Here is a 144,179-nt window from a genome sequence, read left to right as displayed (position 1 = left end):
CTCCGAATAACGGCGTGGGGTGCCCGAAGGGGGGGGGGGAGGCGGCGTGAATGGGCCTTCCTAGGTGGAGGCTCGTCTGCTGTAGTGGGGCGCCCCTTTACCGTTTCAGTTGCCATTCAGCTGAGTTTCGGCTGCTCTTGATGCTACAGCGACAGGCGGCTGCAAGAGGACTCTCAAAATGGCGGCCTGTTCTTTGGATTTGGGCCTGGTCCACTAAAATGGCCCTGGGACACCTTAGAACTCGGACGCTCAATTTTTTTTTCCTTTCCTGTACATGCAAAAAAAGGTAAATGCCCGGTACGTTACACGCTTCATCTGCCACGATGAACTCTCCAGAGGAACCGAAAAAAAATATAGTTGTGGTAACTATACCATGCATCGTCATATGGAGAGGTGGCACCAATTAATTATAGTGCTGCATAAAAGAGAGATTTGGAGGAGAACCCCTGACCTGCTAGTACATTCATCAAAGAAGTGGCACTGAGAGCTTCAGAGGCAAGGGAAACGGTCCCAAATATTTAGAAGAACTTTGGAAAGATTAAAATGACATGTTTAGATTGTGGCAAATTAATTTCATGTGGACAGATGAGTGTTACTCTAATAAATACAGCATATGAACATCATCATAGTCGATGGTTGGTAGAGACATTTTGACTATATCCTGGACCTGCCCGTCCTCGCCCAAAATGGCGCCGGAATAAATGGGACTCGTAACTCCTTGTTGTGTACTGGTTGCAGAACCTTGAAATCACGAGATACGTATGCAGTTTTGAAGCACATGGCGGGCGGGGACGAGAATTGATTGAATATTTCGACATCCCTATTGATATTAAGTTCTGATGTGTTATTGATTACTGTACTGTTGAAAGTTCGAATTAACGTCACCCATGGTACTTGCCCGCAAATGTATATCTAGATAATTTTATTGTAACTGGCCCTGTCGTATTTTAATTATAAAATGTACGTCCACCGATTCCGTAACTGTTAGACACCTTAGTTCTTGCAACCTAATGGCCCGCCCGTTACGTTCCTCTACAGTGTAAATGTCTATTCATCATATACGATTACAGTTTGCTCCGTGGCAGGCCCACGTGGTTATAGGCTCGTATTTGTATAATGAAATTTTCACAATAAAGGTTTTTAAAAGAAAACATGGTAGTAGTATGTACATTGGTAAAGTTTTTAATAATAGTCACTGTTTTAGAATCATTAAAAGGCAAGTGAAATAAAGCAGACCAATTACATGAAGGGTAAAAGGTATAATACGAAGGAACGCAGTAAAGATAAATGGTCAAGGGCTGTTGTGTTTTCTATTCCTGCAACATAAAGTGATCGATAAGAATCTCATATTCAGGCGTATCGGCGACTAAGACAGCAGGTCGACCCTCTTTTGCTCAACGGCTCCGTCATGGGACGAAGAAACGCTCTTTTTCTCGAAAAAAGAATATATTTTACTTGCAGGACAGTTGTAAAATTTCCGGGAAAGTACATTAGCCTGGAACATTATAACATATATTTAAGAAAAAATTATGTTCGGAAGTAATGAAAAGCGTAATTTTTAGGTCATATGACCAAGCCTTTCATCATTACAAGAAGAAAAGTAAAATGAACTAATGAAAAGTTTTATTAACAAGTCACATGACTTGTTATGCTTACGTTACGCGCTGCGCGCCCCGGATGACTTCCGGATGCGCTAACGCGGCGCGTCATATGACGCATTACGCGACAACGCAGGTCCAGAATATAGTCAAAATGTCTCCACCAACCAGCGGTCGGAACACAACCCCTTTCAGCAGGCTAAATAGTTCTGTTAAATGACAACAGAAGGGACAGGCAACAAGAACCATCAGTCAAAGAGGGGAGGGCTAGTTCTTCTCTACCGGGTTACATTGGGGCGCTACCGGAACTGATCGAATTGGTAGTCTACAGTGTTTCTGGATGTTTCAGACTGAAGCTGGGGTTAGCATGAGAGCAGCACCATTTCGTAGCTCCGTCGTGGCCATTCCGCAACCAATCATGGCAGCCGCTCTTTATCGTTATTTTGGGCGGGGTGGGTGGCGGAGCCGAGCTGTTTTGAAGCCATCATTGTGTGGAGTTCAGTTCATCTCACTAGTTTTGTATTTGTCATGAGGGGTTGTTCCTAATGTTTCTATTTTAGCGAGGTCAAAAAGAGATCCCATTAGTGGCCTACTGATTTTGCTCGATTCCTTTTCTTTTTTTTTACACGATTTTTCGTTATCTGCAAAGACTAAACAGAGTATTGCGACTCTGTGTTTGTTTGTAAATAGAGAATGAACCAAAGAGAACTAATTCTAAAACAGTAAATACTTGGATAACAATCAATCAAATGGAGAGAGAAGCAGGCACGACGGATTACAACGGGGGCAAAGGCCTGCGTTAACTACCTTTCACTATCTGCAAAGAGAGAGTACTCCTAATAGAAATGAGGGGGGGGCGCACCATTCAAAGCAGATCAGTGTGCATAAACACGAAAATGTTTTCACTTACCACGTACTTGACATTCGACAGCTTATGATATTTGCTATTAAAAAACCATTGAAATTCACTGAAAAAACCATAGGTTATAGACCATATATAGTTAGGAATTAGCATTTACAAAACCTTGAAAATTCACTGAAAAAACCATAGGTTATAGACCATATATAGTTAGGAATTAGCATTTAAAAAACCTTATTTTACTCACACAAAACCATTGAAATTCCATATATAGTTAGTTGCACTAACTATATATCGCGCACCCGCAATCCACTGCTGATCATGTCACATATTACATCATTCATGACATGGTCAGTGACATCACTGATGACATCACTGATGACATCTCAAATGACATCACTGATGACATCACTGATGACATCACTGATGACATCTCAAATGACATCACTGATGACATCTCATTTGACATTACTGATCACATCACTGATGACATCATTCATGTGATAATACGATGAACCTCTTCAGACTCTAATATAACCTTAGATACACTCAGTGTAAACAGACACTCATAGACTGTCACTCATCCATGGAGTTACTCAGACACTTAGTCAGTCATGCAAAGAATCAATCACACCTCCATTTCCTCAACTATACAGTTATACACACCTTACTTATTCAAACATATACTAAAACATATTTACTCACTTATACAATCCTGGATACAAGTTCACAATGATCCATACAGCCACTCACACATTCACTGGCTCTTATGCACAGTTATTTATATATGTCAACTCTCACATGTACTGTGTTTTACATATGTACTTACTTTGACATGTAGCACTGAGATATCCATTCACTCACCAATACACTCATGCACACAGTCAACCGCCCATACAGCTGTTTCCACATGCACTTTTGAACCCATACATCTAGTCAATCAACTGCTCACACATCTATGCAGAGAGTCATACACCTCCCAGCCACCCACACACACACTCAGTCTCCCATACAAATGCTTGGGCAACCAATCAATAACCCATACAGTTAATCATATAGCTAATGATCAACACATGCAGCAGTTTACAGAACAACAGACATAATGATGCACAAATTAAGACAGTTTAGTCACTAACCCATGCACTCAGTGAGACACATTTAATCAGTCACTCATACAGTCAGCCATGCCCCTACTAAATCCTTCATCAAGACACTTATACATCCACTCATTCTTCAATATGTAAGACATATTTTAACTTTACAGAATTATACAGTCACTGAATGTAGTCATCAGTGATGTCATCAGTGATGTCATTTGAGATGTCATCAGTGATGTCATCAGTGATGTCATTTGAGATGTCATCAGTGATGTCATCAGTGATGTCACTGACCATGTCATGAATGATGTAATATGTGACATGATCAGCAGTGGATTGCGGGTGCGCGATATATAGTTAGTGCAACTAACTATATATGGAATTTCAATGGTTTTGTGTGAGTAAAATAAGGTTTTTTAAATGCTAATTCCTAACTATATATGGTCTATAACCTATGGTTTTTTCAGTGAATTTTCAAGGTTTTGTAAATGCTAATTCCTAACTATATATGGTCTATAACCTATGGTTTTTTCAGTGAATATATATATATATATTACCTACTGGCGGTCGCCAGTAGGTATATATAGTTAGGATTTTCTTCCTATGGGATTTTTGAAAATTCTATGTCGAATACCTTTGGCGTTTGAGGACGGAATTGGCTGAAATTTTCAGGAAAATGGAACATTTTGTTTTTGAGCAGCCCCTGAAAATTTGGGGGGGTTTCGTCAAGGGGGGGCCGAGAAAAAAGGGGGTTCCAAAACGCATTTTTCCCATGCAATTTTCCATAGGGCGGTTGGACTCACTTTTAGCTCGAACGGCTGAATGGATTTCCACGAAACTTGGCAAAATTGTAGATATTGTTTGCCCGATGTGCCTTTGCTAGGTCTCAATATATGTGCTCCAGTGGATTTTGATAAATTAACGTTCAAAAAAATATATATATCTGTAACAGCGCTCCGGTTAGCGCCCCGGTTCGCGTACCTGACGCGTAACGGAACTTCGCGAAGCGAAGCTGATTGGCTCTCCGGTGTCTGTCAACATTCTAAACAGTCCGGAGCGGCCGCCATCTTGTCTCTCGGTAGGATCGAGAGACAAGAGGTGGAAATAAACGAAGGGGGAAATTAATGAAAGGGGGCAAGGTAGACCCCTCCTGACCCCCTAGGATTGATGAGGGGGCTATTAAAGGGTCCCGCGGGGCAACAAAAAAAATAAAAAATTATGTTTTTTCGCGGTAGAGGCGCTTCCCGGTACGCGAACCGGGTAGCTTACCGGTAGCGTAACGGGAGTCCGCCATCTTGCGTTAAGGTCTAATTTGGACACAAGATGGATGCTAAACAATTCTGGGATTGTGTAAAAGGGGGCAAGGGAGACATATCCTGACCCCCTAGGTTTTGTGAGGGTCAGCGTCCGGTGCGCGAACCGGGTAGCGCTCCGGAAAGCGTAAATCGTGAAAATTAGTAAAAAAAAAATTACATTTAAAATTTATTTAGAGTGATCATAGTTAGGGTAGCTCTGAAAAGAGCTTTTGGGTCTGTGGTAGATTTAGGTACTTATAAGTAGGTACCAATACATAGTCTTAAATTCAGGTTGAAAATTCTGTTCCCCTCATCTGAGAAGTGGACTCCATCTCCTCTGTAGATATCTTGCATGTAGCAACGCAAGTTATTGTTGTAGATGGAGCCCATTCCATGGTCTCTCATGTAAGCTGAAACAGACTTTTTTACATGCTTCCTCGATTTCTCAATTTGTGGACAACATTGCTTGGACCACCTCCATTTCTGTCTTTGGCATATATTTGAATATACCAAGGCAGTTTGAGGAAAAAGTGCCATCAATTGTTCAAAGGTGTCCTTTAAAAGCATTTCCAGACCTACCCCAGTCAAAGTGCCCAAATCATTTCCTCCACAGTGCACAATTAACAGGTCAGGGTGTGGCAAATGCAAAAAGGTTTTCGCCAATGGTATCAATTGGTGACATCTCAATCCTCTGTGGCCAATCCAGTTGATTTCCACATTTTGTAAATTGAGGTTGTGTACATTTCTGTTATCAGCATACCTTTGAGCCCAGTGGATGTAACTATGTCCAATAATCCAGACACAGACAAAAAACATGGTGAGAGGAGGTTCTGCTGCAGTCAGATGAAGTGTGGGAATGAAATGGCAGTTGAAACAGTAGGAGTTTGTAATGAAAAAAACTGTGGAGTTTCAGTGCTAATGATTCAGTAGCAGTGATTGGTGGATTTTGATTGCTGAAAACAGAAAGTTAGGGTGCATGGATGAGTTCTTTGAAAGATGAAGTTTGAATGGTTAAGAAAAAATCATTTTAAGAAACAATGCACTGGATACGCAGGTGTACTGAGAGTTCAGAGTTCAATTGAAACATTGTTGTGTGAACTTGTAAACATGAGAGGTCTTTCAGGAGGTAGTTGCTATGGAAAAAAAGGCAGAAAGGGTAGAGGGGGGAAGGGTGTTGATTTGAAAAAAGTGAGGGGAGAGTTTTGATTGGGTGACATGAGAGATATGTGTGATGAATTACAGCATTTCTGTGCCTTTGTTGGTTGCAGCCTCTAGAGTGCATACCCTTTGCTCTGCTAAAGAAAAATTGGTGTGTGCCTGAGACTGTTTTCAAACTCAAAAAGCATTTGCTAAGGTGAGAAAAGATTAATTTACTTTAGATAGAGACTAGTATGGTTTATGGAGAAAATAAGGAAGCCAGCTGTGCATTTAAAATGTTGTTTTGTGTCAAGTGTATTCATTATATTTTCCAAAAAGATTTTGCTTCTTTGACAAATTGTAATTGGAGAAAATGTGAAGTATTAGTACTGACAGAGTGTGCTTGTACATAAGAGCTGTGCTGTGTTTTCAAATTATGACCAGAAAATCGTTTTTAAAAAAAAAGAAATGCTCTTTACATTTATGAGACGGACAAAATGGTGTCTGCTTCTTTAAATAAATATTTCACTTCCCACCATTAATATGGGAGAATAATTTTCTTGTTTGTTGGTTTAAAAACACGTTACTTGAAGTCATTTAAGTTTCACAATATGTCAGGTCAGGTTTCATGTGGGCGTTTTGTTGCAGGGTGGGCGTTCACTTGCATGAAAGCCCTGTAGAACTAACACAGTGAAATTTACAAGATTTCACTGAGTCAGCTTTATGGCATTGCTGAATCAAATCCTTACGCCTGTTTGAAACAGGCATAAGGAGTGACGCACCATGCAATGTGTGACTTGCCCCTGTGCATTGCAGGAGTCATGTCGCGCTTGCGACGTGATTCCTGCAATGCGCCGCTTTTGCGGCGCAGATGCGTGACGCATCTTTGCTGTTTTTGCCCCATGGTGCTCCGCATTGTAAATGCGGCACACCATGGGTGGCAGAGCAGCGGCGCACGTTAACTGGTGCATCCCAGGGGATGCGCCAGTTAACATAAATCTGCCCCTTTACATTTAAGTATGAGCAGGGGACAGAGAGTCGGTGAGGCTTATCCAAGGGTAAGAAGAGATGAGTCCTGTTCACTGAAAACTTGGACATAGGCCTCACCTCCTCAGCATCGCTGGACATGGCTAAAAAATATCTGCAAAATGTTACTCTTGTTAAACAATTTTACTATTATAGTCTCTGAGATTTGTCTCTTACTCTGCAACATCTCATTGTTGTTCTCTTTCTTTAAAGATAACGACAACATCAACCATGAGTGATAATGAGCAATCTGTTGATCTCGATCTTATCATTGAACTTGTCATTGAAACGTCAGTGGAAGTAGATCCCTTGGATGATTTATATCCTGTGGATGATGAAGAATATGATGAGGATGCCGATTTGTCAGAATTGTATGACATAGGGTGGGCAGCTGACCTGCTCGAGCCTATTGAACTATAAAGACTTTTAAAAATAAATTTAAGTTACTGGAAATGAAAAGTAACCATGTTAACCGTTTTATTTAAATTAAAATACAACTTCAAAAACAGCTTGTGTGAAGTGTCTTTAATAAAATAGTGAAATATGCTAATAAAATTAGTTCAGATTCACATATAAAAGAGCACAGGTCAAATGTAGAAGCATTCCATTTCTTTGCTACTATTTGTGAGTTTTAAATTTGTCAATGAACTAAAAATTATTGTATGTAGAATTGACAACTAGTGTGTTAATTTTTTGACGACTGTTATTGATTTACTGTTTCGTAATAGTGGTTATTAACATTTTTTATTATATTTTACCACAGATTCAACTGCAGATCATTTCAAAATTAAAAAATGCCTTCAAGGCAAAGGAGGAGAAAGGCTACAAAACGTCAAACACAGCGGCTTAGTACATGCTTGCAGCAGTCCTCTACAATAAAAACTCATCAAGTCACCAAAAAAACTCCGGGTAAGACAACGAAATCTTTCCTAAGAAACATTTCCAGAAAAAAAAAGTATCACTACAGAACATGTTTTAGTCCAGAAGAAGAGAGTCAATTTAAACAGGAAGGAAAGGCCCCTTAATAAAGTTAGTGGTAGCGCAGGAGAAAACTCTGTGAGTGCCGGTAGAAGGCACAATCAATTTAGGGACATTCGTAGACTAATGTTCCGCAACAGGATAATTGTAAATTTGATGAAAAATGTAAAGAAAGGTCAACAGAAACTGGCTTTTTATAAGAAAAAGAAAAATTATTGATCAGGCTTTGGAAATGAAGTGAAAGTTATTTATTTTGGTAATCAATAGAATTAGGAAACTAAACAAGGCAATTTATGAATTCAAAACAAATAGTAGATGGAAGAGAATAGTTAATCGTACAAATTTTTGTGAAGTATTTTCAGGAGAATGGATGCATAGTTCAAGTTGTGAGGCATTTTTCAATGAGGAGAGTTACTTCCAGGACAATGATTTGGTGCATGCAGTTGACACCAGTGGTCGAGCATATGAGGTGAAAGACGGTTGTCCAGTTGAAAACGAAAAACTTGTGTCAACAGAGGCAGAAGAGGTGTTAGGTGATGAAGTTTTAGGGAGACCTCCTAAGGGTCCAGTGTACACCTGGAAGTGTAGTAGTATTTGCAGTGTGCGACAGGATTCCATCAATTTGCTTTGTGATTTTGTACAGACATTTAATAAGAAAAGTTTAAAACAGAAAATGAAGTTGTTGCAGGAATTAGATCCATGCAGAGTGAGAGAAGTGACAGGTTTACATGGTCATTCACTGGCTTGTCTTTCCAGGAGAGTATGCCAGAGTGTTTTTCATCATTTCAGGATGCTAGCAGTCCATCATAATAAAGTGAGGAAATTAGTGAGAATGTTGTATTTTGCTAAGAGTCCAGCAATTAAGCTTAAACAATTAAGCGGTGCTCTTTTGCATGGTTCTGAAGTAGATGTGAAGAATATTTGTGAAGAAATTGAGTTTTGTTACTTTGCAAGTAAAGAGGAGAATGTTGAAATTGACCCAGAAGAAGAAGGTAATGTGGAAGAAGAAGGTAATGTGGAAGAGAGTGTACAGATTTCCAGTACAGATAATTTTCAGAAGGAAATTGCCACGTTTCAGGTGAAATCAAGTGAGAGGCCTAATTTCACTTGTGTGTGTTGTCGACGCACTTATTATAAGAATCAGACTAAGGGGGTCATTATGATTGCGGAATTCCCGCATCCTCAGGATGCGGGAAAACCGCAGCGGAGCCTCCACAGACCCATCACCAAATTAGGATGGCTGGTGGATCTGATAATCTGTCCGCAGCTTTTCCGCCGCGGTCGGAAGGCGACCGCGGCGGAAAAGCACTAACATGTCTGGTGGTGTCTATCAGACACCGCCAGGCATATTAGGATGTCTGCAATTCTATGCTTTTCCACGGCGGCTTTTCCGCCGTGAAAAAGCATACGGACCTTCACTTCGGGGGCCCGTTGCGGGCCCCCTGGGTGAAGGGGTGGTGGGGGGTGTGTCGTGTATTTCTATAGGTTCTGAATCGATCCCCCTATTCCTGACCCTATTCTGGTTAAACTACCTAGCTAGTTAACTAACAGTCAGCCCATGAGGCAAGAAATCCCCCATGATGCAGATACCGTTATCTGACGCAGTCACACTACGGCACAGGAACGTGTTATCTGATTAGGTCATAACGCTTGAGATCTAATTAGACAAGCGACATTCCTCCAGCCCCTGATAAGGCATACGACGTTCTCATAACAAATCAAACCTATGACAACCTGGATAATCCGTGCGGCCATTGTTTTGATTTCACAGAGAACTTTAGTAAAGAATGTGCTAACGAGCAAGTCGTATGACATCTTTATTGACGTACCTATGTCCATCCTTACGTCAATCCCGGCACCTTTAAGGTATAAATATTGCCGACCTTGCCCTATGCAAAACACACGCGTGGTGACAAGACGGAGCAGCCATACTTGCCGAAGCCGAGAGCAGAAGCAGACCCCGCAGGCAGCAGCCCCGCCTTCCTGACGCGCTGAGAGACGCGCTGCTATCTCAAGCCGAGAGACCCAGCACCGGCGCTTCCGGGTAGCCCTCGCAGGCAGCCTGGAATATCGAGAGCAGAGAAAGAGATACCATTCCTCATTCATCCTAAATTCCAGGTACAGAACTGAATAACCCCTCCTAGAGAATTCTTTAGTTATTCACTTGGCAAAAACAAACTTAACTTAAACTGTAACTTTCTATTCCCGCCCACGCATTAGACTTAGGTCAGGTACACGGGGTAGGCGTATTTAGAAACACCAGTTGAGTACGTTTAGTCAAATGTATATGTGTATGTAAATATATTTTTATCATTTTAAACCATCATATGGCTCAGAAACCATATCAATGTTTTTACAGTATTATTTTATACTATTGCTTTTAATGTATGCACTTTACTTAACTATAAGTATTGCAATAATATCGATCCATTTCTCTTGTACGAGAAAAGAGACTGATCAATAAATAACATCTTTTATTGAACACGCCCGTCTCTTCCTTTTCTCTACATTCTGATGAGACTAAGAATGCACGTACTGACTGAGTAAAATAATTGCCTTGTGCTCACACGACTCTCGAGATTGACTCTTGATTAGGGGAGAGCAAAGTTGTCATGTTCTATGGTTGTCAGAAACTAAATCCCTTCTTGTCTAATCAGGGGAGTTAATCCTTCCTTGAACATTCGAGAAAGTTTCTAGCGAACTCTGAGCTTAGCTGGCAAACCCAAAAATTAAGTCTAGTATCGACAGTAGTAGACCTAGTTAACGTCTGGCCTAGGCCTTTACTGCTGTAGGTACTATTCCAATGCGCAGAGCCTATTGGGAAAATAGGAGCTACACTACATGGCGCCCAACGCGTTTGGAAAGGGCGATAAAACTAACGTAAGACATTTAGAGTAACTCAGTCGTGCTTTCTCACTCAGACCCCTTTTCCCAAATACTCCAAAGACGTCTGGAGTGGGTGAAAGGTTATTATATCCTCCAAAACCTCGCAGGAGGGAACTCCTATGTATGGTTCTTGGTCTAGTCAACGTTGAAGGATAAAACAGTTCCAAAATATTGTGCATCTAATCTCTGTTTCCATAAAGAAACCTGATCTGCAAATAAACATAATACCATCCTGTCAGCAAAATGGACAGCGATGAAGAACGAGAGGTTACTAGATTAGCTACTGAAATAGCAGATGCTGATGCTACCATGCAAACAGCAGACCCGGATATAATACTCATCCAGGTCGCCAAAAGGAGATCTATAACCTTAAAACGTATAGAAAATGGACTGACACCTAGAGGTGGCACAGTCATATTCGTAATCGAGGCACACGAATATCGGCAGACAGAGGTATACTATACATGGATACATTTTCCAGCAGCTAATACTGTAACAAAGTACTTCCACTATTACAAAGTAGAGGAACCTCCTAATGAGTACACTCCTTTTGAGGAGGTGGAAGTACCACTCAAATTCCAAGAGCATTTGCTCTTATTTGATGGCGCCCTAATACATAACAATCACATTACAAGGCTCGGTCCTTTAGGAAGACCAGGAGCAACGTGGCCGGTCCTAGCCGGATACACACCACATCCAGACATCGAAAGAATGCCTGCAGCAGAGCTGTTAATACAGCTAAAACAACTACTAAAAATTCACAGACAATTAGTTCAGTATGTAATGCGGACTTCAACAATTCAGCCAGCGATTAAACTTCCACAGCTGACCCCTCACCAGGGGAACACAAATAAAATTACACCACAGAACATCCAATCCTGCCTAGGTAAAGTCCCAGCAAAACGGGAACAAATACCATTCTGGTTGGCACAGAAAATTACCCAAATAGAGGCGGTGTTTCCTGACACCACCCCATTAGAAAAACACAGGATTCTGACTATATGTCTCCCAATGGGAATCGCACCACACATTGAGGACTGTGACACTTGGGGTACAGTCTTTGCTTCCATCTACACAAAAACGCACGGTGTTCCATCCATTTCGGTAATACCAGATGTGCTAAAACAAATTCAAGATGAATACGGTCCAGAACCTGCTTTAACTCTTGGTATGAAATTACTGAAAGACTTCAAGCAGGTCTCGGCTATATTACTAGCCAACATAAAGGGTGAAGCAGCAAACGTGGCGATCCGCCAGAGGTTAAAAGAGACAGATATAGCAGACCAACCAGCTGAAATTGCCAGAATCATAGAAAAATCCTATGAAGAACTAGGCAGAGATAGTCTAGGTGGAATACCAGTAAAACCGCAACTGACTACAAGTCCAGAAAAAATGTTTTTTAATAATAATAATAATTCACCAAAAAAGAACTGGGATGGGAACAAACAATCCAATCCTAAAGAAAAGAAATTCCAGTCCAGAGGAAGGTCTCCTAGGCGAAGAGAGAAATCTCCAAACCCGAGACAAAGGTCACCCCAGAGTGAACCCTCTGGGAATAGATATAACCTTAGAAATAGGGATAATATTAAAAAACCTGATAGATATCAAGACATTGATACACGTCCCTCTCAATCTTTTCAGAATTTCTCGCAGAAATCGGAAAGAAGAGGACGATCAGAAGAGCACGCCAAGTCCAAAGACAAGGAACCTGCTCAACTGAAAAAGAAATCACAATTTCCAAAAAAGAAGGTAGCCAGTATCAAGGTAGTTAACAATGCCGAGAATACTGAGGACACAACTGAAAAACGGAGAGTGGGCTCAGACAATGCTAGACAGCGCAGCAGAGGTGAGCATAGCTCGCAAAGTCCTTATGAATCATCTGGAGACAGTGGACACGAATGAATACCTTCAAGTGGAAACTGCAGATACCAGAGTTAGCAAGCCCCACAAAATATACGAGATAACATTACGTATAGAGGGAGATAAGACTAGGAAAATTAGGGGACTATTTTGGGATAACCTCTCCAAAGGCTATGACATCCTTCTAGCTGAAAAAGACTGGCCACCAGAGTTTGTCAGGGAGTGCCCTCATGGCGAAGAAGTAATTATGCCTGCCTTCTCGAATCAAATACCGATTCATAAAAAATACACACTTGCTAGAAAGTGGGCAGTGGCCTTAGCACCTGCTTTATACAAAAATCATGTAGGATGGGATGAGGATTCTCCTCCTCACAAAATCCAGTTAAAATCACAACCTACTGCACAAAGGCAGTACCCAGTTAAGCAAGAAGCTAAAAAACAAGTAAATGAAATACTAGATCAGCTAGAATACCAGGGGGTGATTGAAACTTGCACCTCACAAATGAACAATCCTTTGTTTCCGGTCTCCAAACCAGACAATTCATACCGTCTAGTTTTGGATTACCGACACCTTAACACATGTTGCAAAACTTTTGCAGTGCAAAATTCACACAGTGCTGCACTAATGAATAACATAGTGCGCAAAAAATACAAAACTACCTTGGACATCTCCAACGGATTCTTTTGTCAAAACATAGCACCAGAGAGCAGATATTTAACAGCTTTCTCAGTAAATGGCACTCAAAAACAATTCTGTCGGTTAGCCCAGGGGTACAAGAATAGCCCGGGGGTATTCTCAGCGAGAGTAACAGAATTACTACAACAATATGATGATGAAGCATTATCTTATGTCGATGACATTTACTTAACAGATGATGACTTGGAGACTCACTTGAAAAGAGTGAACACCATAATACTTGGTTTCGCTGCAGAGGTTTTCAAATTCAACTTCAAAAAGTCCAGAATTGCCCATCTGACGGTCCTATTCTTAGGATATGAGTTATCAAGTGAAGGCAAAAGCCTGGCAGACAATTTCCTAGAGAAATGTGCCGTAATCCAAGCTCCTAAAACACTAAAAAACCTACAGTCAATTCTAGGCTTCCTAAATTTCGGAAGAACTTACATTGCAAATTACGCAGAAAGGGTCAAACCCCTTTACGATCTAATTAAACCAGATTTAAAAAGATCCAGTTGGACTCAAACACACACAGACATTTTGAGATCCTTACAAACAGACATGCTAATTAAGACAAAATTAGAAACACGTGATAATACACGCAACCTTGTGATCCGAGTCAACTCAGGGAGATGCGGATTCACATACCTGACCTCTAATGAGGGAGAAAAGGTACCAATTGCATTCAGATCACACTTGTACACAAAAGCTGAACAGAGATTCAGCAACAAAGGAAAAATTGTTCAAGCAGTTCAAACCGCAATAGCTAGAGAAAAAGACATAGCTGACGGTAGACATATCACAGTCAGAACAGCTGAATCAGCCTTTGAGGCATTAACAACACCGTGTAATTTACCAACAACAACATTGGATCGAGAATGGTTACAATGGGTAAATTCAATCACAACGGACAAAGTATACTACTTCTTTGATCCAGAACTAGAAGAATTAAAAAATCTAAAATATGAAAAAAGGTATCCTCTGACAATCGATATTCTGCCTCTACGACATTACGCCTGTGTAATCTATACAGACGGACATGCTCAACCCTCCGTTTGGGGAGAACATGCATACAATCCCACATGTGAGATCACAAAAGAAGTGTGGCGCGGAGGTAAACTAAGACCTCTATTAACAAAATCACACTCAGTAGAAACTAATTCAGAACTGCAAACTGAAATAATAGCTTTGAAAATGGCGCTAGATTATGCGGATCGCGAATTCCCGACACTTATAGTGTCAGATTCATATTTCTGCGTCAAAGCATATAACAAGGATTTGCAGACATGGATTCAGAACGGTTACAAAGATGACACAGATGCAACAATAAAGCAGAGACTTCTCTGGGAACAAGTAGCTCTTTTGAAGAAAGAACTACCAAAGACTCACGTGACTCACTCACTGAGTCATCAACGTGATGGCGTTCACGTTGTAGGGAATTCATTGGCTGAGACAGCCGCAGCGGCAGCCACTAAATCGGCTCCCGTAGATCGGAAAAAGCGTACATTAAAATACATTGACGGTGAAACATTGCTGGCGGTGAAAACGTCATCAAAAGGCGACTGCTCAGCGTTACCGATCAACTATCCACTCAATTATACATACATAATCGATGCAAACTCCGTCCCTTTTGCTCGAATCCCTGGAGTGGGGGATAGAGTGATTCCAAACATGGACAGGAGAAACTTGTTAATCGCAGACGCACACATGGGCGAGGGTCACAGACACCTTAAATTAAAAGATTCTCTGGAAGATTTACAATCACGGTACTGGTGGCCAGGCATGAGCCTCCATCTTACCATCTTTGTAAAAAACTGCCCAAACTGCAACAGAGATCGCAGTGGGGAGAGAAGCAGTTTAATACCTCGTCGTATCAAGGCAGATAATATTACCAGCAAAAAGAATGGCTTGCGATTAACATATACAGGCTAGTTCCCACTTATAATGTAGATCCACAGCACTCGCCTGACGTGTGGTAAATAAATAAATAATACCCTATTTTTGACTAGACATATATCATAACAGATAGCTCAATAAATAAGAGTCAAGATTCGAGGTAGTAGGAGTTTTTGCAGGTTTAATACAGCATAAGGACAGGAACAGGACAACCTGCATAGGAATAGGATGACAGGGCCCAGCAGCTGCTGGGGCTGGATCTGGGATGAGCGCGCTGACTTTTAATAACAATCCATGAGCATATATACATAGCGCAAACACATAGCATTACATTGCAGTAGGCGTAGCAGTGGGTGGAGCAGAAGGCGTGACGCGTAGCAGTCGCGAAAGATAAGAGTAAAAAGAAGGTGTAACTCAGACATGTGATGCGAACGTAACAGAATATGTCATGAATGGGCGGAAACATAGGAGGGGGCTACCTAAGGAGCCGGGACCTCTAACCTAATGGTGCGCGCAAACTGGCAATGACGTATTACTAGGAGAAGCTGGGGGCTATGAACTCTGTGCTAGGAGCAGAGACTAAAGTCTGGAGGGTCGGAGCGACATGTACCTAAACCCTATCTAGTATCTGATGTTTAGGGAACATGTTGATATAAACTAGAAGTCATGAGGGGAAAAGCTAATTGACTCTAAGACTAGAGCATGCATTTATTCTACATGTAGTGCGTGATGAAGAATATTAAATGACCATTAAATACAGTATTTCTCTTAACATGGAGCCGCATAGGCTAGACAATGACGGAAACTATTGATGCAGTTCAGTAGCTTAGAAATGCAGAGAAGGAGGACTAAACTGATAGCTGGAATCATAACATATTCTTGGCAGACTCAGAGGCAGAGCCAAGCTGCACCGGGCACTGCGAGGCAGGAAGTAAGTGAAAGGTCGAGGATACAGGTGGGGGCTGGATCGCTCCTCAGCGAGGCTTCAGGAGACAGGAGCTGAATCTGATGTCCGGGCCCTTTTGAGGCCTGGAAACGGGGACTTTATAATGAAATAACGTGCACACTGAGAAACGTGGCAACATAGCTTTACATAGGCCTGATATTCGTATTACTCATGAGGACTAGGAAATGGCAGATCAGAGGTGGACACAACTATAATTGCGTCTTTAATCGGACATGGGGAGTACATATGCATATTGGTCATGCACACATAACATATGATGGATGAGGCGTAGGGACACAGAACATGACAAAATTTACTTTTCCACAGACGTCCGGACTATTATACAAGATTTGCGAGTCTAAGAGTCTAAATGGCATATACGCTAAGAGCATGCTACGTTCGACCATTTTTTTCTTTTTCTCAGGCAATCCAGCCTGGGGGGGGAAAGAATGGCCAAATGAGCACAGCCCAGCGGGAATCTTCTCACTTCCTTCCTGAGGGTATGGGATGGTGTAAAGAAAAAACCAAGACAGAAAGCAATCTATAATAGAAAGGATATTAGGTTCGGGAGCTGGGTGGGTCAAACATCTAATAAGTGTCCAACGTAGTCTAAATAACTTGCCAAGAAATTCTCTGAAGGGATTCAGTCCGTACGAATTATTATTCGGAACTAGGATGTTGATCTCTGACCTTGATAGTCAGACTTCAGTGGTAATAGAAAAAAGCTTTGATGTCAAAGACCGTTTGGCTATTTTGCAGGACTTAAACAAAACAAGAAAAGACCTGAGCAACATACAGTTGAAACAACAGCCAACAACCACTGAAGAATCACCACCTGTCCCAGCAAGACCAGTCTGGATTCCAAAAGTCGGGGATCTAGTCAGGGAGAAGATCGCGGTAAAGAAGGAATTTGGGCCTTCTTACAGAAAAGCAGTTCCTGTCTTGTCTGTCAACGGGACAAGATCAGTTGTACTACCGCCACTTGCTGGAAAAAAGGAGAACCGAGTTGTATCCATCGACCTGGTAAAACCACAACATGTGGCCGATAACAAACAGTAGGCCAAGTGGACTCCCAATAAGTAGCAGAACACCAAGGTTTGCTACCAGTACAGAGGTCCTAACAAAGAGGCTCATCACATTCGAAACGCCTACAGAAGAACAACAAGGACTATGCAACAATGCAATAGAACTTAGACCTCTGAAAACCCAAATAAAGACATTTAGCAGAGACACACCAATCTATACTGAAGTACCAAGTGAAAATGCAAGAAACAAAAATCCTGAACCAATTGGAACAATTGACAGAACTGCATCCGGTTACTTCATCAACTTCGATGATTCCTCTGAAGGTTTCAGCGAACAAAAGACACAGCCATCATCAAAATCCTTTAAAGAAAAAGCGAAGGAACTTTTGAAACAACTAAAAGAAACATATCTGATTTCTCCATGGATTGAATTTTGGGTGGGTTTTGGTGCATTTATCCTCATACTTTGGCTCATCATGGTATTTACTTTGGGACGCTTCATTGAGGGAAAATATGCTAAAATGGACACAGCAAGTCAGAACATCAACTTGGTCCTCAAACCACACACATCTTCACACGTCGAGAAAAGAGAACTTTCTTCAGAACTTTCTTCAGCCAACTTCACAGCAATTCCAATACCTGGTGGGGTAGCCTGGGACAACACTGACTATGAAATTTATGGTCCGGTCGAGATCCTGAAATATCCACACCAAATTAAGATCTCTTTGAGTGACTTTGCAAAACCAAACTCATTTGCTGATGATTGGGACTTTGAAAGTATAAACAATATGATGTCTGACTTAGTAATGTCTGCTAAATTTACAAAACATGATTATTTGCAAGGTTCTACAAATTATGATAGTATGTATTGCTATAACCACTATGGTAACCATTTCTTGCATAAATCTGCACAACCTAGAAATGTTTTAAATTATAATCAATGGGAACATTGTGCTACACCTCCAAAAGGGAGCTCTAGAACCGTTTATGACAAATATTCATACTTTCAAGGTTTTAACACTAGTAATGCTGAAACATTTTATTATAAATTGTCAAACAAGACAGGGACCAAAACCATGATAACCAACACAAAATTGATTTATTCTGATTCATTCTTTGAAAAAATGAATACTTTTGGATTCAATTATTGGGACAAAAATGTTGATTTGAAAAGTGTTTGGGGTACAAAAGAATGGCAAGTACAGGGTATAGAAGCTTTGTTTAGAGCCTGCATGATCCCAGAACAAATGATATTTTTAAATGACACTGTTCAACAAACCACCTGTCTTGGCTTAGCCAAAATCAAAGATTTAAATAACCCGTCTATTCCAAAGCCAACAATGTTTAGCAATAACTCTGATACAGATGAAGAAATAGACATAAACCATATACTTAACCAAAACAGAACACATCCTGATTGGAAACAATGGTTGATCTGGCCCACAGATACAAATAACTGTCAAGATAGATTCCTGAATAAAACACAGGGTTTCAAAATGACCAGGCCAGACCCTAGATATCCCCAAAGACATCACCCAGGGATAATAACAACCTACAGTGTGGGCAAATTATGCCTTCAATGGCTACAGTCTTCCACACTGCCTGAAATTAAGCAACACCTAACTTTACTTACTGATGGTGCTGACTTGCGTGATTTCATAATGGGACCACGCAAACAGCGTCAAAAGCGTTTCATAGCAGCCTCTGTATATGCAGCATACAATGAGGCCTGGAAGGTTACTCAAATTGAAACAGCAGAGAGAATACGTGAAATTGATCGTATTAATTTGGAAAAATCACTTTCTGTAGTGGACAATGGGTTAATGACTCTGTCCTCCAGAATTTTTTCATTGGACAGCATTGTGTCTTCAGCAATCGATATATTATCGCAAGACTTACTGTTATTACAACATGGTCAGTCACAATTGCGTTCTATTGTACAGCTTGGCTGGACGTTACAAAATCTGCGTTCTGGCTATGTGCCTTGGCGTTTAATCAACACAACGTCACTATTCCAAATCTTTAACCTTACTGATAGACAAATCGGTATGGCGCAGAAGGGTGCTGATTATACAATCTTGAGCATTGAAAAACTAGAAAGATTACCGTTGACAATGTCAGAACGACCTGTCAGTGAATGGATAATCCATGGAATCATAAATATTCCAATCTCAACCTTCAGGTTTCAATACTGCCAAAAATATATACAGGCTGGCATGTACGAGAAATTGGGAAAGGGGTACCTTAAAACAACTTGGAACCTGCCCTATTCACATGCATGTGTCAGTAACAAAGGACAGAAAGTGTTTCTTAGTGGCAACAATTGTGCTATGTCACTAAGCGGCACACTTCTGTGTAACGGTATTAGTTTGCACGGAGCCTGTGAAGGGAATTCATACAACCTTTCATGTCACCAGCAAGGCGCACCTGCAACTGAAATAGAACCATTCTTTCAAAGACTCTATAATGGGAGTTACATTCTTATTGTAGACCGCAGATGTTGTAGTCTTATGCCCGGGACTCCTTATCTCGTCACTACGACGGCGAAGGTCAAGTGCTGTGGACGTTCTTTGTTCCCCAGCTCCTTTCCAGACAGGGAGGCAAGGGCATGGCCCGGTTTGAAAATTACTTCTATTCGAATAGACACTTTAAGCAGAATGAAAACAGTGCTTCTTCAGACGCCTACAAGGCTCACGTCATCTAAAGAAACGTATGATCTACAAGTCGCAAGGACGACTGCAGAGATACATACATTATTATCAACTAATTCCCCCGTACATTTCGCGGAAATCCTGAGCGAAATCTTAAATATTTCTGATACCACTGGGGTCTCAAAGGTATTTAAGACAGTATTTTCGATGGCATTAACACCATTCAAAGCCATACTGGGTATTTTTCCAGATTTCGTCCATTCGATTTTTGGCGGACTTCCCCTGATCCTGGGACTAATTGCAGGAATCCTATTCCTAGTCCTTATTTTTCGTTATGGCAACCCATGTCACAGAACAAACTCTCACGACAATGGAAGATACGATCCTAGCCATTGGATACCGGGACTGGATATCAAAAATCCTGGGACTCTCCCGGCTTAGAGACCTAAACATGACTTGGTTTCTATCATTTCGACCAATGTGGCAAAGGTGTGTTTTACCTGTACTAAGGTGTCTGCTATGCGGAGAAGAATGCGTGTTAGACACCTGTCTGACGCTACAATCGGATGCGCCGGTGGATGCAGATACACTGCTGGTTCCTACCAAGGTTCACGCTTTGTGCTGCCCTCAAAGGCTGCCAATTCTGATGACGGCATTCCTGGAATCTTCACCACTGCGATTGAAGGGTAGTGAAGTTCAAGATGAAAGCAGCATCGAACAGGTACGACCTTCTGTCAGCAATGCAAATCAGAATGTCAATGCAGACAATCATGCGCATGAATGCATGGTTACCCCTATTTCCGACTTAGTGGAACTTTCCCATGAAGCTGTTGACAGTTTTTTCGAAAGCCTGAATGATATGATGTTCTCTCCGGAACAGAAATAGAGACTTTTGAGTAAACTCGCACACGGCGTTCCCTGAATTCGGCCTTCAACTTTTAAAAAATAAAGTCACATGAACAATTACAATCCAGTTCACGGACAGCAACTTTTTTCAGCAAGCCCTTAAAATATTTTTCTATATATTTTTGCCCCGGGACACTGATCTTCTGCTTAAAGTAAGAAACTATTCCTAGAGAACTAAGATTTCTATTTTTTTAGATACTTTATAGACTTTATATAGACTTTAGCTGCCCGCTGGTATGTTCACAATATATTTTATGTGATGAAATGGTTTCGACTTTTTTTCTGTATAGCCATATTAAGAGCCATTTCATGTGTATTTCTCATATACCAACAAGCAATAATGCATAACGATGCGTGTTTACTTTTGCATTTAATTCATAGCTTAAGTACATACAATATATATGACTGCAATTTTTCAGTATATTTGAAAATTTCAAAATGCATTTATGTATTTTGGGGTGGTAAGGTATACACTATACTCTATAGTATGTTGTACTATGTTATACTATGCATAGATTAGTAGATATGACCATAGTTAGCGTGGAGTGGGTGTCGTGTATTTCTATAGGTTCTGAATCGATCCCCCTATTCCTGACCCTATTCTGGTTAAACTACCTAGCTAGTTAACTAACAGTCAGCCCATGAGGCAAGAAATCCCCCATGATGCAGATACCGTTATCTGACGCAGTCACACTACGGCACAGGAACGTGTTATCTGATTAGGTCATAACGCTTGAGATCTAATTAGACAAGCGACATTCCTCCAGCCCCTGATAAGGCATACGACGTTCTCATAACAAATCAAACCTATGACAACCTGGATAATCCGTGCGGCCATTGTTTTGATTTCACAGAGAACTTTAGTAAAGAATGTGCTAACGAGCAAGTCGTATGACATCTTTATTGACGTACCTATGTCCATCCTTACGTCAATCCCGGCACCTTTAAGGTATAAATATTGCCGACCTTGCCCTATGCAAAACACACGCGTGGTGACAAGACGGAGCAGCCATACTTGCCGAAGCCGAGAGCAGAAGCAGACCCCGCAGGCAGCAGCCCCGCCTTCCTGACGCGCTGAGAGACGCGCTGCTATCTCAAGCCGAGAGACCCAGCACCGGCGCTTCTGGGTAGCCCTCGCAGGCAGCCTGGAATATCGAGAGCAGAGAAAGAGATACCATTCCTCATTCATCCTAAATTCCAGGTACAGAACTGAATAACCCCTCCTAGAGAATTCTTTAGTTATTCACTTGGCAAAAACAAACTTAACTTAAACTGTAACTTTCTATTCCCGCCCACGCATTAGACTTAGGTCAGGTACACGGGGTAGGCGTATTTAGAAACACCAGTTGAGTACGTTTAGTCAAATGTATATGTGTATGTAAATATATTTTAATCATTTTAAAACATCATATGGCTCAGAAACCATATCAATGTTTTTACAGTATTATTTTATACTATTGCTTTTAATGTATGCACTTTACTTAACTATAAGTATTGCAATAATATCGATCCATTTCTCTTGTACGAGAAAAGAGACTGATCAATAAATAACATCTTTTATTGAACACGCCCGTCTCTTCCTTTTCTCTACATTCTGATGAGACTAAGAATGCACGTACTGACTGAGTAAAATAATTGCCTTGTGCTCACACGACTCTCGAGATTGACTCTTGATTAGGGGAGAGCAAAGTTGTCATGTTCTATGGTTGTCAGAAACTAAATCCCTTCTTGTCTAATCAGGGGAGTTAATCCTTCCTTGAACATTCGAGAAAGTTTCTAGCGAACTCTGAGCTTAGCTGGCAAACCCAAAAATTAAGTCTAGTATCGACAGTAGTAGACCTAGTTAACGTCTGGCCTAGGCCTTTACTGCTGTAGGTACTATTCCAATGCGCAGAGCCTATTGGGAAAATAGGAGCTACACTACAGGTGCACATGGGGGGTACCTATGGTACCCCCCTGCATTTGCGTGCACAATGCAGCAGGCACCGCGCGGTGCCTGCCGCTTTGTGCACGCAAATGCTGTGCATGCATTTTTTACATTGGGGCGGGTGCAGCTTGAAGCTGCACCCGCCGCAATGTTAGAGATAGAGGATGTGACCGCCACCCTGGCGGTCACATCCTAATCAGATCGGAGGGAACGCCGCAGCCCATGCAGACGTTCCCTCCTCCTCAGGGGTCGCGGACGGACTCAAGTCCTTCCGCGATCCTAATCGACCCCTTAGTTAGTGGATTTATATGCAAAAAGTGAAAGGGAAAATAATAGTGAATGGAAGGATTTCGCAACATACTTGATGGTGGAAATTTTTTTGATTTGGGATCGGATCAACGTGTGTGTACTTATTGTTGTAACAAATTAAATCAAAACCGGATGCCTGCTAGAGCGGTTCATAATAATCTGGAATTGGTTGACATTCCTTCTGAATTGAAGGATTTAAATACTCATGAATCTATTTTGATTCAAAGTGTCCATCCCTTTCAGGCTATTGTCCGAATGGAGCCAAAGACAGGGAAATTGCCTCCATCAGATTTACAGAGAGGATTAAAGGGAAGAGTTGTTTATTTGCCTCTAGATTGGAAGAAAAACATTAATACAATTGGAGTAGAGAAAGTGGAAGAGGAACCTCTGGTTATCCTAGTTAATGGGGTTCCGACAGAGAGTAAGAAAATCTGGCAAGATTTAGTGGATGTTAGGAAAGTCAAAAAGGCAACATTGTATTTGATGAAAAACAATGAATGTATGTGTTGCAGAAGAGGAAGTAAGTGAAGAAGAGGACAGCGATTTGTGTGCTGGACAAATTGAGAAAGTAGAAGCCTCTAAAAATGAAGAAATATATGAACATTATAGTGTTCATCCTTTGCATTCCAAGGAAGTCATGGGGAATGCTATTGAGTTGTTTCAAATGAAACAAGCCAAAGGGAGTCCCATTAGTGTTTGGGAGCAAAGTTTGGAAGATCGGTGTTTCCCACAGCTATTTTCAACAGGTCAAGGAGGAAGATATGATGAGCGACCTGATCAAATTCCTGCTTCTGAATACCGGACTTTACGATTGTATGCAGAAGATCCTAGGTTTCGTCAATGCATTCCCTATTTGTTTCATCTACTGTTTGAAAGTGATCTGTCTGGACTGTCATATGCAGTGAACCACATCTTGAAAAGTGGTGTACAGATGCAAAATATCTCAGCAAGGAACTTCATGGATAAAGTCAATGTGCAAGACAGTATTTTGGATTCTCACCTGATTATTCTCATGGCATGTCAGCGTGGTACTAATGAGTACTGGTACCGTCGTCATGGTGATTTAAAATGTATGCTGAGGAAATTAGGAACTCCCACATGGTCCCTCACTCTCAGCTGTGCCGAGTATGGCTGGGAAGACTTACTTGAATTTCTACGAGAGGCAAATGGAAACATTGAAAATATCGAATTCAAGACACCCGGAGAACTGTGCTCTTTGGATCCAGTGAATGTATGCAGGTACTTCAATCATAGATTTGAAGCTATGATGTCTTTCATCATGAACAAGAAAAATCCACCTCTTAGAGAGGTGTTGGATTTCTTCTGAAGAAAGGAGTATCAAGCAAGAGGTGCTCCTCATATACATATGCTGCTATGGATCAAAGATGCACCCAAATTTGGAACAGATCCGGATGACTTAGTGATGAGTTTCATAGAACAGTATTCTACATGTGCTGTTCCAAAGACAAAGGAAGACAAAAGCCTAAGAGAACAAGTTTTACGCTTTCAAAGCCATCGTTGTGGAAAGTACTGTCGTCGTAAATTCAGAAACAAGGACAAGTTCTACACAAAATGTCGTTTTGGATTTCCACGATCGGTGATATCTAAAGGAAGAGTGAACAGTTTGATGTCTTCGCTGCGACATAATGTGACGAGGAAATCACCCAAAAATACATACAATTTGAAAAGAAACGAAGAGTCCAAGTACATCAACGACTACAACCCAGTGATTTTGTCCATGTGGAATGCTAACATGGATATACAGTTTGTGGCTGATAACTGTATGGCTGTGGCTCGGTATGTGACATATTACATCACAAAAAAAGAAAAGACAGAATTGAAGGATATGTGGGAGGACATTTCCCATGAAAAGAGCCTCAGTAAGAAGTTGTACAGTTTCAGTCTGAAGATGTTGTCGCATCGAGAAATCGGAGCTTACGAATGTTCTGACCGGTTATCTTCAGCAAGTCTCTATGCCATATCTAGGAGTATCATTTGGGCGAGTCTTGGTCTTGCTGCAACGCGTAATCGAGTTCTGAAACCTGTATGGGAAATTGAGTCTTAGGCGGAAAAGGAGCCAAACAGTACAGATATTTTGAAGACCAACATGTGGGATACATATTATCCAAATAGAAGCAGTCACCTCGAGAATGTTTGTCTGTATGAGGTTCTACAAAATTACATATTCAAGAGGAACATCAAAGAAGATATTGATAAAGGACTGTATGCTGTAATTGGAAGTGAGGGATGTCTGGTCAAGCAAAGAAAATGCCAATTGGTAAATCATTGAAAATTGAGTGGCGAATCTCCTGAAAGAAAAGAGTTTTTCTATTTAGCTCTTTTGCAACTTTTCAAGCCTTGGCGTGCAGAAGAGGAACTGCTTGGAGATTTCCTCTGTTACGAAGACTCTTTCAATGCAGCCAAGGAGACCATAGAATGTCCTGTTTTTCCAAAATATCTAGAAATGTTGAATGCGAAATTGAGCAGGAAGCAACAATTGCAGCCGAGATTGCTAGAGACAGTTCTCAGGACAGTCAGAGTTCTGTTTCATTGAGTCAGGATCCACTAGGAGGACCAGTTATCGAAAATGAAGCTGCCACTGCCATGATTGAAGTGGAAAGAGCCATGGCACATGCTCAGGAGGATGCGGTTAACTTAGAAGATCTGGAAAGACAACTCAACGTTGAGCAGAGGAAAATATATGACGAAGTTACAAACCAAATTGATCATGGATTAAGTCATGAGAAGAAAGAGTGCTCATGTACGTCGTTGAAGCCTGTCCGATTGTACGTGAGTGGAGAAGCAGGAACTGGAAAAAGTTTCCTAATTAAAGCAATTTCATGTTATCTGCAGAAAAGGACCGAGTCATCGCTGTCTTGTGTTGTCACCGCTCCAACTGGGCTGGCAGCACATAACATTAAAGGGATTACTTTACATCGTCTACTGATGCTGCCAGTGGAGCATGATAACAAATTACAATAACACAAGTTATCTGGAGATGCTTGTTGTGAAGTTTCCAGAGTCCTGAAGAAGATGAAACTTCTTATCATTGACGAAGTAAGCATGGTTTCTAATGTCATGCTTGCCTTTGTGCATTTGAGAATGCAGGAAGTTCTTAAAACAGAATATGATGTGTTATTTGGTGGCAAACACATCATTGTTTTCGGTGATCTTCTGCAGCTGACACCAGTGAAAGGACAACCAGTGTTTAAACTGCTTACGCATGAAGATACCAGGAAGTGCCTAGGGAGCATTGGCAACGTTAACATATGGTTAAACTTCAATTATGCTGAGCTGCGTGAAAATATGCGTCAGGTGAAGGATGAAGATTACAAGAATATTCTACAAGATGTTAGAATCGGGAAAGTTACCGAGCATGGGAAAGAAGCTTTACATGCACGATTACTGTCAAATTTGTATCCAGAAGAAGACATTCTGCCAGAGAATATTTTTCGGAAAATTACTGAGAAGAAATCTGGAATATGTTTGATGCCAACTCTTGCAGAATGTGCCATCTTCAACAACAAAATGTTGAATTTAGAAAACCAAGAGATTGTGAAACTGGAAGCTATTGACAGAATAGAGCATATGGGAGCAACAATTATTTTGTCTGAGAATTTGAAATCTAAATTGGATTCATTAGAGAAGACTATATCTAAAACTGCTGGTTTTGAAAAGACTCTGAATGTGTGCTTAAATTGCTGTATCATTTTGAGAAGGAATTTACATGTTGAAAGAGAAATACAGAAATAGAGATGGAATTGAATTTTTAAAAATTAAATTTGATGGCATTGAGGAAGTACAGCTAATTGGTCGTTGCTCTGCTAGGTTTTTGCTTGTAAAAGACTTATATGTTCGCCGTAAGCAGTTTCCTGTTTGCTTGGCATATGCGGTGACAATCCATAAATCGCAAGATTTAAGTGTAGACAGTGCATTGGTGAATATTGGCAGTTCTGTGTTCAAGGAGGGTATGGCATATGTGGCATTGTCACGAGTCAGAACTTTATCGGGATTGTACTTGATTGAGTGTGATGTCACAAACATTTGTGCGGATCTAGATTGTGTTAAGGAATACAATAGGTTAAGAAGAGAGTTTGCGCCACATTTGCCTCAATATCCTTTGTTTGAGAAACGTGTGGTAGGCCGGAAACGAAGAAATGTGACCAATAGTAGGGAGGTTGTAGCAAAAAGATGAAAAGTCGATGAACCCGAAATTATAAGCACAAAGAAAATTGATTCTGTTGAAGATGTTGTTGGTTTTCAATTTGAAAATAGTTCTGGTGTCAACTGCTATGCTAATGTAGTGGTTAATGTTGTCTTTTCTCTAGAAACTTTAAAAGAACAGATTGTGATCAATTCGGATCAAAGTTTTTGCTGTTTGTTGAATTCTGTGTTAGAGAAATGTAGCACTGATAGAACAAAAATAGAAAGTGTGTCTGAAATTCGAAATCTGTTAGACAAATGTTCAGGTCAAACGCAATTCTCTCAAAATATTCAGCAAGATTGTCAGGAGTTTTTAATGTATATGCTTGATGTATTGCAAGATGAAGGTGTAGATGTAGATCATCTGTTTTCCCTTTCTTATCAATGGCAGCATGACTGCGAGAACTGTAGGGTATCAAGTACTACTAGTGTAGACTCAGAAAGATTTATATATTTAACTTTGCCAGACAGTAAATCAGTGTCCTTTAATAAGCTAGTAAAAGCAGCCGATCAAAACATGGAGTGTAGCCAATGTAAGTCTGCAATGCTGTCCACATTATTTATACGAAGATATGGCCAGTATGTCATTTTAATGTTCCAACGATGTAGGCCTGATGGAACAAAATTGACAACTTTAATTAAAAATGTTGTGGCTTCGCAGTTGTCAATATCAGGAAGGACTTTTGTAAGTGCAGCAATTATATATCATGACGGTCCTTCAACAACATCAGGACATTACACAGCTTATTTGAAGTCTGGAAACGGCTGGTCATTCTGCAATGATTCTGTTTTAACTTTCAAAAAAAGATTGCCTTTTGACCTTAAAAATTCTTACCTGGTGTTTTTACAACCAAAATTTTAGGGAAGGAATCTCGGGATTTGCTCTGAGGAATTTCAAGAGGTTCTAAAGGCTCCTACACTATTTGGCCTTGAGGATAAGTGTAGTACAGAGTGAAAAGTTATTTTTGAGTTTTAAGTAGTTCCTGAAAAAAAAGAAGGTTTTCTTACAGAAAGTGGTGGGCACGGATTAGTTAAAGGACAACAGAGTATTTCCCAAAGCAAACGGTGTTCTTACCATAACACTTGACGTCATGGAAAAATAACTGCACTTTGAATGAGTTCAGAAAAACTGTTTCTTTTAATAAGCTAATTCAAGCAGCCAATCAAAACATGGAGTAGAGGTAATGTAAGTCTCCAATGCTGTCCACATTATTTGTACAAACTTTTGGTTATAATGTCATTTTAAAATTCCAACTATATAAACCTGATGAAAGTAAGTTTTCAACTTTAATTACAAATGTTGTGGCTACACAGTCGTTGATTTTAGGAAGAACATTTGTAACTGCAGCTATTATATGACATGATGGTCCTTTGACAACATCCGCTTATTACACAGCTTATTTAAAATGTAAAAAAAGCTGGTGTTTCGGAAATGATTCCCATTTGACTATGAAACAATGTTGCCTTTTGACTTAAAATATTCTTACTTTGTGTTTTCAGAAGAGAGAATTTAGGGTAGGTAACTGGCCTATAATGATTCTAGGAGTTGATATAATTTTATGTACTGTTTTAAATTGCTTTGTGATTAACAGTGATCAAGAGAATTAAATAATTGTAGTAGTCATAGAGGTAGTGTAAGTGTGCCTCATAGTAAGCAGTGTCATAGGAAATGTGGAACATGAGTGAGCAAGAAGGGTGAGATATTACTAGTACAGGATTGTGAAAGTGATCTTGGACGTTTTCTTTCTGAAAGTTGTGGAAAAAGAAAATGACGGTATTTGCTTGGAAGAATTCCAAGAGTTATAAATGGCTCTTACACTATTTGGCCTTGAGGAGAAGTGTGGTAGAGAGCGAGAAGTCATTTATTGTATGTAACATATTTGTCAAAACGATGGAGCTTTTCTTTCAGAAAGTGGCGGGCAGAAAATAATAACGGCACAACAGAGTATAAGCTGTTCATAGGACATCCTGCGACGTCATGGAAAGTAAGTTACTTTTGAGGAGTTCTGATTTCTGATTGGTTATGTTATATGGGTTTTTTAAACACAATCATTTTGATTGTGTTTTTTTTCCCCGCTGTTATATGATGAATACCTTCAACTCACTGTTTTTAGTGAAATTTGATATATTCTGAGAACAGCAAAAATAAACCATTTAACATGTATAATTAATTCTGTACTTTGTATTGTGAATTTTAATTTGTACTCGTCTTGTCTCATGCTCACTCGTCTTTTAGTACCTTCTATCAATCCTCTTTACATACTCACATTGCCTTTTGTTTTATTCTCTTTCACCCTTGTTCTCTAACTCCACTTATCTTTCAACCTTTGTTTCCCTATTCCAACTCTGCTTTTTTCTTTTCTCCCTTGCACCATTTTCCAGCTTTTAGACCCTCTGCTTCGCTTGTCTTTTCCATCTTTCCTCCCTTTGTTTTCTAAATTAAATATTTTTGGGTTCTCCTTTTTTGGTGCAATCAGTTAGTATAACTCACCCTCACTCATTTATCTTTCTTTGTTGCCTCACTCAGTCTGTATCTGACACTCTTTCCTTCACTTCCTCTGTCTCCTCTCTCCCTCACTCTCTTTTCCTTATTCACCCATTCCTTATATAGTTTACGTTACTCACTTTCTTTTAGTAGCTTACACAACTTCAATTTAGTTTTCTCTTCTATCCTTCTTTTCTGTCACTGAAAGTATCTTCTTTTTTTTCTCTTAGTAATTTACTCTATTACAATTTCTTTTTGTCTCTGTCTGTCTATCACCGTTTCTTTCTCTTTCTTTCTGCATGTTTATCTCTAACTTTATTTCTTTGTAAAATTGGATGATTTTCAATCTTTTCCCTTGTCTTTTCTAATTTTTAAATACATGTTTTAATATTTTTCAAATTTTTGTTCTTTCTTTCACAGATTGAAAGTATAAAAATAACAAGTGACTAAGTTAACGACAATTATAAGGTAAGTGTTTTGTACTCTTTCCGTTACATCTCTATCACATTTAACTTCTATTAGTTCCACTGCTTCATTTCTTTAACCCTCAGTTTCCTGCCTTTGCTACTTCCCTCATTTCTTTTTCTATTACTTACTTACTCTACTCCTTCCACTCCTTTTCTCAGTCCCTCTGTTCTCATAGTTCCTCACTCCTGTTCACTCAGTCCGTCTCTATTACTCTCACTGTCTCTGACTCATCACTCTTTCACTACTTGTTCATTATGCTTTCTCCCTATAGTTCAAGCACACTATGTTATTTACATTTCTTTGCTGTTTCAATTATTCCTTTTCTGTCACTTCTTCTTTTCTGCTTTCTGTTTTTTCTCTCTGTTATTCCACATGTTTTAACCTTAGTCACTGTCATACATCTTGTTTTATTCCTATTTACTTTCGCTCACTGTTTTCTTAACACTTTCCCTTAGGGTTGTTCTTTTAGTCCGGTTCTATCCCTACCTCTCATTCCACATCCTTTACTGTTTTTCTTCTTAATTTGAACATACTCACATTCTCCAAGAAACTCTTGTTTATTATTCTTCTACTCTCCTTTTTTTCTTTCACTTCCTTATCTATTTTGTTTTTCTCAATTATACCCTCTTACATCTTTTCTTTGGTAAATAGATCTATTAAACAGTATCTCTGTGTTACTCCCTCTAGCTGTCTTTCTTTTAACATTACTCTCTGTTTCCTTCCCTTATACTCACTCTTCCTTTTTAAAAAAAAAACAAATTTCTGTTTCGCTTCCGGTTCGCGTACCGGCGCGCGAACCGGGAAGCGAATCAAAAGAAATAGAGGTTGCCAGAGTGCTAAACATTCTAGCAATTTTTTATAAATGGGGGGTAGTTCTGAAAATAACTTTTTTTTAAATTGTTTTTGTTGTTTTATATTTTTTTTATTATTTTTCTGAACATTTTTTTACTTTTTTTGTATTTTTTGAACGGTTTTATATTTTTTTTGTTTTTTTGGGGGGGAAACGAAAATCATTCATTATAAAGGGCTCAACAGGAGCAACAAAAAAAAAGATAATTTACTTTCTGGGGTGTTTTGTACATTTATGATTTTCAAAACCTCTGTTGATTAGATTTATGCTTCTCTCCCCATAGCAAATTAATTTGCCGCAAAAAATGCAGACATGCTTCAGGTCCCCGAAGTTCATCTGGATGTTTGGGACCGTCTCCCTCGCCTCTGGTCCCGTCACTGCCTGTTCGGTTGATGTACTGGCCACAGGAGGGGGGTCTTCCTGCAGGTCACGTACCTGCGCAGCACTATAATTTATAGGGTGCCACCTCTCCATGTGCCGATGCATGGTGTAATTCCCGAAGCTGTACTTTTTATCAGTCCCTCTGGACAGAACTTTGTCACAGAACAGACATGTGACGTAGCGGGCATTTACTTTTTTTTGGCCCCGGGGAAATGTGTAGAATTGCCAGATATAATTATCCTTCACATGGGACCTCCTTGGCTCTTCAAGCAAAAACTGCCTCCTCTCTTGCTCCTCTTCCTCTTCTTCCTCTTCTTCCTCCTCTTGATTAAGGATGACCTGAGGAGGTGGTCCATCCTTTTTTGGTGGTGGTGGTGGTGGATTGGCTCCAGCAGCTGCAGCTACAACACTTGCCATTTTAGAAAATATGGAAAGTAGGTCTTCCTCTCACAAAGATGAAAGTCAGAGTGAGGAAAAAAGGTGGGGGCTTTCATCATTTGTGAAAAAAAAAATATATTGAACCAATGAAAAGTGTTATTTTCAGGTCACATGACCTGTTACGCTTACGTTATGCGTCCCGTTACGCGCCCGGTTCGTTTCCGGGGTGTTGCGTTTCGCGCCTCGGGACGCGGACCGAAGCGCTTCCGGGTGCGCTAACGCGGCACGTCATAAGACGCATTACGCGGCAACGCGATACGTCGCGCTTACGCGACGCGTCACAATGTTGTGTTCGATCGAGGGAGTTGCGCTAACGGAACGTTTCCCGGTGCGCGGATCGGGTCGCGGCACCAAATTGAGCTACCGGGAAGCTACCCAGTGCGCGGACCGGTAGCGAAACAAAAAAATAATTAAAAAAAATTAAAGACATAAAAAAAATTACATTAGATACATATAAAATATATTTTTCCTTTAAAAGAAGAACATATTTTACACCATTTGATATTTGCTATTAAAAAACCATTGAAATTCACTGAAAAAACCATAGGTTATAGACTATATATTGTTAGGAATTAGCATTTACAAAACCTAGAAAATTCACTGAAAAAACCATAGGTTATAGACCATATATAGTTAGGAATTAGCATTATCAAAACCTTATTTTACTCACACAAAACCATTGAAATTCGCATATATAGTTAGTTGCACTAACTATATATCGCGCACCCACAATCCACTGCTGATGATGTCACATATTACATCATTCATGACATGGTCAGTGACATCACTGATGACATCACTGATGACATCACTGATGACATCTCATTCCTAACTATATATAGTCTATAACCTATGTTTTTTTCAGTGAATATATATATATATATATATATATATATATATATATATATATATATATATATATATTTTATATTTATATATATATATTTTACCTACTGGCAGTCGCCAGTAGGTAGTTATAGTTAGGACCTAGTTTCCATAGGAAATCCGAAACATTCTATTTGGAATACCTTTGGCGCCAGTTGACGAATCTTCGCAAAATTCACTAAGAAGATTGGGCGTTCTACTCCTTCCCTGAAAGTTTTGGGGTCATTCGTCAAGCAGGGGCCGAGAAAAAAGGGGGTCCCAAAACATGTTTTCCCCATGCAATTTTGCATAGGGACCTTTAGTCACGGCTACAGCCCGAACTGCTGAACGGAACTACACAAAATTTGGCAAAAAGGTAGAGTTTGGTTCCCAAATTACGCTTTTAGTAAAATGGTGTAAATCCGTTCAGTAGTTCCTGAGAAAATCAAAAGTAAAATCATAGATATATCTATAGACAAAGTACGGTACACGTACCCTCCCGAGCACGAGCTTTATGCTAATTGGCTGTCAACACTCCAAACCAGGAAGTGTTGGCAGCCATCTTGTGCCTCGGTAGAACCGAGGCACAAGAAAACAGAAAAAGAAATGCAAAAAACGCGAAAAGGGGGCAGGGTAGAAACACCTGGACCCCCTAGGCCTGCTAAGGGGGTTCCACAAGGACCCCCAAGGCCCCCCCAAAATGTATTTTTTTTTTTAAACCGCGGGATGCGTACCCTGCCGATCCCCCCCAAAAAACGAAGCGCGGCTCCATGCTTTAAGGTTAATTAGCCCTCGGGGGCTTTATACAAATAAAATGTGGGGAGGGCCCAATCCCCCCCACACTGCCACGGGATCCGCCAACCCCCAGGGCAAAGTATGTTTTATAGCGGGGACACGCGGTCCCCCTGCTGCCCTGGGGACCGCTACACCCCGGGGCTTCATTGTATAATGATGGGGGGCCCAGGGGAATCCAACCCCCGGGGCTTTAATATGAGGTATGCAGGGGGCTCACGGCCCCCCCAACCCCGGGACCACCACACCACGGGGCTTTTAACTGTTGGGAGAGAGGCTGCGCGGCCCCCCTCCTGGAGCCTTGTAGTGGCCCTAGGGACCACCACCCCCCAGGGCCGGCTCCTGCAGTGTCCCGGGGTGCCTACCCCTGGGACACTGCTGTTTGCCATGGTAGGGCGGGAGCCTCGCGGCTCCCGCCATACCATAGCAAAGTGCTTTTGGTTTTTGAAAGAGAGAGCAGGAAACAGGTACCTCCAGTAATCGCCACGGAGCTGCGTTGCAGAGTGTTGTAAAAAGAGGGCGTGGCCTCTGAACTCCTCTCTGCAACGCAGCTCCCTGGCGCATACTGGAGGTACCTGCTGGGCTAGTTGGTCCACAGGGGACCTCAGGATTGAAGAGGAATTAATTACCCATTTTAAAACCCGCCACAGGGCGTGTTTTCACACATGTCACCTTAGGCGCTGCCCCCTTACTTCACTATTGAGCAAAATATTCCTCCAAAATCAGCCAAATTACGAATTCCGATTTATTCACCTGTTATCACGAGAGACGTCAGTGCTGCATCTTTGAGCCCAGTATGGACCCTGAAAAGTAAATCTAAGCGTACTTACCAGTAACTAGTAATTCTTTCAAAGGAATCTATTGTGTGGTTTTCTGTCTATTTTTGAAACGTACAAATATTCCTCTAAAATCAGCCGACCTACGAATTCCGATTTACTCACCTATTACCAGGAGAGACCTCAGTGCTGCATCTTTTAGCCCACTACTGATCCTGAAAAGTAATTCTAACCATACTTACAGTAACTTGAATTTCCTTCCATAGGCTAACATTGACTGGTTTCACTTGGAAATTGTTCTGTGTGGAATTTTGGAACTTTAAAATATTCCTCTAAAATCAGCCGAGCTACGAATTCCGATTTACTCACCTCTTATCAGGAGACACCACAGTGCTGCATTTTTCAGCTCACTACTGATACTGAAAAGTAATTTTAACCATACTTACAGTAACTTGAATTTCCTTCTATAGGCTAACATTGACTGGTTTCACTTGGAAATTCGTCTGTGTGGAGTTTTGGAACTTTAAAAAATTCCTCTAAAATCAGCCGAACTACGAATTCCGATTTATTCGCCTGTTATCAGGAGAGACCTCAGTGCTACATCTTTCAGCCCATTACTGAGCCTGAAAAGTCATTCTAACCATACTTACAGTAACTTGAATTTCCTTCCATAGGCTAACATTGACTGGTTTCACTTGGAAATTCTTTTAGGTGTGGAGTTTTGGAACTTTAAAAAATTCCTCTAAAATCAGCCGAACTACGAATTCCGATTTATTCACCTGTTATCAGGAGAGACCTCAGTGCTACATCTTTCAGCCCACTACTGATCCTGAAAAGTAATTCTAACCATACTTACAGTAACTTGAATTTCCTTCCATAGGCTAACATTGACTGGTTTCACTTGGAAATTCTTCTGTGTGGAGTTTTGGAACTTTAAAATATTCCTCTAAAATCAACCGTACTACGAATTCCAATTTACTCACCAGTTATCAGGAGAGACCTCAGTGCTGCATTTTTCAGCCCACTACTGATCCTGAAAAGTAATTCTAACCATACTTATAGTAACTTGAATTTCCTTCCATAGGCTAACATTGACTGGTTTCACTTGGAAATTCTTCTGTGTGGAGTTTTGGAACTTTAAAATATTCCTTTAAAAATCAGCCGAACTACGTATTCCGATTTACTCACCTGTTATCAGGAGAGACCTCAGTGCTGCATCTTTCAGCCCACTACTGATCCTGAAAAGTAATTCTAACCATACTTACAGTAACTTGAATTTCCTTTCATAGGCTAACATTGACTGGTTTCACTTGGAAATTCTTTTAGGTGCGGAGTTTTGGAACTTTAAAAAATTCCTCTAAAATTAGCTGAACTACGAATTTTGATTCATTCACCTGTTATCAGGAGAGACCTCAGTGCTGCATCTTTCAGCCAACTACCGATCATTAAAAGTAATTCTAACCATACTTATAGTAACTTGAATTTCCTTCCATAGGCTAACATTGACTGCTTTTACTTGGGAATTCTTTTAAGTGTGGAGTTTTGGAACTTTAAAAAACTCCTCTAAAATCAGCCGAACTACGAATTCTGATTTACTCACCTGTTATCAGGAGAGACCACAGTGCTGCATCTTTCAGCCCACTACTGATCTTGAAAAGTAATTCTAACTGTAGTTACAGTAACTTGAATTTCGTCCATAGGCTAACATTGACTGGTTTCACTTGGAAATTCTTCTAAGTGTGGAGTTTTAGAACTTTAAAAAATTGCTCTAAAATCAGCCGAACTACGAATTCCGATTTACTCACCTGTTATCAGGAGAGACCTCAGTGCTACATCTTTCAGCCCTCTACTGATCCTGAAAAGTAATTTTAACCATACTTACAGTAACTTGAATTTCCTTCCGTAGGCTAACATTGACTGGTTTCACTTGGAAATTCTTCTGTGTGGAGTTTTGGAAATTTAAAATATTCCTCTAAAATCAGCCGAACTACGAATTCCGATTTACTCACCTGTTATCAGGAGAGACCTCAGTGCTGCATTATTCAGCCCACTACTGATCCTGAAAAGTAATTCTAACCATACTTACAGGAACTTGAATTTCCTTCCATTGGCTAACATTGACTGGTTTCACTTGGAAATTCTTCTAAGTGTGGAGTTTTGGAACTTTAAAAAAATCCTCTAAAATCAGCCGAACTACGAATTCCGATTTACTCACCTGTTATCAGGAAAGACGTCAGTGTTACATCGTTCAGCCCAGTACTGATCCTGAAAAGTACTTTTAACCATACTTACCAGTAACTTGAATTTCCTTCCATAGGATATCATTGCCTGCTATATAAAATATATATACATTAAAAAACATATATAAAATAAAAAAAACAAATATTACAATTTCAATATTTTTAAAAACATTTTTTTTAATTTATATTAAAAATATGTAATGTAGAGGGGAGCAGCCGCGCCAGCGACCAAGATGGCCACTTTAGGACTGGCTCCGCCGACCTTGCTCTCCTGACTCACCATCCTGGAATATATCCTAAGCCCTGACCCCACTCCCAGTAGGGGGAACCGTAGCGGTGACGGCGGGCAAAGATCCGAGCTTTCCCTGAGGTCTGGTGGCCAGGAAACATCGTCTGGAAGACTGCGGCCTGCCGGACTGTGAAGCTGGGGCCTCGAGTGGCGGTTTACCCGCCTCAGAGGTCAACAACATCGGCCGCCTGGCCTGGGTGATGTCGGCCAGTCGGAGAACGGCGGGAAACACCAACCGTGAGCTCATTGGGGGCTTTGTGATCTATAATGGACCCCGCAGCTTGGGAGCATCGGCCGGGAGGCTGTCTATAGATAAGAACACACTGCTGTTGCCCGGAGTCAGCTCGCCTGACGGAGGTGGGCCCGGCGGAGAGGCAGATAGACGGACCGAGATCGCATCGGGGCGAGTGATGAGCTCCGCAGTGCGCTAACATCAGCTGTGTGTGGGCGAGAGGGTGCAGCAGCATTGCGGTCCTAAAGAATTGGTTTGCATGGTTGGAAGTACGTCAATGGCCCCGCGAATTGCGAATTGCCTAGACCCCATTATGTTGTAAGGTGCCCTGCAAAGAGGTGGGACACGGAGACAACGGACTACCCAGTGGGAGTGAGGTGGTGCCGCGACTGTCCCGTGGTGCCGGGTGGGCCCAGCAGCGCAAGATTTCTGGCAGGGTCACAGTGGAAAGGTGCAGGCGCCTCGCTGATCACCGGATATGCCCGAGTGCTGCTGGCTGTGAGTCCCGGACGAATCCTGGATCTCCTGGGAACTGCTTGGTGAGTGCTAGAGTTTGGGAGTGCGACAAGGTTCGGCCGTCCCTGGAGGGCTGATGGTGTCTGCGGTCTGACCATTGTGCTACATACAGCAACAGACTGTCGGGGAGGATTTGACGGGGGTGTCTAACCCCGGGCTGAGGCTGCATTTTTTCCGCACAGATTAGGCCTGAGTGGAGGCCTGGATTGACTTCCTGGGGTGGGCCAGACAGGGGTGAGTGTGGTAAGATTGGAGGCGTCACGATGCACGCTGCTGGGGTCGGCGGAGACACCACGATTTCGACGGCGGACGCGAGAAGGCGTACTGGTCATCAAAGGGTGAGATGGCGGCGAGAGTAGACTCGGATAAACCCCTGCCTAAGTCCACGAGAGGGGCTAGACAAGTCCAAACTAATAAATTGGATCACTATACCCTGCCTAAGGGGTCTCCAATTGAATCGAAAAGGGGCCCAGGGGGGTTCCGAAGACTATCCTGTAAGTGAAGAGCCTACATTGACAGATCTCATGGCTCCAAACACAGGAGTTCAGACATCCTTGGGCCAGAAAATGGAGGCTATGGACAGTAAACTGGATACCTTCACCACTGAAATGGGGCTGATAAGAGCGGATCTCACAAAAGCAAGTAAGAAAGTCAAATCGCTGGAGGTCAAGACAACTAGCCTTATTGATGATGTTAACTTGCTGCAGCAGGAGGTGCGCGATCTTAAGACCTCCAGGGATCTTACTTACCGGAAGCTCAACGGTTATGAAGGACGGGCAAGACGTAATAATATTCGTATACTGGGAGTGCCGGAGAAATCAGCGGGTCCAACGCCAGATCTATTCGTAGAAAATCTCATTCTCAATAATCTCAAACCTGAAGGCCTCAGCAACTTCTTTACGGTTGAGCGTGCCCATAGGGTCCCGGGTGGTAGACCTCGGCCGGGGGCGAACCCCCGTCCTATGATAGCTTGAGTCCTTAATTTCCGAGACAGAGATGTGATCCTTCAGACGGCCGAGGCTACGGCCCCATTGGCATTTGAGAACGCCACCCTCTTGTTCTTCCCAGACTTCACTCAAACGGTGCAAAATCAACGGCAGGGATTCTTGGTGGTAAAAAAGAAACTGAGAGACAAGGGTATAAAATATGCCATGATGTTTCCAGCCCGCCTTCGTGTAGAGCTTAACGTAAAGGCCTGGTTCTTCGACAACCCTGAAGTGGCAGCGGACTGGTTGGACAATGCCCAAAGGTCTGACTCCGGGACTCGAGACCAGGCGGAGGCTGATGAACAATGACTTCGTAAATGCGGGGCCGTAAGGGGGCTATTATAAGTAGTAAGTAGCTGTAGGTTTGAAGAGGGCACATATTTGGATTCCCTGCCTAGCAGAGTCTAGCTAGTTACTTTTTGAATCGAAAAGTGCAGGTGTGGCTATTATGAGTTGGGGGGAGGGGGTGGCGGACCTACTGGAAGGTACTCCTCTGTTTTCTACTTTTAGTTACCTTTAGATTAGATTGGGGGCGACAGGCACACTGCTAGTTGGGGATGAGAGTAAGCTACATGCAGTGGTGCAGGAAGGGGGGCTGGGGATTTCACATCTTGAGTTGTTTTAAGTTTCAGGTTTTTGTGTGTTTATCTATGGATTTTATTGTGTGTCTTTTCCTATTGCATCGGGTGTCATCGGCAGACTCAGAAATGGTGTATCATCATGATGACTTCTGGTAGAAGGGGATTGGGGATTGCCACACTCAGTTAGAATGTGAATGGGCTGGGGGATAAGATAAAAAGAGGAATGGTTAGTCAATCGATCAGGAGACACTCACCGGATGTGGTGCTGTTGCAGGAGATGCACCTTATGGGTAAGCGCTGTATGGCACTACACAAAGGGGGATACAAGCTAGTCGCGCACGCAGGATTCACCACTGGATCAAGGGGGGTGGGGATACTCGTCAAAAACTCCTTTCCACTAATCATTCAGGCCACATGGGCGGACAATAGGGGCAGATACATTGGGGTCTCTGGGTTGTGGGAAGGGAGAACGGTTACATTTTTGTCAGTGTATGTCCCACCAGCCCTACAGTCTGATACCTTACGTGATAAAAAAATTGACATTGCCTGTTGGGATATTGATTATAGGGGGAGATTTTAATGCTGCAATGAATAGTGAAGTAGATAAACATCCTGCCCGGGTCCTGCCGCCATATCGGCGGTGGTTATTGGACTTTGTAGAAACCACTGGGTTTGCTGACGGGTGGAGAATGAAACATCCTAGAGAAATAGAATGCACTCATGCCTCAGCTGCGCATGACTCCCTCTCGAGGATAGATTATGTTTTGGTGACGGCGTCCCAAGTGGCATGGATCAGTGAAGTGCGCCACATGGCTAGAGGGATATCTGATCACTCGCCGGTCTGGCTTAGTAATGAGCTGGAATCGCCCCCATCAGCACCTGGCAGCTGAGAGATCCTGACACTAAGAAGGAGATTATACAAATTACTGAAGGATACTTCCAGAATAACGGGGCACAGTGGAATCGAAGCGCTCCCTATGGAAAGCATATAAAACTGTCGTTAGAGGGGAAGTATTGTCGATAATCTCTGGGAAAAAAAGGAAGAGCCGGGCAGAGGTTGATAAGGTGGAGGCAGGGCTGATGACGTTGGAGGGGGAAGTGTCAGCAGACCCCAACTCGGAGAAGAAGCACCATTTGCGACTCCTCGGAGATGAGTACAGGAGTCTTGCCAGAGATAGGGCTAAGATGCAACATGCAGATACCCAGAGTAGGAGTTATGAACACGGTGACAAAGCTGCGAAATTAATTGCTGGGAGTTGCAGGTGGAAGGCTCAGGTAGAATAACAGATCCGCAACAGATAGTGGAAGAGTTTTCAACCTATTATAAAGAAGTGTATACAGCGGAGAGCGAATACACTGAGACTGACAATGCAGATATGATATGTGATATCCCGATGCCCATACTCTCGGAGGAAGACAGAGGCTATCTGGATTCCCCTTTTACAAATGATGAAATGGCACAGGCCATTAGAGGGGTCGACTCCGGAAAGGCCTCTGGCCCAAACGGGCTCCCCATAGAGCTTTATAAAGTAAACGCCAATAAGCTGGCTCCTTACCTCTGAGAAATGTTCATTGAGAGTAGGGAGGAGGGTCAACTTCCGTATGATCAGCGGGTTGCTAATATTATAGTCATCCACAAGGACGGTAAGCCGAAGACAGAGTGCTCCTCTTATCGGCCAATCTCACTCTTAAACGCTGAACCAAAGGTGTTAGCTAAAATACTGGCGACAAAACTGGTAAAGGTCATAACGACACTTGTCCATCCAGACCAATCCGGCTTTATGCGGCGCCGCAATACTGCTCTTAATATACGTAGGTTGCATGGGATTCTGGGTGGCGCGTCAAACATAACCCTGGGCGAAGCACTACGCTCCGCTCGCGGAGTTTGCGAAGTTTTTGCAACTTCGCACTACGCGAGCGGCACGTAGCACAGTGCGAACATGCGTAGTGCAGCGTAGCGTAGTGCAGCGCTCATTTTTTGCTTGTTCGCGGTCCTGAACGTCATGTTCGCGACCGCGAGCAAGCAAAATGACATCCCGGCGAGATTCTCAACACGAGGAGGTCAGGTTTCTCATTGTGAGTGGTTGCGCATGCTCGCGACCGCTCTCAATGAGAAACTACCTGTTCGCGTTGAGAAAGCTGCCGCTCGAGTAATAATCTCCTCGAGCAGCAGAAAACTACAGCTCGCACTGTGCAAGATGCCGTTTTCAATGCTTGCACAGTACCGGATGCTTGTCCGCACAGTGCAATCATTGAAAACGCATCTTGCACAGTGCGAACATGCTACTACGCAGCTCGCGTAGTGCTACGTGAAGTTCGCGTAGTGCGAAGTGCACTTCGTGTAGCTTCGCGTAGCGCTACTTCGCGAACTACGCCCACCCTTAGTCAAAGATACCTGAGCCGGCAGTCCTATTATCACTGGACGCTACCATGGCCTTCGATAGAGTCGAGTTGCCCTATCTCTACGCAGTCTTGGGTAAGATAGGTATTGGACCGGAATTTGTAGGCTGGGTCCGTCTCCTGTGTTCTGGTCCCCTAGCCAGAGTGGTAGTGAATAAACATAGGTCTGCTGATTTCCCTTTGTGAAGGGGCGCTAGACAGGGATGTCCTCTCTCCCCACTGTTGTTTGCGCTGGCACTCGAGCCACTCGCGGCGTGGGACCGATGGGACAGGTGGATTCGGGGGTTAAGGTGGACGCATGAGTGGGAAGATAAAATATCGCTATATGCTGATGATATCCTGTTGTATTTTACTACCCCCAGGAACTCACTGATCATTTTTCTGGATGTTCTGGGCATATTCGGGAGGTATTCTGGCTTCGCCAATAATTAGACGAAGTCAGTCCTCTTTGTTATTAGCGGCAATCCCCAGACATCCCCACAACCTGCCCGGTGAAGTTGGAGTTGGTGGGGTATTTGGGAATATTCGGGACAATGGATCCCAAAATAAGATATGATAACAACTTGGTGCCCCCATTGGCCAGATTCCAGAAGGATGTGGTGAGATGGAAATCATTGCCGCTCTCTCTGTTGGGACGTGCCGTCCTGTTTAAAATGATGGCCCTTCCTGGCTTCCTGTATGCGCTCCAGAACACTCTGGACCCGGCAAACTATTCAAGATAATCCAGAGCATCTAGGCAATGAAAAGCCCAAAACAAATCGATTAACATGTAGCCCGACCTGGACACAACCGCACAAAGCCAATAGCAATAACCAAGAGTCTCGCCCAACACAGTTACAGTGCAAAAAAGTACTTCTATACCCAGAATATGAATCTCAGGGTCAATGGGATATCCTAAACAGGGGAATTTTTTTTAAAGTTATGTCAACATCTTCCAGGCTTAGAAAATGTCAACTCAGCGGACATTGAAACAATGGCCTTTATAGACCCTGTTATGGGCAAGAAAAATGAGTCAACCTTGGTAACCTTTTTCAACTCAGAACAGGCTGCAACTTTATTTAAGAACGCAAAGCAACTGAGCGAATGGGGCATTCAAGCTAGCCTTCATACCATCATTAACTATCCGGCCTTTTTAAAAAACACCCCTGAACCCCTATTGACCAACAAAATTAGCCCTGACTTACATTTGGAAGGGAGCAAACAACAGCTACCCCCGATGTTACACGGCCACAGACAGGAATCAAAAGCAGCACCTTGGATTGATACTCCGCTTCAAGTTACAGCCACAACAGCAGGCGGCCCACGTGAATGTGTATTTAAATCAAACAAATCCCAAGACTGGTCCTGGCTTTCCAAAGCCTTAGGGTAGTGTACAGACAACTCAGCATGAAAACGAACCAAAGTATGATACAGCCTGTTGCTTAAACATTTGCTCCTGGAACATCCGGGGCCTAACAAAAGAGAAAATAGTCCGATTAACCACGAAACTCCGGAATTCAAACGATGTCTTTGCCATTCAAGAAACCTGGACACTGGAGAACACCATCTGGGAAGATTTCACTGTAGCCGAATCCTTTGCTATCCCATCCACAGCAGGTGGCCATGCATCTGGAGACGTGCTGATCGCCGTAAAGAATACATTGGTTGCAAAATTAGAGACACTTTACAACGGCGAAGGCGACTACATTTTCCTCAGCATTGAGATTAAGAGTCATGTTAAGGGGAAAATAAAGCAAAAAATCATTCTTGGCTGTGTCTACCTACATCCCGTAAAAATTAGTCGAGAGACTACTTTAAGCAACTTGCTTCCTATAATAAATAAACTTGAAGCTTTATACCCAAATGATCTGTGGCTGATAACGGGCGACTTCAACTCCAACTTAATGGATATTGACCCCACCCAATCCTCTCAAATATCACTAGTAAATGAAGAGTGGGCAATCCCGGAGATAAAGTCCCAATTTTAACGGAAGGAGGCCAATGGAACAATGTTAGCAACAAAATTAAACCAATCAGCCTGCGCATTCTTAACGGAAGGTTAGCCTCTGATCAACCAGCTGCATATACCCATATATCCTCATCCCGTATGGCGACTTTAGACTACATATGGATATCTTTCACTGCCTTCCATCTGGCACATCAGCTCTCGATAATACCATCCTTAGACAGCGACCATGCCATTCTAGTATGCAAGATTGCCCTTAGGCAGCAACACCGCCCGATAACTCCCGTGATTGGAAGGGAATCATACCTTCAGAATGTAAGAAAATTAAGATGGTCTGAAGGGAATCGTGAAGCAAGAGAATCTGAAGTTGACAGTCTTCTCTCCGAACAGCGTCTGGATGGCACTGATTACCTGACAGGATCTTCCTGGGAGACAAGACTTAGCGAATTCAGAGACCAATTAGTATTAAAACTTCCAAATAGCCCTCCGAAGGACCTTTTGGTCCCAACTACTTTGTTAGAGCAAAAACAACTTATAATTTCCACAAAGAGTAAATTAAATAATTTGCTACGAGTCCATGCGAGCAACAAAAGTGAATATAAATCCCAGAGGAGTGACATATCTGCCGCCAGAAAAAATTACAGAAAGGCCAGATTCGCCCTAAAAAGACAGGAAGAAGAGCTCCGTTGGGCGACAGTCTTTGAGATAATCAAAACCAAGGACCAAAGAAAATTTTGGAATTGGGTAAATGAGGCTACCAAAGCCACTAAACCACCCACTGCAGCTAATATCTCCCCCGCTGACTGGGAGAATTACGTTAAAATATTATACACAGCACCGTATACATCAAATAACAGCAGTAGTACCCAACTTACGCTCGATCAGCTCATCACTGAGGATGGCACAACCGCCACCATCAAGATAACCACAGAAGAAATAGTAGGAGTCATAAAGAAAATGGGCTCCAGCGGTGCCCCCGGACCCAACGGGATCCCTACGCAAGTACTCAAAGCCTCCGCACAAAAATGGGCCGCGATACTGACCCCTCTCTTTAAAGATGCAATACTGGGAAACACAATCCCGCCCTCTTGGCAAGGATCATTCCTTGTACCTTTTCATAAAAAAGGCTTGCGTTCCAACCCCGATAACTATCGAATGATAGCCCTGCTTGATGTGGATGGGAAAGCCTACGCAAGTGTACTTTTAAAAGAACTTACAAAATGGGTGGAAATGAAAAACTTAATCCCTTTTAGCCAAACTGGCTTCCGAAAAGGTTGCCACATCAAGGACAACTTGAGCTCCATAGCCCACCTAATGGAAACAACCCTAGCTGCAAAAGGCAAATCAATGTACATGGGATTCATCGACTTTCGTAAAGCCTTCGACAGCGTTAGTCGGCCTAAATTGTGGGAAAAACTGGCAAGATTGGGCATCCCACGGGCACTACTAAACGCACTAATAGCCCTACACACGGACACCTGGGTAAAAGTCAGAGTAACATCGAAATGGTCTACCTCCAATAAAATTTTCACAAATAGGGGCCTAAAACAAGGATGCACCCTTGTGCCATTACTCATCAATCTGTACCTCGCCGACCTACCTGAATGGTTGTCCCGATCAAGAGCCTTCCCTCCAGGAATCGGTCAAAGTAAAATCCAAATTCTGCAATACGCAGACGATACCATTCTTCTAGACCAAACCCAGGTGGGCCTCCAAAGACTGCTCAATTCCCTCGCCCAGTATTGTAACAACAATATGCTAGAGATAAACGTTAGTAAAACCAAAACGATGGCAATCTCACCTGCGAATGGAAAAAAGATCAAGTGGTATATAGAAGGGAAACCACTGGAGACTGTCACCGCATATAAATATCTGGGCGTCTGGATTGACCATAAAGGGAGATTCTCGGTGCATACAACAGAGATGCAGGCAGTGGCTCGCAGTTTAGAGGGGGCCTTCATGAGAACGAAGAGTGCTCTGCATTCCCAAGATTTTGTCCCTTTGATAAAATTAATCAATGCAAAATTCCTGCCCACAATCTCCTTTGGCGCAATAATCTTCAAAGACAAAATGAACAACTGGCTAGATAGAGCACAATCATCATGCTATCGCCGGGTCTTCCGTTTGCCAAATTCGACTTCTCATGCCCAAATCCGGAAATAATTTTCCTTATCCTCTATGCGCTGGATTATGGGAGCAAGATACGTCTCATACTGTCTGAAAGCGAAACAAGCTAACCCCCACTCGCTGAAGAGCTGCATATGGCTCCTGCTTAGCAATCCAACTACATCATGGAATAAGTATCTGACATTCTGCCTCAATTCCCTTGAAGCGGGGAACATATGGTCCTCTCCCTTGCCCGATGAAACGAAAGCAAAGCTTTTAACCAAGCAAGCCAAAATTCTATCAAATCAATCGCACATGCAACAGGTTCTCCAGCTTTTTCACGGTCCCTGGGCTGCCAAACTATATGCCCCGAAAACATTACCATCTTATCTCGCATCAGCAATGAAGCCGTATATCAAACATCAATTAATGAGATTTCGTTTTGGCTTAATTCTGTTGAAGGCATACAAGTTTGGCCAAGGATACATGAAAGAAGCCTCCTCTCAGTGCCGTTTCTGCAATCAGGGAGAGGTAAGTCTAATCCACATTCTGTGCATTTGCCATCACCTCCGGGCGCAAAGAATATTTTGGCTGAGACCAATTTGGCTTTTTCTAGGCATCAGGACTTGTCAAGAAGCGCTTGAGGCCTGTATGAGGGGAGACTTGCCACAATTGGCGACTCGCTTTGTAAAATTCATCACAGAAATTAACTCCTCGATTCAATCATCCGAGCAAGTTTGAATTTTAACCTCCCTAAGTGTCATTCCCTTGGCTTTTCTGCTTTCCCTTCCCTTTACCCAATCCATCATTTTTATTGTCTTTTTTAACAGACTTAAATTCTTCTTTTCTATTTAAAATGTAATTTTCTGGATGTGCAAATTGCAATGATTTTAAATAATTGTGCAATACATTTTTTTACTTACTTACTCTGGACCCGGTGCCCCCCTCATATTTCAAGGAAATAGAGTCCCTTCAGAGACAGCTCATTTGGACGGTGGTAGGCCACGCATCGCGTTTTCCAAGCTTACACTATCCTGGTATGATGGGGGGATTGGCCTGCCGGATATCCGGAAGTATTACTGGGCCTCCCAGCTGGCGGCGATTAATCAAGCAATTTATGGTTCGCCGCAAGACCCAGGATATGCGATGGATCGTGGTCAGATGCCAGCCGGTGAATATACGAGAGCTCTTTATGCCAGAAAGTGTCGGTTTTCTTTGGTCGGGCCGGCGGCGATTGCTGTACGGGTGTGGCACGAGGTTAACCGGTCTCTTAAATGGGATGGAAAAATAACTTTGGCCACGCCGCTATGGAATTCGGAGAGCTTGGGAAGTTTGTGAAAGACGAAGGGTTTTGACAGGTGGGATCTTTTTGGGATTTCTTGGGTCGAGGATGTGTGGGGGACGGACAGGGTCCTCACTTTTGATGCATTGCAGAAACGGCACCAGCTGAAGGAGGGTGAGCGGTTTCGATATATACAGATGAGACATGCGTTACGTACAATATTCCCCATGGAGTCACGCCCCCGGAGGCTTCTCCATTAGAAGACCGAGTGCTGGACGGTCATCTCCCAACCAAGTCAATTTCTTTGATCTATAAAAAACTCATTAATCACACTGAGGACCCACTTGTAACTCTCAGGGAACATGGGGCGCTGATGGACTAGTATTGGATGATGAGGATTGGAGAGAGGCTGTGTCCTCCCCAAGAGTCGTAGCCATACAGATGAGACTCAGGTTAGTACAATTGAAGATCGTCCATTGTATCTATGTTACAGGCCCTAGACTGGTGCACATGGGGTGGGCTGTTTCTGGAGAGTGCTGAAGAGGCTGTGGGGAGGCAGGAACGTTGATGCATACACTATGGAACTGTGCTGACATTCAGAGCTACTGGGTCAAAGTACATGACAAGATACGAGAAGTGTGCGGAGTGGAGCTGGGGTTGGAGGCACGTCGCTGTATCCTAAATGTTTGGGAGCCGACTGATCTTAACACGCACGGGAAGCAATGGGTCACCCTGGCATGTGCAGTAGCCAAACGAAACATCGCTCAGCTGTGGTGAGCCGGTCAGGCCCCTCAGATTGGAAAATGGATAGAAGATTTAGATTGGTGCATGTTTAGAGAAAGATTAGTATACGTCGCCAGGCGGAGGCCCGGGAAGTGGGGGACAATATGGGGAGCTTGGAATAGCTACAGAGGGGATGTCTGTGTCCCCCCAGCTGCAAATGAAGATAATTTAGTGTTGGAGTCGCACTAATCCCAAAGTAACTTTATGATGTGTATTTTGAATGATGGAAGATGTATTAATAATTGCTGGAAGCTCGATTGTCACCTGATGCATTTAATTTTCTTTTCGTATGTGTTAATAAAAAGAATTAAAAAAAATATGTAATGTAATTTAAAAAATAAAATATCTAAAAATAAATACTTAAAGAAAATGTAGTAAATCAGTATAAACAAAATATAACAATTAATACATTCAAAAATTATCATTTACAAAACCTTTGAAATTCACTGAAAAAAACCATAGGTTTCAGCCACGTTATAGTTAGGAATTAGCATTTAAAAAACCTTAGAAATTCACTGAAAAAACCATAGGTTTCACACATGTTATAGTTAGCTGGTCATTTCACTCATACAAAACCAATGAAATTCCCCCGTTATAGTTAGTTCAGCTAACTATAACTCGCGCACCCGCAATGCACTGCTGATGACGTCACATATTACATCACTCATGACATGGTCAGTGACATCACTCATGACATCACTGATGACATCACAAATGACATCGCTGATGACATCATCCTTGTGAAAGAGTGGCAGACCTCCTCTCACCGTAATATAACCTTTGACACACACATTCAAAAATAGAAACTAAAATTTTCAAACAAATGGAGATACCAATAACAGTTACAACAACCTATTCAGTAATTCCAACATCTACATACACATCCACTCATTCAACAACAGTTCTATATAGTCACTCATGCATGTATTCACTCATCATATGTACTCATACACCTATTCATCCTGTTACTCACCGATACTCATCCATAGAGTTACTCACACACATACTCACACATGCAAATAAACTATCAAACATCCATTTACTTGCGTATACAGCTATATACACACCACTACACTTAATTCTAGAGAAACTTACACATACTTACTCTCTTAAACAATCACTTATAGAAACACATGCTTATTTATACAGGAACTCTTCCAATCTCTCACTCTCACATATACTCACTTATATACATCAATACTCATGTATACTAGTTTAAAACATATTTAGTTACTCATAAAGATACTATTGAGAAAGTCATTCACTCACTAACACACCCATACACACACTCATCCACCCATACAGTCCTGCACACATGCTGTCTTCAAAACACATACAAACAGTGAGTCAGTCATTCATGCATCTATGTGCTAAGTAATACCCCCCACCAAACCATACAGACACTCATACTGATACTCAAAAAAAACAACTAATAACCCATATAGACACTCATGTAGCTACTCACCAACCCATACAGCCACTTATACACAAGGTGAGACACTGATACAGATATTTACATATTCAAACATTACTCGCTAATACATGTATTCATTAAGATACACTTAATAAGTCAGTTATACAATCAATTTTACAAAACAAATCCATTTAGACACGTATTTACCCATTTATTCTTCCATTGACATTTAGATATACATATATAAAAAATATTTATTTTTCAGAAAGACACACATTCACTGGATGATGTCATCAGTGATGTCATGAGTGATGTCATTTGAGATGTCATCAGTGATGTCATGAGTGATGTCACTGACCATGTCATGAGTGATGTAATATGTGATGTCATCAGCAGTGCATTGCGGGCACGCTACTAATAGTTGCCTGAACTAACTATAACGGGGGAATTTCAATGGTTTTGTATGAGTTAAATGTCCAGCTTTTTCAGTGAATATAGATATATATAGAAATTCACCACCACCAACTGCTTTTCCATTCAGCACAATGACGATGAGCAGACCCAAGCTTTCTGGTACAAAATTAAAGTGCCTTTATTGTGCCCAGCATGTCCGCCATAACGCGTTTCGCTTACCTACGAAGCTTGATCATATGATATATATATATATATATTCACTGAAAAAACCATAGGTTTTACACACGTTATAGTTAGGAATTAGCATTTAAAAAACCTAGCAAATTCATTGAAAAAAACATAGGTTTTTTTTCAGTTATAGTTAGCTGGACAATTTACTCATACAAAACCATTGAAATTCCCACGTTATAGTTAGTTGTACTCACTATAACTGGCGCGCCCGCAAAGCACTGCTAATGATGTCACATATTACATCACTCATGACATAGTCAGTGACATCACTCATGACATCACTGATGACATCTCAAATGACATCACTGATGGCATCATCCAGTGAATGTGTATCTTTCTGATATATATATTTTTTTATATATGTGTACCTAAACATCGATGGAAGAACAAACGATTAAATTAGAGTTTAAATGGATGGGGTTTTTTAATTGATTGTATTAGGTTGGTGAGTAGCTAGAAGATTGTGTATATCGGTTATTAGTTAGTTTTTTGAGTATTAGTATGAGTGTCTGTTAAGTTTGGTGGGAGGTATTACTTTGTGCATATATGATTGAATGAGTGCCTTATTGTTTGCATATGTTTTGAAGACAGCATGTGTGCACAACTGTATAGATGGATGAGTGTGTGTATAGGTGTGTTAGTGAGTGAATGACTGTCAGAATCATTTCTTTATAAGTAACACATGCTTTAAAATAACTATAAGTACGAATTGATGCATATAGGTAAGTATGTGTGAGAGTGAGAAATTGTAAGAGTTTCTGTATAAATACTTTTTTGTTCCTATAAGAGATAGTTTTAGTAAAAAAGTATGTGTACGTTTCAGTAGAAGTAATAGTATTGGTGTATGTATAGCTGTATAAGCAAGTGTATGGTTGTTTTATAATTTATTTGCTTGTCTGAGTATGTGTGTGAGTAACTCTAAGGATGAGTGTCATTTTGTAACAAAATGTATAGATGAATGAGTATTTATGATGATTGAGTATGTGTATGAGTAACTATATAGATATGTTGGTGAATGTGCGAATGTGTATGTAGATTGTGCAATTTCTGAATAGATTGTTGTAAGTGGAATTAGTTTCTCCATTGTTTTGTAATTATTTGATTCTATTTTTCAATGTGTGTATCAAAACTTATATTACACTGAGAGAGAGTCTGCCATTTTTTCACAAGGATGATGCCATCAGTGATGTCATTTGAGATGTCATCAGTGATGTCATGAGTGATGTCACTGACTATGTCATGAGTGATGTAATATGTGATGTCATTAGCAGTGCTTTGCGGGCGCGCCAGTTATAGTGAGTACAACTAACTATAACGTGGGAATTTCAATGGTTTTGTATGAGTAAATTGTCCAGCTAACTATAACTGATAAAAAACCTATGTTTTTTTCAATGAATTTGCTAGGTTTTTTAAATGCTAATTCCTAACTATAACGTGTGTAAAACCTATGGTTTTTTCAGTGAATTTGCAAGGTTTTTTTAAATGCTAATTCCTAACTATAACGTGTGTAGAACCTAAGGTTTTTTTAGTGAATTTGCAAGGTTTTTTAAATGCTAACCCCTAAATAAAATATGTATAAAATTCTTTTTTTTATTATGAATTTAAATACAACATCAAAACACTGAAAGTAGTTTTTTTCTCATTTCTTTATTACCCTTCCTTTAGTTTTTCAGTCCCCTTAACTCACTCCCCTACCCTTAGTTCCCTTCTTTCAGTTACTCTTCAACTCCTCTTTTGTCACTCACCAAACTCCCCTTTTCTCACTCTTTCCCTCAGTCCCTTCCTTCCCTCAGTCATTTCAACGTGGCTGTAACCTATGGTTTTTTCAGTGAATTTCAATGGTTTTGTAAATGAAAATGTTTTCATGTAATAATTGTTATATTTTTTATACTGATTTACTATATTATTATAAATTTTTTATTTTTAGATATATTATTTTTTAAATTACATTACATATTTTTAATATAAATTGATAAAAAAATGTTTGTACACCTCCCTGCAATGCAGCCCCCTGACGCGTTTGCAGAGGGGGAACTAATTCCCCTTGCATACTGGTGGACCCTGGGGGCCAACTAGCCCACCAGGAACCTCCAGTATTCCCCAGGGGGCTGCATTGCAGAGAGGTGTAATGAATCCACACCCTTTTTTACACCTCTCTGCAGCGCAGCACACGGGCGCGTTTGCAGAGGGGGAACTAATTCCCCTTGCATACTGGGGGTCCCTGGGAGGCAACTAGCCCACCAGGAGCCTCCAGTATGCGCCAGGGGGCTGTGTTGCTTTGCCCCGGAGGGTAGCGGTCCCCGGGGAAGTGTGGGGGGGATTGGGCACCACCCACACTTCTTTATTCACTATGCCCCCACAATTTGGTCCCCCTGGGGGGTAATTTTTAAATAAACATACCGAGTTTTAAAAAAAAAAACATTTTTGGCCTTGGGGGTCCTTGTGGGACCCCATGAGCACGCCTAGGGGGTCAGGGTGCTTCTACCCTGCCCCCTTTTTGTGTTCTACTCATTTGTTTTTCTGCTTTCTTGTGCCTCGGTCTACCGAGCACAAGATGGCTGCCAACACTTCCTGGTTTGAAGTGTTGAAAGCCAATGAGCATGCAGTTTGTGCTCGAGAAGTTTTAGAACTCAAAAAGGTGGCAGGGTAGAAGCACCCTGACCCCCTAGGCCTGCTCAGGGGTTCCCACAAGTACCCCCAAGGCAAAAAAAAGATTTTTAAAAAAATGGGGGGGGGAATCATGGGGTGCGCGCACCGTGCGCGCACCCTGACATTTTTCGAATTTTTAAAATTATTTTTCGCCTTAGGGGCCCCTGTGGGACCCCCTGAGCAGGCCTAGGGGGTCAGGGTGCTTCTACCCTGCCCCCTTTTTAAGTTCTACACTTTTTTTTTCTGCTTTCTTGTGCCTCAGTCTACTGAGGCACAAGATGGCTGCCATCCATTTCTGTTTTGGAGTGTTGACAGACAGTGGCAGCCAATTAGCATGAAGCTCATGCACGGCAAGGTTCGAGCACGGTGCGCGCACGGTGGGCGCACGGTGCACGCTTATAGATATATAATTGATTTCAACTTTAATTTTCTCAGGCACTACTGGAGGGATTTACACTATTTAACCAAAAGCGTGATCTGCGTACCAGACTCTACCATTTTGCAAAGTTTGGTGTAATTCCGTTCAGCGGTTCGGGCTGTAGCCGTGTCTAAAGGTCCTATGGAAATTAACATGGGGAAAACACGTTTTGGGACCCCCCTTTTTTCTCGGCCCCCGCTTGACGAATCTACCCGAGACTTTTGAAGGAGCGGAGCGGAGCTGGCCAAAATTTTGGAAAATTACACACAAATTCCTCAACCGGCGCCAGAGTTATTCCCAATAGAATGTTGCGGATTTCCTATGGAAACTAGGTCCTGACTATAACTACCTACTGGCGACCGCCAGTAGGTAATATATATATATATATCAAAGCTCGAACTCCGTTTCCTTTTCGTAAAACAAAGTACAGCACTCCGGGGGTAAGGGCAAGGTTTTCTTTATTCCGACGTTAGCAGTATAGACAGACGCGTTTCGGACGCAAGTCCTTCATCAGTGTTTACACAACATGTCGTGAGGCGGCTACTTTTGAATACGTCTTCGTGGCATGCCAACAACAGTAAAGACGGTATTGAGATTGTATTAAGCGCACTAGTGAATGTGGCGGCCATCTTTTAGTGTTCAATATTGAACGTAACTACGATGTGGATCATCGATTCTAGAAAAAATCTTGCCGTGTATCGGCGTATCGGCCGCTCAAGCTGGTGTAACATGTTATGAAGCCGTGTATCGGCATATCACCAGCTACAGTCACATTGTGCATATAGCGACCTCAATAACCGTGATTTACAAAGATTTACATTTCTACTTATTCATTAGGGGCATGTCCTATGTGGCTTATCCAAAGTTATATAACATTCTTAATACAGTTTTGTGAACACATTAAGAAAAGGAGGACCAGGATCAACAAATCCGATAAAATCAAATCAGTATCAATAATATTACAGTTAGCATTGCAATGATGTATATGACAGTGCATTGATTCTCATTTGCCTAGATGTACCATAAGTTCTTCTCCACTGTTCATCCCCTGTGGATTCTTTGTTTGCATGTCAATGATATAACGTGACTCCAGTCTGCATAACCTCATCAGTCTATCCCCTCCCCTTGGATTGACTGGAACATGGTTAATGCCGAAATACTGTAATAGATCCCTATTACTCTGATGTTCTTTGGCGAAATGCCGGGCCACCGAATATGTTATATCTTTATTAATGATGGCGCGTTGATGTTCCAAAATTCGCATCTTTACATTGTTGATCGTACTGCCAATATATTTGAGACCACATGGACAGGTCAAACAGTACACAACATATGGGGTTTGACAAGTGATGAACTTTTTTATCCTTCTCGGAGTTTTCAGACCTGGAATATTATATGAAAGAACCCGTCTGCTGTTCTCGCAGGCTTTGCATTTTGCACGGGGGAAGAATCCTTTAATATCTTTTAAGGTACCACTCCTCTTTTGTTTAGGGGGCATGAGATGACTTTGTACTAGTTTATCTTTCAAAGATTTGAGCTTACGAAACGTTACTAAAGGGCGTGGGGGGACGTCTTTCCCTATTGTTGGATCTAATCGCAGTATGCGCCAGTTTTTTGTAAGTATCTTTCTCAGATGATTTGCATCATCGGAGAAAGTCGTTATCATTCTGAATTTGGTATTAACTTCCGGCTGTTCTTTTTTCTCTTTTTTGTTCAACAGACTCATTCTCGGGATTTTTAAGACTCTGTTGAAAGTTTTGTCTAAGAGAGTGGGATCATATCCTCTAATTGTGAATCTCTTCATGGATTCTTTGGCTGCGCAGACAAAGTCAGACTCTCTAGAGCAATTACGTCGGAGTCTAAGCAATTCACCGTACGGTATACTGCGAATAAGAGTTGGAGGGTGACTGCTCTTAGCATGTAAAATGCTATTGCCCGATGTGGGCTTTCTATATAATGACGTCTCAAGCATTTCCTCATTTACAAAGACCATCAAATCCATATATTGTGCCTCATTCCTACTTATTTCACTAGTAAACTTCAAATTTAAGTTGTTATTGTTCAAATCCCTAATGAAATCTTCTGCCTGTTTGAAGGAGCCCCTCCATACAAGAAAAAGGTCGTCTATATAACGACACCACACAACTATATATTCTGCCCATTTGGCGTTATTACCTGCAAGGGCCACCTGCTCCTCCCACCAGCCTACGAATAAATTCGCATAGCTGGGGGCGAAGCAGGTGCCCATCGCAGACCCGGAGATTTGTTTAAAAAGGTCATACTGAAACATAAATATGTTGTATGTCAGGCAGAATTCCAATAGTTCGATTAACATCACCCCATGTTCAGTGTACTTCATCGCTCTTTTTTCCAGAAAGTATTTTGCTGCCTCAACTCCTTGGGCATGTCGAATACAAGTGTAGAGACTTGTAATATCAAGAGTTATTGTAGCAGGGATTCCGTTCTCCTACAGAACTGTGCATAGAGATTTGGAACCTCAGTGAATTAGGGTGGCCCAAAACTCACCTCAGTACCCAAAATCCCCTTACCGAGCTAGCTACAGTGTCTCATTGGTCATAACAAACTCCCAATGCTTAGACAAACCAGAACATGAACTTACAATACCTCAGGTCACGTGGAACACATGAGCACTTTTTCGTTATACAATCATTTCAAACCAGAACGTGGAGTAAATGAGGACACTTGCATATTTGAAATATTTATTTACTAATGCCGTTTTCTCAAACGCAGTATCTTAGATAATACAAGGAAACATATTATCAGAAGCAAAGTTATCAGCATAGTTACTAGTCCATAGAAAGCAAAAGGTGACAGCATGCTAAAATGCTGTAATGAATAAGGGTTAACAACACCTAATTCTCACCCTCCCTAACTAGCATATTATATTAATATCTAAGAAGGTCTCTTTGGGATTTAGCAGGGCGGCCCCATACCTCAAGGTCCTAGTGTGAAGGGATCACATCACCTTCCACCAGCTCTCTGCATGAGAACCGCATCAAGTGTGTATCGGGTGCTCTAAGCAAAGCAATATAAAACGCGCCTAAAGACAGAATTTGGCAGAAGCTGCACTTATGTTATGTCTATGAAGGTGCGAAGATCAGACCTCACAACAATACTGTGTTGAGTTATCCTTGAAGCTTCAGCACTCACTGTACAGACATAGTTTACCAAGCAAAGCTGATATCAGAGCAATAACATATTATTCTCAAGTAAATCACAACGCTCTTCTAGGCTGAAAGCTAAAACAACAATTATGTGCTGGGTGCAGAAGCAGCAAAAAGGAAAAATGGCGTTTAAACATTTAATAAGCTCATGCTAACTTAACACGGTATATAGGTAAGCAGTAACTATATGACACCCCCCCATGATCTGAGCATGGATAAGATAAGATAAGATAAGAAAAGGCAAGGGGCTCTTCATGAAAGCAGAGTTCAAGAACAACGAGCAATGTCAAATTTTTAAAATGATGGAAAAAAATCTTCATAAGTCAGTGTTCACTTTCACTCAAGCCAATAGGTCTGGGTGTTGAAAAATGTAAGCAAAATTTGCAAAAGTTATTTCAGTAGAAAAAAAGGGGTTGTGATCAGAAACCTGGAAAGCTTTTAGGGCAAGACCGAATATGCAAAATATGCAGCAACAGCCTCCAACATGAAGTCACCGTCTTCATCCGAAAACAGTTCAGCCATCCAATTTAATAGTGGGAAAGAACATACGTGCTCTTCTAGTACCGGAGCCTCTATTACCATCAGAGGACAACTCGGGGGGTTCTCAAGAAAGCTCTGTGCTGCTGCGAGTATGTTCCAATGACCCATTAGTCCATGCATCGCTGCCAAGGCCATAATCCTTTCGCCAGAACAAACCAACTCGTGAGTAACGATGGGACTCATCAGCTGATTAAAATCGCAGAGACACAAATCAAGGGCCCAGTCAAAATCGCAGATCAGGCAATGAAACACAGGCTGGACATATGTAAAATAGGAAAATCGAAACGACAATCCATATGCTGTGCTTAAAGTCGCAAGCGGCAGTGTGCCAGTGTTGCGAAACAGTGCCAGGAGGGGCTGCGCGGCTTCTTGCACAGGAAGGGTATCCATTTTTAATAAAGCTAAATATCACCAGAACGCCTGCCGCCAGTGCCAGCAAAGCCGGGAATCCACCAAACAGACTTGAAAAAATAGAATGGAAGAAAGCAGGAATGACCCCAAATATTTTTTCAAATGAAGTTATGAGACGGCTGCTAACTATCTTAAAAAAGTGGGCGAGCCCAGTCGTGGAGGACGCATTAAAGATTGAATGAACCAGTTCGCTGAAATGCAACAGCAAATCAGTATTTAAAAGGGCCTGAACTTCTGTGCGGGTGTTAGCTATGTGAAGCACAAATGTTTCTCGAGCCGAACTCAAGGCCACTTCTTTTTGGGACAAAAGAGCTCTTATTCTGCTCATGCCATTGAACTTTGCCGTCAAGGTTGGGATGCGCAGCCAGATGGAAACATCCCCTTTCCCATGCGGGGGTGGGTACGAAACATGTTTGCAGCAAACTACACATTCAGATACAGTTACCACATAAGCAACACCTTTAATTAACCCACAACAATCCTCATTATTTAAAAGTAGATAACTGCCGTTTGCCAGTAATGTAAAAGTGGGTATGATGGCGGGAACTGGTGTTCCTTTCAAAACACAGGCAAGATTAGGGCGGTCCTTGTTGCAAGAACCGTGCAATTGAATGTGTCTACACATTAAAGAGTGATCTGGTGTCTCTGTACACTCCTCCCCATTCAGATACACTTCTTGTCCATCTTTTAAACATCTGTAAGTAAATGGGAGGGACCAGACTTCATGGAGAAAAGCATTACCCAATGGTTCATATAGACCTATAGCAACATATCGCATACAATTTGTACATTTATATAAAGCAAATGGTAATGTTATTAAACTGTGGATTAGCCACGTTGCAGCAGTGGCCTCTGTCACGGAGAAAGGTAAAGATTCTAACCTTTCAATATGTAACATGGAAAAAGACGCATCACGCATGGAAAGCAAGCGCTGCTTGTCAGTCAAATTAAAAGGGGCAAAAAGGGAGGACACATTCATGTAGGTCCATGGCACCTTGCCAGCCTTCAGCGTCTGCAGGGTCCACGCAAATTGCATAATAGAACGCAACTGATTTTGACCATGGTACAATACAGACACTTCATCCTGCACTATATCCACTACAGAGGACACAATGTTATCTAACATGTAAATGCGGGAAGAAAGCATGTTAATACTATTATCAACAACTGCAAGCACCTTTTCTAGATTAGCTTGATCAATAGCTCTAAGGCGTGTCGCCGCCTCAATCTGCGATGTCTTCCAGATTTCATTGTAAATCGCATATATCCATCTTTTTGATCTACCACTAGCCGGGCTTTTTATGAAATCATTTAAATCTACATCTTCATTCAGCTTGGATAGATGCAGTTTAACCGCAGCCAAGGTAGAATGTTTCAGCCAATTTTGACATAATTTGCCTACTGAATAAGTCGTGACAGAATGGTCAGTTTCAAAACGTGGATCAGGTCTGACCTGTTTAAAGCCATCAGATAAACCCAAAAAACGGTGCTGGCATGAATCAGCACTTCTGTGCCACATCAGCCAACCTTTTGGATCCATACTTGATATGTTAAAGGATGAATTTAGCAATAGGGTATGCAAGTCCCTAATGGAAAACTGAGTAAAATTACTCCAGCCAGAATATTCTTCTAACTCAGGGATGGTAGGTGTATTTAATTTTTTAGAAGTAGCCAATCCAAAGCATGTTGTTTGCGAAATAGATGAATTCAAAAACAACATATGATTTGGGATGAGACATGCATGGTGCAAAGCCTCAGTGCCTTGTACCTGCCAGCCTTTAGAACCCCAAACAGATTTAAGGTCAATAGTTTCCTTCCACAACTTGTAGCCGCCAACAGCCAGCTGATCAAGAAAGGACTTCGAGTACAACAATTTAGTATCGGTAAGTCTAACCTTGGACATCGGCTTCTGTGTCATTTTAAAATAAAAGGACTCGGGATTGGACTGATTGAAGTCGGTAAAATAAGTGTACTTTTTCAAAAAAGAACTTAAACTGCCTTGTATAGGAGCTGGGCAATGCTCCCATTGCGTATAATTTACAGTATTCCTTCTGGAAGTAGTTTTATGTAAGAAATGATTGCCAGAATGTTGAAAACAAAACAAATCACCATAATTAGCAGATTCTAAGTAAAAATCTTCAGCATCAAAGGCAGTATAGTATTTCAAACCAGAAAACAAAGTGTCTAAGGCTTGAACATCCCAATCATCAGAACGTATGTTTTGTTTTACTACATCCCCCATGTTAACTCTAAGCACATTAGGGACATTAACAACCTCAGTAGGCCCATGAATTTTAAATCTAACGGCATCCCACACAATCCCATCAAGGACAGGCCAAGCAGTGATGTTAACAAATGTCAAGTCTCTTTTCAGTCTGTGTGCAGAATGCGACGATAAAGGGGGGCCAAAGTTCCATTGAGATGTCGAATGCATGTTCTTTCCTCGACATACTGTCCATTGACAATTCGAAAAAAATAAAACACAAAACCAATTGACATAAAAAGGTAAATTGAAAAAAGTACCAGCCAAATATATGTCCAAGGGGGAATCAAAAAATGTTTTTTAAATAAACTGGCATAAACTGCAAACCGTGAGGGCTTCTTTGAGGCATCGGAAACAGTGTCAAAAGAAAATCTGGATTCTGTGGCCAAACGTGTTTGCAGGTCAGGCATAGATAAGTCAGTGGGGTAAGTGTAATCAATGTCATCATGGTCTGTACCAGGCAAAGTACTTAATAAAGGACTGGAAATTGCAGGCAACTCGATGGCCACTTCTGGTTCAGGATTAGAAGCAGTGGCCAAAACAGAATTTCTCACGATTGAAGGTCAGGAGACTGCCGGTGTCATACTAAGAAGAATCGGCCACTCTGTGTATCTTGACATTGTCAATGGAGATAAACCTGTTTTCCTTACGACCTGGAAGCGGTGGTAAAATGACTGTTCTTTTGCCCTTCACTCCAAGGACTGGAACCGGAGCTCGATAGGAAGGTCCAAATTCTTTCTTGTTGTCGATCTTCTCTCGAACCAGTTCTCCAACTTGGGGTATCCAGCCAACTACCGGGATCTGCAATGCATCATCCGATGTTGAGGGCAAATGTTCCTTTGCAAGACTGTCTCTGGTCTTTTGTAGATTCTATAAAACATTGCAATGTTCATCTACGTCAATGGTTGTGGCGCGAGCCACGCAGTCTAGACCATCAAGGTCAGGGACGTACATCTTGATGCCAAAGAGCATTTCGTATGGGGTCCGCCCACCCAGAGACCTTCTAGGGAGATTATTAAGAGCACGCTGCACGCCATTGAGGTGGGCCAGCCAGTTTTTGCCAGTGCCTATAACTCGAGCTGTCAATGATTGCTTTAAGTCACGGTTCATTCGCTCCACTACACTATTACCCTCAGGTCTGTAGGGAGACGAAAACTTGACTTGGACCCCGCATCGAAGTCATGGCATCCTTGTACGCCTTAGAGGCGAAAGCCGGACCCTGATCTGAATGGAAGGTCCCACAGGGAAAAATCCCTCCAAAGACACGCAAATCTCTTATGACAGTCCGTGAATCAGCGCTGTGATGGGGCCATACCCACACAAAGCGTGTGCATGAATCAACTGCTACTAAGATGTACTTATACGCAGTATCAGAGGAAAAAGGACCGCAGTGATCTAAATAAACACAACCTAGCGGTTTATTAGATATGTACAACTGTGTCTGTGGCGGACGCGCAGCAGTCGAAGGTTTAATCTGCTGGCATATGTCACATTGAAGGACATAGTCTCGGGTCTGTTTGTACAGTCCCCGCCACCAGAAACGTTGTTGTAATTGAGCTACAGTAGCCGAGACGCCCGCATGCGCAGACGCCACACCTTCATGCGCCGCTGTAATCAAGCTAGCTCTGCGATCCGAGTTGGGAATCAAACGTTCTCCAACTTCAGGAATTGTCACAAAAGGAACCTGCTCGGGACTTAAGTGGTATGTGTACTTCGAAGGGAACCTCGTAGGATGTTTACCTCCCTTCTCAGTGGCAGCAACAGCTGCCAAGATGTCATCATCAATCTTACTTTTGGACCGTGTAACTGCTGCAACTAAATATGTAGATACCGCTGATTTCGCCGCTTCATCAGCAAACGAGTTACCGACAGCGTGAACTCCCACACGCTGATGGCCGAGAGTATGAATCACAAACACGAGTGGCAACCGCTCTTTGAGCTCTGCCACTCGAACCCAGATCATCTTGTGTTTTATTGTGCTACCCTTGGAATCATGAAAGTCATTCTGAATCCAAAAGAACAAGTTTTCATTGTAAGACTGGACACAGTAAAACAAATCACTTACAATTAGAGTTGTCACACTAGGATCAGCATACTCCAATGCGAGCAAAAGAGCACGAAGCTCCGCTAACTGTGTGGAGCAGTCCCCTAGAGTCTGCGTGTGCACTACTCTGGACTTGAACTCATCGTTCACCATGGCACCGACCACAATGGCGCATGCAGAAACGTAGGCGTGTTTAGAGCCATGCGCAACCTGCGCCGAACCATCAGTGTAAATGATGCAATGGAAGTCCTCCAAAGGTCGCATAGCTAGAGGAGCAGGATGAATGAATTCATACTGCAAGTACTCCTGTGACCGTAATGAGGCGTCAAAAATAAACGTGACATCCGTGGACGTCAAGGAAGCAGCCCATTGAATCCACCGAGGGTGCAAAGCTTTAGAATTCGGTACACTGGCTTTCGTAACTGCCCCCAAATGAGGACAGGGTGTAACAACCAACATGCGTTTCCCCTGTGACAGAGCACGTTCCTTAAGAATCGCCATCTGCACAGCCGTTAAAATTTTCTCCACAGTGGAAAAACGCATTTCAGCCGAAGTGTACAAATGTGACTTGTAAGCAATAGGTACTGTGTCTCCTTCATTGAAAGGTAGGTATGTGAAACCCACTGTCCCAGGAATAATTCTTATCACCAGGTTAGTGTGGTTATCACGAGTCAGTAAGAATTTAGAAGCGATCAGATCAGCCTGCAAGGATTGCAAGATGGCTGAGTGCTCAGGAAGCCAGCATGATTTGGAAAAAGTTGGTTGTATCAGAGCATACAAAGGCTTGATACGCTGGGCATATTCCGGAATGTAAGTTCTCCCGAAATTTAAAAAACCCAGCAAAGACTGTAATTTTTTCAGTGTTGTAGGAGCGCGCAACTGTGCGCATTTCTCCAGGAAGTGAGGAGCCAAACCTCTACCTTCATTGTTGAGCTCATAGCCCAGGAACAACACTGTGTACTCTGCAATGTGCGATTTCGCAAAGTTAAATTTGTAACCCATGTCGGCAAAGTTACAAATTATGCTGTTTACTCGACACAGATGCTCCCAAATTTCGTCGTCTGTGAGATATATGTCATCCCCATACGAGCATGCATCTGGGTCGATTCTCTCCAAAAGAGAGACTATGCGGGCAGTAAAAATCTCTGGACTATTCTTATAGCCCATTGGGAGACGCCGAAATTGTTTGTGGACACAGCCGCAAGTAAACCTGGTCCATTGGGAACTAAGACCATCCAATCGATGGGCATAAAAACCGTTGGAAATGTCAAGCGTGGTCTTAAAACGCTTACGCACAAGACTATCCACTAGGGCAGAGCCGTGAATATTCTGTACTGCACAGCTACGGCAATGCGAGTTTAAATGCCGGTAATCCAATACCAAACGATATGAACCATCAGGCTTGGTCACAGTAAAAAAAGGGTTATTCATCGGTGACACACGTTTCAATAACTCCCTGATATTCCAATTGTTCAAGGATTGCCGCGACGGAAGCCTTGGCTTCACGCCGTATAGGATATTGAGGTTGAGGCTGTGGCTGTGACCGCAAAGGTATCTCGTGGCATGGGGACAATTTATCCCAACCACATTGGTTACGGTACAGAGCCGGCGCTAGAGCCTTAGCCCACTCTTCTGCAAAGTGCAGCGCATCCTCTTTCGAGACTGTGTGCGCGAAGCAGGGGAGGATTACCTCCTCCCCTCGCGGTGCTGCGAGCACAAAAGGTGGGGGCCAGTCAGCCTCCGAAAGCAAAATGTCATAGGTAGACGAAAGATTTTCCCAAAATACCCCTCATATGGTACGTTGTATGTCACCTTCGATTAACAGGACAATTTCATAAAGTCTATCAGGGGGAGCAACTCGTGTATCAGCTGTTTCTATCACAACATAAATATCAGTCGCTGTCACCTTCAGTAGTGGATGCAGGGCCTCTCTCACAATGGTAATCTCCGCCGCGCTGTCCAGCAAGGTCAGAGCCCATGTCAGATTCCGAAGCCGCGTTCTCAATATCTGTGGCATATCGATGGGCTGTTAAAGCAGCGACTTTCTTTTTGGCAAACTGCGGTCTCTTCGGCGTTCAGCCGTCCTGCTTTCCTGTACAGCCTGTCTGGCGGGGCTGGTCACATGCTTGCTGACCACTCCGACCCCTTCCGCCTCCTCCACCACCGGTCTTCGGGGCCGATGAGTCCTGAAAGGAACGAGGAGAGCGTTGATCAGAAACCTGAAATCGATCAGGTGATTTAATCGGCGCGCGATCGTGCAAGTCATAAACACGTTCTGTTTGCGCAGGCATCGGAGACGCAGGACGAGACTCTTGTGTCTGCTGTTTTTGCTGTTGCTTACCCTGTTTCTGTTTTTTAGGCCAATTTTGTTTCTTGGACTTGGGCTGAACTTCTGTTTCTGAAGTCTGCCCTTGGGGTTGCTTTTTCTCTTTAACGGAAAAAGGCTTGAGACCCCTACTATTGCGACCCACGGTCTTATAAGCCGCAACAATAATCCTCGCTAACTGTCGGGGTTTCTCGGCATCGGGAATCGCCGCCAAAGCATTAGCCACCTGAAAGTTCACTGCATCCCCCTTGACATTAGCAAGAATGAGATCGCAAACCACATCAAAGGTGCCACACAGGCGCATACCCAATTCAACCGCTGCCTCTGGTCCGTGATCATCCTGAACACGTTTAAGGACCGTAGGCAGGACAGCCATAGACGGAGTACCGTAACACCTCGCATAGACCGCCGCAAATGTTCTACCCCTGGTCTCACAGTCACCAATTTCAGGGGCCAAATCTTTTGGCAAACTAAGTGTCAGAATCCTGTGTTTTTCACCCGGAGTCGTGTTAGGAAATACTGCTTCCAGCTGATCAAACTTCTCGGCAAGCTAGAAAGGAAAATCATCCTTTTCCTGGGGACGCTTGCCCATCACTGCATTGACCATTACGGGACTGAGCTTCAAACCGCCCTGTCCGGCCGGAAGCGCTGCACCCCCCGGGGCCCACCCGGAAGATTACGGGCTATGTATTGCACTAAAGCTCTAATCACGGCAATAGAGACTACGTGTAGTCTACGAATTTCAGCAAGAGCACAATTGCCGTGTAGAGGGTGAGGAGTAAATCCAGCCAAAACAGGCCAATTTGCACCTGGAATGGACAAAGGACCTAACCTCGGAGCTGTTAAAGAATGGGGTAGGGCGCCACCAAACCAAACGCGATGCTGCCAAGTATCAATAGGTACTTCCTGTGCCCTGTACGGAGCATATTCATTCGGTACAGGTGAGGGAGTGTAAGTGTGGAACACACCAGAATTAGCGTCCACAGCCGGAAACGTCACCCACGAATAAAAGAGTTCGTATGGGTAAGCGGCTTCTGCACTCACCACCATTATCACAGCCAAGCCTTCCGTGGGTACATTGTAAGTCAGCAAATGCGACTATGCCTCGGAATGTCCACCGGCTGGGCCATCACAGCACAGGAATGTAGAAAAACAAAGTAAACTTTGTAGCAAAACTGGGTAGTAATTCAAGGAAACCGTTTTAGAAAGATTCAAGCTTGAAAAGACCTATTTCAAAAATAGGTAGGTTTTGTCCGACACCACCGTTTTCCGAAAACGATAGTGAAGGGGTTAAGGTTTGAATGATATACTACTCGAGTGTCATGATATAAGACCACCAACGATCGGGCGCCATGTAGCAGGGATTCCGTTCTCCTACAGAACTGTGCATAGAGATTTGGAACCTCAGTGAATTAGGGTGGCCCAAAACTCACCTCAGTACCCAAAATCCCCTTACCAAGCTAGCTACAGTGTCTCATTGGTCATAACAAACTCCCAATGCTTAGACAAACCAGAACATGAACTTACAATACCTCAGGTCACGTGGAACACATGAGCACTCTTTCGTTATACAATCATTTCAAACCAGAACGTGGAGTAAATGAGGACACGTGCATATTTGAAATATTTATTTACTAATGCCCTTTTCTCAAACGCAGTATATTCGATAATACAATGAAACATATTATCAGAAGCAAAGTTATCAGCATACTTACTAGTCCATAGAAAGCAAAAAGTGACAGCATGCTAAAATGCTGTAATGAATAAGGGTTAACAACACCTAATTCTCACCCTCCCTAACTAGCATATTATATTACTATCTAAGAAGGTCTCTTTGGGTTTTAGCAGGGCGGCCCCATACCTCAAGATCCCAGTGTGAAGGGATTACATCAGCTACCACCAGCTCTCTGCATGCGAACCGCATCAAGTGTGTATCGTGTGCTCTAAGCAAAGCAATATAAAACGCGCCTAAAGACAGAATTTGGCAGAAGCTGCACTTATGTTATGTCTATGAAGGTGCGAAGATCAAACCTCACAACAATACTGTGTCGAGTTATCCTTGAAGCTTCAGCACTCACTGTACAGACATAGTTTACCAAGCAAAGCTGATATCAGAGCAATAACATATTATTCTCACGTAAATCACCACGCTCTTCTAGGCTGAAAGCTAAAACAACAATTATGTGCCGGGTGCAGAAGCAGCAAAAAGGAAAAATGGCGTTTAAACATTTAATAAGCTCATGCTAACTTATCACGGTATATAGGTAAGCAGTAACTATATGACATTATGAGTACATATGTGGTGTCCCATTTGATAGTTCCAACTTGTTCTATGAAGTCTTTCGTGTCCCTCACATATGATTTTAGCTTCACAACCGATTGTGAGAGAAATGAGTCAATGTAAGTCGAGAGGTTCTCAGTAAGTCCTCCCTTCGAGGAAACAATCGGTCTCCCGGGTGGTGTTTGAAGGTCTTTGTGCACCTTTGGTAATTGATAAAAGGTCGGTGTTACAGGTTCTGGATTCCTCAGAAATAGGTACTCGTTCATATCCAGCATAGATCTATTGCGCCACTTGTTCAATAACTCATGGTAAATGTTTATACTTTGAAGATATTCTTCTCTATTGGTTTTAATGTAACATTGTGGATCCTCTAATTGGCGGAAAGACTCATGACAGTATTGTTCTCTAGAGAGCAGAACAATATTGCCTCCCTTATCTGAAGGCTTCACGATGATCTCATCATTCTTGCTGATATCAGATATCACATTAGATTGAATATGTGAAAGATTGTTTTTATTGGGAGTGTGTTTCCGCCCAATGGTTCTAAATTTCATCAAATCTTGAATGACTGCATCTGAGAAGGTGTCAATAGCATACATACGGCATTTGTGGATTGAATTGTGATGATGCCTTAAAGTTGGTTGCTGGTGCTTCTTGTTCTATATTTATTCTTCTAGCTCTCATTGTTGGATCATTAAGTTCATCCATATTACGTTCTGTTTCAAATTCTGTCATGGTTTCAATGATGCTAAGATCCTTAGTGCTCAAAGCATCTGTTGCTTGTATGGTCGATCTCTTTTTTATTTTCTTTGCTTCCGTCGTTGAGGGTTTCAATTTGAAGAATTTGTGTAACTTAATTTTTCGGACCAGTTTAAAGAGATCTATTCTGGTCTGTGTGTATTCCAATTTGTTATTGGGACAGAAGGTCAATCCAAGCTGCAAGGTGTCCTCTTCCTCCTTGGTCAGAGTTTTTTCAGTCAGGTTAATGATCGTGAGGCTGGAATTGGGATTCACCATCGGTTCCCCCTCTTCTTGCGAGAACTCTGGGATCCTGTTCTTCCTATTCCTCTTCCCTTTCCAGCCTCCTCTTCTGGTTCTTCTTCGTTTACTGGGGGTCTTGATTTTCCACCCCTGAGCCAACTCTGGCGTATGAGGTTGAATTCCAAGTGAAAAGGGCTCTTTGATGTTTCCCTTGATGTCGATGCTGTTTCTTCACCTGATTGTTCGCCCTCAGTGGCTTCTGATTCTGAGGTTTCAACTCGTACTGCTGGCACCGTTCCTTTCTTTTTGTTTAGTGCCTTTCGCGGGGCATCAAACTTTTTCGAAAAAGTAAGTATCCGACCAAGAGCGTAGTCGCGTTCGTCTCGTTCGTATTTTTCTTGTTTTCTTTGCCTTATTTTTAGCTCATACTTTACCAGACGTTTTTTCATTTCCTCTCGTAACTGCTCTTGTTTAGCTTTGTCATTGTCCTTTGCAATGTCTTTTTCTAAATTCTCAATTTCTTCCAATATTTTTGCCCTGTCACTCCACGCAAACTTGCCCAGCAGGTCAAGCATGGCCTTACAAGATGCTGCTGTTATTTCCGCCCATTGTTCTAGTAATTTGGGAACAGGGTTCTCGTAGGGAGGTGGCTTCCCACCATTTTCTTATGTCCCTCTCGGTGCATCTCTCCAGTTTCAGAAATAGGTTTTGGAGTGAACTTCGAGCGACATCAAATGGGACACCACATATGTACTCATAACTCTTGATATTACAAGTCTTTACACTTGTATTCGACATGCCCAAGGAGTTGAGGCAGTAAAATACTTTCTGGAAAAAAGAGCGATGAAGTACACTGAACATGGGGTGATGTTAATCGAACTATTGGAATTCTGCCTGACACACAACATATTTATGTTGCAGAATGACCTTTTTAAACAAATCTCCCGGACTGCGATGGGCACCTGCTTCGCCCCCAGCTATGCGAATTTTTTCGTAGGGTGGTGGGAGGAGCAGGTGGCCCTTGCAGGTAACAACGCCAAATGGGCAGAATATATAGTTGTGTGGTGTCGTTATATAGATGACCTTTTTCTTGTATGGAGGGCCTCCTTCAAACAGGCAGAAGATTTCATTAGGGATTTGAACAATAACAACTTAAATTTGAAGTTTACTAGTGAAATAAGTAGGAATGAGGTACACTATTTAGATTTGATGGTCTTTGTAAATAAGGGAGTGCTTGAGACTTCATTTTATAGAAAGCCCACATCGGGCAATAGCATTTTACATGCTAAGAGCAGTCACCCTCCAACTCTTATTCGCATTATACCGTACGGTGAATTGCTTAGACTCCGACGTAATTGCTCTAGAGAGTCTGACTTTGTCTGCGCAGCCAAAGAATCCATGAAGAGATTCACAATTAGAGGATATGATCCCACTCTCTTAGACAAAACTTTCAACAGAGTCTTAAAAATCACGAGAATGAGTCTGTTGAACAAAAAAGAGAAAAAAGAACAGCCGGAAGTCAATAACAAATTCAGAATGATAACGACTTTCTCCGATGATGCAAATCATCTGAGAAAGATACTTACAAAAAACTGGCACATACTGCGATTAGATCCAACAATAGGGAAAGACGTCCCCCCACGCCCTTTAGTAACGTTTCGTAAGCTCAAACCTTTGAAAGATAAACTAGTACAAAATCATCTCATGCCCCCTAAACAAAAGAGGAGTGGTACCTTAAAAGATATGAAAGGATTCTTCCCCTGTGCAAAATGCAAAGCCTGCGAGAACAGCAGACGGGTTCTTTCATATAATATTCCAGGTCTGAAAACTCCGAGAAGGATAAAAAAGTTAATCACTTGTCAAACCCCATATGTTGTGTACTGCTTGACCTGTCCATGTGGTCTCAAATATATTGGCAGTACGATCTACAATGTAAAGATGCGAAATTTGGAACATCAACGCGCCATCACTAATAAAGATATAACATATCCGGTGGCCCGGCATTTCGCCAAAGAACATCAGAGTAATAGGGATCTATTACAGTATTTCGGCATTGACCATGTTCCAGTCAATCCAAGGGGAGGGGATAGACGGATGAGGTTACGCAGACTGGAGTCACGTTATATCATTGATATGCAAACAAAGAATCCACAGGGGATGAACAGTGGAGAAGAACTTATGGTACATCTAGGCAAATGAGAATCAATGCACTGTCATATACATCATTGCAATGCTAACTGTAATATTATTGATACTGATTTGATTTTATCGGATTTGTTGATCCTGGTCCTCCTTTTCTTAATGTGTTCACAAAACTGTATTAAGAATGTTATATAACTTTGGATAAGCCACATAGGACATGCCCCTAATGAATAAGTAGAAATGTAAATCTTTGTGCACAATGTGACTGTGGCTGGTGATATGCCGATACACGGCTTCATAACATGTTACACCAGCTTGAGCGGCCGATACACGGCAAGATTTTTTCTAGAATCGATGATCCACATCGTAGTTACGTTCAATATTGAACACTAAAAGATGGCCGCCACATTCACTAGTGCGCTTAATGCGGTCTCAATACCGTCTTTACTCTTGTTGGCATGCCACGATGACGTATTCAAAAGTAGCCGCCTCACGACATGTTGTGTAAACACTGACGAAGGACTTGCGTCCGAAACGCGCCTGTCTATACTGCTAACGGCGGAATAAAGAAAACCTTGCCCTTACCCCCGGAGTGCTGTACTTTGTTTTACGAAAAGGAAACGGAGTTCGAGATTTGATTTCAACGCGAGTACCATCGCGTATCAAGCACCCGCTTACGAGTGAGTGGATCATTTTCATATATATATATATATATATATATATATATCTGCGAAGCTTGCCACTCAAAGGACAGGAAACTGCCGAATACAGAGCAACAAAGAGTCGACCCAAAAGTGCTGGTGCAAGGTGGTTTATTCGAGTGAAGCCAGCGCTGCCGCCATGACGCGTTTCGCCTTCGAGAAGGCTTGATCACATGACAAACTGCTCGACAGTGAGCAGAGCATTTAAAGTGACAGTGCATGTAATTGAATCATGAAAATGGTAGAAATACCGTGCAATAAAACGCTGAGATCATTGGATTCTTATCAAATGCCCTAATGAAACATCTAAAATGTGTTCAATAATGTTTCACAATTGATAAAACCAAATATACAGTTTAGAAATCAGAGAGCATATTTACAAAGCAACAAACTGGTAAAAAACGATATACATACATGACAAATAATTTTATCTATGTACAAGAGCGTCGGCCCATTGCTTATGTGTAATCCAAATATCCAGTTTGTGCAAAAAGTCAAATAATATGCTCATATTTGATACAACAGCGTTAGTCTAAAATCATGAGACAACATTTATAAAAGATCTAAATAGAGCCCAAGTGGGCCTGTCACAATGCTTGCTAAAACACATTGAAAGTGCAAATAGTGATAGTGCAAAAATAGCAATAAAGTGCAAATGTTATGACAGATAATTCCAAAATTTAATCATAGAAAAATTCTTAAAAAGATTCTTCATTTTATAGTTAAAAAATATTCCTAGTTATGTATAAAGAGAGTCACCACTTTGGGAACAGAAATTATTCTATGAATCCGGACAGGTCTTAAGGGCATACTGATTAATCCTAAATACAAGTAAAAAGATCTTCCCTATCATTAATATATATATATATATATATATATATATATATATATATATATATATATATATATATATTCACTAAAAAAACATAGGTTTCACACCAGTTATAGTTAGCTGGAAGTTTTACTCGCATAAAACCATTGAAATTCCCACGTTATAGTTAGTTGGACTCACTATAACTTGCGCGTGCAGTGCACTGCTGATGATGTCACATATTACATATTACATCACTCATGACATGGTCAGTGACATCACTCATGACATCTCAAATGACATCACTGATGACACCATCCAGTGATTGTGTGTCTTTGTGAAAAATAAATATTAGTGAGTAATGTTTAAATATTTAAATATATGTATTAGTGTTTCACTTTGTGTATAAGTGGCTGCATGGGTTGGTGAGTAGCTACATGTGTATGTATATGGGTTATTAGATGTTTTTCTTGGTATCAGTATGAGTGTTTGTATGGTTTAGTGGGGGTATTACTTAGCACATAGATGCATGAATGACTGACTCTCTCTGTATGTGTTTTGAAGACAGCATATGTGCAGGACTGTATGGGTGGATGAGTGTGTATATGTGTGTGTTAGTGAGTGAATGACTGTCTCACTAGTGTCTTTATCAGTAACTACATATGTTTTTATCTAGTATATGTGAATATTGATGTATATAAGTGAGTATATGTGAGAGTGAGGGATTGTAAGAGTTCCTGTTTAAATAATTGTGTTTCTATAAGTGATTGTTTAAGAGAGTAAGTGTGTGTAAGTTTCCTTAGAAGTAAGGTGGTAGTGTGTGTATAGTTGTATATGCAAATAAATGGATGTTTAATAGTTTATTTGCATGTGTGAGTATGTGTGAGAGTATCTTTTGGATGACTATCGGTAAGTAACAGGATGTATAGGTGTATCACTACATATGATGAGTAAGTATATGTATGAGTGACTATAGAGAACTGTTTGTGAATGAGTGGATGTGTATATATATGGTGGAATTACTGAATTGGTTGTTATAACTGGTATGGGTATCTGCATTTTTTGAAAATTTTATTTTTTATTTTTGAATATGTGTTTCAAGGGTTACATTACAGTGAAAGGAGGTCTGTCACTCTGTCACAAGGATGGTGTCATCAGTGATGTCATGAGTGATGTCACTGACCATGTCATGAGTGATGTAATATGTGACGTCATCAGCAGTGCATTGCACGCGCAAGTTATAGTGAGTCCAACTAACTATAACGTGGGAATTTCAATGGTTTTATACGAGTAAACCTTCCAGCTAACTATAACTGGTGTGAAACCTATGGTTTTTTCAGTGAATTTAATAGGTTTTTAAATGCTAATTCCTAACTATAACTGGTGTGAAACCTATGGTTTTTTTAGTGAATTTCAATGGTTTTTTAATAGCAAATCTCTATAGGTATGAAAAGTAATATTTTTTTTATAACAAATTTTATATTGTATAATTATGTAAAAAAAAATATATTTAAAAAAAAAAAAAAAAATTAAATATTTTTTGCCCGGAGCGCTCCCGGTGCGTGTACCGGTGAATGCACGGGTAAGCGCAATGTTCTAGCGCGCCCCGGGGCGCGTACCGGTGAGCGTCCCGATAGCGCTTTTGCCGCGAACGAAAACAACATCGTGACCTATCGTGCAGCCGCGTGATGCGTCATATGACGTACTGCGTAAGCGCACCCGGAAACACGCGATCGCATACGATCGCGCAATGTCTCGACTCGCTTACGCTACGCGCCCCGGGGCGCGTAGCGTAAGCGCATCGGGTCATGTGATCTGAAAATAACACTTTTCATTGGTGCAGATCAGTTTTGGTTTCCAAATGATGAAAGCCTGGATCATGTGACTTGAAAATAACACTTTTCATTGGTGCAGATCAGTTTTGGTTTCCAAATGATGAAAGCCTGGATCATGTGACTTGAAAATAACACTTTTCATTGGTCCAGAACAGTTTTGTTTTCCAAATGATGAAAGACCCCACCTTTTTTCTTTATTCTGACTTTGTCCTTTGACTGAGGAAGACCTGTTTTGAGTTCTATCTCTACTCTTTACTAGTATAAAATGGCTACAGTAGCAGCAACAGCTGGAGCATCTGCCCCACCACCACCACCACCACCACCATCTAAAAGACCACGAGAAGATTACATTGGTGGTCAAGAGGAAGAGGAGGAGGATGATGAAGAGGAGGCACAGACAAGGCAGTTCCTGCCTGAAGATAAACAGCCCTACAAACCTAAAGAGCACTTTGTATGGGAGTTTTACAAAATCCCTAGGGGTTTTAAAAAAGTCAACGCTGCAAAGGTAACTTGCTTGATTTGTGGTGCTGAGCTGTCTAGGGGGAACCCTAACAATAAATATTCCTTCGGGAATCATACAATGATTCGCCACATGATGCGTTGGCATCCAAACAATTACTCTAATGCAGAGTTAAGGTACCTCTGCAGTAAACTACCCCCATCAACGTCTAGACCCTCAACATCAAAACAACCCACTCCATCGGGTCCGGGGGCAAGAGACACATTGGCTACTATTCAACCTAAGTTTGCCGATTACAAAATCGTGTGCAAATATTGTAACAAGACACTTTGCTATGGTGAGCAAAGTATCGAACGTTTCATGGTTGCTGGTGATAACCATAAGTGTACAAGAAAACCCTAATTTTTCCTGATTTTTTTTTTCTACAGTTGAGCCATTTACTATTCCCTGTTTTTTGTTTCTCCCCATAAAAAATACAAAAAAAATATAAAAGTGTTCAGAAAAGCCAAAAAAAGTACAAAATGTTCAAAAAAACATTAAAAAAATATATAAAACAACAAAAAGAAGAAAAAAAACAGTTATTTTTAGAACTACCTTTACTTTATAAAAATAAACCTATATTTTTAAAGAATCTCTGTCAATCTTTTTTCTGCAAGGTACGCGTACCGGTACGTGAACCGGGGCGCGCACCGAGGCGCGCACCAAAAACAAAAATTAAAAAAAAATGAATGCCATTTTGACTACTACTTCCTGAAGTACATTTCAAAAGGATTTTCACTGAGAACTTAAACTTCTTTTTCAAAGGTAAGATGTTATTTTGAAAACTGAAGTATGTTGTGCACTATAAGTTGATTTGGAAAACATTTTCTGATAGTTATATACTATCTCTATGTAATAGTTATAGATTGAGATAGGCTTCTCTGTTATAGTTATGGATGGAGTTAGGCTTGTCTTCTATAATTATGAATTTACTTAGGCTTTATGATATACACTTTTTTATATTTCTACTTCCAGCCTGATACCATACACTTCCCAAAGATAACTTCACTGTTAAAAAATCAAAACTACCTGTCTGAACTTAAACCCAACAGTGCCCTATCTCTACTGATATATTTATTTTTTATGCAAATTACAGCAAGAAAATGGAAGGAGAGCAGAATATTTCCTTCAAAATTGTTCTGGAGAACAACGCTGAACAAGTTATTGAAGACAATGAAGACTTAGATTTCATGGATGAATCACGGGACTATGAATTAGTTCAATGTGTAGAAGCAGTAGATTCTCTGATTGAAAATGAGGACATTTCCGACAATGTGTTGTTAGAAGTTCTGTTAAATTTGGAAAAAGAATCAGAAACATAAATGTATATTTAATAACCAAAAATTGTTCAAGACATTATTCATTTTAATATGTAATTCATAAACTAGTACCAAATTGATTATAATGTAAATTCAGACTTATAGTATACTATGCAACTTTTTTATGTTACATAGTAATTTTGCTCATAGTTACTTCCTTTCTCCCACTATATTATCTCCAATGTGTATTTAACATCTCTTTTTCATCTCCTGCCTCCATGTTCTTTCTGCTTTCCTGACAGACTATAATATGGATTCCATATACCACAATAACTTCTGTAACAACATGCAAGACATCTACAGAAAAAAAGATGTACATTGAATTTAAGATTCTGCATTGGTACCTACATGTTGGTACTTAAATCACCCACACAACACAACAACTCTATTCAGAGCTACCCTACCTCTAAGCACTTTAAATTATTATTTTACTGTTTCACTGAGTTTTCCCCATGTGTGTGGGGGGGGGAGGTGTGTGTGGGGGATGGTGGGGTGTCTCTGTGAAGTGTGTGTGTGTGTGTGTCTGGGGGGTGAGGTATATAGGTGTGTGTAGGTGTGTGGGGTATGTGGGTGTGGGTGGCGGTGTAGGTGTGTAAGGTGTGTGTGGGTGTGTGGGGTGTTTGAGTGTAGGTGGAGGTGTGGGTGTGTGAGGTGTGTGTGGGAGGTGTGTGAGTGTGGGGGGGTATGTGTGTAGGATGTGTGTGTATGTGTGGGATGGGTGGGTGTGTCTGTGAGGTGTGTGTGTGTGTGGGGAGGGAGGTGTGTGTGTGGGATGTGTGGGGTGTGTCTCTGAGGTATCTGTGTGTGCGTGTGTGTGTGTGTGTTGGGGGAGGGATGAGGTGTGTGTGTGGGTGTGTGGGGTGTGTGGGTGTGGGTGTAGATGTGTAAGGTGTCGGTGTGGGGGTGTGGGGTGTTTGGGTGTGGGTGGAGGTGTGCGTGTGTGAGGTATGTGTGGGGAGTGTGTGGCTGTGGGGTGTGGGGTTGTGTGCGTGTGGGTGTGTATGGGATGTACTTGTAGGTACCTAAAACAGCCACAGAACCCAAAAGCTCTTTTCAGAGCTACCCTACCTCTAATCACTCAAAATGATTTTTTTACACTACTATTTTCACTATTTTTCACCAAAGTACGCTCCCCGGTACGCTCCCCGGTGCACGTACCGGGCGCTCCCCCCCCCCCGCGAAAATCGACAAAAAAAAAAAAAAAAAAATTGTCCCGCGGGACCATTTTATGGCCCCCACATCAAACCTAGGGGGTCAGGGTGGGTCTACCCTGCCCCCTTTTGGTCATTTCCCCCTTTGTTTTTTGCCACCTCTTGTATCTCGATCCTACCGAGACACAAGATGGCGGCCCCTGCGGACTGTTTCGAATGTTTACAGACACCCGAGAGCCAGTCAGCTTTCCGTGCGCAAGTCGCGTAGCGCGCCCGGTGCGCTCCCCGGTACGCGTACCGGGGCGCGCTTATAGATATATATATTTTTTGGAACCTAAATTACTCAAAATCCTCTGGAGCACATATCTTGAGACATAGCAAAGGCACATCGGGCTACCAGTCCCTACAATTTTGCCAAGTTTGGTGAAAATCCATTCAGCCGTTCGAGCTGAAAGTGAGTTCGACCGCCCTATGGAAATTAACATGGGGAAAACATGTTTTGGGACCCCCCTTTTATCTCGGCCCCCGCTTGACAAATGCCCCCCAAACTTTCAGGGAAGGAGCGGAGCGCCGCGAGGCAAAGTTGAGGAAAATGTCAGGCAGATTCGTCCACCGGCGCCAAAGTTATTCCCAATAGAATGTTACGATTTTCCTATGGAAATCAATCCTAACTATAACTACCTACTGGCGACCGCCAGTGGGTAATATATGAATGAATGAAAACAGACCAATCAATTGTAGAATGACCCAAGGACACAGCAGGGATTCTGTTGGGAGTCCTTTATTCACCAGTTGCGTAGCGTAATGCATTTCGGCCTGAACGGCCTTCCTCAGCCGCCTTAACAGCTCGATGGTGCCGTCTCCCTCCTTACATATAATTATATGGTACTCCCATTGGTGGGAGAGCAGTCGAACCCAGTCATTAGCCAGCAGCTGCGATCAAATGTGAGACCACAGCTACCATGATGCAGTCTGTTGGCAAGTGCACTGACCGGGGAAAAAACGTTCAAAGTTGTAACACTGCAATTCCGTATATATATATATATATATATATATATATATATATATATATATATATATATACATTACCTACCTGCGGTCGCCAGTAGGTATATATAGTTAGGATTTTTTCTCTATGGGATTTTTGAAAATTCTATGTCTAATAACTTTGGCGTTTGTGGACGGAATTGGCTGAAATTTTCAGGAAAATGGCACATTTTGTTTCTGAGCAGCCCCTGAAAATTGGGGGGGGGTTCGTCCAGGGGGGGTCGAGAAAAAAGGGGGGTCCCAAAACGTGTTTTTAACATTGAGTTTTCCATAGGGCGGTTGGCCTCACTTTTAGCCCGAACGGCTGAATGGATTTGCACGAAACTTGGCAAAATTGTAGGGACTGGTAGCCCGATGTGCCTTTTGTAGGTCTCAATATATGAGCTACAGTGGATTTTGAGAAATTAACGTTCAAAAAAAGATATATATCTGTAACAGCGGACCGGGCAGCGCTCCGGTTCGCGGACTTTTCGCGCAACGGAGCTTTGTGAAGCGAAGCTGATTGGTTCTCTGGCGTCTGTGAACATTCCAAACAGTCCGTAGTGGCGCCATCTTGTCTCTCGGTAGGATCAAGAGACAAGAGGAGGCCAAAGCGAAGGGGCAAATGACCATAAGGGGGTATAGTAGATCCTCGCTGACCCCCTAGGTTTGATGTGGAGGTTTTAAAAGGGCTCGCGGGGCAAAAAAAAATAATAATAATAATAATCGAACGGCTGAATGGATTTGCACGAAACTTGGTAAAATATTAGGGACTGGTAGCCCGATGTGCCTTTGCTAGGTCTCAATATATGTGCTCCAGTGGATTTTGAGAAATTAACGTTCAAAAAAAGATATATATCTGTAACAGCGCTCCGCTTCGCGTAACGGAGGTTTGCGAAGCTGATTGGTTCTCTGGCGTCTGTGAACATTCCAAACAGTCCGTAGCGGCCGCCATCTTGTCTCTCGGTAGGATCGAGAGACAAGAGGAGGCCAAAGCGAAGGGGCAAATGACCATAAGGGGGTATAGTAGATCCTCGCTGACCCCCTAGGTTTGATGTGGAGGTTTTAAAAGGGCTCGCGGGGCAAAAAAAATAAATAATAATAATAATCGAACGGCTGAATGGATTTGCACGAAACTTGGTAAAATATTAGGGACTGGTAGCCCGATGTGCCTTTGCTAGGTCTCAATATATGTGCTCCAGTGGATTTTGAGAAATTAACGTTCAAAAAAAGATATATATCTGTAACAGCGCTCCGCTTCGCGGAGATAAAATTATATCTGTATTACCTAGCTGTTGCTAACACCAGTTAGCGACGGCTAGTAGGAGATAGCGACCATCTTGGGCCCCACTTTGCATGTGAGTGATATTTATCACTAATGACATGCAAAGTGGGCATGCCAAGATGTTAGCGACTGGAAACAGTCGCTAACATCGCTATCTCCTATTATCAACTTTTGGAAATATTCGCGATAAGCGCGAATATCTCCAAAAGCTAGCACCTGCCCTGAGCAGTTCTAAGGCATGTTATCCAATGGGAGGTGGATAACATGGTTAAGAGCATTAGCTCGGTAATGCATGAATATCGCTGAGTTTTCAGCGATATTAATGCATTGCGGTCGTTTTTTATCGTATTTGCGATAAACCTTGATAATAGCAAGGTTTATCTGCGATAATTTCTGACGATGCTTTGCGGTAAAAAAATCGTTGCTAAGCATCGTTAGGGATAAATATCGCTTAACTTTGGTAATATGCCCCAACGTCTGTTAACGTTCGATTCGAAGGAAATCAGGAAGCGTTGAAAAGATTGTCTGCGCCATCTTGCCTTTTTTCAAATGCCACACTTTTGTCGTGCACGGCAGCCATTTTAGATGCCTTGACCAGACCCACTCTCTGCACGCTGTCGATCCTTAGCATGGCTCCCCACCCTCGCAAGCATCTCCCCCAGGCAGTGGTCACCCCCGCTCTTTGTCTTATGCATGGGTAATAAACCACCCCCCATCTGCGCTGCTCTTCCCTGAGAATCACACCCTGTGCCCGCCCGACACCTCCCTTTCGCCCTATTCACTACCGCACCCTCTGACACTCCTTTTCCTCTGTGTCCGATTGTCCAGGCCGGTCCTAGGGTATCAGCTAGCCCTGCAGATGTAGTTTATGGCCCCAGCTGTAAAGAATCACCCCTCTTCAAAGGAGTTATAGTAGATCAAGGCCCACACTCGATGAGATCCGTCACAGCAGACGCGTTCCTATTATCTGAAAACCATCCTGTATTGTGATTGGGGAGGGGACCGAGCCTGAAGCGGAAGATTCCAGGGATGACTCTTTGTACATCAAAGTTTTTACAATTATGTGTCACATTAAAAATATATAGCACTCCAACAAAGTAGTAAGATTATAAAACTTTAATAACTTATAAATATATACAAGAAAACAAAAACAGTAATAACATATAAACATTTTTAGGGAAAAACAACGAAGTAGCGGTCGGCTGTGCGAATAGTCCCAACGCAGCACAACGTCCAGATTTCTGGCGTGGGGCGTCGCGGGGGGTGGGTCATCAGTAGCAAACTGTTGTGCGAATAGTTCCAAGGCAGCAGAACGATGGCACCAAGGTGATGTCCAGTAAGTTGCCGCACTGGTTTTGGTATCCTACAATGCTGCTCCGAATAACGGCGTGGGGCGCCCCGGGGGAGGCGGCGTGAATGGGCCTCTCCAGGTGGAGTGTCATCTGTTGTAGTGGGGCGCCCCTTTACCGTTTCAGTTGCCATTCCGTCCGTTTTTGGTCCACTGTGTCAAAAGCCGCAATTCAGCTGAGTTGCGCCCACTCTTGCGGTGCAGCGATAGGCGGCTGTCACAGGACTCTCAAAATGGCGGCAGGCTCTTTTCTTTTTGGGCCTGGTCCACTGAAATGGCCCTGGGACACCTTGGAAATCGGACGCTTGTCTGCTAGGTCTTGGACCCCATTCTCGAAAGCGTCCCCTCCGCCTTGAGGATTTATCAAAAGTTTTGGGGGCCCCCGACTCCTGTAGGCTTCTGGTGGGGAGCGGTTGCCATGATTGCTCGGGGAATGACCACGACGGAGCTACGAGATGGTGGTGCTCTCATGCTGAAGCCAGCTTCAGTCTGAAACATCCAGAAACAAGGTGGGGCTTTCATCGTTTGGGAAAAAAAAAGTTTTCATCCAATGAAAAGTGTTGTTTTTAGGTCATATGATCAAGCCTTCCATCATTAGGAAACCAAAAGTAAAATGAACCAATGAAAAGTTTTATAAACAAGTCACATGACCTGTTATGCGGCATAGGGTATAAAATGCGGAGAAAATACGTTGGCACGTGAGGCGGCGTCAGTAGCGGACCGATGTGCGAATAGGCCGAAGGCAATACAACGCGCCAAGATCCGGATGGCACCGAGGGGGTGTCCAGCAAGTTGCAGCACTGGTGTGGCCATCCTACAATGCTGAAAGTCGGCGTGGGGCGCCCCGTTGGCCTGTGAGTTTGCGTCAGTAGCGGACCGATGTGCGAATAGGCCGAAGGCAGCACAACGCGCCAAGATCCGGATGGCACCGAGGTGGTGTCTAGTAAGTTGCCGCACTGGTGTGGCCATCCTACAATGTTGAAAGTCGGCGTGGGGCGCCCCGTTGGCCTGTGAGGTGGCGGCAGTAGCGGACCGATGTGCGAATGGGGCCAAAGGCAGCGCAACAATATTTTCGGAATAGAAGACACCACAAGGCGCTGAGATGCCAAGATCCGGATGGCACCGAGGTGGTGTCTAGCAAGTTGTGGCACTGGTGTGGCCATCCTACAATGGTAAAAGTCGGCGTGGGGCGCCCTGTTGGCCTGTGAGATGGTGTCAGTAGCGGACTGATGTGCGAATGGGGCCAAAGGCAGCGCAACAATATTTTCTGACTGACACCACAAGGCGCTGAGATGCCAAGATCCGGATGGCACCGAGGTGATGTCTAAGTTGCGGACCGATGTGCGAATGGGGTCAAAGGCAGCGCAACAATATTTTCTGTATGGAAGATACCACTAGGCGTTGAGATGCCAAGATCCGGATGGCACCGAGGTGATGTCTAGCAAGTTGCTGTACTGGTGTGGTCATCCTACAATGCTGAAAGTCGGCGTGGGGCGCCCCATTAGCCTGTGAGATGGCGTCAGTAGCGGACCGATGTGCGAATAGGCCGAAGGCAGCACAACGCGCCAAGATCCGGATGTCACCGTGGTGGTTTCATAGTTGAGAGGCACTTCATCTGCAGTGGGGCGCCGAGATCCGGATGGCACCGAGGTGATGTCTAGCAAGTTGCTGTACTGGTGTGGTCATCCTACAATGCTGAAAGTCGGCGTGGGGCGCCCCATTAGCCTGTGAGATGGCGTCAGTAGCGGACCGATGTGCGAATAGGCCGAAGGCAGCACAACGCGCCAAGATCCGGATGTCACCGTGGTGGTTTCATAGTTGAGAGGCACTTCATCTGCAGTGGGGCGCCGAGATCCGGATGGCACCGAGGTGATGTCTAGCAAGTTGCTGTACTGGTGTGGTTATCCTACAATACTGAAAGTCGGCGTGGGGCGCCCCATTAGCCTGTGAGATGGCGTCAGTAGCGGACCGATGTGCGAATGGGGCCAAAGGCAGCGCAACAATATTTTCTGAAGAGAAGACACCAAGAGGCGCTGAGATTCCAAGATCCGGATGGCACCGAGGTGGTGTCTAGCAAGCTATGCAGTTGAGTTGTGTGCGCACTTGCGGCGAATAGGTCGAAGGCAGCATAACAATGTTTTCTGAATAGAAGACACCACAAGGCGTTGAGATTCGGTTACCACCGAGGTGATGTCTAGCAAGTTGCCGCACTGGTGTGGCCATCCTACAATACTGCTCCGAATAACGGCGTGGGGTGCCCGAAGGGGGGGGGGGAGGCGGCGTGAACGGGCCTTCCTAGGTGGAGGCTCGTCTGCTGTAGTGGGGCGCCCCTTTACCGTTTCAGTTGCCATTCAGCTGAGTTTCGGCTGCTCTTGATGCTACAGCGACAGGCGGCTGCAACAGGACTCTCAAAATGGCGGCCTGTTCTTTGGATTTGGGCCTGGTCCACTAAAATGGCCCTGGACACCTTAGAACTCGGACGCTCGATTTTTTTTTCCTTTCCTGTACATGCAAAAAAAGGTAAATGCCCGGTACGTTACACGCTTCATCTGCCACGATGAACTCTCCAGAGGAACCGAAAAAAAATATAGTTATGGTAACTATACCATGCATCGTCATATGGAGAGGTGGCACCAATTAATTATAGTGCTGCATAAAAGAGAGATTTGGAGGAGAACCCCTGACCTGCTAGTACATTCATCAAAGAAGTGGCACTGACAGCATCAGAGGGAAGGGAAACGGTCCCAAATATTTAGAAGAACTTTGGAAAGATTAAAATGACATGTTTAGATTGTGGCAAATTAATTTCATGTGGACAGATGAGTGTTACTCTAATAAATACAGCATATGAACATCATCATAGTCGATGGTTGGTAGAGACATTTTGACTATATCCTGGACCTGCCTGTCCTCGCCCAAAATGGCGCCGGAATAAATGGGACTCGTAACTCCTTGTTGTGTACTGGTTGCAGAACCTTGAAATCACGAGATACGTATGCAGTTTTGAAGCACATGGCGGGCGGGGACGAGAATTGATTGAATATTTCGACATCCCTATTGATATTAAGTTCTGATGTGTTATTGATTACTGTACTATTGAAAGTTCGAATTAACGTCACCCATGGTACTTGCCCGCAAATGTATATCTAGATAATTTTATTGTAACTGGCCCTGTCGTATTTTAATTATAAAATGTACGTCCACCGATTCCGTAACTGTTAGACACCTTAGTTCTTGCAACCTAATGGCCCGCCCGTTACGTTCCTCTACAGTGTAAATGTCTACTCATCATATACGATTACAGTTTGCTCCGTGGCCGGCCCACGTGGTTATAGGCTCGTATTTGTATAATGAAATTTTCACAATAAAGGTTTTTAAAAGAAAACATGGTAGTAGTATATACATTGGTAAAGTTTTTAATAATAGTCACTGTTTTAGAATCATTAAAAGGCAAGTGAAATAAAGCAGACCAATTACATGAAGGGTAAAAGGTATAATACGAAGGAACGCAGTAAAGATAAATGGTCAAGGGCTGTTGTGTTTTCTATTCCTGCAACATAAAGTGATCGATAAGAATCTCATATTCAGGCGTATCGGCGACTAAGACAGCAGGTCGACCCTCTTTTGCTCAACGGCTCCGTCATGGGACGAAGAAACGCTCTTTTTCTCGAAAAAAGAATATATTTTACTTGCAGGACAGTTGTAAATTTTCCGGGAAAGTACATTAGCCTGGAACATTATAACATATATTTAAGAAAAAATAATGTTCGGAAGTAATAAAAAGCGTAATTTTTAGGTCATATGACCAAGCCTTTCATCATTAGAATAAGAAAAGTAAAATGAACCAATGAAAAGTTTTATTAACAAGTCACATGACTTGTTATGCTTACGTTACGCGCTGCGCCCCCCGGATGACTTCCGGATGCGCTAACGCGGCGCGTCATATGACGCATTACGCGACAACGCAGGTCCAGAATATAGTCAAAATGTCTCCACCAACCAGCGGTCGGAACACAACCCCTTTCAGCAGGCTAAATAGTTCTGTTAAATGACAACAGAAGGGACAGGCAACAAGAACCATTAGTCAAAGATGGGAGGGCTAGTTCTTCTCTACCGGGTTACATTGGGGCACTACCGGAACTGATCGAATTGGTAGTCTACAGTGTTTCTGGATGTTTCAGACTGAAGCTGGGGTTAGCATGAGAGCAGTACCATTTCGTAGCTCCGTCGTGGCCATTCCGCAACCAATCATGGCAGCCGCTCTTTATCGTTATTTTGGGCGGGGTGGGTGGCGGAGCCGAGCTGTTTTGCAGCCATCATTGTGTGGAGTTCAGTTCATTTCACTAGTTTTGTATTTGTCATGAGGGGTTGTTCCTAATGTTTCTATTTTAGCGAGGTAAAAAAGAGATCCCGTTAGTGGCCTACTGATTTTGCTCGATTCCTTTTCTTTTTTTTTTACACGATTTTTCGTTATCTGCAAAGACTAAACAGAGTATTGCGACTCTGTGTTTGTTTGTAAATAGAGAATGAACCAAAGAGAACCAATTCTAAAACAGTAAATACTTGGATAACAATCAATCAAATGGAGAGAGAAGCAGGCACGACGTATTACAACGGGGGCAAAGGCCTGCGTTAACTACCCTTCACTATGTGCAAAGAGAGAGTACTCCTAATAGAAATGAGGGGGGGGGACACCATTCAAAGCAGATCAGTGTGCATAAACACGAAAATGTTTTCACTTACCACGTACTTGACATTCGACAGCTTATGATATTTGCTATTAAAAAACCATTGAAATTCACTGAAAAAACCATAGGTTATAGACCATATATAGTTAGGAATTAGCATTTACAAAACCTTGAAAATTCACTGAAAAAACCATAGGTTATAGACCATATATAGTTAGGAATTAGCATTTAAAAAACCTTATTTTACTCACACAAAATCATTGAAATTCCATATATAGTTAGTTGCACTAACTATATATCGCGCACCCGCAATCCACTGCTGATGATGTCACATATTACATCATTCATGACATGGTCAGTGACATCACTGATGACATCACTGATGACATCTCAAATGACATCACTGATGACATCACTGATGACATCTCATTTGACATCAATGACCACATCACTGATGATATCATTCATGTGACAATACAATGCATCTCCTCATATTTTAATATAACCTCTGTTTCACCCAGTGTTAAATACAGAGTATAATTTTTGAAACCATTGACACACCAATACTAGTTACTACATATGTACTCACTGATTCCTACGTCTACACACACATTCACTCATTCACCCATACAATCATTCATACATACATACAATCACTCATCTTTACAACACTATCATATGCACTCATACACCTATACAGACACTCACACTCTGCCACTCATCCATGGAGTTACTCACACACCTAGTCAGTCCTGTAAAGAATCAATCACACTTCAATTTTCTTGTCTATACAGTTAAACATAGAGCACCTTATATTTTCAAACATATACTAACACATACTTACCTTGTTATACAATCATTGATATAAGTACACATTGATCTGCACAGAGTCACACACCTCCCAGCCAGCCACACACACACTCAGTCTCCCATACAAATACTTGGACAATCAATCAATAACCCATATAGTTACTCATATAGCTATTGATCAACACATGCAACAGTTTACAGAACAATAGACATAATGATGCACAAATTAAGACAGTTTAGTCACTAACCCATGCACTCAGTGAGACACATTTAATCACTCACTCATACAGTCAGTCATGCACCTACTAAATCCTTCATCCAGACACTTCTACATCCACTCATTCTTCAATATGATATAAGACATATTTTAACTTTACAGAAACATACAGTCACTGGATGTTGTCATCAGTGATGTCATCAGTGATGTCATTTGAGATGTCATCAGTGATGTCATCAGTGATGTCACTGACCATGTCATGAATGATGTAATATGTGACATCATCAGCAGTGGATTGCGGGTGCGCGATATATAGTTAGTGCAACTAACTATATATGGAATTTCAATGGTTTTGTGTGAGTAAAATAAGGTTTTTTAAATGCTAATTCCTAACTATATATGGTCTATAACCTATGGTTTTTTCAGTGAATATATATATATATATATTACCTACTGGCGGTCGCCAGTAGGTATATATAGTTAGGATTTTTTCTCTATGGGATTTGAGAATGAAAATTCACTGAAAAAACCATAGGTTAGAGACCATATATAGTTAGCTGGACATTTTATTGACATAAAACCAATGAAATTCCATATATAGTTAGTTGCACTAACTATATATCGCGCACCCGCAATCCACTGCTGATGATGTCACATATTACATCATTCATGACATGGTCAGTGACATCACTGATGACATCACTGATGACATCTCAAATGACATCACTGATGACATCACTGATGACATCATCTAGTGTCTGTGTGTTTTTGTAAAGTTTAAATATGTTTTACATATTGAAGAATGAGTGGATGTATGAAAGACTGAGTGTGTGTGTGGCTGGCTGGGAGGTGTGTGACTCTGTGCATATCAACGTGTACTTGTATCAGTGATTGTATAAGAGAGTAAGTATGTGTTAGTATATGTGTGAAAAAGTATGGTGTTCTGTGTTTAACTGTATAGATGAGGAAATCGAAGTGTGATTGATTCTTTACAGGACTGACTAGGTGTGTGAGTAACTCCATGGATGAGTGGCAGTGTGTGAGTGTCTGCATAGGTGTATGAGTGCATATGATAGTGTTGTAATAATGAGTGACTGTATGTATGAGTGATTGTATGGGTGAATGAGTGAATGTGTGTGTAGACGTAGGAATCAGTGAGTGCGTATGTAGTAACCGGTATTGGTGTGTCATGATGTCATCAGTGATGTCATTTGAGATGTCATCAGTGATGTCATCAGTGATGTCATTTGAGATGTCATCAGTGATGTCATCAGTGATGTCACTGAAGTATGGTGTTCTGTGATTAACTGTATAGATGAGGAAATCGAAGTGTGATTGATTCTTTACAGGACTGACTAGATGTGTGAGTAACTCCATGGATGAGTGGCAGTGTGTGAGTGTCTGCATAGGTGTATGAGTGCATATGATAGTGTTGTAATAATGAGTGACTGTATGTATGAGTGATTGTATGGGTGAATGAGTGAATGTGTGTGTAGACGTAGGAATCAGTGAGTGCGTATGTAGTAACTGGTATTGGTGTGTCATGATGTCATTTGAGATGTCATCAGTGATGTCATCAGTGATGTCATTTGAGATGTCATCAGTGATGTCATCAGTGATGTCACTGACCATGTCATGAATTATGTAATATGTGACATCATCAGCAGTGGATTGCGGGTGCGCGATATATAGTTAGTGCAACTAACTATATATGGAATTTCATTGGTTTTATGTCAATAAAATGTCCAGCTAACTATATATGGTCTCTAACCTATGGTTTTTTCAGTGAATTTTCAAGGTTTTGTAAATGCAAATTCCTAACTATATATGGTCTATAACCTATGGTTTTTTCAGTGAATATATATATATATATATATATATTTTTTTTTTTAGATTAAACCCTCAGATAAGGGTGGGAATATTGTAATCATCAATAAGGAGGACTATAAACAAGAGGTGTTAAAACAACTGAGCGATATTGAATGCTATGTCAACATCAAGAGAGTGGAATATACAAACAGCATCACGAAATATCATTCCATGCTGGATGAGTGGAAGAGTGACGGTATGCTAAGCATGGAAGAACTATCATTTCTCAAATGTGACACCCCCATCTTACCCACCTTTTACTACCTCCCCAAGATCCATAAGAACGCCAAAAGACCACCAGGGCGTCCAATTGTATCTTCAATTGGAAGTCTTTTAGATAACACTTCCCGTTTCATTGATTATTTTCTTTCTCCTATTGTTAAGGATCTACCCTCATATGTTAGAGACACTCAAGACTTTCTCTTACTAATGGACAATATCTCTTGGGAACAGGACATGCTTTTAATCACGCTAGACGTAACAAATTTATACACATGTATAAAACATGAACATGGTCTAGCTGCTACCAAATGGTTCCTGGATAGGAAACCAGATAGCTATCGTACCCATAGTAGCATGATTCTCAGCATGATATATTTCTGTTTACATAATAACATGTTTCTTTTTGCAGGACAAATATACAAACAGATAAGGGGGACTTCCATGGGCTCGTGCTTCTCCCCCAGCTATGCAAATTTATTTGTTGGCTGGTGGGAGAAGCACGAAGCTTGGGGAGGTACTAACGAGATTTGGAATGACAACCTATTATTATGGACAAGGTACATAGACAACCTTTTCATAATATGGTGAAGGGATCGATCTTCCGCGGAAGCATATATCGCGACCCTCAACGAAAACCAGTACAATCTTAAATTTACGAGCACAATAAGTACCACCAGTGTGTTTTATCTTGATTTGGAGGTTTTCATACAGAATGAAATACTACATACACGGCTCTGTAGAAAGCCCACAGCGGGTAATGCCGTATTACATGCGGATAGTTATCACCCTAGGAGCCTTGTTAAAAATGTTCCTTATGGAGAACTCCTACGGTTAAAAAGAAATTGCTCACTGAATGATGACTTCACAAAAGCACAAACAGAGGCAGGAAAACGACTTCGAGATAGGGGTTATTCTAACAACCTATTCTTAGGAGCAGTGGAGAAGTCATCATCAATAAATAGGAGGGACCTCCTAGTAGTCAAAGATAAACCCCAACAAGATGGCAATGTGAGAATGATCACCACTTTTAACAATAAATCGGGTGATCTAGTACGAAGTTTTCAAAAAAACTGGCATATTTTGACTACAGACAATGTTTTGAGGAAACAATTGACAGATAGGCCTTTAATTACGTATCGCCGCTGTCAATCTTTGTCTGACCATTTTGTCCACAGTCATTTAATCTCTAAGCCCCCACCTGCACCCCTAACTAAATCCAAGGGGTTCTTTCCCTGTTTAAAATGCAAAGCCTGCAAGCATAGTAAAAAAGTCTTAGAATTCCCAGGCAGGACAGGTGAGGATCGACCCCCCAGAAAAATCAAATATCTCCTTAACTGTAACTCTGACCATACAATATATTGCCTCGAGTGCCCATGCAAGAAAAGATATATTGGCAGTACCATCAATGCCACGAAGCTGAGAATCCTAGAACACATGCGAGCAATAACGAACAATGATAAGAACTATTCGGTTGCTCGACATTTTGCCCTTCATCATCAAAGCAACAGAGATTTACTCAGTTTTTACTGCATGGATCAAATTGTAAAAACAGAAAGAGGCGGGAACAGAGAAAAAGCACTCCGCATTTTGGAGTCTAAATACATTATTGACCTCAAAACAATAACACCTTGGGGATTTAATAATGATGAGGAGATGTGGGTACACTTGTAAAAGCAATAATAAGAGGAAAAGTCAGAATTGTAAAACACGAAAATATGTTAGAGATTGTCATTGAGTGGCTTTCTCAGAAATGAGAATATAGTTAAAACATATCATAAGATACAGTTACTCAGTAGTATGTCGTAGCTCATTTGATATAAATGAAACAGAAAACATTGCCCATACAGGGCAAAAAGGCAAAGAGAAACAAACAACAGTAGTGGTTAACGTATGGGAATTCATCCCAGAATAACGAATAACCAATTATGACGAACACACTAGATAAGTCACTACTAAAAATGAATTCTTTGTGTCGTAATGTAATCATGAAGCATGTACATAGATGATTCATTATCAGATTGTTAATGTTTAGCACAATTTTTATTATGCACTTGATGCACTTTATACTCTTAGCCATTCTTAAGCAATGTAAATATGCGATGATGGGTACACTCAAAGATGGCCGCCGTGTTTTGTTGCATGTATTGTCCATCTTTTATGTTACTGCAAACATTAGAGACTGGCGGGCTTTAAAATGGCTTTGTAATCTGCACTTTAACTGACACTGACGAAGCTTGTGGTAGCGAAACGCGTCTGTCTGGGGTGAGGGGGGTTTGCCAAAAATAAAAACTTGAACAATGGATTACCAGTGTGCTTGCTATTTCTGACGGAGGAAGGTCAGATTGTGTTCGAATATATATATATATATATATATATATATATATATATATATATATATATATATATATATATATATATATATATATATATATATATATATACGCTCGATCTCCACTTTAAACGAAGCACTCTCTGGCGGGTGCCGGTCTGCGGTTGTGAATTCCGCCATGTATTATCGCTCAATTTCTTCAGTAGCAAAGAAATTCCGCACTCACGGGGACGCTTGAAGAAACTTTATTCAGCAACCAATAGCAAAAAACGCGTTTCGGCAAACTGCCTTCCTTGGTGTTAATGACACACCGGAAGGGGCTTGTTTAAAAAGCATTTCGTACGTGCACCATGGTAAAGAAGGGATAAGCGCTCTCGTTCTAGCGTGAAGGCCATTTTGAAGTTTTATATAAGCATATATATCATATAGAAGTACTCAATTCATTCATGATAACATTCATAATCCACATGGTTATTGTATATATAGTGCATTTGATAATTAAATAATCCTTTTACATCTCTAATAGGTCAACATATCTTGACAGTTCATTTAGACGTGTATCGGCATTTGATGTACTATATGACATGGCATGTTGCTAAATCTTGCTGTGGATCAACAGAAGTCCCTTCCCTACAGACCCCATATTGGTGCCCTTGTTCGATTTACACTCTTAAGCATTTGATGACATGCTCCGTTACAGCATCCAATTTTTTCTCTATATCTCAAGTTCTGGAAACACGTTTAAAATTATACTTTCAATTTTCAATTTTCAATTCAAACTCAAACTTCAGGAGCTTGTGTTCATAGTGCTTAGTATCAGTGGTTATCATGACATTGCAATTGCAGTTTAAGTGCCTAGATGTATGGCTAATTCCTCCCCACTATTCAAACCTCTTGGAAATTTTGTGAGCAAATCTATAATATAACGTGACTCTAGTCTCCGTAATTTGCATAACCTGTCACCACCTCGGATACATGTTGGAACACAATCCAAGCCAAAATATTGTAATTGATTTCTATCACTCAGATGTTTCTCAGCGAAATGGCGTGCCACAGGATATGCAGCATCCAATTGATCTATTGCTCTCAGATGTTCCAATATTCTGATCTTTAGTTGATGGATAGTGCTGCCTATACAACATAGCCCACAAAGGCACACCAGGCAATATACCGCATATGGTGTACTACAGGTTATAAACTTAGTAATTTATTTTGCTTTCCCTGTATCTGGTATCTTGTATGACAGGACCCTTCTGCTGCAGGGAAAAAATCCCTTCATTTCTTTTAAGGTGCTCATTTATTTTTGTACTGTCTTTAAATGGCTTCTAACCAGCATATCCCGTAAGGACTTAGCTTTTTTGAAAGTCAATAGGGGATAGGCTGGAATATCGTCACTGATAATGCTGTCCGTTTTTAAAATATGCCAGTTTTTTTTAAGCATCTGTTTCAAATGATTGACTTCTGAGGAATAAGAGGTAACCATCCGGAATTACCCTTATTGACCTTCTCCTTCTGTTTTTGCTTATCAATCAATAGTTTGTCTCTTGGAATACCTCTCACCTTCTGCAATGTTTCTGGAAGGGCTGCTGGCAATACACTCTGTTGCAGCCGCCTCAAACTCCTTCTCTCTAGTGCTATTTCTCTTCAATCTGAGAAGCTCGCCATAAAGAATGCTGTGAATGAGTTTAGGTGGGTGATTACTGGTTGCAAACAATGTTGAATTCCCTGCCGTTGACTTGCGATATAAGGCTGTATGCATGCTTCCAACCTCCACAAACACTCTCAGGTCCAGGTAGTCCACTGCCACCGGACTCACCATTCCCAAGAAGTGCAGATTTAATTCATTGGTATTGAGGGCATCGATATATCCATCAGCCGAATCAATTGTCCCCTGCCACACAATGAACAGGTCATCAATATATCAATACCACTCAACCACTCTGCCACTACTTTCGCCCACATAGATTTTGGGCACCTGCTCCTCCCACCAGCCAACGAACAAGTTTGCATAAGTGGGGGCGAAACAGGTGCCCATCGCCGTACCAGATGTCTGTCTGAAATATTGATCCTCAAACAAAAAGATATTATTCGTTAGACAGAACTCCATAATCTCTATCAGCATTTGATTGTGTTCAGAGTAACGTAACTGGCGTTTATCCAGGTAAAACTGTGCAGCCCTTAAACCATCCTTATGGTCTATACAAGTATAGAGGCTAGTGATGTCCAGCACCATTAGTAGAAAAGTAGGGTCCCTTATTATGTCCGTGATTTTATTCAAGAAATCCTTGGTGTCTTATAAATTGGATTCCAATTGTACCACAAAAGGAAATAAAAAATGATCAATAAACATAGATAAATGCTCAGTCAAACTATTCAAAGAAGACACTATTGGCCTGCCTGGTTGGTGCAAGCTGTCTTTATGCAATTTTGGGGTGTGATAAAAGGTGGGAACCACCGGATTCGTGCTGCGAAGGAACAAATGTTCTTCAGTCCCCAACATTGATTTATCATACCATTTTCGGATTAAATCATCATATGAGGGCGTGGCTAGCGGGCGAAGATGGCGGTGGCACATTAAGTGTGCTCCTGGACCCCTCCGCTATCCGCCCGCAATTTGCCCATCTGGGTCGCCATGCAGCCCTGCAACTCGGCGCCCCCAAGCGTGAGGGGTGGCAGCGTTTGAGCCCTAGACATTGAGCTGTGGCCTGTGGGAGGGCCTCGGTTCTGTCTGCACCCTCCTTCCTTTTGTCTGTGGGGATCCGATTCGGCTGTGGTAGGGGTTGGCTCCCTGCCGCTGCGCTTGACACACCTGCAGTGGGGAGCTGATCCTGGGGCCCCCTGTGATGGAGGCCCCTACAGCTGCATGCTGGCCCCCCTGCGGTGCTGCCGTGGTGCCGGCCGCTACATCAGGCGGCGGGGGCTGAGTCTGGTGGTGAAGAGAGGCCCTAGAAGCTAAGTGACGGTCTGGAGGAGGCATGTGGTGGGCTTGCAGAGGTCCGGGTGAAAGAAATGAAATGAAAAAAGATTTATATCGCGCGACTAAAACCCGAAGGCATCAAGGCGCCAGTTGTGAGTGACCCCCCAGTGCGTCTGGCCTGCCCGTGCACCTTGTGCATGGAGGGGCGATGCAGGTGGTTGGCCTGTTGCTCCCCCGCCTTGTCTGACGTGAGTCTGACCTCCTGGGCCCTACTATTCTACTTATTGACCTCCTAGCACTGCATCGCTACGCCTGCATGGTGGAGGCCTGATGAGGAGGCACCACCTGCATCCACTGCTGGGCTTCTAGCGCGGGCCCCCTACTGCCCTTGTCCCCGGTTTGCCCTGCCTCCCCAGTGCTGTCCTTGGGCCTGGTGAACTCTGGATCCCCCCTGCCGGCCTACACCCCAGCTGTCACTGCTCCACCTCTTTGGGCTGCGAAGTGGAAGAGGTGGGTGTTCGACCGCATGCAACGAGCAATGTAAGGCCCAGTTTGTTGGGCCCCTTCAGTACCTCCTAGTCATCTTGAAACACTTGCTGGGGTCTGTAGATCCTTCTGCTTACTGGCCCTAGCTGCTGGTTCTGGGCTGGTCCTCCATTGTGCTGCCCCCTTCCGCGACTACGACCCAGAAGAGATCCACTGGGCTGCAACTATTGCGCAACGTGAGACCCAGCAGGGCATTCCCTCTGCCACCCCACTGTCTTGCTCTGCCCTGAGGGAGCCTATTGCAGTCTGGGGCCCCAGGCGTGGAGACCTTGCATCTGCTTTCAGACATACCTGGGGGTGGCTGGACTGACCCACATTCTGACTGTGTGTGTTTTTCTTTTTTTGACCTTGGCTGGTGGCCCACCTCGGAGACTGTTTAAGTAGTGGTAGGGTTCAGACACCACTGCATGTCGACCATGGGTCGTGATAGGGCAGCTAAGACCCCTGCCACTCAGACCAAAATGGATCGCTTTACCACCACGGATGCCGGGGCTGTCGGGGGATCCTTGGACAAAGAAGCCCCACCGGCCGCGGATCTGACTACCATCCTTCAGGCAATACATGCCTCGCAGTCCTCTGTGGATGGCAATATTGCAGAGGTTCAGGTGGCTATCACCCTCATATGGCAGGTTCTGAGGAATGCGGTGGTCCGGATCACGGAGACCGAGTCACGTATCTCCACGGTGGAGGGCGATGTCCGGCAGCTCAGGGAGCAGGTCACCCAGCTTCAGTCTCACACCCGAGAACTGCATCGGAGGGAGGGTGGAAGACGCCAAAAATAGGTCCCGTCGCAACAAGCTCCACCTGGTTCGGTTCCCGAAAGGAGTAGAGCAGGGTCGCCCGGCCAACTTTATGGAAAAATGGCTTCGCTCATGGGTCACCGAAGGCTACCTCTCCCCGTGGTTCGCAATTGAGCGAGCACACCACTCCCTTGCCCCTAGACAGCCCCCGGGGGCAACGCCCAGGCCCATCATCATGCAAATTCTTCATTTCAAGGACCAAGAGTCCATCTTGACCGAGGCCCGCAAGCAGCAGTGTCTTCGTTATGAAAATCACAAGATCATGGTTTTCCCTGATTATACTCGGGAGGTCCAGGGTCAACATTGTTCATTAGGGAAGGTTAAGCAAAAGCTGTGTGCCCTTAACATACAGTACAGGCTCCTTTTTCCGGCACGCCTGCGAGTGGTGTTCGCCAACAAGACCCTATTCTTCGATACTCCTGAGGAGGCTTGGACCTAGGCCACGGAGGAACGTCCCCTGTGGGCAGATAACCGGCATCCTTCATCTGGCGAAGTGATTGGAGGGCACGGCTTCCGGGGGCTCCTGGCTCCCGGCCCCACTGCAACCACTCACGACGACACCTGGGCCAGAGGCAAGCTGCTCGGACTCCCCGCTGGGTTCCTCTCGGCAGCCGGCTCCGCTTCCCGGAGAGCCTTCGGTGGTACAGCGGTCTGGCTCCTCAGGCCGCCTGGATTCTGGGGGCACCTCGCCCCGATCTTCACCACTGGACCTCACCTCACCGACACTGACCTGTCGCGCAGCCCGATGCTCCTCAGAGATCCCGCATGAGCCTGTCTCTGCCTGCCGGGCTTGGCTCCGCGGCCGGAGATGGCAGTTCATCTCATCGCTGCTTCAAATCCAGAGGGACTTGGCTATGCACATCCTGCAAAGAGGAGGGGTCCTCCATGTTTCCCAGTCCCAAGCATTCTAGTTTGGTTTTGTAAGTTTTCACTGTTAGATCGACAGATGCTTCCATTCCTAAAGTATAGGGTGGGGGTAGGAAGTTGGGTTTAGGTGGGGGGGGCCGTTGTCCAGGGTTTTATTGTTTATTTTTTGTCGTTTTATGCCAGCACTATTACCTCCACATCCACACAGTGACTGACTTAATACCACCAAGTTTCCTTGGATGGCTTACATTAAGGGTGCTTTTAGTTGCCTGGGAAGGGATAATTTATTCCACAGCCCTCAATCTATGAACACTGCAGAAGTAAAATGGGTAACGGATAGATTCCTTGTAAGTTACTAGAGAGAGAGCAGATAGAACTGTTGCAACCTACAGTAAGGGAGCACATGCTGTTAAAATCTGTTCAGATCATGGAAAGTTCTCTTTCTAATGTGAAGAGTGATAGGGTCAGATTTCTCTTGACCAAACTGAGGGCCTGATTTAGATCTCTGTGGGTGAGTTACTGCATCACTACGGGATGGATATGCTGTCCCCTGAAATATAGATCCAACACTATCCTATCACTATCTTTTGGCAGACGGGATATCCGTTACCTTCGTGACTGAGTAACCCATCTGCTAAGATCTAAATCAGGCCCTGAAATGTAATATGATACATTATCCTCTGGCTTTTTCGAGGGGTTGGAGTCTTGCTGGTTCCTTGGGTCTTTGTGACTGCAAAAATCAGTTTCCACAGGACACCCTTCATTTCATGATGTTTTGCAGTTAATCTACAAGTCTGAGGAAAACCTTTATCACCCCATTATTGAAGGCACTAAAGTTTAGTCAAGTCCAGTCACTCCTGATGATTCTCCAGCTATTATCTGATGATCACATTATTTTCAAGGTTCTTTGCTTTTTTTTAAAGACTGTAATAAGACTAAGGGAGTCCATGCTTGCATAGTTCTTTTAACCTTTGTAACATGAGGGTTGTGTTTTATTGGATTTTAGCTCAGGCTTTTATCATGAAATGTGCTTTTTAACTTCTTTGTATGTTGTATTTATGAATTTGTTTTTTTATTACAGTACGCACCTTTATGGTTATAGTATAACCGAATAAAGATTATTTGAATTTAATTACATGCCTTTTGACTAAGTCTGAGACCCGATACCAATTGTGTATGGTTCAGGGGAACTTCAAAAATAGAACTATCCTAACTGCCTTTTTAACCGAACTTATCACATCCGTGGATTGCAATCAAATAATTTTTGACATGGGTATCCATGTATCTGTATGGACTTTTTCTTATCTACTCATAATGCTGTATTTGTCACCCTTCACTCAAGTTCTTTGAATTAACAGAAATGAGACACATAGCACTTAATAAATCTCCATAAAAATGAAGAAGACAAAAGTCACTGGGCTCCTTGAAACTAAACAAAAGCAAAACTGAGTTCCATCTCCACAATTCCCCATCACACATCTAACACTGCTGGAAGGACGCAAACTCCTTGACCGTGCTCTAAATGGCCCGTTACTGGTACTGAGTAATGTAATGTAATGTAAAGTACACTTATATAGCGCAGCTGTCACACCACGGGTATCCTGGCACTGAGACTTAACCTGTTGTCCGTGTGCATATAGATTACCTGTCTAGAAGATATTGAAGGCTTGAAGTTACTCCTCCCTCGGCAATAGTCAGGTCTTCAATCTCCTTCTAAAAGGAAGCAGGTTTTGGGTTTGTCTAATGTCTATGGGGAGATCATTCCAAAGCCGGGTGGCTGCAACACCAAAGGCTCTCCTGCCCATCCTGACCTTCTTAAAACTCATGGTAGCCACCAGATTTGTGCCTGATTAGCATAGATTTCACTTGGGAGCATACCACTTACATTTTTTCTGCAAGGATTTTGGGCCCAGCCCATGCACTGCTCTAAACACTGTGCAGAGGGATTTGAATTTTATTTTTTGACAAATTGGAAGCCAGTGACGTAGAGGATTTGCGTTGCCAATTTAGCACCAATTTGGCAGCTATAGACTGAATCCTTTGCAGTTTCATGTATTTCTGAGTTTGGTGCACTTAAGTACAACGAGTTGCAATAATCCGACCTGCTCATTATTACACTCCTCACTACCTGTGACCTGATAGTAGTGGGCAGCAGGGGGAGGATTGTTCATAGGGCTCTAATCAGGGAGAGACAGGTGCCCACTGTCTTATTAACTTGTGACTCCAACTGGAGGTTATCATCCAGCATAACCCCCAAGTTGCGACTGTTCTGGCTGAGGTCACCGGTTTGTCTGTGGGGGTGAGTCTGAATTCTGAGGGAAAGGGGAGTGCAAATTTAGTCGTGGAGCAGTACAGAATCTCTGTTTTTTTCTCCACTGAATTGTAAAGAGTTATTTCTGAGCCATTTTGAGGTACTTAGCATACACTCCTGGAATTTAGCCAGGGGTACTGCCTGATCTCCTTCTAGGGAAAACACCAGTTGTGTATCATCTGCATAATTGACTAGGTCAATGCCAAAGTACTTGATAATCGGGATGAGTGGGCGCAGATAGATGTTGAATAATACTGGGCTGATTGCTGATCCCTGTGATACCCCGTTGCGCACGGGGGTCTTTGGAGATGTAAAGGGTGGAATTGTCACCGCCTGTTGTCTACCTGTCAAATTTGGCCGTAGACATTTCAGTGCCAGGCCTTTCACTCCGATATTCTCAAGTTTTTTCAGCAAGATACAGTGATTCACCGTGTCAAACGCGGCAGACATATCTAGTATACCAGTACTGTTGCATTGCCATTGTCTGCCCTCATTCTTAGATTATTGAGTACCGTCACTACGGCAGTCTCAGTACCATGCCCTGGACGGAACCCGAATTATGCCTCATCTAACAGTTCATTATCTTCCAAGAAGTGGGAAAGCGATTTACGGACCGCTCGCTCTAAGATCTTTACAAGATAGGGCAGCAGGGAGATAGGTCTAAAACTTGATGGACACATAGGGTCAATGGTTGGTTTTTTGAGTAGCGGGGTCACCACCGCTTGCTTCCAGCACTCCGGAACAATTCCTGTATCCAGAGATTAGCAACAGATCTGCCAAATTTGGGGAAATAACTCTCAGTCAAATGCTTTCCATATTTTCTGCGGGAGAGGGTCCAGCGGCGAACAGGAGGACACTTAGAGCTAGCTAGTTAAATATTTCCTCCGTGGGAATTTGAAAGGATTCTAGCCCTGCCTTTTGATTACTATCAGACACCTCTTCCTGTTGTTCCATCACCACTATTGTGGGTAGATCTTTTTCCATATCCGTATTGTTTACATCGTTTAAATTGAGACCATCTTTTATCTTAGTAAGCTTTTCTTCGAAGTGGATGGCAATGTCATCACAGAGCTTTTGTGACTCTTTGATCTTATTGCTCACACAGGCCGGGTTGGACAGATCTTTCACAATAGTAAAAAGAGTTTTCATGCTGTTTGGAGCCAGCAGAATGGTTCATGCATAATATTCAGCTTTGGATCTAGTGATAATTTCCTTATATAGAGTCTGTACTTGTTTTAAGGTTGTTTTGTCTGATTCTGCATAATGCTTTCTCTATTTTCTTTCTGCCTGTTTGCATTTTATTTGCATCTGCCTCAAATCTTCACTATACCACAGGGCAGATGGTTTCTTCATCTTCTTTAGCTTCTTAACCAGAGTACGAGTTATTTGATCATAGAAAGCCTAATAGTTTCCTTCCTCTGACTTTTTGGGTGCAAATGTATTCTGTTTAGAGAGGAGCAGCACCTGTCTATTTTTCAATAGTTTAGCCCATTCCCTTCATTGCCGGAAGATTGTAGGCTGGGTCAGCTTGATGTTGTACAGGAACATTTTATTTTTATTCCTTGGGAACCAGTCCTCATCTACTACTCATTGACACTAGTGATGATGATGAGACTTTCATAGTGGAGACTGTTTAGGTACCACTCTGACAGCCCAAACCCAACTGTAGCCCTGTGCAAAGTCACTGCTGAATTATCCAGCAGCAGCTGATGTGCCTTATATCTGGAATTTGCTGGTGTTGGAAACCTCACTGTCACTGTGTGATTTACAGGGGAGGGTCCTTTCCGGCACACTGTCGCACACACACTGGAAATCCAGAGAGCCCGCTTTAGAGCAGGAATGAAGAAAGCAGGCGGAGGTAAGGAGTTAAAAAGGCCTTTAATCCTGTGTGAGCCTTTTGTGTGAGTGGTTTTCTGCTTGCGTGTGCTTAGTTGTGAGTGAGAAAGAGGTAGGGAGAAAGAGAATCAGGACACTCTCAGAAGGTGTGTTAAAGGAAATGTGTAAAATGCTTGGGGGCAGATTTACAAGAAAGTGACGCATCTGTAAAGATGCCTCACTTTCCCTGCGCCACCCTGAGAAACCCTTGCGCCACTATGGATGTGCCGTATTTACAATACTACGCACCATGGCGCAAGGATTGGCAGATGCATCAGAAATTCTGCTGCATCTGTTGATGCAAAAACCACGCATTGCTGGAGTCGTGTTCCAAGCACGTCGCAACTCCAGCAATGCAGGGGAAGGCCTACCCTCATTGTGCTGCATCACACCTTACGCCTGCTTCAAGCAGGTGTAAGAATTTGACGCAGTGGCATCCTAGAAGTGGCGGAGTGAAATCTTGTAGATTTCACTGCGTCACTTCTACGAGGCTTTTTTACGTTGGAATGCCCACCCTGCATACATTATACCTGACGCAGGTATAAATGGGACGCATTTTTATGCTGCTGCTGCGTCACAAAAAGTGACGCAACTATGGCGCAAACATGGCGCAAACATGACTCAAGGGGCTTGTAAATCTGTCCCATTGTATGTGCTTGCGCCTCTGTATGAGTGACAGCGCACACGAGAAAATATAGGATTTGTGCCCAGTGCAGCATTACTAAGCTGCAAATATCACAAAACCAGGCAACCTTAGCACAACATCTGGCATTGACTTTATATTTTATAAGAAGTTAATCTGTTTATGTTTATATTGCTAAGTTGATCATGTGTTTTGATGTGTGTTGCTGTGCTGCAAGTGCTATAGGAGTCATTATTTATGTTCTAAGTCTGTTGTACCACATGCCAGGGACAGACTGACAACAAACTTAAAAATGCTAATAGTGCTATTGCAAGAAGGGCATGTCTGCATTCAAGGTTTAGAGGCTACTTCCCTACTGGTTTAGGACCTCTGGACTGCAGGTCTTGACACGCCTCTTTATCAGTATAAGGGTAAGGGTAAAATCCTTTTCCATGATAAGCTGGAGCCTGAAATGCAACCTTCACACCTTATTTACAGTGTGTGGATACATCCTGCTTGGGACTGACCAAGCCTTTTGGTCCACCTCTGCTGCAGCAATGGCTGAACATCAGAAACTATCCTACTCATATCCACGATTGCTGGGACCACATAATGCCCACCCACAACACTCTGCAGGCCTAAGATCACACAGAGATGACCAATGTGCATGTTCTTACTTTGGAGGATTCATTGGCACTGTCTTATATAGCCGATCCCTATAATTTCAACTGACTGCATGAATATACCCATTGCGTGTAAGAAAAAAAAAGAGGTTGAACTCTCCAGTGAGGATGAAAATCAAGATGCTGGAGGGTGATGGTGCCCAGCACTACACGAAAATTGATTGATATTACCTGGTTACGATGGAATAAAGGGAAAGCAGTGATGTGTGAGTGTGCATGTAGACCTACTGTGCAGAGCAGCCCTCATCAATCTTCTTCCACTGTAGTAAAGCTACATGGAAGGACCATAACCCTTTATATTATAGACACATTTCATCATGACAACCTATGAGTTTCAGAGAGATACATTTTGATCATTTTATTTCCAGTTAACTTTCAGCACATTGGAGGAATAAGCATGAGGAAGTTAAAATATATGAATTTTTGTATGCATGCAATAAGGAACTCGGGCATATTATCAAGAAACAGATTTACAATTATCGCCGCTGTAGCGGCAGAAATCTGCAGCTAAAGCGGCGATAATGGGCTTGATAATATGCCCTTCAGAATTCCAATAGAAGCCCATGTTCTGGTGTCAACATGGGCTTCTATTGGAATTCTCAAGGGCATGTTATCAAGCCCATTATCGCCGCTTTAGCTGCAGTTTTCTGCCGCTAAAGTGGCTATAATTTTAACTACGTGCTTGATAATATGCCCCTCAGTGTCCGATTTAGAGTTTGTCAGACAGGTGACTCTGTCACAAATGTAATGGATATCCCTTCTGCTGTATTACAAGAGGCAAAGATTATAATGCACTTGTAATAAGGTAGACGGGATATCCGCCATGTTTGTGACAGAGGAAACTCTCTGGCAACTCTAAATCAGGTCCTAAATCCTGTCTCTGTGAGCTCACACTGATCTTTATAGACTCTATGGGGCATATTATCAAGACAGGCGATAAAATTATCGCTGCTTTAGCGGCAGAAAACTGCCGCTAAAGCAGCGATAATTGCCTTGATAATGTGCTCTATGGAATTCCTATTGAAGCCCATGTTAAATGTGAAGGACATCTAACATGGGCTTCAATTGGAATTCCATCGAGCATATTATCAAGCCAATTATCGCCGCTTTAGCTGCAGTTTTCTGCCGCTAAATCGGCGATAATTTTATCACCTGTCTTGATAATATGTCCCTTTGTCATCTGTGGGAAAAAGCACTCGGAAAAGATCTGAAATTTCTCAACCAAGATCAGAAAAGGCTGAGCCAAGAAGCCAAGAACCAAAATCATTGTACAAGACAGTATATTTTCCTGCTCCAGGGATTCAGCTTAGCTTCTCCCTATTGATCAATTCTTTAAAACGCGCCTTTTCAAGGAATACCTGATAAGCATTGATGTATCAGTCTGTCTCTGTAACGTTGTTAGTGTGTTGCTGTATGTACCTCCTTTTTTCCTAGTGTTATGTTAATGATGTGTAAAACGAATTTATAGAAAACTAGAGAAATCCTAATGTGACACAGCTGGGGTGTGTAAAATACAGTATGTGCATACCCATAGATTTTTATGATGTTTAATGTAATGTTTTATATGATTTTGTATGTAATATGTTTACACACTTTTTTTTAATTTACATTATGAATGGCAATCCGGTACTTTCATGCAAGATAATTTATTTATCGGTAATTATACTTTTAGGCAAGATCTGGTGAATGTGTACACATTTCTTACTTCATAAACCTTTGTATTTCTTGTAGTATTCTGGTTTTAATCGTGTGAGTGTGTGTCAAAAGGCCAAAATGGTTAGCTAATGCCATACAATGTGCTGCTTAGTGTGCTATTAAAAATGTGATACATTGCATAATAAAGGTTTTCTTTCCATACAATATGTCTTTTCTTGGTTCATCTTTTGTTTAATCCTGCCAAATAGTTTGGTCCACAATTGCTTGACAATTCTAGTGGTCCCGATAATATCCCAAACATGCATTGGTTAATGCAGTTCGAAACAGAAAAGCAGATCTCAGCTTCTTTTGACAGATATGCAGTTATTTGATTTTTTTTTTCCTGACGAGGATGAGAAACAAAAGAGAAAGACAAGCTGTTCCAATTATAAAAGAGGTTACTTTCCCCATGAAAGAATTCCTGAAGGCCATAACTATCATAAATTTGTAGGTGTAAGCGTTTTACATGAAAACAAAATATCTATATCTGTCAGGAACAAAATTAAAATCAATAGAAAAATATTTCAAAGCAGTTCTGCAGGTCTGAAGCATCTGTATCTCACACTGGATACATTTTCAATAAGCGACCCGCGGATACATATTGCACATGGCCGCTCAATTACTGCATACACTAGGTTAACGAGGCCGGGGAAAGACCCAATAACCAAAATATAATTCTATAGCATCTTTCCAACCACCCATAGCTATAGTGATTGGCTACAGATGTGCATTGGTACGTTATGCTCCCTCTATCATATTACCTTGCTATATATCTCCTAACCAGCGATTGAAAATGCCACATGAACCAGCATCTAATCACGAATGGAATATAAATGCTATCATCAGCTTTTCTGTTCTGCCTCAGCGGTGCCTACGTGCTCCTGTCAATAAGGTGTAAGATATTTACATAATTACATTTGATTTATTCACTTTTAGAATTCAGAGATCAAAAAACGCAAAGGCTTGCATATCTGCATAAAGAATGTATTCCTGTAGTTCTCTGTATCTGTGAGAGGTTTTATCCGGTAGTTTGTAAGGTAATTAATGCATTATTATTTCAGTTTCAAAATCTTTCTGTCACTGTGATCTATTTATTAACCTGGGAAAATGTCCTCAAGCGTGTCTAAGGTACATTGTGTCAGCCTTACCAAAACAAATAGCCTGCTAATGGTAAGCAAATACAGGGAGAGATGCTGAGAGAACATAACAAGCCAGCTTCAGCACAACAGCCTGTGTAACATTTCCAATGTCAGAACAGCAAACAGGAGGGCTGAGCAATTAATTGTATTCACATAATTCTAGGTGAATTTGTTGCTAAGAAAGATATGCCATCACATTGAAAAATGGCGTTCATAGCATTCACAAACTATTTAAATGTTCAATGGATCAGTGCATAATATAACCATCTGTGTTTGTGGGACCTCAAGATTTTAGACAAGTAACCAAGGTGACATTTGAAGCTAATTGGACTCTCTCCAGCCTATAATTTCCACAGGATGTAATTTCTATAGGTTTTAAAACAAACATGTTCCCCCTCTGCCACATAGACTCATTTGCAAGCCCCTCAGAGTTTCCTCCCTTCCATTTTGATGCCCAAAATATTCTACGCTTAGGTTTTAATAGTACTAGCGTGTACTATTATTATTAGAAGAAGGCTCACCAAACTGTTTGCTTCTAAGATGTGCGTTACCGGTATAAATTCACATCCTACCAAGAACAAATCAGCTTTTCGCCCTTCCGAGGTCAATACATTGAGTACCAATACATTAGATAGTAGTGAATACTTGTGATTTATAGTTTGTAAATACAATATAAGTGCTTCATGTGAAACAATCTTCAATTATAGTAAAATATCTTAGGACATGGAACTCCCTCCCTCTCTTCCTACGACAGACAGGAGACCCTCAGACCTTCAGAAGACTACTCAAGGCCTGGCTCTTCGACCACTAGCTGCAGCCACCCCCCCCCCCCCCCCCCCCCAGCGCCCTGAGACCCTCGCGGGTGTGTAGTGCGCTTTATAAATTGACTGATTGATTGAGGAAATGTAAGGTGGGTTATGATTGGTCAGTTAGCAAGCCTGGTTAAGGTATGCTGACTCCTAAGTTAGATAGGGTTTAATAAACTAAAATATAATTGTTGATGTTTGTGAAGTACATTTATTAAAGCAATCAGAACGTTTTATATTTTCTTTTTACATCAATTGTTGACGAGTAGAAGCTTTTTGTCTACTGTTTCAACTCGGGTACCACACTATCCCGAAGCTGACATCATCACCAGGCCTTAATTCTCAAATGTATTTCTATAGTGTTGATGTGTCAGGTAACATGTGGTGCTGATTTCTTAGGTAGGATCGATTCTGTGCCAACATATCTAGGACTTCATCATTATATGGTCCTTTATCTGGTAAATTGATCGAAGAAATTAGCTCTTTGTGCTGTAGTTGGCATCATTGTACAACATGGACCCTAATTCCAAAGCCTTGTGATACTGGGCAGAAATGTGTATGAGCAGAATTGAAATCCTTGTATCAGAACATGTGAGGAGAGGTCAAGTCCTGGACCTAAGAAAACACTGTGATCCCGATGACATGTTTGAGTAGATTCTGCACATGTATCATGGCTGGGAAAAAAGGCAAGGCGAGACGTTTGTAGGGTATATTAGAAGAATCAAGGCACTGAGTACAAGTTACAGGTGAGTTTCCTGAAGCACTGTCCTTTGACTATGACGAATTACACATAGTATACCAGGAATATTTGTTGTGTGTTTTCATTGAATTTACATATTGTCTGAAAGGAGAACAGATGGTGATATGTTAAGATTTCCTGCGTACCAATAAAAATAGGCTGTAGTATTAACTACCACCCGTTCTGCTCATGACTTCACACAAAGCATTGCAGCTGACAAGACCAAAAACAGCTTTGAGGGCATTAAACTTGAAGGCCTGCTATTTTGCATAACTCAGCAGAGTGAACAGTGGTAACGAGCCCATTAGCTTCCCACTCAAAGTCTTCAACCAATATAAATCCCATTTGGCTCCCCCTCCCTTGATAATATACACATAGACCCATGAAACAGATCTCTTACTGTACAACCTGCAATACTCTTCGTAATTTTAAAGCCAAGAAAACGCCCAACATTTTGTGCCTCATATGGGCCCATATCTTTCATCCACCTAGCCATGAAGGTTCTAGCTAAGGTCCTTGCCCGCAGGTTGATTGCTGTGATATATAGCTTGATTCATAAAGACCAGAATAGATTAATGCTGCGGTGAGGCGCATTCCATGCATCAGGTGATTAAACATTGAAGAGCTTATTTACAAACCCCTGACGCTGTCGGTGCGTCACTTTTTCCGATATTGAAAGTTATGTACTGGTGGCGCAAGGGTCTTGTAAATGAGCACGCTCATAGGTCTCTGGGACTATAGGGCCTTGGTCTTGATAGATTTTGAAAATGCTTTTGAATCTATACATTGGACCTTTATGGTTCGATTGCTGGTTGGAATTAAGGGGCTCATTAGGATGGCGGACGGAAGAGCCACCGCGGCCCTGGAGTAGGCGGAAAAACCCTTTTCCGTGTCCGCCTGCCGCGGATACTCCGTCCGCCATATCAGGATAGGAAAACGTGTCAAATTTCCATCCGCGACGGTAAAGCACGCACCGCCGCCGAACTACACACGACCACGCGGCGGACGGAACACATCCGGAGGCCCCGCCGTACGTACTGACGTCTAAGACCGTCCCCCAAATCAAAATGGCGGAAAATACACATAAAACCGCAGCGGAAAAACAACCTGTCTGAACACGGCGGAATCCCCACAGCGAACATAGGTGACACAGCAGAGATACCCACCGCAAGCTGACCACCACCATGGACCCAGCGCTACACGCTTTCCCGATGCTCTTCGCGATCCACCACGTCCTAGTCATGGCCCACTATCGACGACGACGCAGGTAAGGCACAAACCATTGGCTGTCTGGAGGGGAATACCAGCAAGGGTCGTGACGTAGGGAGGGGGAGTGTCATGTTACCGAAACCACTGATGAGAAGCAAATACGAATACACATTTGTAGTACGCAAGCAGGAATGACAACGACAGACCACGAGACTTGATAGACTACCTTTATTGTACATTATAGGGGTATAATGACAGTGTATGCGTGAGCATGGGCAAAGTGGGCACCAGAGCAGCTACATCATTGGCAGTAAACGAGAGGGCAGAATGCAGTATCGGAGCATCAACAGGGCATTGTGGAGTACAGAGCAGGTACATCATTGGCAGTAAACGAGAGGGCAGAATGCAGTATCAGAGCATCAACAGGGCATTGTGGAGTACAGAGCAGGTACGTCATAGGCAGTAAACGAGAGGGCAGAATGCAGTATCAGAGCATCAACAGGGCATTGTGGAGTACAGAGCAGGTACATCATTGGCAGTAAACGAGAGGGCAGAATGCAGTATCAGAGCATCAACAGGGCATTGTGGAGTACAGAGCAGGTACATCAGAGGCAGTAAACGAGAGGGCAGAATGCAGTATCAGAGCATCAACAGGGCATTGTGGAGTACAGAGCAGGTACATCATAGGCAGTAAACGAGAGGGCAGAATGCAGTATCAGAGCATCAACAGGGCATTGTGGAGTACAGAGCAGGTACATCAGAGGCAGTAAACGAGAGGGCAGAATGCAGTATCAGAACAGCAACAGGGCATTGTGGAGTACAGAGCAGGTACATCAGAGGCAGTAAACGAGAGGGCAGAATGCAGTATCAGAACAGCAACAGGGCATTGTGCCCAACAGAGCAGCTACATCATAGGCAGTAAACGAGAGGGGCTAAGTGCATCAACAGTCCATTGCACTGAACAGGTCCATCCGAGGCAGCACGTGAGAGGGGCTAAGTGCATCAACAGTCCATTGCACTGAACAGGTCCATCAGAGGCAGCACGTGAGAGGGGCTAAGTGCATCAACAGTCCCTTGCACTGAACAGGTTGATCAGAGGCAGCACATGAGAGTGCAGAATGCAGTATCAGAACAGCAACAGGGCATTGTGGAGTACAGAGCAGGTACATCAGAGGCAGTAAACGAGAGTGCAGAATGCAGTATCAGAACAGCAACAGGGCATTGTGGAGTACAGAGCAGGTACATCAGAGGCAGTAAACGAGAGGGCAGAATGCAGTATCAGAACAGCAACAGGGCATTGTGGAGTACAGAGCAGGTACATCAGAGGCAGTAAACGAGAGTGCAGAATGCAGTATCAGAACAGCAACAGGGCATTGTGGAGTACAGAGCAGGTACATCAGAGGCAGTAAACGAGAGTGCAGAATGCAGTATCAGAACAGCAACAGGGCATTGTGGAGTACAGAGCAGGTACATCAGAGGCAGTAAACGAGAGGGCAGAATGCAGTATCAGAACAGCAACAGGGCATTGTGCAGTACAGAGCAGGTACATCAGAGGCAGCACAAGTACGTGTCCCTACCAACCCGTCACAGGAACCACAAGAGTGCCACGCAGTTCTCAATGGACACACCATGTGAAATAACATTTGAGTGAAGTGTTCAGCACCTCACATCACAGATTCAGGGGGACTGCGTGAACTACCTGCCTCGGACACACTGGCAGCACCAGCAACAGGAGTGTGAGACACAGCCACAGCCCGAGTGACACACACATGGGCCACGGACCCAGACACACTGGCAGCACCAGCAACAGGAGTGTGAGACACAGCCACAGCCCGAGTGACACACACATGGGCCACGGACCCAGACACACTGCCAGCACCAGCAACAGGAGTGTGAGACACAGCCACAGCCCGAGTGACACACACATGGGCCACGGACCCAGACACACTGCCAGCACCAGCAACAGGAATGTGAGACACAGCCACAGATGTAGTCACTGACACGTGACCCACTGACCCAGACAGACTGCCAGCACCAGAAACAGGAGTGTGCAACACAGCCACAGATCTTCTAACTGACACGTGAGCCATAGACCCAGATAGACTGCCAGGACCTGCAACAGGAGAGGGCACAACAGAGACTGTGCCACTACATGATGCATGACAGCCAACAACAGACACAGTGTCACCATCTGATACATGAGAGTCAACTGCACCAGCGCCACTGGGACAACTGAAATGATGAGCCACAGGGCTGTATGGGCCAGGAGGCAGGGTGGGCCTGGGAGCTGGGGATAGCTGACCTTGAGCCAAATCGGGGTTGGCAGGTGTCAATGGTGTGTGTCTGCGTTTCTTAGGGATGTGTGAGTGCACCCTGGACAGGACAGGACTGCCAAGTGGTGGAGACTCTAAAGAATCACCACCCACCATAGGTGGAGCATCTGCAGCCGGGGATCGGGTTTCTGGGGACGTGCTGGAGCCTGCTTGTCGTTTGCTGTGTGCCTGCCGCCTGGACTCTGAATCATGTGTAATGGGGGATGCAACAACAGGGGACACCCTCCTCTGCTTCTGACTTGCCTGGATGGGAGTGGAGGTATGGGGGGACTCCGCCGCGGAGACATCTGTTTGGCGTTCAGTAGAAAACATCAGCCTCAGTGCAGCCAGGGGTGAAGTATGCCTGTCCTTGATTGCGCCATTGTCCATGCTAGATGCCTTGTCCGTAGGATGTGCCTTATCCTTAGGTGGAGTGTTGTCTCTGGATGTAGCCTGTGCCCTGGTCGCCGCCCTGTTCCTGCCAGCAGACTTGTCGTCTGTGGTGCACCTGTCTCCAGTAGACACCTGCTCTCTGTGTGTGTCCCTGCCCTTGGGAGATGGACCTTGCTCTGCTGTGGGCCTGCCCTTGGGAGTCTCCCTGCTCTTAGGAGGTGCCTTTGTCTTTTCACTGTCCTTGGGAGATGGACCTTGCTCTGTTGTGGGCCTGCCCTTGGGAGTCTCCCTGCTCTTAGGAGGTTCCTTTGTCTTTTCACTGTCCTTGGGAGATGGACCTTGCTCTGCTGTGGGCCTGCCCTTGGGAGTCTCCCTGCTCTTAGGAGGTGCCTTTGTCTTTTCACTGTCCGTGGGAGATGGACCTTGCTCTGCTGTGGGCCTGCCCTTGGGAGTCTCCCTGCTCTTAGGAGGTGCCTTTGTCTTTTCACTGTCCTTGGGAGATGGACCTTGCTCTGCTGTGGGCCTGCCCTTGGGAGTCTCCCTGCTCTTAGGAGGTGCCTTTGTCTTTTCACTGTCCTTGGGAGGGTCCCTTTCCATTGCTGTGGGCCTGCCCTTGGTAGTCTCCCTGCTCCTAGGAGGTGCCTTTGTCTTTTCACTGTCCTTGGGAGGGTCCCTTTCCTCTGCTGTGGGCCTGCCCTTGGGAGTCTCCCTGCTCCTAGGAGGTGCCTTTGTCTTTTCACTGTCCTTGGGAGGGTCCCTTTCCTCTGCTGTGGGCCTGCCCTTGGGAGTCTCCCTGCTTTTAGGAGGTGCCTTTGTCTTCTGACTGGCCTTGTCCAAGGTACAGTCCATGGACATGTGAGTATCCCTTGCCTTGGGAGTACCTTTTGTGTTGAATGCCTGTGTAGCTCCTGAAGGCATGTCCCCCAACAACACTTGTGGATCCTGTGTGTGTACTCCAGTGTATCTGACGTTGTCTACGTGAACAGATTTAGCTGATCTAGGGGATGGGGTCTGTGCCCTGCGTGCCCTGACGTGCTGTCTGACGCTGCTTCTAGTGCAATAACCTGTATTTGAGTCCTGCTCAGAATAATCACTACCCCCTGAGACATCCAGTGGTGTAGATGGGGAAACAGAAGTAGCACCCTGTTCATGCGACTGTACTATTGCAGATGACACACTGCTTGCCAATGACTGCACTGTCCTGTGTAGACCTGCAAGATCGCCATGCATCCCTTCCATGAATGCCACCACCTGCCCCAACTTCCTATCATGGTCCTGGAAAGCATTTGTCATATTGGTCTGCCCCACACACAGCTGTCGCATCAGATCAACGGCCTCAGCACACAGTGCATTTTGGCTCACCGTGGCAGGGGCAGCGGTGCCTGCACCGAACGCCACTCTGCTCCCCCTACTCCACCGGCCACGAACAGTACATGGTGCAGTTGGCGGAAGTGTGGGCCCTGTGTGCTGTCTTCCGACAGAAGGTGATGATTGCCCACTCCCAGTCTGTGACAACAGTGCAGGCTCACCAAGAGTGTCCGACGAGGAGGACGATGGTGTCTCCACATGCGAGTCCTCAGGGACGGTCCTGTCCCCCTCTCCGGCGCTGGCCTCCTCTGTGTCAGTCTGCGTGTGTGCGAAGTCTGAGCCGGACTCATTTCCTCGACTAATCTCCACCGTCTGTGGCTGAGTGTCCTCTGTCATAGCTGAAATGCACATAAAAGATGTGTGAGTCATGGGCACACTGACGTACAGAAGGACCGGGATTGCAAAATTCCATAGCTGACAAAGATTTTGTAGCCCCCATCCTGCACACGGCCCACCTCTACCAGTCATCCTCACATTTCCTGCCATGGGGCCATGGACCACTAGGGGATGTGCTTCAACACTCAACTACTAAGCAAGTGGCGTGTCAACATGGCGGACCTGGATGTCAAATGACAACCACCCAATGGGACCAAAATGGCATCACAGAGATACATACGCAACACGGAACTCAATACTGTGTCTGTGCACCAATACATGCATAGCACTCACAGGTTTCCTACACAGACAGTATGCTCACCGCTAGTTTGCTGTTGATCGGCACTCAGACGTTCGGCCAGTTCAGGATGCGTCACTGCAATGATACGGTGCATGAGAGGGGTCATGGAGCGTCGGGCCAGACGGGGCGTCCTTGGAATCATGCCCAGTGTTACTTCCGCTACATTCTTGCTCAGCCTGGAAATGTCGTCCCATCGTTTGTGGCAGTGTGTATGTCGTCTGTTGCACACCCCCAATGCCCGTACTTCCCGTGCTATGCTCCTCCACAGGTCCTTGCGAAGGTGCAGCTTGACCTACCATGATGGGAGACAAAAGGGTTTAAGTCAGTGGACAGTTGGCCTGTCACACACATAGGGGCAAGACGTAACTGTTAGCAGCCATGCACAATCAGGAACAAATGTCTAGCCCACACTACACAGCTAAGATAGAAATAGGCCTGATTATTTGGCCCCCTCATGCACACCAACATGTCCCACACTGCACTTACCACCCGTCCTGGTGCGCCGTAGAGGCGTCCATAGTTGCGGAGTACACCGTCCACGAGGACATCAAGCTCCGCGGCGGTGAAGGGTCGAGACCGGATCTCTTTGCCTCTCGACATGGCAAGATCACGGAGTATGGCACTAGAGCAGCAGTCGGTGGTCAGCTCAGCAGCAGCAGCAGCAGGTCGAGGTGATGGTCACAGGCAGCAGTCGGTGGTCAGCTCAGCAGCAGCAGCAGCAGGTCGAGGTGATGGTCACAGGCAGCAGTCGGTGGTCAGCTCAGCAGCAGCAGCAGCAGGTCGAGGTGAACAGGCAGCACTGGTCCCCAGGGTAGGAAGTGTCATTTTGGCCAACACACATATATAGGCCCCTCAGCACGTGTCAGTGGCATACGTCGGCAGCAATTGGTCAGCCCTGGAAGCGTGTTCGTGAAATGGGCCAATGACTGGCCCTGTTGTTGCGGTGCACTGCTTCCGCTACTTGCGATTGGCCATATGCGGCCAGCGTCCCTCTTCCCATTGGCTGCATGTGCTCGGACCGTCACAGGCACACATCGGCAACCGCACGTGCAAGCTTCAGGCACGGATGCTTCAGTTGCAACAATGTTCTATCACTGGCGCCACCATGGCGGTGCACGTACTCAGCGGGGGAGGTGCAGGCCTATACACCCTTTAGATGTACTCAATGGACATGCCAGTTCATGTCCCCTCTTACAGTCACATTGCATCATCCACCGTACACCGACCGGAGCGGCCGGGCCTAGGACGGCCGTGGCCGGCCATGTCCACAACCGCCGTGGCCGGCCATGTCCACAACCGCCGTGGCCGGCCATGTCCACAAGCGCCGTGCCCGGCCATGTCCACAACCGCCGTGCCCGGCCATGTCCACAACCGCCGTGCCCGGCCATGTACGGTTGTGGACATGGCCGGGCACGTTGGTTGTGGACATGGCCGGGCACGGCGGTTGTGGACATGGCCAGCCACGGCCGTCCTAGGCCCGGCCGCTCAGGCCGGTGTACGCTGTGATGCAAAGGATTGTGGTAGTGTGTGGGTGTCATTTTATAGTCGTGTCTCAATGGTTGTTGGCAGTCAGGTGGTAGGTGGGCGTGTTGACTAGTGTGCATTATTGGATACTTGGGACGTGTCATGGTGGCTTGTGCTTGGTGTTGGTGTATGGGGGGGCGTTGTCAATGTTCGTATGTTTGCTTTGGACTTGCGGTACACTTTCTAACATTTGTTTGCCGCTAGGGATGTTGTGCGTGTTGGCCTTCCGCAGTGATGCAGTGTTTATCGTTGCATTCTTTCCGCCGCGGACGTGGATGGCTGTGCGTTCCGTGGTACGGGTGGATTTATCCTAATTGCGGCCACGGAGTGATCACAGGTATGGCGGTACATGTGTTATTTTCCGCGGTCATTTCCGTCCGCGGTAGTGGTTGTTCATTGGACTCCGTCCGCCGCGGATGGAGTTGGATGTGTTCCGTCCACCGCGGACGGTGTTGGTTATGATCCGTCCGCCGCGGTCGGAGTTTCGTGACATGGTTATCCTAATCCCAACCGCGGAATCTCCGCGGCGCAGCCGGGAGTAAAATTTCCCCCACCATGGCGGACAGTACCCATTTCCGTCCGCCATCCTAATCGACCCCTAAATGTGGGCCTCTCTTCAGGAGATATGTACCGGTCCTACACCTGACCCCTGGACAAGTTAGAGTAAACAGAGCTCTCTCTTTCAATATACAATCGAGAAAGAGGCAGGTATCTCCACTCTCACCCCTCCTATTCACACTGACCATCGAGCTGCTCGCAGAGTGGATCTGGAGAGATGCGCTGCTCAGCGGATTTGAATGGAAGACAGCAAGGTGAGACAGAATTCCATTATATGCAGATGACATCCTAAGCTATATATAGGACCCACCGTCCTCTGTGCTCAGATTAATGCATAGCCTGCAGATATATGATGAGTCCTCTTGTCTGACTGTCAACTGCGACAAATCAATATATATGGCAATGCTTGGAGATCACAACAAAATTGGAGCAGAAACAAGCTTGCAAAGGCCTACAGACCATTTCAAATTTATTGGCATGTATGTTGCACAGAGTAGACAAGGGATCTGGGACTTGAACATAGCATGCTTATTCTTTCAAGTTAAACAAGGCATGGAAAGGCGTGGCACTCCACCCCCTTAATATTGTGAGCAGAGGTACTTTGTTCAAAATGAACCCTCTTCCTCACCTACTGTATGGTCTACAAAACATTGCAAATGATGTGCCACTAACCTCTTTTCACTCACTTTATAGTCAGAAATCACAGCATTTTTGTGGACCAAAAGACAACCCCGACTCGAATTCCAGAAATTTGTGCTCTAATCGTATGAAGAAGGGCTGAGATTGGTGGGCAATAAATTATATTACGGTACTTGCCAACTGGCAACCATTAACAACTGGCTCCTTGTGATCAGTGCAACCTGTGTCAGTTCTGAATTGGGGTATAGAGAAAAAAATAGGTGTATTCAATCTACTCTATTGCCTGAATATTTATTTTTTGCCTTTCCTTTTCCTTTTATCAAACAGTTAATTAAAACCGTAACATACTAGCGACATATTGATACTCAATAAAATATTAAAAATAGGTAAAATTAGTAAAGGTTATGTACACATTTATAGATCTGGAAATGCAGATGCATTTGAAGTCCAAAGGGCAGCATCACAAGAGGACATTTGATCATGAGGAGGTGTATAATATGAAAAGAAAAAGACAATAACAAAGGGTGTCACAATACTTGTTACTGAAAGTTTAGCTTACATCGACATTAATTCATGCAATGAGAGTGGAGCTTGTCAGTTTCTTAAGACTGGGCTTTGTGCAGTGCAGTTAAAACAATATTAACAAACTTCCCAGCTCTTGCTAGAACTTGGGCTGAGTTGTTACTGAGCACAGATCCGATGCTTCCCTGCAATGTCTCAGTGACTTTTCCTGAAAAACTGGAACCAGTAGGCGTCGGCGATCATTGGCAAGATGGGGGCAACAACATAACAAATGTAGCCAGGATTCATATGGATAATTGCAGAGCCTACATGTTAGTTGGCCATTCCTCCGAACCCACAGCGGGCTAAAGTCGTGAATTGGGAGGGCTAGCAACCTCATGAAAATTATTTTATTGCGAGTCTGTGATTGAAGAGGATAGTAAAAGTATGGTTGCACTTTTCCCTTAATATGAGAGTCATTGATAGCTGCAAGGAGTGTTTTTTTGGGGAGCCGAGCAATATCTCTCTCGAATGACACTAGAGTGATTTGGTTTTTTATCGTTTTTTTCCACATTGACAGGGAAATGATTGGATTAGAAAAGTTAATGATTTCGATCTTCAATGTGGAAATAGCCAAGTGCAACTGTCTGTGCCAAGGGGAGAGTTCATCCGTAAACAGTGATTGCAGTTAGAGCGCGTAGGATACAGATGTAGAATTTAATTATATCTCCAAGACAATGAAGATCTGCGCTTTCCAGGCCCAGCTCAAGTCTCAGCCTCGCCCTCCTTGCATGCTGGGGAGCTGAAAATATTTTCTTATAGGCCATTATTTGATAGTTCGCTAAAAGTGAATCCATTTTGCCAGGGAAGGCCAAATTGCCGTAGGACATTGCCGGGAGTAGTTTGGCGCGTAGGACCCTTAAAATTGGCTCGACTGTCGAGCTGTGCAATTGCCGGTTCAAGCGCCTCAGGCTATGAATAACCCCTGCTCCCTTGGAGCGAAGATGTTTGAGATGAGAGGCTTGATTTGCCTTTTCGTTAAACCACACTACTAGGTAGTTATAGCTAGAGCAGGTAACCATATGCAGGTCGCCTGCTCGCCAGGGCAGATTTTTCTTTTTTTTATGTTTCCTAAAAATCATGACTTTGGTTTTTGATTCGTTTATCGAAAGATTGTTTTTTATGTTATATTTATTAAGGGCAATGAGCGCTCTTTGTAGGCCTGTTTTGTATGGTCCATGATGATAATGTCATCAGCGTATTGCATGACCTGTAAGCGTGGGGCAGCCAACGATGCTCCTGCCAGCTCTTTAGGCAAATCGGCAGTATAAAGATTGAATAATAGCGGAGCTAATACGCAGCCTTGCTTTAGGCCATTTTTTGTTGCAATTTTTGCAGATACTGTCATGGCACTTGTGTTGATCCTTACTCAGGTTTTCTGGTGCAGAGATATCAGTGCGAGAGGAGAGCAGATGGTATCCCCCATAGATATAGTTTGTTCCATAGTGTCCCTCACTTGACTCTGTCGAACGCTGCGCTGTAGTCCACAAAACAACAGAACAACGGTAGTTGATTGGCCAAAGTAGCTCTCCAGGACATATAGGACAGTGCTAATATATTGTCCGTTGTAGAACAGCCTGGCCTAAAGCCTGACGGAGTGCGGGGAAGAATACTATTTTCTGTGACCCAGTTTTCAAGTTCAACCAGCAGGACTCGAGCGTAAGCCTTAGCTTCAATATCCAGTAAAGCTATTAGCCTATAATTAGCCGGGTTTAAACGATTGCCCTTTTTGTAAAGTGGGTGTAATATTGAGCCCTGCCAGGTGGATGGAATTGTGGCTGTAAGGAAGGCTTGTTTGAAGAGAGGTGTGAAGAGCTCTGCCCAGAATGAACGGTTTGATTTGAAAACTGTGGCAGGTATTCCATTTGGCCCTGGCGTGCCGTCATTCCTCATGCGGCTAATTATCTTATATACTTCATCTTCAGAGATACCTGAGCCCTGGGTGTTATCCTGATTTGGTACTTGAGGTGAGGAGAAGACTGGCGACTCCCCTGACCCGCTCCTGTAGAGCTGATTGATGTGATCCACCCAAACGTTTTTGGGTACCCCGCTCTCCTTGGACTGCACACTATTACTGGCTTGGTTGATGTATCTCCAGAATGGAGCTGGATTTTTTGCCTTAAGAAGAGAGAAGATTTTTAGCCACGCTTCCTCTATTCGTTTGGTGCGTTGCTCCCATGCACGTTTCTTATGGGCAGCTCGAAGCGATCTATTTGTGGCACCCTGCAGTGCTTTTTTCTCCTTTTGTCTTACATTTAGGGAGTTTTCATGCCTCCATTTGTTTTACGGCATATCCTTGTTTAGGAGCTGGTTTGGATTGTTTAGCACCCGTTTTTGTTGGGCATCCAGTGCTCCCCCCAGCGCCCGATGCAGATCTAGCAGGAGGGTAGGCCAATAGTCTAGGAGGGCTTGCGAACCGAAAGCTGTTTTTAAATGATCATTTTTAGTTGTCCATTCGGACAGTTTTATGCTAAGATTGGTAGTCCATTTTATCCTGCGCGGGACTTTGTCGCGTTCTTCGCCCGTGGATTCGCCTATAGATGTAAATTTGCAAGATGCGACAGTAGAAAGACTAAAAGATGCTCTAATGGCCTGTGGTCGCTCTCGACGCGATTATCGATGTCAAAATCATTCAGATGCAAAGCTAGTGTGCTACCAATGAAAATATTATCAATTGTGGAGATGTTCCTGTATGTTGCAGGCGGAGTCCATGTTTGATCCATGGCTTTCTTAAGTTTATAAGCAGAGGATATGGAGCAGGCATCAAATAGGGCTTGTAATACCTCGGTCCCTTTGGGGTGCTTATTCTCAATTCCTGTTTTGTCGAGGGATCTATTATTGAAGTCCCCAACTATGAGTAGATTATGATGAGGATATCTAATGAGAAAATCTCTAATGATAGCTGCCTGGTCATTGAGTGCTTGATTTCTCTGGTGCATGGCTGGATTAACATAACAGTTGAATATTAATAATCTGAGTGGATATTGATGATTTTGTATTCCATTAATGAGTAATACTTGAATCCCAGGTGAAGGGGGTGCAAGTGTGATTACTTTCAACCTTCGGGAGTGCTTGATAAAAACAGAAAGGCCACCCATTGGCCGTCCAAAAATATTGCGTCTTAGAGCCGGGACATGGATTTCGAAGTACCCGGAGAGAACTGTGGTTGATATTGCCCATGTCTCCTGGAGGCAAATGATGTCACTGCTTTGGAGGTAATGTAGGGCCGAATCATTTTTAACCAGTTTCTGAAGGCCTGCCACGTTCCAAGAAGTGATTGTTAGAAAGTTGTTTTGCTCATTTAATGTATAATTTGTGTTGCCTTTGATAATCTTAGAGGTGCCGTCGGGCCGAATGAGGGCCATGTTTGACCTGGTGCCCAAATCGGTTATTGATGGCCTGTTTGCTAGTAGAGACTCTTCTCTCATTAGTAGAGCATATAATCTTCAGAGGTTCATGTTGGAGAAAAGTGCTGGTAAGTTTGTTACCAGGATAGATAACGTCAGCGCACTTTAAGATGGAGTACGTTTTAAAGATGTATTGAGTAAAACGTGAGGATATCTATCTTGGGGTAATCTCCTAATCTCAATGCCCCAGTCTGCCAATTGGTTGACTTCACACAGCATTGCCGTTTGGTGTGACTGTTGGTATAGCCCGACCACTGTAGATTCATCATGGGAGTCACCTGACAGGCTTTGAAATTTGACCCAGGCAACATCTGCCAAGCCTATATGCTCTAATGATGGTATGAAAGAGAATAGGCGCAAGATGTTGCCTCTGTTCAAAATGTCATAGTTGCCTTTGGCATGATATCTTGGTGTAAGTACAACCTCCACCACTCCTGGTTCTGGACGGCTACTGCTCGTTGAGGTTCCAGGTATGACTTGATTATGAGGTGTTGGTGTTGGTTGATAAATTGGGAGGGCACTGTGTACCATTGGGCCTGGAGGGGATGTTATCACCTGTTGGTGCTGGATGTCAGAGCTATAGGCAGTGCTGAACAATGGTTGCGTGCAAGCATCCGCCTGTGGCCCTGAGATTGTGGGTAATAATGTCAATCCGGGAACAAAACTAATCCTCACATCTGTGCCTCCCATGGTGGTGGTCTCAGTTGATGTTATATGAGTCTCCCCTTTGTGATTGTCAGGTAGAGAAGTAGAAGTAACACTGAAAAATGTTTCTCCTCGGGTTAAATCTTCTGCCAAGCTGTTAGATGATAGTGGATTGAGGGGTTGTAGATGTTTTAATGACACTCCATTATCTTTCTTTCCTGATGGCTTTACTGAAAAAATTGGATAGAACTTGACAGGGCCAATAACTGGCTTGGTTGTATGTGTGCGAGTAAGAAACGACGCTGCACGATTTTTAGTTTTTTCCCTTTTTTGGGCTTTCCTCAATTTTTTCATTGCTTTCCTAGAGAGCAAGCCTTCCTTCTGTTTAGTCTCTGGAGCGCTGTCTGGTTCTTCTGTTGTTTGACAGCTAGATGAAGGGCAGAGCGCATCAGTTATGGGCCTTGTTGAAGAGGTTACACTTGAGACGGTGGATGGTGGCAAGTTTTTATTTGGGCTTGCGTGCAAATCTTCAAATAAATCACTTGTGTTGCTAATAGGTTCAGTGCTTAATTTAGTTGGGGTTAGTTGTAAGGATGGACCAGAAGGAGCCCTTGAGACCCGGACTGATTCAGCCAGAGTAGTCAGAACTGCAGAAAGATTTGCCCACTGGTCCACAATGGCCGTGCATGAGCATGAACAAGTTGTTTGTGAAGTAGAGATCAGACTTGTGATATAGTCCATTTTTCCTTTCATATCTGCCAAGCACAGAGCAATTGTCTGTAAAAGATCCATTTGAAGATACATCTTAGAAGATTGCCAAAGTAAAGCTTTGGCCGTTATGTGTTGTGGATCAGTGAATTTTGGTGAATCAGAAGCGCCCATGAAACTTTGATTTTCTATATTTTGAGAGGAGCAATAATGATGATTTTTTCCACTAGATGGTCTGTATAGCTGTGGCGTGGACTCCAGAGTTTGCTCAATTTTAGTTTCAAGTTGCTGTAAAAATAGGGCTGAAAGTTCTCCAAAATCTTGTTTTTTTGAAGCAACAGGGGAGCCTAAGGTGGCAATCAAGGAAGGATCTTTCTTGGTGGATGGATGATGTATTTGTGCTTCAGTTATTATAGATCTTCCTGGCACACATGAAGCTGACGCACAACTATCAATAGAAGGTGGTAAGTGAGGGTCTATTGAAGCAAAATGTATGTTAGCGTTGGAGACGAAATCTGGCGCCAAGGACATTCGAGAGGAACTATTATCCATGTCTGTATTTGGACAAGAAGTGGAGCGGTGTTTTGTGGTCTTAGGGCAGAGACCCTGAGAGGTTGTTACATAGGGAGAGAAGTCTTCCTTAACACTTGAGTTATTTCCTGGGTGGTCTGTCCTACCATTAGCTGAAATTCCATTTGAAGATTTTGGAAGCAAGTAGATGGTTATCAAGCCAGTATTGGCAGTTTTTTTGATTGGTCTGTGTCTTAGGCGTCCCAGAGAGTTTACCCAAATTCTGAGTATTTGTACATATTGTGCTAGAGTCATTTATCAATAGCCCTGCTGGGGCTGACATGGCTGCGCCTCCGCTGGCGTCAACTGCTGTCATTGACCTGGTAACTGGAATCCTTTTTGACATTTTTGGATAATGTAAATGTAAGTGTTCAATGTAGTTTGTTAAATAATCCTTGGGTGGAATAGGATAGTAGGCTGTAGAGGTCAAAGTGATTTTGCCTGAATACGGGGTAAAATTTCGCTCATCCCACTAAAACAACACCATTCTTTTGGCCTCAAGCAGTCTGATGGATTAGATGGAAGGGCGTTCTAACTGCAGAAACTCTGCGGTGGTGCGGTACATGGCTCTGACACACAGTGGGTTTAAAGCAGGGGTCTTCAAACTGGGGAGTGGGCCCCCCTAGTAGGGCTTCAAGTGATCTGAGGGGAGGGCACCATGCTCTGGCCAAAGGAAGCATTATGTGGATACTAGTGCTTTAAGCGTGGGGAAAAATGAGCGGCAATAAAACGCTCTGTAATGGGCCATCACTAGCTTTTTTGTCATTTATATCCTAGCTTAAGAAGAACAATGGTCCCATACATGGTAAATTGGTACAATATCACAATTTTTACTATCAAAAATGGAATTACGAGTATATCCAGTAAGAAGGTTCAAATGGATAGTGGAGTGAATTTATGCAAAAGAGTTATCGGAATGCAGTCAGGGAATAGGTAGAGGCAAAGTAGAGGAAAAGTGTACAAGACAAGTGCGCATCAGTAGAAATAAAAAGGGAGGCAAGATGTTAATTTGGCAGGCCAGGTGTACCTGTATAGTGGGGCCGTGAGTGGAAAGGGAGCGGTGACCCAATACATTGGTCAAAATAGAGAGGGAGGCAAGATGTTAATTTGGCAGGCCGGGTATGTATTGAATCGAGTGAGCAAAGGAGCACCATGCAGAAAGGCAGGGAAGCACAGACTTACTGTGAAAACATATCTTATAATAGCCCGGGCGAATCCCATTGGAAAGGGGCAATGTGACATCCGACGACCCTAAGGGAAGGGAACGTGAGATTACATAAGGGGGAGATGACAGAAGCAGGGGGGCACGTAGCAAAATAACCCAAGATCTTACCAGAAAAGCAATTGCGGTGTCATGGAGCCGGGAACCACAGTGGGTCAGAAGCCATGGAGAGTAGCGAAGGTCCCATCCGGGACAGAATAAGCGGTTGGTCGATGGGGAAGGAGATTGGGTCTGTGGGTGGGAGTCCAAAATTAGTTGCGTGGGGAGCCGAGTAATTGCTCAGATCCGCAGTGAACAGCAGAGTGCTCTTACCTGAGTATACGGCAGAGGAGAGGCAGGGGAAAGCAGGCACTTGGCTCTTCGTACAATTAATTATTACTCCCCTCCCTTATACCTGGACTTGCTTTACCCTATTGGCATTGTACCCCTTCGGTCCCGGATGGGTCACAAACTGCTTTGCCTCCCCATTTTTCTCCACACCTTTTCCCTACCTTCTCCACCTATAACTACCCAGGCAACTTCCCAGGCACTTGTTTCATCAGTTAGTCCTGATGAGATCCCAATATCTAGTAGGGATCAAAACGTCGTCAACACACACATCTTCACCTCTATACTGTGATTTGTATCTAATTGTGGAGTATGAGATGTAATTCTTATTGTGACTTTTTGCTTAATTACATTTTCACAAATTGAAAAGTCACTTTTTAAGTCACATCCCTGTGGTAAGGAAATCGGGTGATTTCCTATCACCCTGTCACAGCCTGCTCACTCACCTTTCTGTATATCAATTTGTGCGTTTAATTTAATTGTAATACATGTTTCTATCTTTCCATTTGGTATACTCGTAATTCCATTTTTTATTGTAAAAATTGTGATATTGTACCAATTTACCATTGTATGGGACCATTGTTCTTCTTAACATATGTCCACCCTTGGTCCCTTCAGACTCCTGGGACTGTATATAATTGGTGTCAGAGTGTGCACTTTCTATTCGCTCACTTGCAGAAGTCACTGTCAATTGTTATGTTCCCAGGCTAATGAGATGATAGCCACGGCACGTTTACAGATTTGTTTACGTGAGTATGTTTTAATCACTTTAACGGTATTTGTGCCACCTGCCAACTTTGTACTCTCATAAGCACCAACATAGTATTTTCTCAAATGGGACATGTATATTTATTCATCTATAAGTAGCATTAAAGAAATTCAGACTTATGGGTCCACTACGAGTAGGATGGAGCAGTATCCCAAGTGGGTATAGCGCCCCGCCTAATGACAGGTTTTACTTTGTGCTGGAATGTGTAGCATCTTCCCCAGCATGGTAGCATGCAAATGACCATGCCACCCACGGAGCTCTGTAGAGCACGTCATTACTCTTCAGAGCGTAACCATTAACTAACTATATGTATTGCGTCATCAACGCGCTGGGACACTCTTCCGAGTAGCCGGACAAGTTATAAATCACCACTAACTTAACAGAACTTTATTATACACACCCAGACACACCCAAACGATTACGTCATTCTACGGAGTCCATCAGGGATCAGAAGGGTCTACAAGACACTACAGAATGCATGCATTAGCAACAAATGTACTTTCTCTAACACTTTCCAGATGTAGTATCCTCAAAGCAGGTGGAAAATGTCAGTGGATGGAAAAAGTCTCGTAATTGTGGACTGCATGCAATGATTGACCTGGTAAATCCTGATCCTGCAAGTTTTTCCCCATTCCAGGGGATGAGCACTCATTGCGGATTGAGGGGGGGTACAAGTGGCATTATTAACTCCATCTCCAGTAATTATATGGCATCTCATAATGAGAACCTTAAAAAGTGCGAATAAGAACCTGATTTAGAGTTTGGTGAATAGGATACTCGTGATGAATATTCCATCTGCCATATTACAAGTGCCAATGAAGTAAATGCACTTGTGACAGAGTATCCTACCCGGCAAACTAAAAATCAGGCACTAAGTCTAGTGAACACATCAGGATAATCACATAACATCATGTTGAAGAATAGACCAACTTAAATTTTCCATACATTCATGGTGTGAATAAATTAAAGCAAGGTCTGTCGTTTTGGCATGTTTTACTTTTCAGCTTTATTTATCCTAAGCTCTTTAAGTTCCCTGTTTTTTTACAAAACATATCTATTATGGGCAGATGATACTAGCAAATATTTCAATGTGGGAACCATGTTTTTTTACTTAAAACCTTGAACCGTCTGCGGGCCGAGGTAGGTTTTTGGTTCACAAACTAAACTAAATGAAAGCATTTTGTGTGTGTCTGTTAGTTGATCAGTAGTAAAACTCCAGATGTTTATGAAATCTGCCCTTCTCAGGTTGAAAACTGTGTTTGATTGATGGCGGAAACATTGCAATTCAAAACAAGCAACAAAGAAAAATGTGTCTGGAATTGCTGCATAATTGGAAATGATAAAGGACTGGGTTTAAAAGTGGAATAAACATTTTTCATCCAAGGAGAACAGGGAGTCAAAAAGTACAAAAAAGAAACTTAGACATGCATAGGCCAGTTTAAAACGAGATAATGTCATTACTGCGATTTAAATGTTTGTTAACTGACTGTCATCTCAAAGTACCGGTTTAAGTAGAAGGAGCAGTTCTTTCTTTTCACACAAGATCCTATGATGGATTTCATGTCTCTTGTGCATATGGGACAATTTAATAAAAATCTTTTGGCGAATGAGTGGGGTCGGAGTCCTTAAACCCTGCTGAAAACGTTGGGGTTCTTTGGCTTACAACCAGTAGATAAAATCTGGGGGCCTCATTAACGAGGCCCCTAGTGACACTTTTGCACCACCGGACCATCACTTTTTTGACGCTCCGGTGGCACAATGTGCCACAGCATATTTACAAGGCCCCGCAAAGCCACTTTGTGTGTCTTTAAATGTGCTTGGAAATATGTGCTGCTTTTGCGTAAAACATTGCGTGAAAGGGGGGGTTCGTGCAGGTGTTCCCACACAACACCCATGGAATCTGAAGCATTTACAGATTTGTGCCGAATTGTAAACCTGGGAAGGCATCAGATTTTAACGCCATCCCAGGGATGGTGTTAGGGAGGCGCAACGATTTCTCCAAATTTTTTCCTCTTTCTATGTGTTTTGCAGCACACGTTGAAAGAGGAAAACACCTCTCTTGATTGTTTTTGGGCAGGAAGGTATCCCTTCCTTCACAAAAACAATCACCCCCTACAATGCAGGCACCCTTGCACCATGGAACAAAGTTGCCTGGGTTGGCGCTTGGAAGCCCATTGTGCTCCAGCACAGGGAAAAAGGACAGAAATGCTCCATATCTCATAGATACAGCGCATTCCTGCCGAGTTCCTTTGACTCAGGGCAGGGCAACACGATTCCTTGCAACACTACCCTGCATCAAAACATCGTAATTGAGACTCTGGGTCTTTAAAACTTGTGTTGTTTCTGCTCAGGGTGCCCACCTTGATAGGATTACCTGTTCTCTCTTCGCTTATAAGATGTATTTGTGCAGAAGCAGTCAGTGTGCCTGTCTCTAATACTGCATAACTGCTTCTTATGTCATCAACTTTTATTCCTGCAGTCCTAGCATCATTTCACTCATTTGACAGCATCTCTGCCTTGCACAGTTTGCTATACAGATCACTGGGCCTTGTTTTATTCTTTCGTTTTTGGTTTAGATGCACGCAGCCTAATGCTGCACCCTGCTGTGATATATGCCTCTATATTTTTGTCCCTGTGCCTGAACTGGATCACCTAAACCTGTAATGTAGGCATCAATCAGTGAAACAACATTCCAAAATAAAGCAATTATCACAGAAAGTCTTCCTGATAATTAATACAGAATTCACCTCTTCCCTCAGTTGTGTGTTCTATATTATGAGATTAACTGAAATCTCTTTACTCCAGTAGTCTTTGGTTTAGCCTATTTTTCATGGGTTTCCTTCTTTCCTTCCTTTTCTAAAATGTACAACATTACTCACTTGTTATTTGATTTTTCTACTATTGTGAGCTACCTTTTTTATCATGGAGAAATATCACTCTCACATTGCCTCCCACTTCTTGGCACCGGAGGAAGAACATGTTGGTACTATGCAGAGGCAGCCAACTCCATGCCCTGCAAGGCTTTGGTCATGTGCAGTGTGAGGTTGACCGCAGGCCCTGCATCCAACCCCTTGCAGGCGGCCAACCCCACATTGTCAACCCCACAGCTGTGAGCAGCCCAACACTTCCAAAAGTGACAAACACCTCCACAAGCAGCCAATCTCACGCGGCACATGGCCTTTGGCCAGGATCTGTGGTCAATGCACTGCAGGCAGACAACATCGCGCAGGGTGAGGTGGCATACAGTTGGCCTTCTGGCTATGGGAACCCCATTCCCTGGGCTATTTGTTTTCTAGTGAGGTGCCCATACCGCATGGTCAAATTCCGTAACTAAGGGGAGGGAGTGTGTGCAACAACCTTCACCTCGCTTCATTAGGCCAAGGGGACCTCATCCCCCAGGGCCAAATGCAATTAAACTTGGGAGGGGATGTGCAACCCCCCTCCCTGAGCCTTCTTTGGCCCCATAGACCAAATCCCCTGGGGCCACATGCAATTTTTGAACTCTCTGAGCCTCATTAGGTCCAGGGGATCGCATCCCTCTGGGCCAAATCCAATTAAACAGGGGAGGGGACATACATCCCTCTCCCTGAGCCTTCTTCTGCCCCAGGGAGCCCGTCCCCCATAACTGTATCTTATTAAAAAGGTGATGGGGTCACGCGGCCCCCTCCTTGAGACGGAGCATCTCTTTATTATAGGTGGGTGCCCAGTGCCCACCCAGGGCACTCATCAAGCAACACAGTGAGTGCCAAGGGGGGAGCCCGGAGACCCCCTGGCCCCAGCCAGGTCACCGCTATTGCAGGAGCCAGCATTGCTCCCTCTCGGTGGTTGCAATATTTATTTTGTTTGCCTGTTCACAGGAGTGCCGACAGGGAAAGGGAACAGAGTTCTGCTCCCAGCAGACTTGCATTTTTGCTCTCTTTTTTTAGGTGAATTAGAAATTATTTTGCCAGGCTGGAGCAAACATATGTTACCCTGCCTACGGGCAAGGAACCTACGGGGCCCCGGCATGGGCACCCCAGGACACAGCTACTGAGCCTTCCCAGTAGATGCCCCCAAAGCCTTTAAATGCTCAGGGTGGGTGTGGGGGGGGAGTGCAGGGCCCACCTGCCTTAAAAACTATTTTGAATACCCAGCGGATGGGGTCCCCGGGACCTAAAATGGCTCGGGACGGGACTCATATGATCCCCCCTCCCTGTTTTTTTTTAACCAATCATCTCCAGGGGTGGGGTCCCTGGGGCCTTTAAAGGCTTGAGAGTGGAACTGTGCATCCCCCTCCCTTTAAAAAAAAAAGATTCAGCCCCAGGACATGGGGTCTCTAGACCTCAAGTACCAGGGTCACGAGACACCCCTTCTCATTTTAGCACATTTCGTTTCCGGGGGACAGTGACCCTGTTGCCCAAAACAAGCTTGAGGTGGGGGCCCCAAATAATTAATTTAAGGGTGGGCAACCTTTCTTTTTGTCAATCCGGGAGTCCCACGGGGCAGTTGGAAAATTGCTTTTTTATTTTGGCCCTTGGTGGGCTCCCTCTGGGTTCCCCCAACAGGACCTTGGGGTGGCAGGGTGTTCTTACTCTGCTCTCTTATATTATTTTCTTTTTAATTCCTTATATATGAAATAAAGAATCAAACAAAGAATGCATATTACTTCAGCCCCTTACAATGGCAGTCTGAGATGAGCCACGGTGGCCAGTAAAACATCAAAAACAATTCTCTTATATTAAAAAAGAATACTCTAAGACAATCATGAAATCTGCCTCAGTAATTTAATACAAGCAATTGCTGTCACCTGACACATGTTGGCCAAAGCTTTACTCACGGGTCAAAAGTGGTATACATTCAATACCCCATGTAAATAAATTATGATAAAACAAAACATAAGTAATTTTTTATTTCTATTTTATAAAGTTTTATATAACGCGAACCAGATCCCGAGGGATATCAGAGCGCTTTACAAAAGGATGAAAGGGAGAGTACTACTCCAGTAGCGATATCAATTAAGAATGCCAAACAGTTGTAGTCACAAAAATCACATGCAGGTGATACACAATGAGAAGAGAGGGAGAATACAGCTCCAGTAACGATATCAGTTAAGAATAGCAAACAGTTATAGTCACAATAATCACAGACAGGTGGTACACAGCAAGTAATGAAATAAACAGGTCAATAACAGGCTGCTACGGGGCAAACCTTACATCCGAGAGGAGCAGAGAGCAAAAACACAGGATGGTAAAAAGGATGTAGAGTCAATCAACACCTGTTGTAGGATCAGTGGTTGCGCACAAATGCACATCGGCCAAATTAAGGTAAGAATTTGTTCATTAGGAACCCTTTGGCTTCAAGTTTGAAAGCAGTTACTGATAATATTCTGCGCAAATCCGGTGGAAGAGAGTTCGAGATCTTTGGTGCAGCACCTGAGAAGGTTTGACGACAAGTTCTCTTTCTATTCATGATATGTGATTTCAGGAGGAAGTTGTTAGCGCTACTTGAAGCTCTCTCGCCACATGATAATTCAAGCTTTTGTGCTAGGTACCTGGAGGTGTTGTTATGCAGGGCTTTGTGTGCTAGAACGATAATCTTTAACTGGATTCGTGCTTCATAGGGCAACCATTTAAGAGACTTTAGGACTGGGGAAATGTGCTCATTTCATTTGGTACCAGTAACTAGTCTGGCCGCAACGATGAGTGCTGACCTCTGTGGAGCCAGGGTGTACTTGGGAAGGCCACAGAGCGTAGCGCTACCATAATCTAGCCTCGGTAAGACCTGTGCTTGGACCGCTTGTTTGAAGTCATTTTGTGGATGGAAGTGCTTGATATTTCTGAGTGTCCTCATCAAGTGATTAGCTCCCTTACATACTTTGCTGATATGAGTTTTCATATTCAGGTGCTTGTCCAAGGTGATTCTGAGGGATTTGGCAGAGTCTATGATGAGAGAGGTGCAATTGAAAGCAGTGAGGTGAGTCAACCAAAGGTCTAGCTTGAAGGGGTGGTTCGGAGGAGAGATGAGAAGGAATTCAGTTTCTGTAGTGTGGTGGTTCTCAGTTAACCAATTTTGAGTAGACGTTAAGGTAGAGTTGAGTGAAATGATGTTATCCAGGGATGACATTTTCAGGGAAAGTTGTGTGTCGCCAGCGTACTTATGGAAGAGAATGTTCATGTAATTTAGAGAATTAGCAAGAGGTTCCAAAAAAAGGTTGAAAAGGATAGGAGAGAGGGCTGACTCTTGGGGGACATCCATGAGTACTGGAGAGGGCTGGGAGAGGGAGTGGGTTGCCTTAACTCTTTCTGTTCTGTGCTAGAGGAAGGAGGAGAACAATTGTAGCACCAGACCAGAGATTCCCATCCTATTCTTCAGAGTAGAAAGGAGGTTGTCATGATTAACTGTGTTGAATGCGGAGGAAAGATCAAGAAGGATCAGGAGGCAGGAGTCATTTTGAGCGAGTATATTTAATAAGTCATCCACAACATGCATGAGTGCCAATTCTGTGCTGTGCTCCTTCCGAAAGCCTGATTGATGTTGGTTAAGGAGTTGGAAATTCTCCATGTGAGCACAAAGTTGGGATTGTACACATATTTCAAGAAGTTTAGCCAGTGTGGGGATGTTAGATATGGGGCGGAAATTATTGATGTCAGATTTCTCTGTGGTTGTTTTTTTTAGTATGGGTGATACCTGTGCTGCTTTTAGACAGTCTGGGATCATGCCTTGGGATAGAGAAGCATTTACCATCCTTGTCTAAGTGGGGATGAGAGCATTCTTGATCTCTTTGAAAATGGTCGGGGCAATAGGTCATTGAAGTGGTTGGATGGATTGATGTTCTGAATAATCCTGTTGATGTCTTTTTCACTGAATGGGTAAAGGTGCTCCATGAGGCCTTATTCTTGATGATCAGGTTTGTGAGATTGGGCTTTTCTATGACAAGAGGTGGTGCCAACCCAGAAACTGGCTGTAACGCCTTCTTGGAGGCAAGTTCACTGGAGATTAGTCTTGATTTCTCAATGAAGAAAGCAGAAAATTCATCGCCAGACAGTGGGCTGACATTGGAGACAGAGTGATTTGTATCCCCAGGATTGTGACTCCAAATAATGTTGACTACCAGCGGCCATGTCGTAGTAGGCACATAGAAAACAATTTGCAAATTTAAGCAGTACAATACATAGTTTGTCAAAACGAAAATTGAATTAAAACTGATAATAATGAATGACCTCTGAAAATTATTATGTGTCTTGAAATATACAAAAAAAATCTATTTTATCACGTATCATATTCTCTTGAGATGTCTATAAGGATTCGGAGGTCGCCATTTTGTAAAGGCTTACAATAAACACTGTACAATGTGGACACAATGTAAATAATAGATACCCAATGAGACATTTAGTGGGTGGTAAACAACACCTAATTAAATATCATATCATATGTCAACTAAATTACATAAACCCAAAAGAATGTAATGGATATGAATTATATTGTTCTCCTAAATGATACGAGCATCAGTCAAGTATTGCACTGGAAAGAAGTAATCGCACAAACAATTCATGTATAAATCAGCCCGCTGTGGCTGGTAATAGCAACAAATATAATAGAAGGAAGGGTCTGAGGGAAAATGTAAAGTCCTACCCGGATTCAATCACCCTAATTCTAATAGTCAATAAACTCTAATAGAATTCGTGGACTTGAAAGCAACTCAAAAGATACAAACTTCGAAAACCAAGTGTAGAGCTACTAACAGTCCTAAGTGCTGTGAAATACTAGATAGAACACAGAGAGCAAGGAGGGACAGGGAAAATGTATTCAAAAACCACCTAAGGATAGCTGGTATCCCATCAATACACAATCATGTGCCCAGTGTCATCATCTGGGATTCTAAACAACCCTCTCCCGTCCCTCTTGATACTCAGAGGGGAACGGGGAGAAAGAGTTATATCCTTATGTGTAGTTCTCACACAAGGAAAAGATGAATCCAGATGGGATTGTTACTTTAAATTTTAGTGTTCAAAATGATTACCAAAATGCAGTGCAAAAAACAGTGAAAGAACCGTGATTAAAAAGGATAAACAAGAGAGATGAAATACTACCCTTTGTCATATTTTTACTCACAATCTTCAATGTGTTTTCCTATTAAAAACCGTGTAGAGGTGAAAAACAGAAGAAACAGTTAGGAATTAATCACTGTTTCGATGGTCAACATGTTTCAGCCAATAGGATTACTCTCCCTGGCTTTCTTCAGGACATAAACAAACCTGTGTCACTGCAAAAACTATAAAAGATAATACATACAGTTCTGATGCTGTTGTATTAATATTTTAATCCTTGATGCAAGCATGATGTCTGGACTGCATCTAGGAAAAAGTAATAAATGAACATAACAAATCACTGTACATCGTAGCCCTCCAATGTCATCATATCTAGTCAAGATTAATAACAATTCTTTTATAGAAGGCTTACCATTTCTTTTCAAGGGATAAGCCTCCCAGTTATGATTAGAGGCCCAGAATCCATCAACACAAGTTTGTGGAAAATGACATCACTATATCTAAAAACAATGTATGTCAACAAACAATAATAAATACATAGCATACTGTGTAAATAATTTGTCAAAGTCAAAAACTGAGTGGTAATAGCAACACCCAGCAAAAAAAAACACTAATGTACACAAATGTATATTAACAAATCCGTGTAGCGCAATCACGCCCCAGTGGACAAATGTTCTAATAGGCTAGCATGAAACTATTAAAATTAAATGACACTCAAAGTAACCCCATACATTCCCATTACATTAAAATGTTCAAATATTATGCCCAACTGGGCAGGAAATCATAGGTAGGAAACATACATGAGGAGTTGTGGGTAGATTGCTGGACTAATATAAAGTATAGATAAAGTATAAACTAAAAAAAAACTACAAAATTCAAATAAACTGTATGTGAGACCAGCTTCATGAGCAAATGAAGAGACGTCACTGTGGTGCACCTGAATAAGTGCAAATAAAAAACATAAAAATCAAGGGACTAGAACCTCATCAACCGAGATGCTAAAAGAGAAGGATTGCAACTATTAATGAGGCAATAAACAGGAGGCTATTTGACTCAACCTATATGGACTGCCATTTCAATGTCTGAATTCAGCCCATTGTGGTCGTAGTATTAAAATCCAGAATACATGGACTCCAATCTCTGCAATTAACACACTCTATTGTCTCCTTTAATATTATGCTCAATTCAATCCACCATGAAATACTGCAAAAGACCACTATTCTGGTAACACCTTTCAACAAAATGTCTGGCCACCAGATATTGTCTATCATTATGTTGGATTGCCCTTATATATTCTGAAATCAATTTCTTGGCCATATGAATGGTACTTCCAATGCACATCTTAGTACAAGGGCAAAGCAGATATTAAACACTATAATCAGAATTGCAAGTCAATAATTTCTTAAATTTGGATTCTCTGTTTGTATTAGGAATCATGAACTTGGAAACATTTTCTTTTTTTGCATGCCTTGAATTTCCTGCTGCAGAAAAAAACCTACTTCTTTGCAAATGTCACCTCCCTGATTCTTATCTGTGACCAAATTATTACTTAAACAATCTCTCAATTATCTGTTCTTCCTGTATGTATCTTGACCTACATATTTGGTCAAGACATCATCAGTATTCAGCACATGCCAGTACTTGTGAAGAATACTCCTGACCTCTGTAGATCTATTAGAGAAAGTTGTAACAAATCCCCCAGAATTATCTTTACTCACATTTGATATTATGCTGGATTGTAATAAATCCTTTCTTGAAATAAAGTGTACTTTTTTCCACTGCTTTGTTAAATTTTTTGGCTATATCTACTCTCTCTGAAGTGTGAAGTCATATTACTATTTTTTGTGTGTGCAAAAGTTCACCATATGGGATAATGCATACCAGATTACCTGGGTAAGCACTTTTTGCTTGCAAAAGACTGTTCTGTGCTGTGGCTCTCCGGAAAAGCAATGTCACTAATTTGTCTTTACAAACCATAATAAGCAGATCCAAAACATTTCTTTGCTAGCTCAGCCTGTGAACTTCTGGTTCCAGTAATTTTCATTCAGGGTATTGCTAAATGCCTTAACAGAATTTGTACACCCCTTTCATACTACAAACAAATCATTGTTTTTATTTTACTCGGAGCACTATCTGATTGTCACAGCCAAGAAGATTACTGGCCACCTTATATTCCCACCTGCTGATGTACAAATTTGAATAGCTGAGGGCAAAGTAGGTGCCCATCATGGTGCCCTAGATTTGTTTTTATAAATCATTGTTAAAAATTCAAACGGTTATTGTTGAGTCAAAAGGAAATGATATACAATAAGATTTCAGTGTGCAAGAGAAATGATAGAGACCTATCCTTCATGAAGTATCTACATGCACTCATCCCTAGATCATGTTAGAAGCAGTTATATAAGCTATCAACAATCACAGTGACTAAGGTGTAATCATCTTCCCAATAAATGTGCTCAGTGATGGAAATAAAGTGCATAGTATGCTTTAGGTAAGCTGGTAAAGCTGATACACGGATTCACTGAAAAACTCTTAGGTTAAAGGAATGTTATTTAAGTGAAAAAGCCAGTTAAAACATACTGTTTTAAAAAACAAAACCACTGAAATTCACCAGTTATAGTCATCTCAAGTAACTATAACCGATACCCTAAAGTAACTATATCTCACGCCCCCTCCCCTCCAAAGCACAGTGTTGTCATCAATGATGTCAGTCTGGATGTGACAGCAATGATATCAAAGATGTTATAGAACAAGTCATGAGTGATGTAATATGTGGGGTAATTAGCAGAGAATGGTGACGGTGCCAGTTATAATTATTTTAAGGCATGAGTTAGGGACTTGAGATAACTATAACTGGTGAATATCAGTGGCTGTTTGTTTAAAATAGTATGTTTAACTGACATTTTCATCTGACTATAACGTTCATTTAACCCTTACTTTTGTCGGTTAATTTCTTAGACTTTTTTAAGGCAAAGTTAGATTTCATAAGCAGGCCTAACTATAACGTCACTTTAATCTTTGGTCACATCAGTGAAGTGTAGGGTTGTTTTAAACGTAAAGTAATACTTCATTACCATACAAAATGCCAACAACACATGAGTGTCCACAACGTTTTGGGCAGCCTACCTCATGCCCCGGAGTAGAGTAGGTTGCAGGGCTGTCCTGCTGCCAGGATCTTCAGAACCCCCGCCCCACACTGCAAACAAGCCATGCGCAGTGGAGAGATGGATGCAAAGCCTGCCACCCAAACTTCTACTGGTGCACATCTGAATATAAGGAAAGTCATTTTCAGGATGGTGGAGATACTGACTTTGGAAGACCAAAATATAAAAAGTGGGCCTATTGACTTTATGAAGGGGTCAGAATATCATATATATAACACATTGTCTTTGTCAGAAAATTACCATTTAGTATAATGAAATGTATATCATTATTTTGCACAGTTCAATATTTATTAAAATTGATTGTCATTAAAAAAATGTAATAGTCTTCTATTTATTCAACACATCACCACACCTTGAGTCTTTATTAACAATTTTCAGGCTACAAAGTACAGCTACAGAACTGACCACAAGGGGGGATTTGCACTCCAGTTAAAGATCATAGAGATCCAGCCAGGAGTGCTTTGGGCCATGGATTTAATGACCCAAGAGATCTACATTTTTATATGTTACTGGGGGTTGCTGAACTCCCTGAAGGCCAGCATAGCACAACGAAATGCTTGGTGGTGCACCTACTGCTTCTATGAGCACTACTAAGTTGAAAGAAATATGTTTTAAAAACCCTTCCAGTGCATTCTACGACATTCCTTGCAAGTAGCAGTGAATAATAAATGAATGGCTCCTGCCACTCATTTTTATTCATTTTTTTATTTTTGGGTGTTTTGAAGCCCAACCGGGACATCCACATTTTTTTTTATTTGGGCCATGAAAAGAGCCCCAGCATCTCCCGCAGCCCTGTCAGTTTCCCTACCAGCACCCATCCTGACTGTCTGGGGGAGCCAGCGAGTCATTTTATTTTGGGCGGGGCATGTGACGCCCTCCCCAAGCCTTTACAGGCCTGTGGAATCCAGCCCTGAGGATGTATTGATATTTAAGGGGAAGTGGCGTGCAGCTTTTTATTTGCAACTCCCACTGGGTTGGCGGCCTGGTGGGAGTGCTCATTTATTTTCCTGTGCAACACGTTGTCCCAGTAGTGGGCTCCCTAGGACACATCTTTGGAGCTGGCCTCATGTGATGGGGTCACTGAGGCCTTGTGAAGCTCAAGGAGGGGCCCATGTGCCCCCTCCCCTTTTAAATAATTGCAGCTCCTGGGGATGGGGTTTCTGAAGCCAACTTTCTAGCTACAATCACAGCTTGTCTCTCTGTGTGACCCAATGTTTACACAGGGTACACTTTGTTGTTCTCCATATAAGGGTTAACGTTCCTCTGGAGTACGTGGAGTATGAGGAAAAATATCTATACTGACCCCACATGGATGTAAACAGAGAGCATGTGAGTGGTTATTCAAGTGTCTCCTGAAGTAGAACTGCATCCATTTTATGATGATTAAGAGTGAGAAGAACGTGTTGTGCTTTTCGCAGATTATTAATACAGTGCATGTTCCAGCTTATTACTCTTGGAAATGTGACATCATATAGTTTACACAACTATGTAAAGTAGGCATATGTATAACAGGCGTGTTGACACTTTCACCATTCTCTGCATCATAAAGTGTTACAGAGTCACTTGGGAATGAAGACAAAATTTGTATTGAATCCTATAACACTCCTTCTCCTTCCCCACACCCACCCCAAACATTAGCAAGCAACTTGCCCACAATTATTAAAATGAGGTAAACCTTGCATTGACCCTCATTGTCATCGCAAGTGCAATCCATGAATGGGGTACCAATGAGCATGCATCCAACTGAACACAGTGCCTATTGCCCACCACTCTAATGAAGAACGGTCCACCAAGACCGCCATCCAGTGGGTAGTCAAATCTACCCCCAGATAGTATCAAAAATCTATGCAAATATATTTCTAACATAAACATGTTTCGCTTAGTAGTACTAATAGACAAATGACCAATACGAATGTGCTATCGGTGCTCTTAATGTATGCAATGACAACTATAAGAACACATCCTAATGATATAAAGTCGTTATGCCATTAGAGCTAAACAACAGCAGAGTGTAACATGTTGCAAGTCATTGTCACTGAGGCCTGCAGTAGCAGCCTGTTACCTCTTGTGACAGGAGTTTGACTGTTAGAGTTGGCTCATGCTCCTCATTTGGGCCTCAGAAACAAATTGATCAATTCCTGTGCTACGTCCATTTGAGTAAAAGACTTCACCTTTCCATTATGTTTGACTCTTAATTTGTTGGAGCACATCATTGAGAACTTAACAGATTTCCTTTGCAATCTTTTTTTTCATTTCTAGGAATAGGAGTCTGGCCTCCGTGACTATTGAAGTAAAGTCAAGCTAGAATTCCACGGGGGATCCCAGAAGCTAGAGTTCTGTGTTCACTCTGTTCAGACACAATACAGTATCCCTAACTCTATAATTGAGAAGGCATGCTATCACTGGTCTTGAATTTTGACCTGGCCGAGGTCTTAGGGTCTGTGTGCTCTCTAGATGAGGAGACAGTTAGCTATCTAGAGAGCGAAATTAGAATTTCCTCCAAAAAATGATCTGTGTTAACCAACCTGTCCATCTTAGCCAGTCCCATGATGCACATCCTATTTTGGTGTGAGCGACCTTCAAAATCATTGTGTTGGAAAATGTGCCCTCCCTGAAGGGTCACCTCAGACTTTTTGCCTTGTTACCCCTATTTTTCTGACCTTGTCTACTTGCTTTAGGACTTTGAGCACTCTACCATTGCTGACTAGTGATAAAGTGCATGTGCTCTCTTCTCTAAACATTGTAAAATGGTATACCATATACCCAGGGCCCGCAAATTAAATGGGCTTGCAGCACTGATTGTACCACACACAGGAGTAGCCTTTAAAACCTGTCTCAGGCCTGCCGCTGCAGAGCCTGTGTGTGCAGTTTACTGCCACTTCGACTTGGCTTTTAAAACTAATTGCCAAGCCTTATACTTCCCTTGTATTACATATAAGTTACCCCTAAGGCAGGCCCTAAGGGCAGGGTGCTACGTAAGTAAAAAGTAAGACATGTATTTTTATGTCTGGCATGTCCTGGTAGTGACAATCGTCCTATTTCATTTTCCACTACTATGGGGCCTATCCTTCTCATAGGCCTGCTGTGGAAATTCCTTAATATACTTTAAGCTGTAATACCTGATCAGCGAGGAGAGTTTTTCATGTTTGATATGTTTGAATTACAATGATAAATCCTCCCTACAGGTGAAGTTGGATTTAACATTACTGTTTTAGATATGCCACTTTTAGAAACTAGACTTTTCTTGGTACGTACTGCTCTTTGAACCTGACAGCCTATCTTCAATACATGTCTGGGCTGGCTGAAGCTACACTTTGTGCATTCCCTCTAGACAGCCACAAACACAGGAAGGGCTGGTTGTGACAGAGGACGCATCTACATTAATTTCTGATATCCAACCTGGGCAAGAAGGGGCAGAGGTGGCTCACCCTTACATCTGAATGGGAGGTGCCCTGTCCTCAAACAAGCACTGATTTTCCTCTCAGGGTTCGCCTTGCAGACAGGACTGGGTTGAAAAAGATGCTTGTGCGTGCCAGAGAGTTCCTTTGAAGTCACTCCTATTTCAAAGGCACTTTTGGGTTTAATACTGGGGCCCGGGACTTACCAAATCAGACTCTTCTGGATCTCGAACTGAACCTCTGTCAGAAGGTCTGCTGTGCTGCCTAAAGGACTCAACTGGATAGCTTTTCTGAAAGGACTGCTATTTTGCTTGTTTCCCTGCTGCCCGCTGCTTCTTGACTCTGCTGGAAGGACTTTGCCTCCCCCCCAAGTGATCTCCAAGGGCTTGCTTGCTTGCCTCCTGTTTTATGAAGTCTCAGGGACACAAAAGAGTTTCTACAATTCTGCAAGTACTGCTGGACTTTGCTTTCTATGAGTCCTACCCTTGCCTGAGGTGCTCCCTCCAAGCTCTGGGCCTCAGAAGTAGGTTCTGCCTCTGTCTTCCTCATTGACAGATCCTAGGGCCCTGAAATCAATCTTTTGGGTTTTTCGTGACTGCAAACAGGCCTGTTCGTACTGGGACTGTGCCTCTTGCTCAAAGGATCCACCCCAGGCTCCGCAACTTCATGTACTTGCACAGCAAGCTTTGCCGCCCGACCCCTAGACCCCATCTGGCATCCGCAATGCCCGGCGACTCTTCACACCCGCAGGATCATCACTAGTGATGCTCTACTTGCTCCCACAGACTATCTCTCTCCCAAATGGGCTCTTGGCTCATCTTGAAAAGGTAAAACTTCAGCTGGACCTGTTTGGAACTGCATTTGACCTGTGCTCCATCGTGGTTGATCTGAATTTTGGATTTACCCCATCTAGTGTGACCTAAATTAACCTTTTAGCCCTACTACTGACGTCTAAGCACTGTTTTTGGTTAATTATTTGAAAATGAATGACAGCTGTTCAACCCGTTAGATTTTTCTCGTTTTGGTCTTGTTCTATTCATAAAAATATGACCTATATTTTTAAACCTGTATGGGGTATTTTTGTGGTGAATTCATTGTGTTACTGTGTGCGTGTTGCACAAATACTTCACACATTTCCTTTGTAGAGTGGCCTGACTGCTCTGTTCCAAGCTACCAGCGGTTGAGCACAGGCTATCTTATTGTGTATCTAACTTACTCTGACTAGAGTGGTGGTTCCTGCCTGGCATAGGTGCATACCAAAACCAACCAGGAATCGCATTTCTGACACAATGTTTCTAATTTCACCATCTTGAGCTCCCACACCAGTTTTGCCAGGGGGCCTGCTGATCTGCAGGCGGTGTCCTGCACACCAAATATCCTTGCCTCAGCTATTGACAATCAATGATCATGATTATCAGTGCATTTGTTCAGTTGGTCCATGTGTATGGTAAGGTTATTTATCTTTCCATCTATCAATTTTAGGCTTGCTTTCATTTTTTTAAATAATAGGCTACTTTAGTATTTTGGAGATCGTTCTCTGTATGCTAGTAATTGCCCAGCTGCCCCTACCCATGTCTTTTATTGAACTGCTGTTTCCCTTCCTGCTGCTCAGTTGTACCCACTGTGGCAGTTCTTCCAAGTTCCCACTATGGAACAGAACTATGAGTGATCCAAACTGAAGGTAGATGATTTCTATATTTAATCAAATCAATAAACGCACCTGTCACATGTCGTTCATGGGTCTGGCCTGCTGCAATCAAATGGCAAAATGGGGATTAGCTGGGCAGGGGAGCACCAGCAAAATTGCAAAATTTCAACTATCCTCTTGAAGCTTTTTTAAAATACCACCAACAGTCAACTATATCTTGGCATAGTCACGTTCCATCTAAACACACCCTATTATTGGCCCCTCTGGTCGAGACCACTTCAAATACCATGGCATGAAGTAGTATCATAGGAGTTTACGCTCAGGGTTCCAAGCTCATCTGGCACTATAAGCATGTCATCAATGTTCGTGTAGTGCTCTGCTCCATTGTCCCAATGAAGAGTGGACTAATAATTGTGGTAGATGGTAGTCCTAACAAGTAATAATGTCTGTATTCTTAATTGGCCCATTAAAGGATTTCAGTAATTTTAACCTAAGTTCAACCCTGGTAGCTATGGCACTGAGCAGACAGTCTTAACCTAATAAAATGTGTAAAGCATGTATACATACTGAAACAGTTCGAATTTTGAAAACACAACACAATAAAAATCCAACTTCAATATATAAAAATAGAGAATAATTTAATGAACAGAATGACATGAAAACAACAAAAATCCTAAAAGGGGAACCAAAGATGCAAATTTTAGAAGTTTTAAATAAACATGATTCAAAAAAGCGTTAAGCGCCACCCGCAGAAATCTGGTTATGACCACAACATGGAAGCATTAGAATCAGAGCTGGATACAGAAACCAGAATCATTCCATGGTCAGCCATTTTACCTTCTGGCTTTGTCTCAGGAATGTAAGACAAAAATCCTCAGCAGGACAAGGCTGTAGGCCATAGCACAAAGTCCTATGTGAAGCTGTTGAGTTTTGGTGGCAAGGCTCAGAGCAGCAGAAATAAAATATTCACACCCAAGGATGGTCCTTTGCCATCCAGATACTTTTGACACCTTTCCCAAATAAGAGTTCTACATTCGTAACCCAGTCACTTTATTAGAGCATGGATTCCTCCAACAAGGAAGGCTGAAGACTGTAGCTGAGTAAGGCTCCACAAAGTCTGATACCTTCTCTATGACATCCAACTGAAATGGATTTGCAGCTGCAGAAAAGCTCAGAGAGGGAGTATACAGAAAGTTTGGCCCAGTGGCAACACACCTTTGTTTGCCCTGGTCATCTGATGGTCTTTAGTGCCAAAACATTTCTTAAGTCCCAGATTCCTCATGATGCTAAAAGGCATGCACTTGACCCCAGGACCTCAGGAACTGAATGTGGGGGTCAATACTCCAGCAGAAGCGACATCAGTGTTCAGGTCCACATGGGTCCAGTTGGTACTGGTCTGCTGAGCTTTTCAAGTAAAGAGCCTTTGGCAGCTTATTTTGTCCTTCTAGCTTAACTGGAAATCATCCAACTGACCTTTAGAGTCCACTTCGTTGTCCTTGGTATAAGCATGAACAGATCCATCATTTCAGGTCTCCTCAAATTTCTCAAGAATAGGTGCAGGTCCATTAGTGTTCTGTAGAGGCTGCCCAGGGGGGCAACGTTTATGCTTGGCATTAGGGTGTGGGTGGGGGTGACTCCTGGCCCATCCCTAACCAATATGGAAACAAAATCCCAGGAGTAACACAATCTACCTTGCAGCTGTTCCTGTGTGCCCTCCTGAAAACACTCCCACTGTGCCCCTTTCTACCTTAAACCACGATTGCAGCACCTTCTTCTACTGTCCTGAGCTCATGTGCCCAGTTTAGAAGTGTGAAGTTTTTTAACACAAGGGGGAGCCAGTAAATGCCAGTGACCTAGGGCAACGGAAAAAAACAAGCAACAGAGGTCCCCAGTGGAAGAATATACAGCAATTCTGTGCATTTTTATCAATCAAACAATTGAACTCACGAAAATGCCATCGCAGAACGACGTGCTCAGTGATACTTCATACGTGACACACAAATGTAATAAACGCGATCCTCTTATGTGTCAAAATAACAAGAACAATACAGCCGGTCATAACAAATCATTTATTCAGAAGTGGTTCTGAAGTATAATCAGTTAATACCGTTTTGATCCTCAACAGCTACCAGGATCATCATTCAGACTCTGACATCTATCATGAGCCGAAACCCATATTAGCAGGCACTGTCAACTGAAATCATCGAAGAAAGCAGAATGAGTAAAACAAAAGAATTATAATTGCTGTGCGGGTTCAGGAAAGTGGAAAAGTAGGTGAGCTCACCCGAGTAGAATAAAAACTCTTCAGAAGACATCCATGTAGACAGTATTAGCCAGAATAGCCTAAGAGTGGTAATGATAGCAGTAGTGGGATTGCAGAGGCAAAGGCACTGTGAAAAAGCAGCAATTATATGCACAAAGGTGGTACTTTAAGTTCTAGGTTATCCTGCTTTGGTTAATGGGACTCATTGTGCCTGCTCCTATAGCCTGTTTCAGTTGGCCCTGGCCTCTGCCTGCCTCATGGTAATTGCACACACAGGAACTCACGAACAGTCCCACATGACCAGCCCTTGGCTTTTGCTACGCATTTTGGAACTTAAGTTAGGAAATGAGTAACCCCTCTTCTGTGGTCACTCAAAACTTGCTCTTAAGGCACCTTCTCTTCCATTGAGATTGGTGCCTGATTGACTAGAGAGCCAAAGGATAGGGCAGGTCTAGGTGTTCGGTATTTCTGGCTGTGAAAGTGTATGCCTATTTGAAGTTAATTTTGTTCCTGTGCACAGCCAAGATGGTTTTCCTGCCAAAGGAACAGAACATATCCCCTCACCCATGACCTTTGTCTTAACTCTGGGAGCAAGTTCACACCTCATTAAAGGGTTTTTTGCTCCTGGGTGACAGTTAAGAACTCATGCAAATAGGCTTCGAGACGCTTTAGGCAGGTAACAGGTAACTTTCTAAAAAGTATCAATTCTAAAATAATTATTAAAAACTTTACTAATGAATTGAACACATTTAAAATTTCATGAATTAACTTTCTAGCGTTTTTTTAGGTGGAGATAATAGTATTTAATTGCATTATTATCTCCTAATGCTTTCATATGGAACAGCTAACCCTACTACCGTGATAATAGCTTTTGGGGCATTGGCACTGTAAGGAATGTTTTACAGGAAACATTTACATGTACTACTTTTGAATACCATGCACTCTGCCTTATGATCACTAAGGTCTACTACGGGGAGACTTTTTAATATTTAAAAGGAGGGTTTAAGCCTGTCAAAAGGTGTTATTCTGACAGGTCAAATGTGCAGCTTTAAATTTTCACAGACAGGCTACAATGGTAGGCCTGAACCCATGTTTGTCCTGTCACTACATTTGGCGGCATAATGGGTGCTTCAGCCAACTTATGACATTTAAATTACAAGTCCCAGATAAACTTTATAACATATACTAGAGTCTTATAGGTACGTTAAATATGCCACTTAGAAATGTAGCCAATTCCAACATGTTTTAAGGGTCAGAACACATGCATTGATCCTGGTTAGCATATCCCAGTGCATTAATAAAAAAACAGCAGCATCAGTCTGTAAAAAATGCGGGTGATATGCAAAAAGAGGCATTTTTCCTTACAGTCCCCCCACGATGATCACACTGACAATAGTATGCTCCCCAACGTAAAATAGCCACCTGATAATGAGTTACAGATTCCCAACAGGTCATGGCTTATGCTCCAGAGCCACACCCCGAGAAGCTGCTCGTCAGTGGACCTGAGGCTCTGTCTCCGGTTTCTCTAAGCAGGCCAGGTGTCATTGAGGCGGTGGAGGATTCCTGACTGTACCAGCTCAGGGTCCCCTGGTCTACAGCAGTCTGCATGATAGCAACAGGGCTCAGGTGGGCTGTGGCCCACAGCGCCTCCTGGGCCTCATGAGTGCTGCCACAGGCTTGATCACCCAGCACCTGGGGCAAGCAGTGTAAATCCAACTGGGCTCCAACCTGGGCAATCCCTCCTAGTAGTAGTAAAGTTAGGAGTCCTAACTTTAGGACTCCTAAATGCCTTCTGTGAATACCGAAAGTCTTAAAGTTAGGATTTTTCTCAGTTAGGACTCCTAACTTTGCCACTCCTAAACTGAGAAAAATCCTGACTTTAAGACTTTCGGTATTCACAGAAGGTATTTAGGAGTACTAAAGTTAGGACTCCTAACTTCTGTGAATACCGAAATGAGTAAGTGCCTTCTGTGAATACCAACATGGTTGTAAGTTTAGGATTTTGTCTTAAGTTAGTTCTGTGAATCTGGCCCCATGTGCTATAGTGTGGTGGAAGAAAAACATGAATGACACAACCAAAGACTGATGGATAATGAAAAATGCTAGACCTGGCCCTGTCTGCAGGGTCACCCTCAAGCGTTTTGCCTTTACCCTCAATGTTTTGCTGTTTTTCTGAATTTGTTTTTGTTAGCCTTAGGACTCTGTGCACCTTACCCCTGCCAACCAGTACTAAAGTGCTTGGGCTCACTACTCTATTGGCGTATTTTATTTAATTTTAAGTCCCTCACAGAATGGTATATCATATATCCAGGGCCTGTAAAAGAAAGACAATTAGTGGGCGTGCAGCACTTATTGTGCCACCCACTTAAGTAGCCCCTTAAAAAGTGATCTAGGCCTACCATTACAACCTGAATGCAGTTTTAAACTCCCAATTTGACTTGGCAATATCATCCCCTCTTATTACCTATGACAACGCTAAAGTAGGCCCTAGGTAGACAATAGTGTAGGGTGCATTGTAATTAAAATGTTGGACATGTACGTTTTACCTGTGCTGGTAGTGAAACACTCCTAAATTTATTTTTTTCTACTGTGAGCCTACCTCTCATATAGGATTACACTGGGTTGCCTTATTAAATGTAATAAATGCTCATTTTTGATTGGGGACATATCAGCATTTCATGGTTGGCATCAATGAAATTGTAATTATGAATCATCTTTAATTGTAAAGTCAGATTTTAAATTACAGTTTTGAAAATGTCACTTTTAGAATGTTGGCATTTTCCTGCCCTCTGTCATTTGGTGCCTGCAGCCTGTCCTAGGTCACATGACTGGATGTAGTTGGCAGTTAGGACTTTGTAGATTCCTCCCAGAAAATCACACAATAGAGGGATTAGTTATGCTTCAATCTGTGGGTCAGGAGGGGGGGCAGAGCAGAGCACAGCCCTACTTACAACTGAATAGGCTGTGTCCTGCCTTCACACAAAGGACTTGTTTTTGCAGCCAGATTGGAGTCAAGGCATGGAAATCAGGAAAATGGAAGCACTTCAAAGAGAAACCTATTGAAATTGTGCCTACTTCAAAGAAGCACCAGGAATTAAAATAAGCCACTTAGAACTACTCTTCAGTTCACTTTCTGGACCTGGAGGGACTGTCAGGAACTGCCTGTTGCTGTGGACTGCTGTGTACTGCACAAGATTATGTTGCTGCACCTGAAAGGACTGCTTTGCTGCCTGGAGACTGCAATGAACCCTCAGAGGCCTGCTTTGCTGCTTGAGCCCTGCTTCTTCACCAGAACACAGAGTGGCTCCAATGGCTAGTTTTCTTGGCCTCCTGTTCAGAACCACAGGGATATACTAGGCTCCAACCATCTTGGACCCACACCTGGACGCAGCCTGAGTGAGTCCTAACCCGCAAGTGGTGCCCCTACATTCCTGGACCTTTGGTGGTGGTGCTAAATGTTACCAGATAGCCAAAATTGAATAACTTGGAACTCAAACATGTTTGGCTAAAAACTGCTCTGAGAAATAAAGAAAGGCTAGGATCTACCTGCTCATCGTTCCACTCGAGGTACATAATCAATCAGCCTGGCTTTGTGGTAGCTCCTGCTACTTTCTTCTCTGCAGAAGCAAACCCTGTTTAGTGGTCTTTTGCCTAAGGGGTATCCAGCCCCCGGAAACTCTCATCGGCTAAAACCTCCTGTCTCATCCCACTGGAGATTTTCCAAAAAAGGTACTGAAAGCAGAAATCTTCACTGCGACTTTGTCCAGCGGTTCCCCGATGATGGCTAGGCCTGGGTGGTGAACTTTGCTCTGTTTGCAGAATATGCAGAGTTTTCCGCACTCCACAGAGCATAGAGAGTTCTGAAAAACTCTGTTGCGCTTAGCATAGTAGACGTTTTCTCCTCGCTCGTGCTCGCCAACGTCAAATTGACGAGAGCAAGTGAGGAAAATCTACCTCCTGGCGAGATTTCTCAACGTAGGCGGTCAGATTTCTTAATACGGGCAGTCGCAGATGGTCCTAGTGCTCATGTTGAGAAACCTTCCGTTCTCGTTGAGAAAGCTTTGCTTGGGTAGAAAATCCCCTCGAGCTGCAAGAAAAGAAACAGCGCCCTCTTGCTCTGCGTATAGTGTCATTCGCTCTGATTTTACATATGTGTGGTAATGGCAATCAGCGATCTAGACTTGGAGCAAATGGGCTGGAAGTGACAAGTGTTGGAGACCTCTTGCCTGGACTTTTTGCTTCGTTCCTTCCTGCCTGGGGTTTAAAGTTATCTGTTTTTTTCAGGGTTGGCTTTTAGGGCTTAGGGTGCGGGGGGTCAGGGTAGTTTTTAGGGTTGGGGCCTGGTAGCGCTCAGGGTGGGGGATGGGGTGTTTTAAGGGCTGTGGCCTGGGCAGTTTTCAGAGCAGGGGGGGTACGTTTTAGGGCTCAGTGTGGGGTCCTGGTGTGTAACTTTTACCACACATATCCCTTTACTAATGGTATGTTATGTTGACCATAATTTGTAGAGCGCACAGATACTCGGAAGTGTCCCGGCGCGAAAGCCTGTACAGAGGGGAGCGTAAGTGGAAGGCGCGGCTTAAGAGACTATTCAAAAAGTAAGGTTTTTAGCTGCTTTTTGTACAGCCTAAGGTCGTGGTTGTTCCTAAGCTCAAAATCAGGCCGTTCCAGGCCCTAGCTGCCCTAACAGAGAGGG

Source organism: Lissotriton helveticus, chromosome 4_1 (genome assembly GCF_964261635.1).
Source record: "Lissotriton helveticus chromosome 4_1, aLisHel1.1, whole genome shotgun sequence".
In the NCBI taxonomy this organism is placed as follows: Eukaryota; Metazoa; Chordata; class Amphibia; order Caudata; family Salamandridae; genus Lissotriton; species Lissotriton helveticus.
The sequence above is the reverse complement of the archived record's forward strand: the minus strand, read 5'-3'. Positions refer to the sequence as shown.